Raw genomic sequence first — 105,301 nt, forward strand, 5'->3', positions numbered from 1 at the left:
GCTTTCTGCAACTCTTGAAATGATGTAGGGATCTAAAGATGCTTTGTCTTTTTTATGAGAAAAGCAGCTGTGATTTAGCAGTTTAATCACTTTTGTCACAAAGAAATGCAAAACAAAGCCCATCACCAGGATATATTTTTTTCAAAGCTGTGTTTTGTTTCCCATCAGTAAGGAACGATTTTAACTTCTAACAGAGGGCTGAGATAAACACGTACTAAATAAAGCCATTGCTTACACAGTGGCCAGGCTTAGATCAGCTCTCTGAAACTGCTGTCCCACTAAGGGCTTAGTAACGGTGTCCATAGCCAAAACCTGCTGACTTTGGGTGCTCAGCAGGTCTTCATAGGCAGCTGGCTGACTTGAGGGTGATTTAGGATCAGCCGCACAACGAGGAGCTGCGTGGCACCAGGCAGAATCAGGCCCACATGTTTTTGCCCTATGTATACTTCCAAATGACCTCGTTAAACCTGCAGGACTCGAGTCCTGGCTGCTGTAGCTCTCTTGCACTCGCAAATGGCAAAGACGACCTGTGCTTCGGCAGGCAGAACTCACTCCCACGCTCTGGATGCGCAAAGTCCTCGCTGCTCTGCTCACAGGCACTAGGGTGCGATGAGATGAGTTTCTTAAGAAGAAAATGCAATGAAGTAATTATTTCCTTTGTCATTATAATCACACCCATGTGATTTATTAGCAGAGCTGGAAACTTCACAGACATCTGTCAAGGAAGCTGTGGGTCTCACCAAACCACGCCGGCACTGCTCCCACCCCAACCACAGCTCCCTCAGCCGAGCAATTTCCCAGCTGCCCAGCTCCAGCCCCAGCTCCTCACAAGTTCTGGGATCTTTGTGGTAGACCCCTTCCCATGCCCACTGCCTTGCTGCAGCCCAACTCTCCTGCTCAGGGCTTGGGAAAAGGCCATGGAGCACCCAAGGGAACCCACCTCCCAGCTGCCGCCAGTGTAGATGGGAGATGCAAAACTATTACTGACCCCCTTACTGAGCATACGCTAAATGAGATTTCTCCAAAGGGTTGTGATACAGCCAAATCGGGGCACATGAGCATAGGAAAAGCAAAATATCCCCACAGCAAAATGGCCATCCATCTCCAGGCTCCAAAGCCTTGCTAAGCCTTCCCAAAGAAAGGGCCACCAGTTCCTTATGATTTTGTAACATATCCTTTTCTCCTATGCCTTAAAAATGGTGGTCAAAGGATCCAAAGCTGCTGCCAGCCCATACAAGAGGAGTTATGCAAGATCTGGAAGCTTTGTTTCCTCAGTGGCCTTTTTTAAACCCCATTTTTTATTTCATATTTGCTGGCTTTGATGTATGACTGCATTTCCCGGTGTCAGGCGATGGCAGTGCAGCAAAAGCTCTTGCTGTGCTAGTTGCTGGACGCGTGTCCAGCAAAACTCAAAACAAAGACTGGAAGGGGAAAAGTCTAATTTTTTGAGAAAAAGTCACCCTCTGCCACTTCTCCTTAGTAGGCAATGGGGGTTTCCCACCTGGGCACTGGCTGGGTTGGTCAGCAGTCACCAAATCACTTAGGCAGAGGCACTGCATGGTCCTTATGGCCCTTTCACAGAGACCCTCACCCTGTCCTCTCTGTCTACCACAGAGCCTCCTGCCCCTGCGCCTGTGCCTGCATGGGAGCAGAGCAGGGCAGATGTGTGGGCATGCCCAACAACCCAACTCGCCTTTTGCTCGTGAAAGCAGTGAGGGGGTTCTGCCGGCCCTTCCAGGTGTGCCTCCAGGTGCTACAGGGGTCAACGGTCCCAACACCCTTGTCCTCGCAGGAACGGAGCTCTCACGGGCCATAGCAAACTTGGAAAAGAGCCCCAAGGGCAGGTCTCTGCAGTCATGAGGAGCTTATGGACATGTTTCAGCTCAAGTTCATGTGAGCAAAGAGGTGTTTCACTGCAAACAAAACATCCCTTTCCTCTTCCCTCACTCTTTCTCTCCTCTTTCGATGGTAATGTTTTACAGCACCTCCACCAATTGGATGTATCTCACCACCTAATTCCACCTGTTCGTATGTCCATTTAGGCTAAAAAAAAAAAGGTATGGTTGATGGTATGGTTAAAAATGAAGCTCAGCTGCTGATATCAGCCGCTGGAATGCCATCGTCCGGAGGCAGTAGGTGGCACAGCCGGCCACGGCAGCAAACTGAGGTTGGAGGAACCTGACAGCAGCCATGCTCTTAATGGGGGAAACATGCAAATTCTGGTAAGACCAGGCCAGGTGGAGTCAAATGAGAATTTCCTATTTACTCTATTTTGGAGTATTTGGCTATATTACTTTAGAAAGTGTGGATTTGTCAGAACTGGAATTTTTTCCCTGTAATGTGCTAGGTTTTCTGAAACTTGGGTTGTAAAAGGTTTCTGTGGTCTGGGAAGAACAGCTGGTTAAAATCAGAGATTAAACAAAATCATCCGTGGTTAGGGGCTCTCATTAAGCAGGCTGATGACCAGGTTTTAGCTGGCTGCTCCAGTCAATAAGCTTTTACCCCTTCTAGTTATTCAAATGGAGAGCAGTGAGTGGGGAGACTGGGAGACCCTCACCACAGCGCGGGCTGGATGGGAGTAAGTCTCCCAGGGGTTGTGGGGAAGAACCACGCCAGGACCATCCACTCCCAGGTGGGTCTGGAAGGAGGCAGGAGAGAGCACGGGTGCGAAGGCGAGAGCCGCAGCCCTGGTGCTGGCCTGGCCTGTCTACCAGCCGTGCTGAGGGCTGGAATGAGCAGGTCTCGCTTCTCATGAGAAATGTCAGAAAGTCACGTTTCCACTGCAGCCCGTAGTGGGAACGTGTTTGTGATCGCAACCAGCGCTGCAGAGCGGAGTAACCGCTCCTCACCCACCTCTTGCGGTGTGCGGCATGGAGCACAAGCACCTCTGATCTCTATCGCTGCACCGCTTCATTTCCCAACGCCACGCTGCAATGACAGCAGTTATGAGATGAGCTGGCCGGCTCACCTCCACAGCACCCGTGCGGCTCTGGCAGCGGCACGGCTAGAGAGCCACAGGGCATTCCTGGGGCACGCTGGGCTGTTCGGCTGATGCCAGCAGACCCTAAAATGTCACAAGTCCAGCCCCCGTGGGATGCCAGCCCCATGGACACAGCAGGACCCCAAACTGGGCTGCTGCACCGCTGGACCGGTGCTCACTGCCTGCAGCGCTGCTCCACATCCACCCTGGCGAGACCCAGCTGGCGTGCAGGCAGCGCAGGCGGTGCAGGCAGCGCAGGCAGTGCAGGCAGCGCAGGCGGTGCAGGCAGCACAGGCGCTCATGCCAACGGTGCTCGGGTGTCAGCGCGGCCACAACCAAGCCTGTCCAAAATCTCGAGAAGAGCCAAGGGCCACACATGGCAATGCCTGGATAAGGATGGGCCAGACCCTGAATTTCCACCGCTTTGGCCAAGCACCAGCGGCCCCCAGGAGATTTGCTTTGCTCCCTAAAATCTCAGCCTGAAGCCATGCAGTTCAGTTAAAAATTTCAGCTGTCAGTAAGAAAAACATTATGTTTGTAACACCAAGGGTAGCAAGAGGAAGTTTGAAAAGGTCTTTGACCCTTTAAGTCTCCGAAACAAGGAGGAAAACAGGCAGAGCTCACAAGTTTTAAAACCTCATAATTTGGCAGCCCATACCCTGATTGCAGAATCCTGCCGAGTCCTCAAACCTAATATGGGGATCATTTATCGTCTGCTGCAGGGACTGCTGAGGACCCATGGAGAAGGCAGTTTGAGCTTCCCTTGACTGTAGGTTAAAAGACCCCTGCCTAATCTGCAAAAGAAATCTCTCAGAGTATTTTTCATTGGATTTTTTTCTATTTTCAGAGAACAGGGGGAAGTTTCAGAATTTCAGAAAGGTCATATTTTCCCCTTCCAGCTATGAAAACAGTTCTTTCACCTGTATACATGTATACAAATTCAGAAAGTATGTGTTGGTAAAAGGTATTACCCACAAAGACTTGTTAGATTAAAATCTAGATAAGCTTAGTCATCTGAATTTTAACTATATTTTACTTGGTTCATTACATTTTTTGAGTGAATGATACAAGAAGCTGTTCTCCAAAATGCCTTTAAAACATCTAAGCATGGTTCAGTAAAGACCTAACCCATTTCTAATGTTAAGCTTCACAGAGTTTTGTGACACCGCAAAAAAAAAAAAAAAAAAAAAAAAGGGAAAAGACAGGAAATGAGCCCCAACAACAAGGTCTCACAATGAGCAAAATTTAACTCAGATCAGTTGGCAAGAACCCTATCAAACCTGGTCCCAAAATTGCAGTGTATTTTTGTGGTAGGGTGGTACCTTGTTGTCGTTATTTGCTTGTTGGTACTCATCCAATTTTTGAGAAATCACAACCGAAAACTTGAGATGTACAAGCCACAGCACTAATATGTTTGACACTGAAAAGTTGATGTGACCGAGTATGAAATGGGGACTCGTGAAGGCCACAACCGGTCAATTATAAATGCATTGCACCCTCAAAACGCTGTAGGAAGGGTCCAAGGGAAGGTCCTGTGCACCCGTCGACCGTGGCATCCTCTACCCACTCTGAGCGGCAGATAACCATGCCACGACGGACAAGTGGCTGGGGCATCCCTTTGTACCACTGCTGGTTTCTCTGTTGTACACCAGTAAACAAAACGGTTGGGTTCACCAAAGACAAGAAGCTCAGAGGCAGGTGGTGGTTTTGTCCTCTGCTCAGTCACTCCCAGAGTGGACATCCACCTCTGGAGATCAGGAGACCTCCTGCCGTGCTGACATCAATGGGAACCTGCTTTTGTTTTGGCAGAACTGGAAGGTCATTGCAGGAGTTTCGCACTGCCAGCCTGTCATCTTCCCATCTGGAAGCCTTGAGAGACCATTGCCACCGTGTGACCCCACTGCCTCAAAGGAGCTTCAGAGCTGGAGCAGTGAAGAATGCCTCAATACATGCATTTTGTCTGACATGAAAGCAGAGCCAGCACTTGTCTTCAAGACCCTCTAGCAGGCTCTGAAAAACGTCCACAGAGGAGAAATAAATATAATCTTCAAATAAGAGAGGAAGGAGCCTTCCAGCCCACTGACATCATTGGAGGATTCAGAGAGCAGCAGCAGAACTGCCATGAAAACAGTCCTCTTGTGACACAGACGCTATTTCACCACTCACGATAATTGTTAACAAAAAGGGCACACAGATTTCTTTAAAAATAATTTCCATGTTGGCAGCTTTGTCAGCTGCCTGACTTCCCTGCAGCGCTGTGGTCATTCATCTGCCTGCAGCCAGCACCAGAACAGGCTTGTCCCTGGGAGAAGAGGAGACCAGAGCATCACAGGGGCCCAGCAAAAGCCGTAGCCCTCCCAGGGGCTCGCGTGGTCCCAGGAGCTACCTTGGGGGGCCGGCAGCAGAAGGACACAGGGAGCAACGGGGCAGTTGTCTCAGCCCAGTTTGGACAGCAAGGTGTTTTCCCAAGTGCTGCTACAGAGAGTCCAGTCAGAAGCTTCACGTTCTTTCTTGATGGAACGGAGCAGCAGAACAGATGAGAAGCTGAGGAATGAAAGAAGACATGAAGCTCTGGGTGGGTTACTGGGGACCCGGGCGGACAGCCCCGTCACTGCAGAGGTCCAGAGCAGCAGCAGGCAGAAAGGCACAGCATCCCTTCCCGTGCCAGACACGGATGAACGTCTGGGATGCTGTCATGGTGGCAGGGTTGTGTCGCACAGCACTGTCCAGAGGGGCAGGAGCTCTCTGGGGACACACACCAGGGACTCAGGCGTGCAAAACTGCCTTCAAAACAGTTCTAGTTGACTGTGGAGGGAGTAGGTGGTTAGCCACCAAACCCTACTCTGAAAAGTCACTGCCAGTGAAAATATGTTTGATTTTTATCAATAATCCCAAACTAACAACTGAAAACTGAAAGTTTTGTTTTTAAAGAGAAGTTTTCATTCTTTCAATTCTCTACAAACCACCAAATGTTTGCCAAAGAGGTTTCAACACAAATCTCTTCGTCAGCACCTTGCTTTCTGGCTGGCACCTCTGTCCAGGCTGCTGCAGAAGTGGCCAGTTCTGGGCTGGTTCTCGCCATCGAAAGCTGTACCTTGCCAGGTAGCAAAAGGGGACATCCAAATGTCCCTACAGTCCCACCGGGAGCTAGCCAAGGCCTTGGGGGAGTCCTTCAGGTGACAGCCCGCAGATGTGGAAGCAGCGCCCGGATGCCGCAGGGTGCTGGCATGGGGGATGTCAGCGCCTACCAGCTCGCTCCCACCCACAGTTCATCACCCCCCACCCTGGGCCTCCCCTTCAGTCACTGGGGGTGTACGGGAGCACCCTCCAGCTGGCACAGCACAGCACAGCGCTCACACCAAGCCCGGGAGAGCAGGCAGCCGTAGCCCTCCCTTACTGCGGAGCTTCGAGCAAGTTTTAGGTACTGGGTTTCTTTCTTCCTTAAAGACCCATTCCTTGTGGGTCTCCAAGACTCTCAGCTTGCTTATAAACACGTTGCAAATCCTGAGCCTTGAGGGTTGCACAGAAAAGCCAAGAGATGCTATGTGAGCAGGACCAGAAGCAGTAAGGAAACCCACGCTGTACGTGTCCCTCTCGCTTTCCTGTCTGGGGCAGGAGCAACGGACCAGGCAAGGCTTGATGGATGAATCCATGGATGGAGGCTGAAGCTTGGCAAGAAGCTGATCTGCTACCACAGTGTCCTGCCACAGCCATGAGTGCACCAAGGGAGACCCCAATCTGCTGCATACAGCAGCAGGGAGATGTGGGTTTTGAAGGCACTGAGTGCTGACAGCATGGACAAAAAAGCAGGTGTTTATTCCAGAAACCCCAGCTGGGATTTCTCTCCCAGCCAATTGATGGAATCCCTGAAAGACGGAGAGATAACAGAGCCTGAGCTGCGTTTGGACTGTATTTAGTGGCCCAGATCATCACCCCTCTTGCGGGGAGGAGCGAGGTGTGGCCAGCACATGGGTCTCACGCAGCTCCTGCCAGGACCAGGCACCGCTGGTCTTCGGGCGGCTCTGGCTCCTGTGCAGAGCTCCTGTGAGCCAGCCCTGCTGAGCAGGCATCCCCGTGGGAGATACCACTGAAACCAGTGACCAAACCCTACAGATCCCAGCAGGGATGGGGCTTCCCTCTGCTCTGGCTTTCCACTGCAAACCATCCCCTTCCCAAGCACCGCTGGGCGGTCGCTTCTGCTGATGACCATTTGTGGAGACTGATTGCGCTGTTTTCATGGTAATTTCTGTGTCACAAAATTGGCAATTATCAAATATCAAAGTAATTTTCACAGAGAACAATGTCTTTCAGGGTTTTCCAGATTATTACCCCGAGCAGACTGAAACAACGCTACCAGGGAGGAGCTTACTAGTTACCCCTGTCAAAAAGCAAGTCTAGGGACAGAAGGTAGCCATCAGGGCTGTCACCTGACTGCATTAATATGTCACATATATGACAAACTTTGTGTAGCTGCAGTAAAGTAGTTTTAGGTTGAAGGTGAAAATAAAAAGGCAAAAAGGAGATGAATGCTGGAGAGAAGTGACCCCTCCAGACGTCCTGGTGCTTCTCCGTGCGGTTCACGCCGCACCACAGGAAGGTGTCAGCCAGGAGCAGGCTGCGTTCTCTGCCGCTCGGGCTCCTGTGCAAGCCCCAGCCCCAGCCCGGACCATCCCAGCGTGGCTGCTGGTGATGTCCCCCTTCCTCCCCTGTCCCCCCAAAAAACCTCCAGACCAAATTCCCTTTTCCCAAATTCAAGGGAAATCCCCGGAGCAGCTCCAAACCCGCCTCCCCCGGTCCCGCACCCCGTGGTTACCCGTGCGGTTACACGCTCCTGCACACGGTCCGGGTCTCCTGCTTTGAGAAACACACTCACCTCTGTTCTGACCTTTACCTAACAGCAGGAGATCCTTGTTCTGTGACAAGTTTCAGTGAATTTGTTTTACACGGTCACAAACTAGGGAGTAAAATGTCTCTGCCATCTCTCTGTGTTTCCAGAGAGCCACGAGAGGGTTTTCTCACTGCTTCTCTCCAGCTGTAACCTCAGCCCTTGAAATCACAGAATCACAGAATCTTTTAGGTTGGAAGAGACCTTTAAGATCACCAAGCCCAACCGTTAACCTAGCACTGCCAAGTCCACCACTAAACCGTGTCCCTAAGTGCCTTCTTACCATGTTCGCTGTGTGAATGTGAAAGGTGGGGGGTTCTCCCATACACGTTTTTTTGAACTTCGAGGTCAAAATCTTGGCTGTGCTGGAGCCGGTAACCAAACTTCCCACCCCTTTCCCACCATGCATAAGGCTGAATAACCCTTCTTGTTCCCCCCCCTTTTTTTTTTTTCTATCTTTGCAAGCCCACCAAGAAAAATAGAAGATGCAGAAGGCAGCTCCTCTGCAGACATCCCTGACTCTCGTGGCGTGAGGGGCCGACAGCAGACAGACCCACACCTCTCCCCTGCCTGCACCCAAGGCTGCGACCCGGCTCCCTGGGCACTGGGGACGCGACGGATTTATGTAAAAGAGAAATGCTGCCTGTCCCCTGTTCGCCTATCTCTATTCTACAGACACCAATCATCCGAACACCTCTAAATCCTCCTGGTAGAAGAATATCAAAGCCACAATCCCTATGGGAAAATCCTGGCTTGGATAAAGAAAATGAAACCTCATTCACACAAGTGTGGCAGCTTTGGACTTTATCGATGGCATGTAACACGGGTGCCATAAATCCCCGTACTAAAAACCAAGACACATTGATGCTAACTCGGTTTTATTTTTGCTTTCTCACTTGTCAAAATCCCAACAGTAAGCCAGACATGCATAAAATATTCAAACTCTATATAGAGCCCCAATTCTTTGTGCAAGGCGCAAAGAGCTTCCGCACGACTCTCTTTGGAAGAGACCTGTTTGGAGCAGGAGCCCTGACTGCGTTAAGTCTCCGGTTGCTGCCTACCAACAGTTCCTACGTTAGTTAGTTAAGTTAGTTAGCGAAAGAAAAATCAAGGAGAGGTTTAAAGAGAGTAAGCTGCAGCTCTCCCTTTCACAACTTTTTGCTGGCGTTTCTGCCTGCTGAGTGCCGCCCCGGTGGGACGTATCTGTTCGCAGCCTGGGAAAGCAGGGCTGTGCAGCGCTGGGATCCAGGCAGCGGCAAGTCCAGCTCTTTCTTTTATAAACTACATCACAGCTTGATATCACAGCACTGAAAGGAAAACCAGAAACCAGGTAGCCCGTGAGTTTTCTGTGTCTTATATTTGGCTATATTTCTTTTGCCTTTTATTATGTTAGTCGGGTGCTAAACAAATAAAATCAATTCTGAACTTATAAAAAGCAATTGGAAATGTCTAGTCTTTTATAGTGAAATCTCAACTGAAGCAGCCCACAGCACTTGGAGAAAAATCAATCATCGTTTCCATCCTGCTACGCGTGCTACTAAAATTAAGAATTGATGTTTGGCTGCAAAGGAAAATTATTTCAAGAGAACCACCTAAGCAACAGTTTTCAGTGTTCGTAAAACTCCTGTTTATGGTTCTTCTCATAACAGACAAACTCCTACATTCCACCATGAATTATAAATATTAATGGGCGATCCTGATTTACATACAGTTTCCATCTTAATGGGCATCAAAATTGCAAGCAGGGCAACAGCACCACTTATGGTAATAGCAAGTAGTAAACCAGTCCTCAGCCTAAAGATGTCATAAAGCAACGTGTTAAATGCCCCAATAATTACAGCCTCCCCCACATCCAAACAAAACTCCGTATTATTTTGCCAGTGGCCTTTTCAGAAAGACAGAAAGCCTGACGAGCTGGAGTGAGGCTTATGAAGAAGCACTTAACTCTGATACGGCCTAAATATTTTAGTAACGTGCTCAGCCCATTTGGAAGCACCCCTCCCGCATCGTGTTTGATTTATTGCATCAAAGCCTATGTAACTTGTATGATATCATGTGCACACCGCTGAAAAACCACCCTACCCCCCAAGCAATTTCCATCCCACCAGCCGTATTTGTGTTTATTAACAAACATGCAGACGATTGCCACACCACCACCTAGAAGTTGCTGTGTATCCCCCACGCAGGGGCCGTGCAGCATCAGCACCCCGGGCTGTCTGACACCCTGAGCTGCGGCACGGCGCGCTCTCCCCCTCCCAGCCAGCAACGGGAGCTGCTCCCACCCGGCTCCCACCAGCCAGTTTTCTCAAGCCCTCTGTGGTGGCAACCACAAAGTCACTGTGCTTCGGTGGGGCTTGCAATAAACCTGCAGCTATGGCAGGAGGCAGGGCAGCAAACACCTGGGAGGACACAGCCCCACCTGGCTCCCGAATCCGCCCCAGGGTGCTCAGCTGCCTGAAGCGCTCTCAGAAAGGGGAAGGAGGGTGATGAGCACAGCACCAAAAGCAGTTTTTTCACAACCAGCTCAGTTTTGATCCAGCTGGCTCTCCCAGCCGCTGCTCTCTTGCTCGTCAGTCCCCGGAGCAGCGATTCGGTCCCATCCTCTGCTTTGGTCTTTGCTACTCTCAGCCCTCGCAGGTCAAGAGACGGAAAGCTCTTTTGCGATGCTCAGCTCCACTCTGTGGTATCAGCTACATTTTTTCCATGAAAATCTTTTACAAATGCTTACTGAGGTGTAGCAATTAATTACCACACTTCAATTAGTGCAATTAGCGTCCGTCACGTTGCCTCCACGGAGTCCGCCTCCTCCACGGCAATGGTGGCAGCGCGCTCCTCCCTTCCCGGCTCTCCCTCGGAAGCCGGTGGAGAGACACCGCACAGCTCTGCCTCTGTCTTGTCCTGTTTTTCGTTCAACTCACATACTGTATGTGTTTCAAAAATCCTTCAGTCAACTTTCAGAATTCAATAACTGACTTTGATAGAGAAATTACTGTTCCAGTATATGGTAAATGACAGTGGTCTAGAACACTGTTAAATTTAAGTCTGGAAAATGAACTTTAATAAAATGCGCTCCAGTAATGTACTGTGACAGCTTTTAGTGAAATCAACTCCAATACTTTGACTCTCCCAGGAACGCAGCGAGATATACTCCAGCAGCCTTGAGCCATGGAATAAGAAAGCAGACAGCTTTATGATAAATGGCCCTAGAAACCTAAATTACAGCTGCAGCAAACGAACAATATGTCGAAATTACTCGGTGGCTTTTTGTTGCCATCCCGGAGCAGAGCTGCGGGCAGCCGCGCCAGCACACGAGCATGCACTGACACCTAGTGGGACAGCCCCAGGCCAGGAGCCGTGGGGTAAAGGGAGTTTATTTTAGTAAAGAACATCAACAACTGCCAACCCTCCCTGATGTTAAGTGCCAGCGTGAGATGACAAACGTCGGGTTATTCGTGCCCCTTCCTCTCCTGCGAGCAAGCTGGTTTAGTTTTGATTTCTACACGCTGCACCTTTGCCAGGCAAAGAACTGGCTCATCGCTTCTCTTCTCGTTTCTGCTCTCCCGGCCAGAGTCCCACCTCGCTCCTCCTCACCTATGGGCACGCGTGAGGGGAGAAAGGGAAGGATTTACTGTGGATCAATCAAAGTCTAAAGAGTCAGGTGCAGAGCGAGCTCTGCCATTGCTCTGATGTTAACATGCAACCTGCTGGTTAAAGAGCAGGGTGCTAAAGTCAGTGTAGTCACTCTGGCACCACCAGCTCGGAGATCTTCCCTGGCGTGAGCCACAGCACCAGTACCCGCCGGGACTCATTCCTCTTGCACGGAACCCGGCTGCTGCCAGCCCTCGAGCACGCCAGGATCACAAGGCCCCTTCCAGCGCACGAGGGTGACACCACCACAGGGCTCCACGCACCGTGGATGTTGGCGTCTCTGAAGCAGGTCCTGAGGCGTCGCACCAAACTCGCCGAAAGCTGGGTCTGAATTGCAGGGAGGAGGGAGAGGACGGTTTGCCAGGAGGGAGAGGACGGTTTGCCAGGAGGGAGGCCGACGGGCCGGGACCCTCCCTGACACTCTGGGCCATTTCCAGCCTCACCTCCGGGCGGGAACGGCACGCAAGCGGTGCCAGGACCCGTCCCCTCTTGCCACGCGGGACAAGCACCTTCCCGGGCAGCCGGCACCATCGCTGCTAACGCGTCATTACCACAAAAAACGTCACAGGGTTTGTTACATTTATTCCCCGGCCTGAGAGCTACGTCCCCAGCGCTGCCAGCTGCCCGGCACCTTCCGACCCGCCCAGGAGGCTCGTTTCTGCCCGGTGAAGTAGCGCAGGAACCTCCCCCTTCTGTAGGGGGGTAACTGCAGTTACTGCCAGCCCTGGCAATAATTACCGCCACAATAATTAATTACCGCCACAATCACGGCCCTAAGAGCCCCACGACCGCCCCCACAGCCCAGAGCGCCCCGGAAGCAGATGTGGAGCTCTAGGGCATTTCTGGTGGCGTGCGCGTGCGCTGCCCACTCCGGCAGCTCCCATTGGCTGGCGGCCGGGGGCGGGGCGGGTGCCGGTGAGGCTGGGGCGGGCGCGGCCATGCTGCCCTCGCTCGGCTCCCTGCTGTGCCTGTGGGCGCTGCGGCTGCTGGCACCAACGGCGGGCACCGGCGCGGCCTCCCGGGGGCCGGATGTCGCTTCCTACCGGTGAGCGCGGGGCCGGGCGGTGGGGCCGGACCGGGGCTGAGCCGGACCGGGGCTGAGCGGGCTGTGCTTGTGCCTCAGGGAGCGGGTGCGCGCCATGTTTTACCACGCCTACGAGCACTACCTGGAGAGCGCCTTCCCCTACGACGAGCTGCGGCCGCTGACGTGCGACGGGCAGGACACCTGGGGCAGGTAGGGGCCCTCCCCGGGACGGGGCATCGCCTGCCGCGGGGCCGGGCCCGGGGCGTCCCGCTGCCGGGCGTCCCCCCCCCCCCCCCCCCCCCCCCCCCCCCGCTCCCCGCCGGGCCTCACGTCGGTTCTCTCCTCGCACAGCTTCTCCCTCACGCTGATCGACGCCCTGGACACCCTGCTAGTGAGTACGAGCTGCCCCCCCGGGGCTCGGCCCTCTGCTCCAGCCCGCTCAAGGCCGCTGTCAGGCTCCTTCTCCTCAGCTGGGGTTTGTGCGGTAGTGACGGAAATCAGTTACTAACTGACCGAGGAGCTTTTGGGTTTCGCCTCGCTCCAGCCCTGGGTGGCGGGTGGCCGGAGCTCCCTGCCCCCACACCTTCTAACTTTGCAATAAAGACCTGAAGAAAACGTTTTGAAGTGAGATTAAACTGCCAGTCGCTTTTTGAGTACTACTTGTAATTAATGATTCCTCAAAATACTAAAACAAAACTAGAATTAACCCCTAACACTGAATTGCACCTCTGGTTTTCCGTGAACTCTCATCTTTCTTCTCTGTTGTCCGGCTTCCCCTGCAGATCTTGGGCAATGTTTCAGAGTTTCAGCGAGTCGTCAACGTGCTGCAGGAAGGGGTGGATTTTGATATTGATGTCAATGCATCTGTCTTCGAAACTAACATTCGAGGTGAGGTGGGTTTTTCTGTGGTGTTTATGCTGGATTTCCTTCTTGTACGGGTCTCTGAACTGTACACAGAGGTAATGTCAGGCAGTGGTTGGAGTGAATTTGTAATGCAGTGTAACAGGACACGTAAACACACAGAAAAATCCCAGAGAAGTATCACTTCCTTTTTTGTCTTTGCACAGCACCTTTCTGCTTTCTGCCTCAACACGCACAGAAGTAGACGTGGCGGTTTCGGTATTCTAGTGCCAGGTTTTACGGAATGTTTTGGAGTAAACATCTTTTCCACTGAAACAGTACCATTGTATACCATCTTTTTTTAAATAGTGTTTTGGAATAGAGATTATTATTTAGCATCATAAAGTGAAACTTTTCTTTTTTTCTTGAAAATCGCAAAGGCCTTCGGAGTCTTCTACCCGGGCAAGCACCTAACTGCTTCAGTGCCATCTGGCAGGGCACAAGGCTGTTAGTTATGCTTTTTTTTGTTTCTCTTGTCAAATATTGCTGAGCCAATTGTTGCAGCAGTGTAATCTCTTTGTTTGTGCTTGTTATGTGATGGTAGACAGGCCTGTGAGAAGGGCTCATAACTCCCTGCCTCTGTCAGGCACGCTGAAATTCTCAGCTCTGGCCTAGACATTTTTCTCCAAGGAATTTAAGAAGGTGCACTGTACTGCTTTACACAAACATAGTATTAAGCTGTCTGGAAGACGTGAAACAGAATTCCTCTCACAGAGGTTCATGTGGATTATACTGTTAGCTCTCTGATTGTCTGCAGGGCAGTGCAGGTGTAGTAGGGCAAGTAGGATCTTACGCTTCTAAAATAATGAATGAAATAGATCTGCTGCCCATTGCAAACAGGCAGGAAGAAACAAACCATTCTTGTGGCATGCTGAATTAGGCTGTTAAAGATGAGCCATCTTGCTTTTCTTCTCCAGAATCACTGCCTCTGCATCATCATAAATACAAATAAACAGAACTGGTTTCAGATATCATTCCTCCCCCACATTCTTTAATGGGATTCTTACTGTGCACTTCCAGTGGTGGGTGGTCTCCTCTCCGCTCACTTGCTCTCGAAGAAGGCTGGCATTGAAGTAGAAGTGGGCTGGCCATGCTCTGGACCTCTCCTGAGGATGGCGGAGGAAGCAGCTCGCAAACTCCTGCCGGGTAAGAACTTGAGGTTACTGATGTGTTTGATGAAGACGACTCTGCTTGATGTGTAAACTTATAAACCAGTCCTGTGTTCCCTGAGCTCGAAGCAAGTTCAGCTTGTGGGGAAAACATTGTGAAGCATGTGGTACCAGTTGTATATATGCATGCCAAATGTTGTATGTGCTTAACACATCAGTTTTTGTTGCTTGTTGAGAGGAAATAATTTAATCTAAATAATAACTGAAGGCTGTGAAACAGCAGCCTGTAAAGACAAGATGATGCAGCCTTATCTCCCCCTCTGTGGGCTGCTGCAGGGTGTGTGCCCTCACAGCATGACAGTTTCCGTGTGTGGTGTGCACCCTGGGCTACTGCTGAGTAATCACAAGCTCAGTGTTTGCACTTTGACCAGTGTATGTAGTTCTATTTTGACTACCCTGCTTATGCTGTAAAAAAAAAAAAAAAAAAAAGTAGGGATGCAGTCTGCTGCTCTGGGCAAAGTGGAAGAGATCTGCAGTACCTACCCAGGACTGTGTAGCTCGGCGTACCCTCTTTGCCCCTCCCAGAATCACACTCTACTTGTTTCATTCTTTGCAGTTACTGCAATTGCTCTAGTCTTGTTTCTTGCCTGTGTGTGGCGGAATGTGAGGCATGCGTCTGCTTAACAGTCTGTCAGATGAACGGCGAATGCTTTCATGTGAACCAAACCCATTGTTTCAGCTTTTCAGACCCCGACGGGGATGCCATATGGAACAGTGAACTTGCTGCACGGAGTAAACCCTGGGGAGACCCCCGTTACCTGTACTGCTGGAATCGGTACATTTATAGTGGAATTTGCCACTTTAAGCCACCTTACAGGTGACCCAGTGTTCGAGGATGTTGCCAGGAAGTCTTTGAAGGCACTGTGGAAAAATCGCTCAGATATTGGGCTGGTGAGTGAGGCATGGACTTTGAATTTACTGGTCTGCTTTTTGTATAGTTTTGTGGATGTGATTCTAAGTGTAAAAAGCATAAACAGAGAGGAGATAGAACTAGATAAATAAGCACAGTGCTAATAACTGGGCTGAAGTTGTGTGTTTGACGTTGTTCCTCAACACATGCAGCATCCACATCTCCGCTTTAGTGGTGTGACCCAATGTTACGCCATTGTTCCTTTCCGTAAGAGATGGAGTTGGGAGACAAATACCTTCTACTAGGTATTGCAGTTTTTGTAACAGATGAAAGAAAAGGTCTATCTGATGCCTGGTAGGACAATGGCCTACGAAGAGAATAAAAGCACAGCAAGTGCAACAGGACACTCCCAGCCTCTGCAGCTTTGGTGTTTTGGGAATATCCAGAGCTAGAAGCATTACCTCTGTGTTTGCTATCTCCTGGTCAATCTTTCTTCAGTTAATTTCTACAGCTGCTTTTTGAGCCTGTGTGAGCTCTTAGTGTTGCATATGTGAAGTGGAACAGATTTATTGCTATGCTATATAAAGAAGTGTTCCCTCTTGTTTGCTTTGGGATCTCTTTATTTTTTGTTTGTGCCCTTAGTCCTTGTTGAAGAAAGAAACTAAATAGCTGGGGGTTTTTTCACCTTTGTTGAGCAAGTCACGATTGTGTATTATATTCCCCATCATCTGGGTTTCTTTCTAGGCTGAAGAGTCCCAGATTTGAAGGATCTATTTAAATATTAGTATGGCAGCTCTCATGCCTTTGACGTCCTTGGCCTCCATCTGTATATCTGTACCTCTTCCTCCTCCTCTACTCTTCTGGAGGGTGTATTAGGACCAGACACATCATGTTGAAATTGTGCATTTTCACAGTAGAATAATGGTGTGTTGTTTTGGCCAGTGCAGCATTAAAGCTTAAAATTCACAAGTTATATTTTCTACAGTTTGTACTTCTCTGATACCGATACATGTGTCTTGTAATGGAGAAGATGCTAGTTGGTATAAATACTGTGAAACTGTGAAACGGACAGTCTGAAAAAAAGACAAGGTTTTCTTGTGTGGTTGTGTTGTGGGGATTTTCTTAATTATAATTTAGTAGATTAGTTTTATTTCCACTTTAACTTCCTCTTTCCTCCTCCCCTTGCTTCTTCCAGGTTGGTAACCACATTGATGTGATAACTGCCAAGTGGGTGGCCCAGGATGCTGGCATTGGGGCAGGAGTGGACTCCTACTTTGAGTACCTTGTTAAAGGAGCCATTCTCCTGCAGGACAAGGAGCTGATGTCCATGTTTCTAGGTGAGCAGTTTGTTTTCTGTGTGAAGGGTCCCAGGAATGCCTCCTTGGCCGCACCTGTAGAAACTCTGCATGTGGAAGAAGATGATGAAGAATCTAATAGGGTACATTCAAGACTGTTCCTGAAGTGTATGTTGTAATACTTTTGAAGAATCTGTAATAACAGCGAGTTACCAAAGTGAGCATCCTGAGAAGTCATTTGTTTGACATGGCTCAAGTGAAAAGGGGGCTTCTCTCATTCTTAAAAAAAATTTTTTTTATTATTTTTTTTTTTGTTGGATTACCTACCCATTTATGTTTCTTTATAGAATATAACAAAGCTATCAAAAATTACACAAAGTTTGATGACTGGTACCTCTGGGTTCAGATGTACAAAGGAACAGTGTCCATGCCTGTTTTTCAGTCCCTGGAGGCCTACTGGCCAGGCCTACAGGTAAGAGCTGTCATACCAGTAGCACATGGTGATTTTGTTCATCTGCCTTGGGTCGGTCTTTAATGTAAAGTTACAAAAGTAACCCTCATCCGTGTTGGTTTAAAAGTTTGTTTTGATCTCTGGTGATACCTGCAGTAGTCTGAGCCTGTAGAAGAGCAGATGTTGACTTTATGGTCTATAAAGACAGTCTCCCATGAAGTGTGATGCGAGGGCACTTCTGTTGTAGCAAACTCCACTGACAGCAGTCTCATAATCCAGGTGGGAACCTAAGGCAAAAGAAAATCACACCTCTTTTTTTTCCCTGCCTTATAAATGCTTTATTTATGGGAATACTTTCCCATTGAGAGGTTTGCTTTCACATCAATACTTACGTTTTGTCTGGGACTTTGTTATTCCCACTGAAATAGACTGGATGCTGCGATTGACTAAAAGAAATGTTGACTGAAGAAACCCAGCCTTCCATTAACTAAAAATGAGAGTCTTCATATTATTTAGGTGTATGGAATGTGATCCAACGGAAAAGCAGCACCTATCTCCTTAGTCCTAGCTATTCTGAAGGCATCATGCCTCAGTACTACTTACACCATTCAGACCTGCTGAACAACCCATTTCCGTCACTATCTCTGACTGTAGGAGTGTCATTGCATCGATTCCTGTGCTGTTTTTTCTTCACCCGGATTTTGCTTTGCTAATTGTTTCCTCTCTCTCAGAGCCTAATTGGGGATGTAGATAATGCCATGCGAACCTTCCTCAACTATTACACCGTCTGGAAGCAGTTTGGTGGGCTGCCTGAGTTCTACAACATTCCCCAGGGCTATACGGTGGACAAGAGAGAAGGATATCCACTCCGGCCTGGTAAGCAGAAATAAAATAGAGAGGAATGTGGAGTCCTGCTTTTGCTCTGGTGGTAAGATCAAATGTTAGCAACACCTGGCCTCCAAAAGTTCCTCCCCAGTTTTGCTTTGACTTAGTTCCTGCATGCGTCTTACCAGTGATTTACATAGTCAAAGCTACGCGTTTTGCTTTCTGCCATTCACAAAGGCAGGACTGCCTTTTCAAGGAAGCAAACCATACATTACTATACAAGGGGAGCCTGTTTAACAAATTGGGTTCACAGCATAGGATTTGACACGTTTAAGCGTTAGATTCTCTGACATGGGATGTTAAAGTCACATGAAATGTTAATGTGACTGCCTGTGTCCTTTAAATTTAGGAAGTAAAAGTGAGTATGGATAGAGCACTCTAGTTCTGCTGAGTTCCTGAAATAAACTAATTCCAGTTGCACTAGCAAAGCTCAGCATACAAGAGGATTCTATGTTGTCTGTGATACTGCAATAAAATTATCTGGGGTTTTTTTTTTTCTGTTTTTTTTACAACTCTGACAAAAAAAGAAAGCATACCTGATGATTAGGTCAGTAAAACTTTGTAAATGAGAATAATTGATTTCCTTTTGGTCCGAGTGTTCAAGTGACGTCGACATCAGACACTTCTACCAAAAACACTCATCAGCATTAACTTTCAAATGTATTACAGCATCCAAAAAGACTTGTTTCTTTAGTAAGTAAACACAGCATGATGCATATGGTGCCTATATAGAGTATTTCCATAGTGCCTGATCCTCTGGTGGTTTAGATACCCCTGTTTCAGAGCTTACAGTTTTGTTTAAAAGCTGTATTTTGGGGGTTGAGTTTCTCCTCTGTAATCGTTTCTAGAAGCATCTTTCTTTTCTTCCTTTGACAACCAATTTTAATCCTTGTCTCTCTTGCTCCCCTCCCACTCTCTGAATGTGGGAGGGAGCATTATGCAGTTTTACCTGAGCTGATGCAATTTCGCTGTAGCACATCTTCAGTAAAAGCAAGTATCTGTGCTTTGAGCCAGAGGAAATACAAGGCAAGCTAAGATGTTTGCCTGATTATATTAAAGTGGTGGTGTTAAATCAGTTAAAGGGACATCTCGTTTTCCCTGTGTAACATGGTTTGGTAATCTTTACGCTTGCAAACATTTGGGTTTTTTCGGTTTTTTGCAGAGCTGATTGAGAGTGCAATGTATCTGTACCGTGCTACAAGAGATCCCATGCTCTTAGAACTGGGAAGAGATGCAGTGGAATCAATAGAGAAAATCAGCAAGGTGGACTGTGGATTTGCTACTGTAAGTGCTAAATAACTGTTAAGTCGGCTCCCTGGCTGCTAAAAGTCAGCTTTTAGAAAGTGTTCTCATGAATGATGTTTTGCCATTGAGTCAAGTGATCACTTTGGTTGAAACATGAGTTCGTTTTCAAACAAACCCCTTGCTTTCCTCTGAAGCTGATCTAGTAACCACTGGTCATGTTTCTGGTAGGAAATTCCCTCACAGCCCTGAACAGTGGGCCAAATTCTGTCACTGGCTTTTGCACCAGAGCCCAAAACATGGCAAAGCATCAGAAGCTTCTCCTGCCTCCTGTATCTTGGCAGCTACTGGGTGTTCCAGCTCAGCAGGCTCTCTGCCTGCCAGTTGTGCGATTCTGCTTTCCCGCTATGCCTTGAAAATCTGATGAAACACAAAAGAATTGCAGTAAGTGATTTCTCTAAAATCATTTAATAGAAGATTTCAAACATACTGTCAAGCTCTATTTTACGAAAAAACTTCTTACCGATATTGGGAATTAGGCCTTGTGATTTGGAAAGTAGGTAAAAGCCTTATGATTTATTTTTAGTGGGGAAAACGATGGGAAGCCTACTCGCTCTTCTCCTCCTTGCCCAGATAGGAAGTGCATTTCTCCTGGTTGTTAGTTTCCTGTTTCTTATCACTAGACTATACTAATTCAAAGCATCTGAAGCCTTGTGATGTATTTGCGTACAACTGTTTAAAATGCAGGGCGAATTGGTGCCAGGTACTGTTTAACTGAAATGAATTGCAAGCTGGTTTTACTTTCCCCCCCAAGTTCTAACTTACTGAATTTCACATAACTGTAACCCACTGTATTTCTTATCTTGTAGATCAAAGACTTGAGAGATCACAGACTGGATAATCGCATGGAATCCTTCTTTTTGGCTGAAACGGTAAAATACTTGTACTTGCTGTTTGACCCAGACAACTTCATTCACAATGATGGATCGGTCTTTGATGTGGTGGTTACGCCATACGGGGAATGTGTCTTGAATGCTGGAGGATATGTCTTCAACACCGAAGCTCATCCTATAGACCCTGCAGCGCTGCACTGCTGTAGGAAGCGGAAGGAAGAGCAGTGGGAGGTGGAAGACCTGATGCGGGAATTTTACTCGTTGAAGAAAAACAAGAAATTCACTTTAAAAAGAGCTCCGGACCATAGTGAAGGGGAAAGTGCAAAAGACCCTGAAGATGCCCCTTCAGAGAAAGGTGGAGAGAAGAGAAACGCTAAGAAGAACTCACACTCCCTCCTGAGTTGCCCCAGTCAATCTTTTAACTCCAAACTTGCAGTACTGGGACAGGTCTTCCTAGATAACACCTGATTCTATTTTCATTATCAGTTTAAATTATTGATTTGGACTTTGGGAATATATTTTTCTAGTTTCATAATGGAAAAAGTCATACCTCACAATGTGAATTGTATTATGAAGTGAAACAGCTTCCCATTAAATTCTGCTACTGCTGGTTCATAAAATGTGATTCAGGTATCAGCTGTTAATGCTGTAAAGGTGCTAATCCCAAACTGATTGGTTGCTCGAATAGAAAGAGAGAGAAAAGTCTACAGGTTAGAGGTACCTTCTTTATTTCATTGTGAGTTTGTTTTGAAGTTTTACAGGCTTACGCAGGATCCACAACTTTGTTGTATAAAAATGAGCCTGAGCAATTCCCTGTCACGAGGGGAAAAGCAGGGATTACTAGCTGTAGCTTCGCTTCTGAGACCAGAAGTCTCCTCTGCGATGTGCTCCACCTTTTGTCTTTGGCCTCTTTACGAATACGTGGTTAGCCTGAGAGACTGATGACCGGTCGAAAAAACCTTTTGATTTTGAGTTGGAGGCTCAGATTTATAGATCTAGCATGTCTGTCAAATGTGAAGGATGGCACGGGGGGACGGAGGAGGGCAGTTGCAACATAGAAAATTGCTCGGTTCCTCTGTATCGAATCAGTGTGGGTCGGTACCGCAGGCCTGAAACCGGTTTGGTAAGCATCCAGGTAATGTCATCTGCAAACTGAGGTGGGGCATGGACTAGAGAAGGTTTGATTTACCCTGTGGTGGAGCTTGCTTTCTTCTTACAGACTCTAATGTACTTTTCCTATGAAATTTCCCCATTTCCTTCCTCTTTTAAGCTTCCCTTTGAGGCCTTGCTTGCCTAACTGCATCAGCGACCTCAAGTCAGCCTCAGGGCAAACCAGCTGAGCTGTATGCATAGGGTGCATAAGGGCAGGATGGAAGCGGACGTGGTTCAGCCTGAAATGCAACTCTCCCTTGGTGCAGGAGACAGCTGAACAGATGTTGGTAAGCTGCTCCCTGCAGCAGGTCATGAGAGAGTTCCTTGGGACCCTTCCTCTGACCGAAACCAGGCTGCATTTCTGTCTGTCTTAACAGGTGAAAGGCATGAAACCTCTTGGTGTTCAGCTGACTTGACAAATCCAAACCTTCAAATGTGTTAGTAGTGTCTTTCTGACAGGTGTATGCAATGATTAGCAAGAGAGAAATCAGTAGTGTTACAAAGGGGGGGGGTTTAAAAGAAAAAAGGGGGCGGAGGCAGAAAAAATATGAGCTTTCTTCAAGCCTACTGGAAGTTGAGGAGTCTGGAGCAAGCATAACAAGCTGTAGTCATTTAAGTGGGTTAGAGATACGGGATAAATAAATCCATGTGGCCAGTGAAATACTTAAAGACAACCGGGTCAGTGCCCAGTCTTTGTTGATGTGGGGTTGCTTTGAGAAGCTTGGTTTTGTCTTGATCAGTACTAGTGCTATAAAGATAAAATCTGCGCTCCTCCCCTCCAGGATGGAAATCCTGTGCCAGTTGTGAGTACAGGAAGAGACACTTGCACCTTTGGCCAAACAGACATACTGGAAGGACTGGTAACCTGTACAGGCTCTTGTAGTTCTGTCCTTCTCCTTTCCTTTTAGTGGGTGGGACAGTATTTTAGAAATACTGCATTGATACAGCCGCGGCAGGGAAGGTACTGAGAGTGGAGCACCCTAAAATGAGGCACTGTTAGGCAAAGATGGAGCTTTTGTTAATGGCTCCTTGTAACCACACGGTTACCTTTTTCTTTTCTAGCTGTTCATATCTCGCACGCTATTATCTGTGGAACAACAAATGCAGGCTTTCTCCAACGGCTTGACTCGGTATTTGGTCCTGATTCTCTCTCAGCATTGAATCACCCACAAAGTAGAGGAAAATGAAGGACTTGTGGGACAGGCTGCAGATTACCGACACAGTAGATCTCTGCTAACCATGGCATTTTGGTGCCCTCATCTAAGGGGCTCCAGTAGCAGAACCAAGGGGTAGTAGCCTTAGGAGGTAAGATCTTCCCTCAGCACAGTTGGAGTTGAAAGAACTCATCTGTCCACAGCTACTGGTCTACTGTGAGTAATTAGATGGGTCTTGATTGGTGCTATGGGATGGATGAGTCAGAATAACACAAGACAGCCTTAATTTTGGGTTGTTCCAGTATTTGAGAGCAAGTACCATTTTACTAAGATTTTCCTTTAACAAAAAGAACTGTGATATGATTTCTTAGGATCCTTAGTAAGCCTTTAAATGGAAAACTATGACTTCGCCTAGCTGCTGGAGGGCAGAGAGCGTGCTTGAGCCTTAGTGACCCGTGTACAAGTTCTGCTATTTCATAGGCAACGTGATGAAGGACAAGATGTTTGGGAATCTCTCTCTAAGGGATGGTGGGATGAACTCGTTGGTAGCTGGCTGTCCCACTAGAAATCAGATTCCATTCCCTGTACGTATAACATAAGAGGTTCTGCTGTTAGTGAGAACCTGATGGATTCAAAATTACTATCACAAGTCAGCTAGTGAAAAAAAATAAAGCTGAAACTTGCGGTCTCCTGTTGCCTCGCCTCCCAGTGAAGGACATCTTCACGTTAACAGAAGGTAGAGGAGTTTTGTCAGAAATCCAAAATGAGATGTGCGTGAAATGCAGCTGGGTAGTGGCGGTTTTGGATGGCTCCCAAACAAGGCAGGTCGGCACTCAAAAGGTCCCATCTACAGTGCGTGCTCGAGGCATCTGTCAAAGGCTGGAAGGAAACTGGATTTTGGTCCAGGTGTGGAAGATTGCACAGAAACCAAACATAGCATTTGCTGTTGATGCCATCCTTGTAATTCTTTCAGTTGTTTGGTTTTTGGTTTTTTTTTTTTCCCCTTCCAATCTAAGCAGCCTGCAAAGCCCAAAACGTAAGGCCAGCTTTTCTGAGGTATTTCAGAAGTAATTGTTTGGATTTGCAGAGGCTGTGGACTGATGACAGGTCAGACAAACATCTTGTGAAAGGCTATTTTAATGGGGCTAACAAAGGAGAAGATAGCAAATCAAACCTTTGCATGAATTGCTGGCAAATGGCAAAAAACATACCAAAAAGCAAGGGGGGAGGCAGGGGAAGCCCTAGGAAAGGCGCTTAGAGCGGCCTTTTGTGTCTGAGGCAGTGTATGTGTGCAAGTGAAAAGATTGCCACGTTTGCATTTCTCCACATGCAGTGCTTAGCGATTTAGGTAAACAGCAAGTCACCTGCTAGCAGATCTTACTTTTACAAATCAAGCTGATCATCATCAGGCCTATGCATTATTCATGGTGGTGAGAAGTGATGTAAGATGCGATGCCGTAAAACTTTCAAATACATCACCTGGATGCCATCACAGCGCTGGTTAGGCAGTGCTGATAAGCATCACATTAATCCCTAGTGTCTTTATTGCTTTCTATTGTTCCTTGCACAACAAAGGCAAGTTAAAATGGAATATAAACTAAGGTCCACATTTAAAGCGGTCACGCTTTTGGGCACCCGTACTGCACGCCGCGTTCCTGGCTGTCTCACCAAGAGCTGGAGCAGGGCTGCGAGAGAGGCGGCAGCGAGCCGGCGAGGAGGGCGGCCTGTGGCGAGGGCGGCCGTGGCCGTGGGAGCACAGTCACCTCTGGCTGCCTGGGAGCTGCTGCCTGTCCCTTGGGCAAGAACTCGCTCCCAAGCGTCTTCCCAGCGGGCTGGGTCTCCTTTGACTTCTTGTTGGGGTTTGTAACCCTGGAGGCCTTTTCACCGCTCCGCTTCGGTGCGTGAAGCGCAGTGCTGGCGGCTTTCTCTGCCTTGCGTGGGCAGAGCAGCTTTGTCCTCAAGGTCTGTTGTGGTCCGGGCTCTTCGTGCCGCCGTGAATCTCTGTTTAGCGGTTTGTTTCAGGAAGCTCTGTGGGTTTTAGTGCTGTCTGGGTGCCTGAGTTGCTCACCTCGGCTGGTAGTAGCAAATTCACAGTAAAACGGTGATAGCACACGTGGGTAGTTTAATAAATAACAAGGAAATAAACTTGCGGGGGAGGTTAGGCAGTCCTGCCCCGCCTCAGCGGCCCCCAGCAGAGCTCCCCGGGAGGAGGGCCGGGAACGGCCCCGCCGCTCTCCCCGCCGGCCCTGCCCGCGCAGCGTGGGGCGGCACCGCCCTCCGTGTCCTCCTCCTTCCCGGCATGCTCCACGCCCTCCGGCGGCTCTGCGCATGCGCGCCACCCTCAGCCACCCCCCTCCCGGACTACATTTCCCAGCGGGCTACGCGGTGGCGCAGTGCGCGCGGCGTCCGGGAGGGGGCGCTGCGGAGCGTCCCTCGCGCCGCTCCGTACAAAGCGGCGGGGGGGAGGGGGCGCTTCCTGTTTGTCTCCGTCCGAGCGGAGGAGCGGCCATGGCGGCGGCGGCGGCGGCGGGGGGCCCGGGGCCCGGTGGGGGCGGCCGGCGCGGAGCCCGGGCGGCGGCCACCAACATCCTGGCCCAGCTCCGGCACGGGCAGCTCAGCGGCTGCGGCCTGACGCGTGGGGCGCAGGTAGGGATGGGGGGCGGGCCGACGGGGCGGCCCCGTGGCGGGGAGCGGGGGGGGGGGGGAAGGCCTCTCCGGCGGCACCGGGGGCGGGGGATGGAGTGCGGTGGGGGCTCCTGGGCCTGGGGGTCGGCGCGGCTGGGGGTTCCCGCGGGGACGGACAGAGCTCTGACCTGGGGCTCTGGCCGTGGACCGGGGCGGGCTGGCGGAGGCCTGCCGCACCTCCTGCCCCCAGCCCACACCCCCCCCCCCCCCCCCGCCCGCGGGTGGCTCTCGGGCAGGGCCTGCAAATCCGCCTCGGAGCCCGGCCCGCAAGGCCCCGCTCTGTCGAGGGTTCGGAACGGCTGTTTGCCGGCCTTCGTGGCCCCCTCGGTGGGGCCGAGCACCAGCTCGGGGCTGTCAGGCCTCTCCTGGAGCTCCGAGGCCGGGAAGAGCCCGGCCGGCCTAGCGGGCCCTGCCGCCGGGGCTGCTCGGAGGCAGCGTCTGGCTTAAGCGGCCTCTCGCCGTCCGGACTCGAGCGCTCTCAGGGGGTCCCCGTCCTCTGCCAGCCCGGCTTCGGCCCTGGTACTGGAGGGACGGCCCCACGGCCTCATGCGGTGGGGGAGAAGGATGCCTCTGTGCCTTCGTGCTCCTTTTTCCTCTTTCCCGTCCTCGTTTAGCGTGTAGAAAGATTGTGGAGCAGGGCAAGCGTTTGCCGTGCTGTAAAAAAGCCCTCCTCCTGTGTCGCTTTGGTTGGTGATAGAGGTTGTGGCTTTCCCCTGCAAAGAAGGGAAGCTCTGCTTGGATCCATTACAATGCAGCATCAGAATTTAAGCATATTTGATGCACAAAGGCGACCTCGTGATATTAGGGCTCAGGAGACCTTTTAGCTCTGAAATGGGGTAGGCTTTGTGCTGGTGGTTTTCCATGAGACTGTTCCAGGTCTGTTTCAAATTTGTCATCTTTCCCAGTTGATGATGCTGGGAAATACCGAGAAATGAAATCAATTCGTTAACCTAGGCTTGTGCTTATCGTGTGCTTATGCTGGCTTTTTAAAGAAGCTGCTCACGGGTAATGGACTATTAATTTCTTTTTATAAAGAATGATTGGCATTTATTTTACAGATTAAATGCAAAATGGTGCAAAGACTTGGAAACTGAAGCGTGGGATAAAGAACTTGCATTCAGGTGGTGACTTATTTGAGCTAAAGTCTCTTAAAGGAGTTGAAATGGAATAAAAAAAGGGATTTCTCTAAATGGTTTTCACTAGCGTAGACAACAGTATTTTCCTTGATTAACAAGGATTCTGAGCAATTAGTAAGAGTAGTCTTGTTCATCATAAACGTTCACGCCTTGTTCTGTAGCTGAGATAGGTAAAAGAGCAAGAGGTGATTTTTAACAGCTCTTTTGTTCTTTTTGTACTGCTTGCTCAGATTCTAGTTTGGTTAATGCTTGAGAAAAAGCAAAACACTTGCATGGATTTAAACCCAATGTTATCTCTTTTGAAGGAAGTTATTTCTGTGTGATTGTTTCAGGAGTGCATTTCATGTGACATGTAGACAGAGCAGCATGTTGTCTCACTAACTTGCCTGTCCACCTCAACGCTCTTGCTTGCTTGCTGCCCTGCAACCACAGTGATTTAAGTCAGATAAACCTGTAACAATGTTGAGTGCCACCGTGATCTGTAAGGATGATGCCTCCACTCTGGGCTTTGATTTGCTTGAGAAATGCACTGGTACTGTGTTTGAATTTGGGGCTTTTATGGATTGTTGGAAATAACCGCTGAAGCAAATGACCAGGCTTTTACAGTAATCAAGGAAACTTCTGCTAGTTACATCCTCCTTCTCATGATGTCCGAGTTTGAGGTGGGATTTTTTTGTTGCTGGGGTTTTGTTTGTTTGGTTTACTTTATAAATTTCAGTATCACTGTGTTGCCCTGAAAGACTTAAAGCTTGGATGCCTAGGGCTCCCAGTGCTTCATAAATGCTGTAGGAATACATTTTTAAATCACTTAGACTAAGGGGGAAGGGGGGAAACAACTCCCTGAATGCTTTTGAGCTTTGTAAATGACGTGTCTCTGTACTTTTACCTTGAAGCAGTTTTTTGTTTGTAGACAATCTAAATATAAAACACTTTGATGTAACTTTTAAAGAACTACAAGGCAGTTTTGCGTGCTCTTCTTTTTAAATTATATCAGAGTTTTCATGCAGTTGACTCCTCATTGGCAGTGTGGTAACCCTTGCTTAAGTTTATCAGCTCATTTGCTTCTGAAAAGCCTGAAAGCAGATCAAATTTCTGACCTGCTGTGTTGGGGTCTAGAAGAACAAGTCAGGAGAATGTCTTTCCAGCTCTTTCTTCCCGTTCTTTGCATGGAAGTTTTGGGCTATATGCTCCATGGACTGCACCTCTAGTATCCGGTGAGGAAGAGAAACCGTTTTCAAGATCTGAATTCAGCGAGATTGGGAAACGCTGTTCCTTGCTGCGATGCCTACCGTCTGAGTAGTGTTCTCCCGCAATGTTGTCACCGTGTTTCACCATCTGATCTCTGGGAGACAATTAGCACTCTTCTGTGGGCAGCAGCGACGTTTATTCTTAAATGAAGCTTTGCGTACTCTTTTTAGGTGGTCTCAAGATCCATTTTTGTATAAAGAAGGCAGAGGCTTTGTCTTTGAATTGATAAAGATGATTGTTGACAGGCCTACCTCTGAAAGTTCATCAGTCTGATTTTACAGGGACATGAAAATATTTTGACAACAGCTGCCCGAATATGTGGTAGTCATGAGGCCAGCTAAGGCTCTGAAATCTGGATCCTCGTGTGTTCTTACTGTACTCGCCTACCAGGAGCCATAGCTTTCTTACCGGTTGGTCTCTTTGCTTTATTATTATTAAGAGCATTGATGGATAAACCAGATTTCAGTAGATACTGCCATCATAGCCGTATTGCTAGCATCAGCTGCTGCCCTGGATGCAAGCCTCAGTCACTGGTATCAGATTGCAGAACCTTGTGTCAAGGTTTGCCCTGCCGTTGAGTACAGAGCAAGTGAAAGGGGCTTTTCAGATTGAAGCAGACCAACTTTCCAGAAGTGACACACCTTTTCTAAGAAGGATATTGCTTGTGAACTGGCTGGCCTGTAGTCCCTCTGGGTGCACGCAGGCGCTGTAAGAACAGCCTGACAGGGTTTATGCTGCGGTTCCTTGAAGGCGAAGTAATGTTTTGGCTCGGCTGATCAAGCTCTGATCCCCTTAGCAAGAGGGCACACACTTCATCTGCTGCAAGCCAACTGTGAAAAGCGTGCATATAACATGAAACCAGAACATATTTAGGTGCTGCTCTGTGAATCCCTGTAGACAGAGTAGTATGATAATGATTTGTTGGCAAACTAGCGTACTTCTGGTGCAATCCCAAGAGCAGATCGCCAGCACTGGTCTCACTCTCACAGGATTGCCAAGGCTTAGCTAAAACAATCAGAATGGAAAAGAGAGAGTCCATTTTTCCAGCTGTATTTCATGGTCTGCTATTCCTAGGAGTAGATGCTTCCCTTAGCAGGATAGTCCCTATCCACTCTGAAAACTCTGTGGAAGAAAACATTTTCTGCCTCAGACGTCCAGATTTCCAGCTTTTACCATTGCAGGTTATCAGTAGTCTCTAGTAGTTTCCTAACTCTGAGAAAATATTTTGTTTTCTAATCAGTTTTGTTTCCTTCTTACAACAACAACAAAAAACCCATTCACGTGAATATAATCCACTTTAGTGGCTCTAATTGTACGGGTCTTAGCAGGCTTATTCCTCTTCGGTAGAGGACAGCTAACGAGTATTGGAGAGCCTGGACGTGCTTTTTATATAATAGGGACCAGAGCTCTGTCATATGTTGTAAATACTCAAAACTGGTAGTGTTGGACTTCAGTAGTCTTACTTTGTGTCACTGAAGATGAGTGGGAAGAAAATTGTTATAGATGGGATATTCCTTGCCCTTCTGCTTTTTCCTAGATATTCCTACAGATTTTACTTTCTTTCAGAATGAATTCAAGAAGAAACTTAGGCAGTTCCGAGGAAGAAATAATCACTGAGAAGTTAATGTAATTTTACGTACTATTCGATATATTTTGCTCTGAGAGTAAGATCATCAAAACAAACATTAATAGCTATTATTACTATCCAGTAAATTCTGTAGTGGTTTTGAAGATCTGTGTTGGAGTTGCCTTGCTCTCGGAAATGCTGAGGGGTTTTGTGGTTTGCGAGACCTGTTCTTTGTCTTGGTAGACTAGCTCTTCTTCCAGTGATGGTGAGTGGGGCAGTAGTTAGGGAGTCGTGGGGATGGTTAGACCTGGCTAGAAGCTACGGCAGGTTTTATCCTAGGACACTGTGGCCCTGGGCCCATGCCTGGCTTTTGGGTTGGCAGGAGAGAGGATGGTGGGCTCCATCCAGGGTTGTGGAGGATGGAGAAACAGTAGTTAACTTGATCCACACTTCAAAGACTCTAGGAGCTGGAGAGAGGCTGGAAATAGGTGCTCTTATGTGGACTTCTCCCAGCTCGATACCACCAGTGGAATTTCTTTTTATGAATAACATTTTGGGGTTCTGACATGTTCTTGGTCAGAGCTATGTGCAGAAGACCTAGCTGGTGACTGGCCGTGTTGTTTACTGCCCGGCAGCTGCAGGGAACCCTTCACAGCTTCCTTGAATCGCTTCCCAGAATCACTGTACAGGCCAAAAGTTGTGTTTCTGTAGTATGTTGTTATGTTAAAATGAAAACTTGGGGGAGGTCATTTACCTCAGTTTTAGGCTTTTTTGTGAAAGTTGTGTGAGGAAAGAGACAGCATACCCAGGCTGATGCATGTTTGTTAGCGACTGAAAAGGAAAATAAAATAAAGATCTGGGATGACAGGGCACTCCCCAAAATACTGAATAATCATTTTCCTGGCAGTTCGTCAGAGATGACTTCCTAAGATGACTTCCTAATATTTAATTAAATTAAATATTTAATTGCACAAATATTAGTCTCCTGGTTTTTTAAAGGTATGGCCTAAAAGGTTTGAAGGAAATGGTATGGAAAGGCTTCGATTTTATTAAAAATATGTAAAGATCATGTGCTTGCATCTGTTTCTTGAGATCCATAATAATCTTCCTCTTTTTCCTCTTAAACTTTCAGAACATTTGAATATATACTTCAGAAGGGTTCATGGAAAATACTGGGAATGGAAATTCTGCTTTCTTTCAAAGCATTTCCAATCTTAGCTTAATGCGTGATTGCAACAAAAAATTGAATTAAGAAAAATTACAACAGATGTGTCATAGCTGTAAAGTCTATCACAGCATGAATCCTTCAGTGCTGTAAAGGATGCTTGGGCACCTGAGTCACGGTTTTTGCTTTTTGAAAGAACGCAGAAAACGCCCTCCTGTAGTGAGCGTTCAGCAAGCCAGTGAAACATTTGAAAGATAAAATGTGAAATAGAGATGCAGTTTTATTAAAAACTGTTACCTCTGCTCTGGAGAGCAAAGGGGAGGATTAGCTCATGGTATTTCTGCTCCTGTCGTGGTCAGGGGCCTCCAGTTCATCAGGAGCTATGGGAAGACGTGGCGATGTGTCACTGACCACAGCTTAGCAGAGCGGTGGAGACAAGGTTAGGAAATAAAAGCTTACTTTGTAGGGCAATGAAAATTGTCACAATGCAGGAGCACAAATGGAAAGGAAAATCGTCACTGGAAGGGGATGGGATTTTGAAGCAATCATAACTACAGGAGATCTCGGACCAGTAACAAATGTTTTAGCGGTGCTCGTAGCGTGGTTCTGACCACAGGCACAAAGCAGTCAGGACGATAAGCCACTTCGGTCAGCAAGGCTGTGCCTGGAGGATCGCAGCCATGGGTAGGAACATCGATAGCAAATGCTGTAGCAAAGTGGAGGGGGAGAAAGGAAAGGGCACCTAAACTGATCAAGGGATGGATTTAGGTAAATATTAACGTATAACTTAATATAACTTGATGAAGATTTAGATATTATTCATAATTATTGACAATTATGCTAATGAATGCTGAGGCATTTTAAAAGGATTTATAGCACAGGAGGATTAGAAAGAAATATTTAAATTTGTGTGTAGTGTCTTTGTTCAGCCCTTTGTATACTTTCCAGAAAAAATATGCACAAAAGTTGTTTAAAGTCTGTAGTGGGAAAGTATTTCTATGGTAGTTATCAGTCTTTGGAGTAATCTCCTGGGCTCCAGTCCTTTGGGAGACTTTGAAGAGAGAACCACTTGGTGTACTCTACCTTGCAGTCATGGATGGGCTTGATGACGCTTTTTTAACTCAAATCCTCTTGAAAGTCTTTGCCCTTCCAGCAAAACCGCACTGCCATGGCTTCAGCAGCTCAGCTGGAGGAGGGGGAGATGGCTGGTGCAGGTGAACAGCATTCAGTGAACTGCCAGTGTAAAACTGGCACAGTACAGACTGCTTTGGGCTATGACGTCATCTGGGAGCTCTGTGCCTGGGCTTGAGCTAGTGCATGCCGCCTTGTTTCAGAGGCCTGCCTGGAACAGAACCGCTTCTGGAGAGCCACAACGTGCCATTCCCCAGATTTTTCGGTTTGTGATTCAAAACTTGGATGTGTTATGGCAAACTTCTGAGAAATGGCTGTGTGGACTCTTGGTGCTTGCACCAGTTTGGTTTACGGTACCTGGGTCGTAGGGAAGTTTTGATGCTGGTTCTTTTACTTTCCCAGTAATTGGTACTTACTCTGTTGTCTTCTAATGCCAGTACGGCATGATGGTTCAGAACCCCTGTTGGTTAGGTAGGCCCTTTCTTTTAATTGATGCCATTTCCAGCTGCGATTCTGCAACCTCCCCATCTTGCTAGATAGTATCTAACTTCTCAAGCTGTGTATGCAATATTTCAGAGATTTTATCCAGAGCTATTAAGTGAATAAAGAAAATCTCTGAGAAATCATTGTTGGTTTGGGCTTATCCTGCTTGGATGAGACCAAAAAAATGCTGGAGAGGGAAAGGGCCCCGAAAGACCCAGTACTGATTTTGATGACTATTCAGTAATGTCTGCCCAAAAAGAGCAAGAAGGAAACATACTTTGCTTATAAACGAAAACCATTGACTAGCTGCTATTACAGAAGTCATGAGATGCAGTTTTTAACCAAAATGCTTGTAAAGAGAGACAGCTCCATACAACCTAATTGAATTTTAATCCCTCCACAGAATCCAAAATCTTTGCGTTGGCAAATACCGCCCTGCCACAATGGAAATATTCAGAGCCAGGGTAGCCTCATAAATACAGAATAGGGACCACAAGCTAGAGCTTGTAACAACACCGAAGTCATGCATTAAATCAAGAGAAAGAAAAACTTTTTTTTTTTCTTGAAAGCCATTAAAAGAAGATGAGAGCAAGGAAACATTTGCTTCATTCTTTCAGAATTTCAGTTCTGAAAGTTTTCTGCAGATCAGCACAAGTGACTGCCTCTCAGAGTCCGGGACAGGCAGAGGAAGACCTACTAGTACAGAAATGAGAATGGAGGTGGATCCTGCCCCAAATCAAGATGCATACGTGTGATTAACAAATACAATATTAAGTCCAAGACAAGGTTTTAGCATTGTTTAAGGGCTTTTGGCCTTTTCTGAGAGCACTTGAATGCTGAATTCTGCACTTTGCTACTGGAACTGAGATTGCACGTCATCATTGCCTGTGGTATCTTCCACCTCAGCTGGAGCGGGAGAGTTGGATTCTTTCCCTGGCATTTTGCTGCATGTTCTTTGGGCTTTACCCAGCAATTAACCCAGTTCCTCCCGCCTCTTATGAGGTTGTGCACTCCTCCCACACCTGAGATCGGGTAGTGGTAAAGCTCCTCTTGTGCGCTCTGTGCCGGCTATTACAAGGAGAAATGGAAACTTCTGACTTCAAAGGAGCTGACCCATTACTCACAGTCCAGATGATGAGAAGCCATTTTGACTTTCTGGTTCTGCCCTGCCTTTTCTTGTGTGAGTGGCCTCCTCAGAAGGAACTCTGCATCGTTCTCTAGCAGTGCTGGTTGATTACTCTTATTCAGAAGTCAGAAAGCAGCAAAAAGTTAAAAACTGAAGAGAGTTTTATGTCCCAGGTTCGCTCGTGCTGCTTCAATCACCCCTTGTAGCAAGAAAACCTGATACTTTAAGAGCCTTGGAATTCCCAATTATGTACAAATTTGGGTATTTCATCAGGAAAAGAACCCTAAATATCTGGGAAGCTTAGAAGAAGGGCAAGGACCCAGAGCAGCTAACATTGACAGTCTGATTTTTTTCATGTGCTTGCATCAGTTTTCTAGTCTTCCTATGTGCTAACAAGCAGAGAAAAGGGTTAAATTCTCAGTCAGAAATTGGAGCATATTTGCATATAATTGTCTAATCAGGAATTGAATGGCCCTTTGGCATTGTACACCGAGGTATATCTGAGAAGGATGTCTTGGCTGAAACAATAAGCAGCAAGATTTCCTGGCTGTTAATATTAACAATGAACATTTAGGCAGGCTGGAGGGAAGCAATGCAAGTTAACCACAGAAAGGTTTGGGGAGTGACTTAGGCAGAATGAGCTTAGAGGTATAGGTCTAGGAGTAAAAGAAAATCCACAAATGTTGCATTGAGATGCTGGCCTGAGGATGGTGGGGTTTTTTATTTTTTTTTTTTTTATTTGGAGGGCTGGATTGAGAGCAGCCCTGAGGAGAAGGACTTGAGGGACAAGAACCTCAACATGACCCAGCAACATGCGCTGGCAGCCCAGAAAGCCACCCGTGTCCTGGGCTGCATCCCCAGCAGGTCGAGGGAGGGGATTCTGCCCTCTGCTCCGCTCTGGGGAGACCCTCTGCAGTACTGTGTCCAGCTCAGGGGTCCCCAGGACAAGAAGGACATGGAGCTGTTGGAGTGAGTCCAGAGGAGGCCACGAAGATGATGCGAGGGCTGGAGCACCTCTGCCATGGAGACAGGCTGAGAGAGTTGGGGTGGTTCAGCCTGGAGAAGAGAAGGCTGCGGGGAGACCTTAGAGCCCCTTCCAGTCCCTGCAGGGGCTCCAGGAAAGCTGGAGAGGGGCTGGTGACAAGGGCAGGGAGTGACAGGCCAAGGGGAATGGCCTGAAGCTGCAGGAGGGGAGATGGAGATGAGATATAAAGAAAAAATTATTCACTGTGGGGGTGGTGAGGCCCTGGCAGAGGTTGCCCCGAGAAGCTGTGGCTGCCCCTGGCTCCCTGGCAGTGTTCAAGGCCAGGTTGGATGGGGCTTTGGGCAACCTGGGCTAGTGGAGGGTGTCCCTGCCCATGGCAGGGGGTGGGACTGGACGGGCTTTGAGGTCCCTTCCAGCCCAAACCCTTCCATGATTCTATGATATAAAAATAACGTAAAACTAGCCAGAAATCCTGTTGCTATAACTATTGTTGTCTGTATTACTTTTCTGTACAAGATAAGTCCCTATTTCAGGGTTGGTCTGAATACCTCAGAAGTATCATTAAGGAAGGGGGTTAAATTTTGGTCAGCATTAACTGGATGGTGAACTTCAATGAAGAGCTTCTCCTTCATAGCATCTGCTGGCAGTAACCTGGAAGTGTTTGGTCTTCAAAACATCTTTTGTGGATTCTAAGCAGAATATTTAGTAGTCTTGTGCTGCTACTTCATTTTTTTTCAGGTGTAAAATATAGTAAAATTGGAGAAAGCCTGCACAAACAGAGTAGCAAATGCTAAGGTGTTCTATTTTGTGTTACAGCCTGCTTCCCGGAGGCTAATGCCAATGTTGTTCTCCTACTGATGTAGCTGTTAGTGTCCATTTATAACCAGCTCAAGACTACAGAGGAAACTTTCACTGTATCCTTGATACATTCTTCCGGAGCCTCCTTGTAAATCTCAGTGGCTTGGGTCATTGCTATGACCAATAATGGCTTCAGGGACTTAGCTGAGGAAATGCTCAAAACTAGGTGAATGTAACGAGTAATGAGCCTTTCCATCTTCAGTGTTCTCTCTGTGTTAGGCTAGTGTAATTTTTTACAGTGTCAAGGGCACCCATTTCCTTCTTCAGTGAACTGTCAGTTGGAGTTCTACTAATGGAATTATTTAGAGACTAATATGTTCCCATTTAAAAATGGTTGATCAATATGAAAATATGGAATGAGATTAAGTACTCTAAGTGATAACATCTGCTTTAAGCCCTGTCCTGCTTAAGATACTTTGGCCATCTGTAAAATTCTGCAGTTACCAGTCTTGGATAAATTACTCTATGGAAGGAGGTACTGCATTTTTTTAATGGTAGTCTCTACAGTAAACTATTTTTCTGTGATATTCTGATATTGATATTTTGGGGGGGTGATAAGGTGGTTTTCCTGGTTGTGAAGCATTGGACACATGGGAATTATATTCTTCCTTTGCAGATCACAGAGGCCTTGTTAAAGGAAAGAGATAAACAAGCAAAATGGAATGGGATTCCCTTACTGTTGCAAAAACTGTATGAACATAGCCACCCAAACAGTGATTTCTCCCAGTGCCAAAGCATCTTAAAGGTACTGTCTACACTGTTCTTTTTGGAAGCTAGGGATTATTTTGTTGTTGCTTTCTTTAAAGTCTACTGTGGTCATATTCTAAATAATTTTTGAAACTGTTTGCATGATAGTATCTGTGAATTGACTGGCAGATAAAAGCTGGGAATTCTTGTAATTGATTAGTCAGTAGATCACACAGATAGTTGGAGACAACTGTGTTTATACTGATGAACGGTTTTCTTTTTGAACTGGTTTTTTTTTGTTTTTTTAACTCCATGCAGGAAATTTCTCCGCTTCTTTCAATGGAAGCCATGGCATTTGTTACAGAAGATAGAAAAGCTGCTCAAGAGTCCACTTTCCCAAATACATACACATTTGACTTATTTGGAGGAGTCGATGTAAGTGTGTTTTTTCAACGTTATCTGAAGATTTCTGTATGATAGTTATACCACTGAGAAATCTGTAAGTGAGGTCTTCGAGACCTTTGAAGCATCTAAATGCAAGCTACAGAATGACTTTACCAGTTTGTTGTTAAGCATTAGAATTGTGTCTGTTTCCGTTAATCAAAATGTGAAAAGGGTGTATTTTCCGGGGTACTACATCATTAAAAGTGGGGTGCTTTTTCTTATATGATATAGAAGACCTGGCTGTTTTTTTCAGGTAGTCTGTTTTTAACTTAAAAAAAGGTGAGACCTCTAGGTTCTTAATGACAGCAGTTTCAAATGATTTCTAGTTGTGAGATTAAATGCTGCGGTTGGCACTAGAGCGCTGAGAATTTCATTTACCACCGAAGGGTACATGGTGGGTTTTTAAGCACACTAGTGCACTCTCTTAGCACGGTTGTCTCTTTTTATTGCTGGCGTGCAGTGCGGACTACTTCATCAATGGAAAAGTTTTTCAACAGAACTGCAAGGTTTCTGTAGACATTCTGGCAATTTATCTTTTTGTTTATTAGTTTTAATTCTATGTTATACAGATACCCAAGTTAACTCAATTTTATGGTGACAGACTCTGGGATCTTAGCTTTCCTTAGAAATGTATGATTAGTATTTTCCAGTGAACTAATTGACACTTTCTTCCTTTTTTTTTTTTATTATTTAATTTGGTCTAACTAAACAGTGTCTTTGCTACTTCTCTCGTTACATTTAGCATGCCTTTACTTAGGTAAAACTTGTATTAAAGTTATGTTGTTTGGAAATTAGCACTGGTTTAGGTGCTGGTATCCTGTCAACTGAGGACAAAAGTCTTCAGGTACCCAAGCAATTTAGAACATTGTATGAAAATGTTCTAAATTTCCCTCTTTTTTAAAGGGAAGTAAATGATGCTTTTTGTAGAAGTGCTTTTAACATGAGGATGCACAGAAAATGGCTTTACGTTTCATATTTAAATAAATGTGTTGGGGTTGGTTTTTGTTGGTTGGGTTTTGGTTTTTGTTTTTTTTTTTTCTTGGACTAGAGATGGTAACTATCAGATACACTGTAATTATCTGGTACTATGGCAAGAGATTTGGCTGATACAAGTGGGTTTAATCCGGTTAAAGGCAGTGGTAGAAGCCAGTGCGATGTGTTTTTGAAAAATCCTGCTCTAGGACTTGAAAGGAAAATAGTCTAATCTGCTGGTTCTGTCTATGCCATGTGCTGATTCTGTGTTGCAGTATTTCAAACTGCGAAGCACGAGTAACTTTGAAGGACGCTAAATTTGCAGTGTAGTCTGTATGCTATAACGTGTGATAGTATATTCCTTAAAATATTTTTGGATTCTGACAGCCTTTACATCAAGGAAGAACAAAAGCACATTTGTGCCTCCTCCCTTTATATGAATACATGTAAATACTACCCAAGAGTACAAACACATGAACTGATACATGATCCTCGTGGACTTTGGACCTGAACGCAACCCCATTCCAAGAAATAAGATCTCGTAACTCCCTTTCTGCTCCTCCTGCCTCTGGTGAGGCACCCTCTTACCTGTTCTCTTTCTGCCATTGGACTCTTGTGCTTCTTGCTGCATACTGTTGCAGTTTCAGTAGGATGGCTGAAGAAAGCCCTCTCCAAGGAGTGTCTCACACCACTGCAGTCCAGTCCCTGGAGTGTATGTGAGGAGCATACCAGTTCTGCAAGAATAAGGTGATAAATACATGGTGGGTTATAGTATTGACCAGGAAAAAAAAAAAAAACTAGCTGAAAAGGACCTCTGTGGCAAGGCAGGAGTGATCATGACTGCAGCCACCCTTAAGAGACAGACTTGTTGCTGTAGGTGTTGTTTCCCAGGAGAAGAGCAGGTGGCCTGCATCCCAAAGGCATAGGGATATCTTTGGATGCTTATTTTGGGTACCAAGCCTTGAGGTGTGCATTCTTCTCCTAAAACATGCGCCATTAGTATGAGCACTACATTACTGCTGCAGTCATTTTTCTCTACACTACTGATGCTACAGCTAGGTAGTTCATTAAAAGAAGTATACGGTTAAGTTGGGACAAATAGAGCAAGTTGTAAAATGTAAGTATATTGTCAGTTGGCGTGACTTCACAGGGTGATGCCTCCATTGCTCTAACAATTTTAAACAGAATTTTAAAACTAGGGGCTTTTTGCAATACTTCTTGTAGAAGTCATCAGTTCCTTCTAGTGGCTAAGTCATTTTTAAATAAATGCTATTTTTTAAAATGTGTTAAACCAGCGTTATAGGCTAGAACAACTAAAGATCAGTTCTTCATCTATCGGAACCGTAGTCCTAGTCTTGGAAAGCTGTTACATTCCTGAAATAGAAATGAGACAGCACTTCATATATCTGTAAATGTATATGTAAGTATATGTATACGGTGCGTGTAGACAAGCAATGGCTTGCTCTTTGTTGGTGAAATTAAAATCTGGAGCAACTAAGTTCTGGTATGTCTGGACCTGAAATGTATTTTGAAGCCCAGGAAGATACAGGGAGAGCCTCTGCAAAATTTGCATGTCTTTGCAGATTATTGCTAAAGATTCATTATTTTGGGAGATGTGTAATAGCCATCCTTGATGTTATCTGGATGCATGTGAAATTACGTTGTTCACAGACTCAAATTCTTTAAAACTTGCCAATGGGAGATTGTTTTATACAACTGTTATTATTTTTTCAGGGTAAATACAGTTATCTTTTGTCACTGTAATTTTGACACCAGTGGGGTTTTGATTGTAGAGCTTCCATTATTCACCTCTGTGACTTCAGCAGAGGCAGGACTAAGTTTGGATTTGTCACTGACAAATTAATTGGTTATTTGTATCCCAATGATTATTCCCTTAATTCTTGTTGTTACAGCTTTTAGTAGAAATCCTCATGAGACCAACTCTTATTACACAGAAAAAGAAACAGAAAAGTAAGTAAATAGGTGTTTTATCTTTTTTTCATTCTTGCCTTGTGTCCTTATTCAGACAGAAATTATTCTGTTTTTCTGTTAGTCTTTCCATACCAGCAATTTCCTGTTCCTAAGTAGATTGCAGTAAATCTGCAATCACTGGAAACTTATATTGTTAATGTGGCTATAGCTACAGTTAACGATTATTATTATTAAGCTACAAAACATTGTTTATGTAACAGGAGCTACAGAGATTGTGGAGATAATGTAAAGTATTTTGTTTTCCTGACCTAGTCACAGTGACAACTCGTTTCCAAATTGCTGTAAGGAAAACTTGTAGCTTCAGCACGACTTTCCTGCTGGAGCAGCTTTAGTTTAGTGTTTTCATTTCTCCTGTCTGTGATTCTGCTGGTTCCCTGAACCCTTCTGAGGAAAGGAAATGTCATGGTATACTCCATGCCCATCAGCCAGGGAACTTCAAAGGTGGAGTAACTTGAACTTGAGCTAGAGGCAGTTGTTGTATGTTTGTACTGAAAACATATTTTAAATATTAAAACGCTGGAGTAAATCAGATTGAAAGCTTTTCTATGAATTCCTGATGCTGCCTGGAGAAAACTGCATGAACTCTGCTTTTTTTTTCCCCGCCATGTTTAATAATTGGAGCTAATACGTGTTTCAGCAGCTTCTCATATTGACAAATTTTAAGTTGATCTATGATATTTTTCCTAAAATACTGTTTAAACGCCTTTCTTCTGTGCGTGACTAAGTGCACTAGACCACAAGTACATCTCTGTCTCTGGCCCTAGGCAGTGCTGATAGTACTTTTGGAAGAAAACATGTGAACGGGTCAGATACAGAGTGTTTCTTCCTCTGGTTTCTGTCCTCCAAGGCATTTGCACATACAATCTGAGCTAGCAGATAGCCTGAAATTCTTACCCATTTTGTAGCTATTCACGTCACCACTGTGGACATTAGCGTTCCTTGGCAACGTATAGCTAGTGAATGTCTGTTTTCTCCTTTGCAGTAAGCGATGACCTCATCAAGGACTGTTTAAGCATACTGTACAACACGTGTATATGTGTAAGTAGAACTGTGGAAGAGTCATTTTCTGCTGGTCATGTTTTACATGTGCCACTCGATAAGACAACGTGCAGAATCTTTTAAGCATAATTTAAATGTACTCTGAAACTTTTCATTAAAATTCCTTCAGTTAAATATAGGACCGCCCTGTATTTTGATGTGTTACTGAAATAATTTCTGTGTTAAAGGCCTATTGAAATAGCTTGCCATTAAAATTCTGAAGATAAAAGCACATGCCTCAGATTATGCACGCAGGGAACATCCTCAGGATTGTATACTTAATCACACATTTTATTATGTTATAACCTAGGCAACATTGTTTAACAAAAATTTTTTCAAAAAAGGCAGTTACTGGCTTGGAGCTCTTCCAAAGACAGCCACCTAATCTCGAGAGTTTGAGTGTTAATAGATCATGTTCTCACTGCTAAGTATCTGTGTACACGTGGGAGGAGGAAGAGAGGGAACGCTGTTCTGTTGACTTTCATGATTATTATTTTTTTAACTACAGGTAGCAACTTTTGCAAACTGTGGATAATGTAATATGCTAAGAAACAAGTTTGCAATTTATAGACTAGGTGCTGGTTTAATTCACTTTTGTATTACTGCACTCTCTTGAATGAGAAGTGTTCAGGATAACAGATACATTGTGTGGGCAGTATCAACTGTCCTTGTGGTTTGTGTGTAAATACTCAGGGAATATCTAAGCTAGTCTAGCTCTCTGAGCACTGGTAATATGTCAGTCATATGTAATAGACAGCTTTGTAAGCAGTAAGGATGTAGTTTTAAGTTACATTTAATTCCAGAAAAGACTGTCCGTGCTCTCAGTGGAGATCTCAGCATGAAAGCTGACCTTAATGAACTCGGGGATGAACCCCAGTTCGTGCTTTAGCATGACTTTTGGGTTCATCCCCGAGTTCATTAAGGCCAGTGCTTGGTTCTGGTTGCTCAGACTCTACGCAGCTGAGAGCAGTGCTGATGGTTTAGGAGGAATCTGTGGGCTCCATTTACATACCATAAAATGGAGCTGGTTACAGTTTGTATGTGAAAGGAGAGACGAGCCTCTCTGATGTATTTCTAGGCATGCAGTGTTTACTTTTGGTTCAGGCAAGTAAACAACTGCCTGGAGATAAAGCCTCTCATCCTGGAGCCTGTAGTTCTTGCAGGCGTCATGTTAACTTCAAACAGGGACTGGAGCTAGTTTTGGTCACCATGTTTCCTGGTTTCAGGAACAGCTGATTCAATAACACATGATCTGTAAAACTGTCCTGCATGTGCCTGTAACTTACAACTTCTCATGGTGGGTTCTGACTCTGGGTCTGCGTGTGCATCCTTCTGCTTTCTAGACGGAAGGAGTCACAAGGCGATTGGCAGAAAGAAATGATTTTGTCTTGTTCCTGTTTACATTGATGACAAACAAAAAGACATTCCTACAGACTGCAACGCTTATTGAAGATATCCTGGGAGTTAAAAAGGTTAGTTACTGGTTTCTTAAATTTATTTGTATGGCTTTTCGGGCTAGTAGAGGAAAGACAGCTGTTGCTTTGAAGCGTTGCTGAAGATAATCCTCTAAGCTTGCATTCTCACTTCTTGTAGCTTATTTGAAACCTGACTGTTTAGTGATCATTAACTTCAATCACATTTCATACAGAAGCTGAGTTATGCATATGGTATCATATGTGTAATGCTTTTGCATAACTTGCAGAGAATGATGGGGGATGAGTACCTAGCTGTCATTAAAGTACAACCAGTATTTCAAATAAAGAAAATGAACCTCATATAAATTCATTTTTCATCCTTGCCTTCTGATTACACATCAGATATTTTAGTAGTCTCTCTGACATCTGGAAGGCTTCCCATGCTTCTCTCTTACCTTGGGGTTTGTCACCTCTCTGACAAGTTGTAGGTGGAGGAAACAGGGCACTTAAGTCTTCTGCACAAACTACGTTTTTGAACTTGCTTGCCAGCATCATTACAGCTTAGTGCCCTGCTGTGATGCAAATAAAATATGAAATTTGTACGTTTTGTGAGGAAGGTCAGGATTCTGTAAATTGTTGCTGGGTTTTTTTTAGAGTAAAGTTGAGGATATGATACTTCCTGAGATAGGAAACAAGTTTAGTTTATCTGAACATAAATGCTTTTTTTTGCTGAAAACAGTTTCTTTTTATTAAAAATCTGTTGATGAAAAAGACTGAGAAAAATTATTGAGAAGTCAGTTCTCATCTGTGAGTTTGAAAGAAAATACAGAAGTGGAAAACAAAATTGAAGCTTTCTAATGCTTAAATGTAATTTGTGTGTTAAATTAGGTTGTGGGTTGGTGGGTTTTTTATTCTTAAAAAAAAAAAAGCCCACAAATTTTGTGTAAATTCTTAGTCTTTAAAATATGGATATCCATGCTTTTGGAATTGATAAACATAAGTGACACCAGTTGTAAATCACAACTGTTTTCAGACTGTTCAGTTGTCACTGCCTGCTTGCTTCTCTTTTACTCACATTGAAATAATACACGGATCTCGCCAGGGAAGAGCTGGAGCTGAAGCCTTCTGGCTGTGTCTGTGTTCCTTATTGAACATCATGTGCCACTTACTCAGTTGATGTTGCCTCCTCCAGGAAATGATACAACTGGATGATATTCCCAATCTTGCAAGCCTTGTGTCCAGTTTTGATCAGCAGCAGCTTGCAAACTTCTGCAGGATCCTTGCTGTCACAATTTCTGAACTTGACACAGGAAGTGATGACAAGCACACGCTTCTTGCCAAAAATGCTCAGCAGAAAAAAAACTTGGGTCCTTCTCGAGCTGAAATTAATCAAGGTAATTGTTAGGATGTGAACAAATGTGGAATAATCTCAACAATGTGTAAAGTTTCCCTCTTCTCAATGTCACATCTGTAGTGTATGTTTCTAGAGGATTCTGTAAACATTCTGTCTTTTATAAAGCATTCACCCTTATTCACTTTCCTCAAGCAGTTTCCTGGAAACAATCTTTTCTGTTAATGAAACTTACTTTGTAGCTTTCAGTTTCATATGGAGTTGGTAGTTAGGTGAGTTACTTTCTGTCATTTCAGCCCTCCCTGAACTGAGTGGCTTAAAATAATTGGGTTTGTTTTCTATCCCTCAGTCACTTCCACGACCTTACCTTTAGCAACTCTCAGTAATTCCATGTCCTCCTTAAAATAATGAATTCCTGAACTAAAGCTGCATGCAGCATGGTTGCTGTTAGAGCAGTTCCTTCTCTGATTTTATCTGACATTGTCCTGAGCAGGATGTCTGTCTTTATCAATAAAGAACGTGTGTTTAATATTCATCACATTGACCATCCTTACCACACCAGCCTTGGAAATCTGTGGGTCTAATTTCAGCTTTAACTTTGGGCACAGTGCAGGTTTCCGTATTTTGCTGAGTACTTCTCAGATACAGAAGTCTTGCCTAGAATGATGAGTATGAATTCAAGAGATTTAAAGTACTCTCAAATGTAGAATCTGCTGTTTTCAGCTCTTACTATGCTGAAAAGCTTCTGGGCTTCTGAAGCAGATGTTTGCGTAAGCCCATGCCAAACAGTTTTGGGAAGTGCAAAAAGGGGGTTTGGAGCTGGTTTTCCTGTCTTCTAATATCTTGTGTCAGCCATGAACAACAAAGCTTCATTTGTAACTGCTGCCATCTCTACAGCATCCAGCGAGAGCCGGATAGCATAGTACAGCAGGCAGAAGCTGAGAAGCTTTGAAGGGGGGTGTATTGTCTTCTGCTCTGTGATTGCCAGTGCTTGCTCGTAAAGAGCAATGGACTAGTATGTGTAGGTACAGAGTTTAATTTAAATTAGTTGAACTGAATAAGCTTGGATCCCGCTGAGCTGAACTTAGCCTAGCATGTGTTTAACTAATTGGGTTTTGTTTGCACAGTTAGAGACTGTATCTAAGACTGTAAAGCACATTCCATTTTAAAAATTTTATCTGGGAGGTTATTCTTTCAGAGATAGTACCAAGCGGGCAGAATCTCCTAACTTTTTTGTGTAGTGTTCGTGGCCAAATTCTTTGCCCTTTTCTACTTGCATATGTGCACTTGCAGCCTAGAAGGCCAACTGTGTCCTGGGCTGCATCCAAAGCAGTGTGACCACCGGGTCAAGGGAGGGGATTCTGCCCCTCTACTCCACTCTGGTGAGACCCCCCTGCAGTACTGCGTCCAGCTCGGGGGTCCCCAGGACAAGAAGGACATGGAGCTGTTGGAGCGAGTCCAGAGGAGGCCACGAAGATGATCTGAGGGCTGGAGCACCTCTGCTATGGAGACAGGCTGAGAGAGTTGGGCTTGTTCAGCCTGGAGAAGAGAAGGCTGCGGGGAGACCTTAGAGCCCCTTCCAGTCCCTGAAGGAGCTACAGGAAAGCTGGAGAGGGGCTGGTGACAAGGGCAGGGAGTGACAGGACAAGGGGAATGGCCTGAAGCTGCAGGAGGGGAGATGGAGATGAGATATAAAGAAAAAATTATTCGCTGTGAGGGTGGTGAGGCCCTGGCAGAGGTTGCCCTGAGAAGCTGTGGCTGCCCCTGGCTCCCTGGCAGTGTTCAAGGCCAGGTTGGATGGGGCTTTGGGCAACCTGGGTTAGTGGAGGGTGTCCCTGCCCATGGCAGGGGGCTTGGAACTAGGTGGGCATTAAGGTCCCTTCCAACCCAAACCAGTCTGTGATTCTATGATTTGCAAGTGTATTGTGAAGACTTAGCCATATATTTATCATAATCAGACCCTGTGAAAACATTAGGACAAAATGTTATCCTGTGAAAACTTTAGTAGGACAAAATGCAGCTTCTAGCACCTCCCCAAGCCCTCCAAACATTTTGCAGACGAGTGACTTCTGTCCTTGACCTGCTGTTTCTAAGGGTGCAGTTCCACAACAATTAAAACCCTCTGACTTGGAGCTACTGTCACGTGTTCCTCATCTGTTTTGCTTCATGATGAACTAATAACAGGAAACTAGTGCTTAAAAAGCTAACAAGTTTCCGCCTAGTTACTGAAGTGAGCTAGTTCAGTTTGCTATGAGACAAACACAGCAGGAGGTAAAATGAAGGAGGTGGCATCACACAGAGGAAAGGGGACGTGGAGCTGCCCCTTCCAAGGGGGCTGCTTTATTCTGCCAGCTTAATTTTTCAGCCAGATCAGTTCCTTGATACTGACTCACTGTGGACTAGAAAACTGGCAAAAGGGAATTGCCCAGAAACAAGCAGTTAAAGTAGGGTAGAACTAGTTTTTTTTCCAGTGTAAGTCCAACAGAAACCATTTTAACACTGATTGAATTGTACCTGGGATAGGTACGCTCTCTTCAGTCCTTAATAGGAGAGTGCACCAACTTCTTCCATCTTTGGATCTTGTTAACCAGATGGAATTTGTTTCTGTGTACTGTATTAGTAATGTAGATGTTTTGGTACCTTGTAGTATAGAGGATTTGTTGACCATTGTGTTGGTGATCTTAAATAATAATAAAATTATTTTTCTTTTTTAGCTACACTTTTGAATATTCCAGGCTTCATTGAGCGATTGTGCAAATTGGCAACGCGAAAGGTGTCTGAAACAACAGGTACTTCCAGCTTCCTCCAGGAGTTGGAAGAATGGTACACCTGGCTGGACAATGCACTAGTACTTGATGCACTGATGAGAGTGGCAAATGAAGAGGCAGAGCAGAGCAGTACAGGTATCAGCTTGCATTCCTCTAGCCTCCATTAGATGATGCATATCTTAATCTTCTTCAGTGTTTACCGTGTGCTGCTTTTCCTTTCGATTGCTATTGATTCCCTTTTTCTTGCATGAAAGACTGGTGTCCCCCCGTTTAGGTCTGACTCCCTTTTTGTTCTCACGTAGCACTGACTTTTGTTCATGAACTAGTTAGCAAAAGGAAATGTCCAAAGGACAAATGTGCCCTTTGCACGCCTAGATAACGCTGTATGTCCTCAGCACTGATCTCCCTTGGAGTGACAAAATTACACACATCTGAGGTAAGTGACTTTACTGACATTTTGCTGTGAAACTTAGGCTGATGGCTTTAGGTCCAAATAGGTCCAAATACTTCATACCAAGTAAGTGGTCCCTTCTGTAAAAAAGAAAGCAAAATTAAATAAGTTAATTGGAAAAAACAATTGTTCCCGAGTGAGCGTATACAACCTTAGGAAAATGCTTTGAAGCAAGCACCTGGTTTGTTTCTTCACCCTTCAATATTACAAAAATACAATGTATGTCTTGTAGAACTCAATTCTCACTCTGCTATTGAGTACTTTATCACAAAATTTTGATACCTAAATCTTTGCTTCGATGCTTCTTTGGAAGACTTTCTTCCTTATCCAGCTTCGTTAGTTTACCAGCAATGAATTATTAAAACTTCTGAAAATACACAAAAAACAAAATATGTCAGTGCTCCAGCAGCATATCGCACATACCTTTATGCACACCAACTTGGTGGAAACTGGAGAATGCTTGGTATTTGAAACAGAATTCGCAAGGTGATTTTGGAACATGTCCTGACCCACAACATCAGTTAGCAGGCAAACCTGGATGTACTTTCCCAGAATACTCTGTCTCCAGTGGCTTGTGGCTTCAGGACTTGTGTCTCAGAGGTGGTGTCTATGTTTTTTAGCCTTTGATGGTTTCCTTCCTTTGTGTGTTTGTCTAGTTACTGTTTCTTCACATGGGTTCAAAAAGCATTCACGCTATCCTGTGGCAGGGCAGTTCATCAGTTATGTACTGTGTAAAGAACTAACTCCTTTTTCAACTGCAACCTGAGTTTCACTATGTACTTAGTTACTTTCCCTGTGTCATTCATGATTTCTGTCACGTTTTCCACTTGCAATCGTGATGTGTTACGTCCAATTTCTGCCCTTAGCAGTATAGTTCTAGATAGGGCTATGAAAATTGTTTAACTGTGGCCTAAATGTACTGGTACTGAAGTATGAAATGAAAGTAGACTAACAGTTAAATGCTTCTGATAATCTCCCCCCTACTTTTATTCCTTTTCTGCCATGTCCTTTCTGGTGCAGTAGTCTATTAATTCATATAGATGATCCTACTTATTTTAGGTAGATAATGTCATTTTGCTTAGTATGGAAAAATTAAATAATTTTAAAAGAACCCTAATTTTCTGTCCTCTAAAGTTCCAGCTATATTTTTTCCTCTTCTGTAGCATCTAATTTAAATTGGTTATTTGTTGTATGTCACTATTTTTAGTTGAGAAGAAGATTCAAGGAGACGTGCTGGTCTTATATCTGCAGTGTTTCAGTGTAAAAGTAATAACTGTAACAAATATTTTCCCATTGAAGCTGCCTCAGGCTTACATCTTTGCCATCTTGTTCAGAGTCTTCGGATGAAAGTGGGTTGGCCAACACCTCAACGCGAACACAGCTTCCACAGTCCATGAAGATCATGCACGAGATTATGTATAAGCTGGAGGTGTTGTATGTTCTCTGCGTGCTGCTCATGGGGAGACAAAGGAATCAGGTGAGCGTTTGGAAACCACCACGCACGCAGAAGCTGGTATCTCTTTAAACCTGAGTGCTCGTTAATTAGGTCATGGACACAGAGACATGAAGGGCAAAGCTCAAGGCATAAAGCTGGGCAAATCCCATCATTGCAGCGATGCACCAACAAACAGGCAGTGTTTCGAACTGAAATGAGGCATCGGGCAGGGCTTGTCACAAGCTGTGCTGGTCAGTCTCTGCAGAGAGTCCTTTCAGGCCTCTCCCTTGGCTGCTTTCGCTTTTGGGGTGACTTGTGAATGGGTGATTTTTGCACTAGGTTTCCATGTCTCGGCTGAGTGAGTGTGGTGTTAAACTCTCAGCTGGGAAGATAACGCTTCAGTGCTGCCTGCACTAGGCGCTGCCTACAAATCCCACTCATCTGTTCCTCTTGTGCTTCTTGCTTTCAAAATGAAAAATAGTTTGTTCCCTGCCTCATATAGGCTTATGGAGAACCAGTCCCTGCAGCCTGGCTGCAGTTTGCTTTAAACTGGTCAAAAGCATATTGTGAAGGGTAAAGAACAGCAATCTGTTGGGGCAATTCTGACAGATTTCCAACCTTGGCAATCTGCTCAGCTCAGCAGAGCAGTTTGGAATAGTGGGGCATTTGAATGCCCTAGAGATGGAGGATCAAATTGTTTTGAGTTCTTGAAGGGCTGTTTTATTAGGCAAGAGTAGCTGGGTTGGGGGCTGCTGCTTGAGCACATTTATCGTGAGTATTCTGTTCTTTGCTCGTAACCTCCCACCAAATAGGAGGCACAAATACTCACCACAGACAGTCTCTTAAATCTCTTAGTCTGAATTTAAAATATAACTGCATTTGTAGTTCAGTCCTGGACATAACTAACTTGTTCTGAACTTACAAATGGATACTCAGTATTAAGAAGAAATAGATTCTGTACAATAGTAACCAGAGGAAACTAGCAATTCTTGCAGAAACCACAATCACTACCATAAGAAACTCATAATCCTCTTGTCATTCCTTTTAGAAGTACTGTTTCTATTGGGCATAAAATTAAAAAAAAAAGCCATAACTGGAACTACTAGAACATTAGATCTGTTAGGAGGACTTTTTTTCCATTGTATCAAGTCAGATAATTCTTCCTGTCTGATTTCACCACAAGAATGCAGTTTTATAGACATTGCAGAAATTACTTGAAGCTTGCGCTTATCCTGCTGCCGCCTATTTGGGGAGCTGGAGGTGCTCACTTCCTTACCTCCCTGATCAGTTCTTGTGTCTTACTGTCATATGTGACACGGAAAAGCATGTTGCTGAAATAGCTAGCTTTGAAGCTTTCCTGGTAAAACAAGTCTTTATTCTTCCTCTGCTACTTCTGCCCCCATGCAAATGGAGGATAAAGCTGGCATGCAGTTCACTTCTTTGGGGCTCATTCAGGACTGGAATTGAATTCTTGGAAGATTTGAGTTACTTCATTCCCAAACACTTTTTTTGTCCAGAACCAGCTCGTTTTGTAAAGTCCACTGCCTTTGAAACACATGATAGATCCTTCATTCCTCAATCAACATGAAGTTTTCAAAGACTTGTGTGGCAGATGTGAATCCATTCCCCTTCCTGAGAGGCAGCCAGATTAAGAACTAGAGCTGAGCCATTCTGTGTGGAAAGCTCCAATAAGCAGGGAATAGCAGTATGTGCAATAGCACTCTCACAGACAAGCGCTTCAGCTGCTTGATGGTATCTCTTTTTCTGTGAGGGAATAAAAGCACAAGGTCTTGTGATATCAGTCTTCCTGTCTGAGCAGCCGAAGGTCTTACTGGTTTTATATCAGAATAATTTTGCATCGAATTTCTAAAGGGCATCACAAACCAGCTTGTGTCCACTATGATAATCAACACAGTGGTCTGGCATTTGCTCAAAGCATGATGCAGCTGTTGCTGAATGTTTGCTTTAAATCCGTGGTTTAAACTTGACTGCTGGCTAACCTGCATAAATTGACAGCTGTGCTAGCAGTGACCTGGCTCTTCCCGCTGCCACACTGGGGATGATCACCCCCTTGGGGATAAGAGGTGTTTCATTGCAGATCTGTGCCTTTGCTTCCTTCTCAGTATGGTCACACCCTAATTTACTCTCCTCGTATATTTTTCTAGGCTGTCTTGCCTGTCTGTATTGTGGAGGAAGGCAATTAGCTGATTTACTTGCTCCTGCTGTAGGGAGCCAAACTGCGCACAGGAGAAGCTTGTAATAGTTTTAGTAGTGAGAAAGCAATAGAGTGATTCATGTGAAGCTGGGCAGCAACAGGAAAAAGTGAAAGGAGTTTGAAGGATGAATATAGAGCAGGGGTTGTCTTGGCACCCCCAGCTGAGTAGTTGTAATGAGTTTGGGGTCTGGGAGAGAGCATGATCCAAAGGCAATGACTGTGACTCAGGAGCTTTGTCATGCAGCCGTCTGTCAGGTGAGAACTTAGAGTTAAGCAAACTAAAAGTAAACTGAACACATTTGCAATTAGGGATGAGTCATTTCAAATAAGCAGATTATGCTCTGTGTGGAAACGAGCAGATTCATGAGTTAAAACAATGAGCATAGAGAGTTCCTCCTTTAGTGGGAGGCCGAGGCTCTTGCAAGGCAGCTTGCACACGTGGTTTCATCCTTGTGCTTGTGCCATGCTGGCCACTGCGGGATGGGGACTGCAGGGAGTGCTTTGTTCAGAGAGATTCCTCAGAGCTGTTTTTGTTGGAGACGTATGACTAGATCAAAGTGTCCGAGAGCGTTTTAAAGGGAGCGCTGAAGGATTCCAAACGTTGCAATCTGTCAGGGTAGTATGGGTGAGGAGGGAAGCAGTTACTTCCGCAGGTGTGATATTTGGAGATGCCCAGCAGCGGGCACGTGATTTCCATATAGATGGGGACAATTGGTGGCTACAGCCAAGAGGAATGCAAAAGGCCATCAGCTATGCTGCGAACAAGAATAAGAATGAACGCCTGTAAAATAGCATTGAGCTCCAAATACTTCTGATTTATTCAGGTATTTGAGGAAATAGAACAAAATGGAGTGATCTGCTTGAAATACTGCTAGTTATACTTCTGCATCTTGGGGACAACCTAGGTTATTGTTTAGGTGACTTGATTTTGAGGAACCTGTCCATTACCACTTTGGGCAGCACGATGGGCTTCCCAGTCATGCGTGGCTTTCATTTGCACTACATCTCAAGGGATACTGCTTGTTATAGGCCTACAGCTGATGAGTCACACTTTGTGTTTCTCCTATTGCTTACATCAAAAATACCAGAGCTTGGACTGAAGGTATTTAACAGCTGCTCACACCAAAATTATTAGCTGTTTTACATAAGTAACTAACTCTATAGCCTGTTTCAAACATGTCACGATGTACCACGTCCTAGCTTGACAGGCAGACTGATAGATAAACCTGAGTAATTTGGCATTTTCTTCTCTTCTGAGAGTTCTTTAAAGAAGTTCTCTTAACCTGAAGAGGCGGTGCTTGGACTGCAGCGTGGTTGTGTTACTGCTGGGCTCTGCTTTGCTCAGAACTCCTGCCTAGGTCACTTGAACAAAAATGATAGCGATAGTTTGTGTTGTCTTCAGAGGACTGCTTCAACTTTAGCTGTGTGAACTGGGAAGGCAAAGGATGCTCAGTGGATGACTGGCAGCAGAATACTCACAGCTTAGTTTCGTGATACATAGAAGTTAGGTATAGATGTATTTTTCAATGTCGTGTAAGTCATCTCCTGATGTCCAAAGCTGCTTCCAGAGGCAGAGTGGTTAACTGAAGCACTGGCTAACAGCTTTCCCCCGAAATGTCTGTTTTCTGTCTGTGTCTGCCAAATGGAGACTACTCTGATGATACACCATGGTTAGTGTGCATGTTAACACAAGCACGTGCCGTTTGATAAAAGAATTCACTCTTTCTGTTGTCTGAGGATGATGTAATTGTGCCCATCTGTTTACCAGACTACTTTATATCTGTATTTGAGGCTGCAGCAAATGAGTATGTATTTCTCTTGTTTTCCAGGTTCATAAAATGATAGCAGAGTTCAAACTGATTCCTGGCCTCAATAACTTGTTTGACAAACTGATCTGGAGAAAGCATTCAGCATCAGCCCTTGTTCTGCATGGACACAATCAAAATTGTGATTGTAGCCCAGTGAGTAACTTTTTTAATTCTGTATTGGATTTTTATCCTATCATATGATTGTAAGGAGTTGTATTGAGTAACTGGGTGTTTGTATAATAAATGAATTGAGATGCAGTAGCATTCAGTTTTAAGTGAAAACAATTATTCACATAAGTCTTTATCTTTGGCTCATGCTAGCAATTTAGCAGAGGGCAATTTAGACTCTCTCCTCTCCCCTAGTTTGGGAACTGGGAAAGGGGTAAATTCTGTGGTTCCTGGAGATGACCGAAACTTAAGGAAATGATCGCTAGCAGGTGTAGCAGGGAGAGGCACAGAACACAAACCAGATCACAGTCAGGTTTTGGAGGGGTTGGGATTTTGTTGGTTTCTTTGTGGTTTTGGTTTGTTTGGGTTTTTTTGTTTTGTTTTTTTCTTCAAACCTAGATATTCTAAATCAGTCAATACAGCGATGAGCTTTCCTGCCTTTGCAGTAAGAAGAAATTATTAACTGTTCTGTGCATAGGCTTGGAGGCAATCTCCAGTTCTATTTTGGGAAGCCTGAAAAGTGCAGCCTTCTCCATTTGTGCAAGTCACTTGCTCTGCTGTCCAATTGGGTTTGATTTGGAGAGGTTTTCAATTTGGCTGTTTCATGTCAGCTTGGTAACTAATGATATCCAAAAATATGAAAGCAAAATTTTTTTGACCTTTCTTGTCTCTTTTTAGGACATTACTTTAAAGATACAGTTCTTGAGGCTTCTTCAGAGCTTTAGTGATCACCATGAGTGAGTATGAAAAGCTGTGGTAAATGGTGGCTGCATTATTGTTTGCCTGGTTGCAGTTATGGCGGGTGTTCTAGGCGTGGTGCAGGCTCCTTGTGAATGGAACACTGTGCTGTCCTTAAACTTGATTCAGATGTCCACGTGCCTTTCAGCTCCTGCTATGAAAAGGCTAAGGATATGTTCTCCAGTGGGCATGTCTTAGTATGTCTGTGGATGATTAAAAATCATGTCGCTTCATGTTGAAACAAACTGAAACATTTATGTGATGAGTTAGCACTTTCTGGCTGAAGAAATAAGGAGGCAGCTTTCACGATGCTGTTTATCTGTCTTCTCCCTGAGAGTTGGTAGTGAGCCAGTGAGCTCACAAGAGCACATGTACCCTGTGGGGATGTGTTCAGGTTTAATTCAGAGTGGAACAAGCACAAAACAAAGCAGTTGTAATCAGGGTGAAAGACAGTGTACCTCTGAAGAGGTTAACCAATACTCTTTTGCCTTTGTAAAAAGGCTGGGAAGACACGATTGCTGTCTAAATGCCAGCAGTGGAGAAGCCTTGATTAAACTGGATGGGAAAATGTTAGGGGAACAATTATCTGTCAGCTAGCCATTGTGAACCTAGGTTAGAAATAGGAAGAAAGCTTCTGTTTGCCTTCAGAAGGCATACCTGCCGAGCTTGAGTCTGCTGGAGTGGTTGAGGGGTGATCCAGATTTTTTATTTACTTATTTTTTAATGCTTTTACTTAAGACACACACCTCCTCTGCTGGTACAGAGGTACTTATTGCTCTATTCTGACTTGCAGAGTCACATCTTGCTTTCTGTCAGTGTCCTGTTGCTCTAATTCAGTCCTGCAAGGTGGTTTCCTATTCTTTGCAGACATCTGCATTTGAGGCATATTGCACTAAATGTGTTTATGCCTTCACTTCTTGCCTAGCTGGTCTTACTTACAGCTAGCGTGATATTTTTGTGTAGGCTTTATCTAGTACTGTTAGATAGGCGTATTGAAAGTATCAGCTTTGTTGATTGGGAAGTATTAGTTTTAGGAATGGGGAGCTGCTGGATGTGTTGTGAGCATAAGGGAAAGGCTGACCTATGGTAAATCCTCCATGCAAGGCATTATTTGCCCAGGAATCACTCCAGGTTTTCCTCTTTAGATGATGTTCCTACTTAAGTGGTTACTATAAAGATGTCAGGCTTCTTTAAACAGAAAAGTACTTTCAGCTGTAGCAGTTGAACAAGTGGAATGTGTGGAATCTGGTTAGGGTTTTTAAACAAATAGTTACATGACCTTTCTGTGAAATCACAGATAAGCTGAGTTAGCGGAGGACAGGATGAGAGCAAGTACTTACTAATATTAACTTCAGTAAAATGGTGTATAAACCAAACTTGCAGAACTGTTTATTGCATGGAGAGAGAGGCTGTATTTTCATTACAGAAACCTGTTGATCCAGATCAAAAGAACCTTCATGTGACAGCCTCAGTGGGCAGTAATCTGGAAGATAGTGTTTGAAGCAAGACGGCATCCCCATCACCTTTCTGGTCTAATCATTTATCCTCTGTGTAGTTGCTATGTTTTGATGAATAGGTTGTCTTTGCACACACTCACCACAGCATCCTATGCTCCATTAGGTTTCCTGTGAATAAATCCATGAAGTCTTTAAATATTTCCAGACTAAACAATTTTCTCAGAGTAATAAAACACCAGGATGATTGAGTACTTTTTTGCAGTTTCTGCTTTCCAATTGAGGTTTATTACTGATAAGGAGCTTAGTCACTATGTGGCAGAGGAAGATTGTAGAAAGCTGTCAAAAAGTTTGCTATTTAAATCTGCTGAAATACAGCCAAATGTTGCTGAGATTTTCAAAACCAAGTGCCATCTGGAAGCAAATATTCACAAAACAAACCATGAGATACAGAACAGGTCAGCAAAGAACTGGCATCTTGAAGCTGGTCAGTGTTGAAACTTGGATTTGGCAAATTTTGGAGGAGGTTTATAAAACAGCAGCCAGTTGGCCTAGTCTTGGGAGTGTGCTGTGGTGGAGGGGAGTAGAGTGTGAATGGCTGTGAAGAGCTGGGGAGGTAAAAGCCGACTGCCTAGTCCTGCAGCCCTCATAGGCATGTGGCTTTACTCTTCATGGCTTCGCATGTTTGCCTGCTTCTTGAATTCATCTTATTTTTCTCCCCTACTCCCTGACTGTCTTGTTTTAGGAACAAGTATCTCCTTTTAAACAGCCAAGAACTTAATGAGCTGAGTGCAATCTCCCACAAAGCCAACATCCCTGAAGTTGATGCAGTTGTCAACACAGACAGGTGAGTAGGGATAGAGGGTTTAGTTCAGCAGCTGCTAGCATTTTGCAAGCACTTATATTGGAGGTTTGATGTCACCTCTGTTGTTTGAGGTCCTTCTGTCCACCACGCTTGCTTTAATTACAGTGACGTGTTTCAGCAGGAGGTGTCTAGGTTGTATGATGATTGTGGTCATTAGCAAATCTAAAGTGTACTTGTGCTCAGAGTAAGGCGCTTCAAAAACAAAAGCAACCTAAAATGGGGGGTTTGAGTTCATGGCCGAGACTTCATTATGAAGTGCTGGGTCTGGCTGTTTGTCTGGCCTTTCTCACTGCAGGTGTCGCAGACAGACCTGGAAACTAAACTGGAACCCTCTAATGCTTGAATTGCTGCTACTAATAAATCTTTGTTTTGAGATTCAGGAGCAGTCCGTGCGCACATTATGTCCGTTTGTGAGCTGCGTAAATAGAGCTAAGTGTGCCTGCTCAGATTCTTTATTTTAAGAGCAGCTAATAACTAGAGTAAGCTAAATTAGATTAACATGTTAAACCACTTACTCAAATATAACACCGGAGAGTCTGTATCTGTTAGATTGACTATTTTGATTTCATAAGCTCTTTAATACACGATTCTGATGTACAAACCTCACAAGGTGAAACATTGTTTGCAGAATTTAGTTGTCAGAATACTCCCAGAGTATCAGCAGGGACTTGGTCTGCACAGAGCAGATTTACCTCACATCAAAAGGGAGCTCTCTAAGAGGATTTCTAGGTTATAATTGTTATCATAATACTGTGCCTAATTGGGAAGAAATGGTGTCTGTATTACTCAGATCCTTTCCTGCTAAGCACAGGTACCTTTCTGGCTTTGTTCAAAAGGGTGTAAGTATTTAGGGGGGAAAAATAACCCTGTTAGGAGCACACTGAAAGGAAGTGGGTCAAGAGTGTAAACAGCTCTTTCCAACCTGCAAAGTTTCTCATTTCTCTTGAGTGTTAGAAAACCACTTCCCACAAGGCTGTGTCAGCTGGCTGTTGACTACCCAGCAAAGGTGCTGATACAGTACGGAGCTGTCAACCTGGGAGCGCCCGCTGGATATGCGTGCTGGGGTGCGTTTTGAGTAGAAGAGTGCCACTTAAAGAATCGTACTCTACCTCTGCAGACAGCATTGCTCAGTTTCTGGCCTAAAGCTGGTTTCTTTTCCATGTTTAGCATTTAATTTCCATGTTGCTTTTCTTGATACATGAGGACATGAAGGCATTGCTTCTGCATGAGCCTACTGTAGGTGGATAGTCCGCTGAAGATGCTATTTAATACAAGTAGTATTGCAGTTCTACAGCCTCTGTACTTTTAGTAGTACATACAGAAGGCAGCTACCTCATGTAGCATCTAGGTTTCCGTACTCTGCCTCCTAAATGGAAATTAGAGCTTCCTTTATGTTGAGCAGAAAAAGCGTATTTTCTTTCATTCCTAAGATCAAATGTGGTATATGTTTTTTTTTCTAATCTCTTAATTCCTACAAGCTGTGAATTGGTATTTCTGAAATCATTAAAATTCTGCGAGAAAATGAATAATTTTTCTTTAGGATTTATTTGGAAGTCATGTTGCAGGTATTGCAGATGTTTACCAAAGGCAATGAGGAGAACTCTTCCACTGGTAGAACTAGTTAAGAAAGTTAATATTTGTACTTTAATACTGGGATTTTGATCATTAAAAGCTCTGGAGAAGAGACTGGATTCAGTGTGTTACAAGGTACGGTGCTTGCCAGCCCTCCCACTCACGCTGTAATTTCTTCACATGCTCTAGGAGTCTTGTCTGTGATGGGAAGAGAGGCTTGTTGACCAGACTGCTTCAGGTCATGAAGAAGGAACCAGCTGAATCCTCCTTCAGGTGGGTTCACTGTGCACTGTAACATGCTGGTTTGAGTTGGCTGGCAAGTCAGTTTGTTTTCATGCAGCTTACAGAAGTTGAAAAAGCTTGAAAATCGTAAGCTGTGAAAAGATCTAGTTTTGTTGCCCTTGGCTCCAATGGCAGCGCAGGTGAGGGCGAATGCCAGAGCTTGCCTTGGACCTCCTGCCTGGTACAGTCAGTGATTTTCTGCAGCATCAACAGGTCTGACTCCAGCTTCCAATTGGAATGAAACTGATTAGGAAATTTGATTTAAATTATAGTTGTGATAAAATACTCCCCTTGCTCCAAAATTAAAACCTCATTTCTTCTCTTTCTCAGGTTTTGGCAAGCAAGGGCAGTTGAAAGTTTTTTGCGAGGCACCACCTCCTATGCAGACCAGATGTTCCTGCTGAAGAGAGGACTCCTGGAGGTAATGAAGTATATGTCAAGCTTCCTCTGTAACATATCTCCAAAGCAATCAAGAAGGATTTATCTGTAATGAATTCAAAAGGTGGTAAAGATGTAGTGTTAAATATTCAGCGGCAATGGGGCAATGTTAAAAAAGTATTTGTGAATTGTGCTTGTGGCAACCAGGTGTGGGGTGGCCAGTTCTATAGCCGGCATCACTGGGAAGTTAATTTAACAGAAGACATCATCTGAATTGATGTCTCTAGTTCTGTCATCTAAGAACTAAACCTGCAGATAAATATTTTAAATAGTGATTAAATCAGAGTCTATGCTGTACTGCTGGCTCGGGCTGAACTGTGGCAATAACATGTTTTCCTCCCATGCCAGCACATTCTCTACTGCATTGTTGATAGTGAGTGCAAATCACGAGATGTGCTTCAGAGTTACTTTGATCTTCTGGGAGAACTGATGAAATTCAATATTGATGCATTCAAGAGGTTCAACAAGTATATCAACACAGATGACAAGGTAAATATTTGTAAAAGCTGTCCCCGGTGGGTCAAATTACGTGGTCTCATAGCCAAAAGTAGCACTGAGAAACTCAGATTCATTTCCTGATTTTGCTGTGATTGCTGAGCTTGGTGCACTGGAAACACGGAGGAGTGAGCTGCCAAAGTCTCTTCACAAGCACATACGTTGCTGCGTACGCTCGTGTTTTCAGAAGTGCTCCCAGCTGTTCTGAGTCAGCAAGCACTGAGCTAGTCAGAAAATGTTGCCCTGTTACATCATCAGGCAAGTCTAAGGTCAGGGCTCAAAGATGGTAGAACATTTCCTGGGAAGTCACGGGGTTTTGGGTTAAGCTGATAGTTGTGGGCATTGAGACAGGCTCCAAAAAATCTTTTACTGGAGCTTGGGGCGAGGATGTTCTTCATGGAGATGACTTAAAATACTCATTAATGTTTGATACTGCAAAAAGACTTATCTTTGATCTTATTTGAACTTACAGACATTTTAAGAAGTCATTGCTGATGTCATTACCTATAAAACTTAGTTGCATGTGTAGATCAAGAATGGGCAGCTCTCTATGCAAAGTGATTTCATGCTGTTGTGCACTTTGTGTGTATAACATCAGCTCTTGGGTAGGTTTTGAATGACTTCATGCTTTTGCTTACGTTACTGTAATTTTTCTCTGGTTGCTGTTAGGTCTGGCAGACCTTGGAGAATAGAAGCAGAGATGTATTTGAAAGGAGGATGTATTTAATTTTAGGTTGTTTTCTGGTAAATGAACTCATGCATTCTAGAGAATCTGTCTTTATACCTTGTGTGTGCTTCCTATTTATTGATTTATAACTTTAATTCTCCTTCCGTATGAATCCCTCGCTGTATTCCTCCATAGCACTGTCTGTTGTGCAAAATCAGTGTAGGAAAACACGGAGCTGGAGGAACTACAGAGGCCAGCTGTCTCATCTCCCTCTTTCCAGACAAATAGTGTATGAAATCCTGGTCTCATTAGAGTGAGACAGCTTCAAAAGAGATTTTAGTGGTGCCAGGACTTTGGCATTTTTCTCTTCCATAGTAGTTTTAAGGTACTTGGTATAGGCATCCTTTGGTCAGCCCTCAGTGCCAGTGTTGGCTCGCACTGGATGAGGCAGGTCTGAAAAGGGTATGAAACGCTGTTCTCTCAGACCTCACCGATGAGTCTTCATGTAGGATGGATTTCTTTGTTTGCCTTTTAATGCAACACTAAAAAATGTTTCTCTTTAGTTCCAGATATTTTTAAATCAGATCAACAGTTCACTGGTTGACTCAAACATGCTTGTTCGCTGCATTACACTCTCCCTGGACCGATTTGAGAGTCAGTCTGATGCTAAAGGTAAAGAATAAGAAATGGAGGGGTGTGGGGGTATGTTTTGTAGTGATAATGGTAATTTTAAGCCTGGGATTTGAAAATTTTGATTTTCAACCAAATGCCGCCTTGCAGGTTTGTTGCTACAGTCTGAGCACCAGTTCTTACTGCTGTATTGCTTGGACAAATGTGTCTGAACTTCAAGCACCTGACGATTGTCTTTTCCTCTTGCTGCAGTTGCAGAAGTCCTGTCAGAGTGCCGCCTGTTATCGTACATGTCCCAGATGTCCATGAGAATGTCCTTTCTTTTCCGTCTCATTAATATTATTCACGTACAGACACTTACACAGGTAAAGAGCCAACAGTAACTTTACAGTTATCTTGCTGATACTGTGTGGTGATGAACTGGGTTGGGAGCAGGGAGGAACCTGACTTTTCTTGAGGAGACTCTTGTCCCTTCTTTCTCGATACGTGTAGGAGCACCTCCTCTGCATGCTTACCATGAGCACGTTTTGTAAGCGCATGCATGCAACCAATGTCTCTATTTTTTTGTTGTTGTTTGATCTACTGTGTCATTTTTACTTTTAGGAAAATGTCAGTTGTTTGAACACAAGTTTAGTTATCCTAATGCTGGCCCGAAGGAAAGAAAAGCTACCTTTTTATCTGCGCACTTTGCAACAGATGGAATATACAGAAAAATACCCAGGCTTCATCCTGAACAACTTCCATAGTCTTCTGCGATTCTGGCAACAGCATTACCTCAACAAGGATAAAGACAGCACGTGCTTAGAAAATGTATGTTAACCTCTTACCATCGCAAGAATCAACCATAGCAATATCTGTCCACTAGTCGTCGAGCAAAAATTGGAAGTGAGAGGTGATGAAGGGAAAAAAGGGACCCAGTTCTGTCCCTGCAGTGTGACTTCCTGTAGTGCTTTTCACACCATCTTACCTGGTCAGGTCCCTTCTGCAAGCAGTCAGACTACCACAGGTGTAGGTGCTGGGTTTCCCTGCAAACAAGACCTTAGGTCTTGGCTCTGGCACACAGAAGCGAGACTTGCCAACGCTGAGCGGGTTCGAGGGCAGGGCTGGCAAGGCAGGACAAAATTCAGCTCACAGACTAATTAGCACCTTAACCAGACTGTCCCCTCTCTGGCTGGCAAACAGTGCAGGAAAAGTATCTGGTGTAGCTGCTAGAAGACAAGGCAGCTGCCCTGTGGAAAGCAGCCTGCAAGTTTCCACTCCAGAGCTGGTCTGTCTTGGGCACTGAGGAAGAAATGACCTGTGGTGAGAAGGTGACTCCCTTTTATGTGCCCCAGAAGGCTAAAGGGAGGTTGCACAGGTTACTTCCTTGACTTTTCAGTGCTTGGGTGGCAGCTTTAACAGATTTTTAACGCGTTCATGGAAAAGCCCTTCTCTGGTGTGCACGTACGCTGGCTGGGGTGGCAGTCACCCCATGCTGCTCTTAGCAGAGCTGTAGTTGCCGCAGGTGCTGGGAGTCCCCAGCTGTAGCTGGATAGTGGGCAGCTGGTTGTAGAAGGTCTAGCTGGTTCAGCATCCACCCTTCTGCTCCACGCAGGGTGGGCTGAATGGTGAATCAGAGGCGTTAAAGCGTGTGGCTGGGGACGTCGGGCTGAATAGGAAGCTATTTTCAGTTCTCTCCACTGAATGCCTTTGGGATGTGTCTTCTGCTGCATGTTGGTGCCTGCAGACTGTGCTAACCAGCCTCTTCCTTTCTTCCCACAGAGCTCATGTATTAGTTTTACCTACTGGAAAGAGACTGTATCTATACTGCTCAGTCCAGACCGGACATCCCCCTGTGCCATAGTTAGCTACATCGACGAGGCTTATATGGACATTGACAGAGACTTTTCTGAGGAGTAATTCTTCACTCTGGCTTCCGATGGACAGCGCTTGGAGGGTACCTCGCAGCCCGTGGATTTTCAGGGATACGCTGTGTAGTGTGTGTGTGCGCGTGTGCGGCTTGGAACCGTGGAGCGTTACTGCATTGTCAAAACCCCAGCCCCCTCCCAGTCCCCATCTCTGATCTCCAACGGATGAGACTTTGAAAGCTCTCTGGGCAACACATTCAGGGATGTATCTTCCAGTTGTTCTGGGATAAAAATAATCACCTGCAAAAAACAGCCTCTTTATTTTTATTTTTTGCTCTCTCCCAGTCCAGTGTGGCTGGTCAGAGATTTGTTTTGCTGATGGGTGGGGATACTCTGTATGTGCCAATTTAGTTGTGGCTGTCTTTCATGGCTACCAGAATTAGCAAGTCAAAAAGCACAGAGGTTGCCCTCCAAATGTGAGGTCCAAGGAGCCGGTCTGACTGGGACGCTGCCACACCAGGCATGTGCAGAGCCACCACAAGGACTCCCTTCAGGTGTAACTCTTCTGTTGGGGTTTGGAACCGGGGGTTTAGGGTTGGTTAGAGTGTGAGTGTGTGTGCGCGTGTGCTTTTAATTCCTGAGAGCCCTAGCTCCAGTCACCTCTTTACCATCTACTTTTGGATCATTTGGTACTAAATCTGTCTGTGTGTTAGGAGAACCTCTGCTCCTGCTGTCTTTCCTGCAGATCCTTCCCATCTGAAGGCGTTTCACAATGCTGCGGAGAACAGAGACATTTCAGCAGTGGTGGAATTGCAACAGGGGTTGGCTTTTTCACGGAGCACTAGCATTAAAATGTACTAATTTTTTAAACTTATGGCTTGTCCCTTCTTGGGTAACTAATCTGGTTTTAAAATCCTTTTCAGGACCATTGCTCTTGATGCTAACCTGCTATGCCTGCAAGTCTTATGTCAGTCTCTGCTTCCAGTCCTTAATATCAACACATTAATCTTGAAGTGCAATATTTACTGGAGATGTCAGTTTTTTCCTGGATCTATTTTTTAATCAGAATGTGTTAAATGCTGGGAATAAACACTCCTGCTTGAAAGTAACTTTGTAGGATATGTTGGGAAAGGGGGATCGGGTTTTGGCAGTGCTAGCTGTCAAACCTGCACCTGCCCTGCCTGCTCACCAACGTTAGTTGTGTTGCTCCAAGACAGATTCCCAGGAACGAAATAACGTCTGAAGTCCTGAGCCACTGCATTTAAGTCAAAAAATGTATCTTGCAGCTCCAGCTAAAAGAAACCAGTTTTCTTTAAAACATGCATCTGATTTTTTTATTTTCTTTAACTTATTTGATGAGACGACTTGACTTCAGCTCTGTCCAGGCTCTGGAGAGGGACCCATGGTGGGGAAGTCCCAGAGCTGTACCGTTTTGTCTCTAATCCTTGCCAGCAGGATGAAACCCTCTCTGATGCTCCCTGTGCCAGGCCAGGGTGAGCGGATGAGGCTTCCAGCCCCAGGTGCAGGACTTGCTCTCTAAAAATCACCCTTTTCCTCTCGCTTATCTCACACTTCAGTGTCCTGCTATGGACTTTGCTTGCAGGGTGGTCAGCTGCTGAGCTTGTTGCACAACCCTGCAGCCTTGCGGGAGCTCCTGGGGTTCCTTGTGTCCCTCCCTGGGGGCTGAGTCCCCTGGGCAGACCCTGCCCTGTTCCAGTGAGGTTACCCTGGTCATAGCCCTTGTGTTGGGGAGCTCCTCTGCAATTCTCTGTTCTTCATCAGGTCCCCTCCCACTCTGCCCCCTCCCCCTCTGAGCTAATTTCTTTCTCATCTGTACTTTTTTTGTTCTTGGGTATTTGTGTTTTTTGGTGTATCTTTGCTTCTTCTTAACTGTAATAGATGTACACTTAAAATAAATGCTTCAAATTAAAAGGCTTTTAAGTTAAGGGATGCCTTTTCCATAGTCTAGTTAATTGGTGCATCCAAGGATTGCTGCTATAGACCCGCAGAGTCTCACTCACATCTCCGTATTTATGTAACGTACAGTTTGGGGCCGGGCTGTCTCTGTCCTTGGCTGTCGGCCTGCGTGAGGCTGAGCTGACATCTCACCGGCCTGCCTTCTGGCTCACGGGTGTCCCCTCCCCAGTGTGGGAGCACAGAAACTAAGAGGCAGCTTGGCTTTGCTTTCGCCTTGGAGGCCGAGCTGGCTGGCTGCAGAGAAGGGCACAGGAAAAACCCACAGCAGCTCCTGCAGCCACAGGGAGCGTGCTGGGCTCCCGGGGAGAGGCTCTGCCTGCAGCGGGCAGGGGCATGAGTGTGCAGGGAGGGTCACAGGCAAATTCTAACCAGGGGCCACATTCCTGCGGGCTCATCTGTCCGTGCCAGATGCCTCAAGAACCTCAGTTTGAGAGGGACCAGACAGCTCTGTCCTTCATCCTTGTTTTGTCTTATTTATGGAGAGCGTGGGGAGGAAGTGTCCTGCGTGGGGCCAGGCAGAGCTCGCTGCCTTGAGGTGGCTGCAGGCTGCACGCCGGGACGGGGGGGGGGGGGGTGGTGGGACCCTGTCACTAACAAATACTTCTGGAAGTCTGCACTATCCCCGTGGATTGCTGAGGTTCGTGCTGCCCAGATTAATGCCAATTTACTAACTGCGAATAAACGTATTAAATGGAAACTATTAAAGAAATCTATTTTAAAGAACTGAGTGGTGATGTCTTTCTTTGCAGTCCCTTTGCCAAAGCCATAACCACCCTCCCCCACAGGCCTGTACTGAGGATTTTTTTTACATTCTCCCCAGGACTAATGGTTTTGGTGAGGTCTGTTCTGCCCTCCACCCTCACCCCTCAGCACTGCTCCCCTGCAGCTGAGAGGGGGCTGAAGTGCTTTGGTGGGAAGGGGTGAGGAAAGGGCTCTTTTCCCAAAACCCCCCTGGAGCAATCCAGTGCAGTAGAGCAGGGAGAGGGGAGGCCTGTGCTTCTGTCCTGCTGGGCTGTGAAAGATGTCCCCAGAGAGCCCAGCTCGCCCCCCCATGTTTCCAGCAGCAGAGGCCAAGGCCCTGGTTACCCTGAGACAGACACAATGGAGCAAGTCCCGGCAGATCTAGGTTTATTCACGCAGTGCAAAGCTGGCAGTGACTGTTGCAGCCATTTGCCTCTGAGGTGCAGCTGGGGGCAGGGCAGGCAGCCAGGCTCCTGCTACTCGTGCTGGCAAAAAAACCAAAAGGGCTTCGGTGAGATCCTGGGCCTGGAGGTGGGGAGAGCTCTGCCACCCTTCAGGCCCTGGCAACATTGAGGAGAGCAATGCCACGGCAGTGGGGGCAGGATGGGTCTGGGGGGGCTGTACAGCGGCTCCGGGGGTGGCAGGAGCCCCCTGCTCTGCTTCCCCATCCTCACAGCTTACCTTGGAGGTGATGACCTCCCTGGTGCGGGCACGCAGCTTGTTGACCTGCGTTTCGGCGATGTCGGCACGCTCCTCGGCATCATCCAGCTCGTGCTGCACCTTGCGGTACTTCACCAGGTTGGAGTTGGCCTGCTGCTCCTGGGTGGGGTGAAGGGAGAGGTGGGTGCATGGGGCACAGGTGGGACCCCAGGCTGCGAGCTCCCCGTGCTGACCTCACAGCCCCTTTCCCCTGCAGCCCCTGGGAAGGCCAGCATTGCCGTCCACCCCGGGGAGGAGAGCTACAGTGGACACAGGCACCTACCGCCTCCTCAAACTGGCGCTTGTAGCTCTTGACCTTGCTCTGCAGCTTGTCGATCAGGTCCTGCATCCGTGCCAGGTTCTTCCGGTCTTCCTCAGCCTGCAAGCGCCCCGGCCCAGTTAGCAAGACCCCCCCCGGCAGATCTCCCACCTCAGGCTCCAGCTGCCCCAATACCTTTATCCAGGAGCCCCAGTGGTGCCAGGGTCCTTTGCACACAAAGAAAGAGCACTGACCCACCCCATGTCTCCTGGTCCCCCAGCACCTAGCTTAGGAGGTGCTAGCAAAGGGGCAAGACAGACGCAGAGCAGGTGGTGGATGTTAGGACAGGGAGAAGCCCATCCTGCCCTTGTTGGTCCCAGCACAGCGCCCAGAACAAGCCAGGGCTGTGCTGGGGCGTTGGATAACACAAGGATCTGAGACAGAGAAAGATGCACCAAGTCCTGCTGAGCTGGAGCTGTGCCCGGTGCTGCCGTACCTGGTAGCTCAGCTCCTTGATCCTCCGCTCATACTTGCGAATGCCCTTCTGGGCTTCAGCCATCTTCTTCTGCTCCATATCCAGCTCTCCCTCCAGCTCCCGCACCTGCGGGTGGACAGAGGACAGCTCAGCACTCTACTCCCTGGTGCCAGCACCAGCCCCAGCTGAGGTCAAATCACTCTCCCCAGGTCACAATAGCCACAGCCAAGGCTAAGCCACCCCAAGCAAAGGCATGGCGCCAGCCCCAGGCTTGCAGGCCCTCAGGGACTGCTCCTTGCTGCCCATGGTCCCCCCATGCTACAGCCTGGCCCCAAGAGGGATGGGACAGTGCCAGAGCCCTGCAGAGCCTGGTGCCACAGGGGCTGGGGCAGTGCCAGGAGCCTGCTCCTAGATGGCACAGCCAGAGGTCTTCCCCTGCCACCTCACCCTGGCCTCCAGCTTCTGGATCTGCTTCTTGCCCCCCTTGAGAGCAATCTGCTCCGCTTCATCCAGGCGCATCTGCAGGTCCTTGATGGTCTGCTCCATGTTCTTCTTCATCCGTTCCAGATGCGCGCTCGTGTCCTGCTCCTTCTTCAGCTCCTCTGCCATCATGGCAGCCTGCAAGGCCAAGAGCACAGAGGCATCACCACAAGGCCAGGCAGCCATGCCAGACACAGGGCTCAATGGAGAAGATCTGACTCTCCCCTCTTCTCCCACCCAGCAGCCCCACAGGGTGCTGGGCACCCTTGCCAAACCACACAGCACCATCCCCGCCCTGCTCTTACATCCGTGATAGCCTTCTTCGCCTTCTCCTCAGCATTGCGGCACTCCTGCACAGCGTCCTCCACCTCGCTGCTCAGCTGTGAGATGTCGGTCTCCAGCTTCTTCTTTTGGTTGATCAGGCCCGTGTTCTGCAGACAGAGCAGGGCAGTGCCACAGGGACTGGCCGTTCACTGTGGCCTGTCAGGCTCCTGCTGCTCCAGTGCCAGCAGAGATTTGGGATCCTGTGGTACCTCACCTGGGAGTGGAGCAGGTTGACCCTCTCAGTGGCCTCCAGCAGCTCCTGCTCTGCCAGCTTCCTGCTCCTCTCTGCCTGCTCCAGCGCTGCCCGCAGCTCCTCCACCTCTGCCAGCAGCAGGTTGTTGCGGCGCTCCAGGGCGGCTGCCTGCTCCTTCAGGTCATCATTCTGGCGTTGAGTGTCATCCAACTCGATTTGCAGGTCCTGCGGGGCAGCATGGGGTCAGTGGGGATAGGAGGGAGCTGGGGCTGGCAGCGGGGACAGCACCGAGCCTGTCCCACCCATGGCTGCCCAACCTTGATCTGGGCCTGGAGCTGGCGGCCCAGTTTCTGGAACTCAGCGGCCTGGCGGTTGGCGTGGCTCAGCTGGATCTCCATCTCGTTCAGGTCTCCCTCCATCTTCTTCCTGAGCCGGACAGCCTCGTTCTTGGCACGGGCCTCCGCATCTAGTGTGGCCTGCATGGAGTCCATGGCGCGCTGGTGATTGCGTCTGCGGGAGGGATGATGCATCAGGGGACACCCAGGCTGGGGCAGCCCTGTCAGGACCATGGTACCAGCTCTGTCCCTACCACCATGACCCAGCCTGTTCCCTCTCTACACACCTCAGGTTCTCAAACTCCTCATCCTTCTCCGCCAGCTTTCTGTCCACATCAGCCTTGATCTGGTTCAGCTCCAGCTGGATGCGCAGTGTCTTGCTCTCCTCGTGCTCCAGGGCCCCCTAGAGACAGCAGCAGCCATGAGGAGGTGGTCCCTGGGCGGGATCTCCCCAGCCACCCACCCCAGCCTGGCCTTGCCCCCCAGCCCAGAGCTATGGGGAGCAGGGCAGGTGGAGCCACCCCAGTGCCTTGCTGTGGCTGCACGACCCCCATGAGCCCAGGGGTGCCAGCCCCCCTCAAGACTATCACCCTGCCAGCACGGTGTGATTTGCTGCTCCAGCAGCACCCAACCAGAGCTGCAGGGTGGGCCAGTGGCTCTTGAAGGCAGTGGGCACATGCAAGTGCCAGTGGGAAAGAAGGACCCACCTCAGCCTCCTCCAGAGCTGCCTGGATATCGCTCTTCTCACTCTCCAGGGCTTTCTTCAGCTTCTCCAGCTCATGGATGGTTTTGCCGCTCAGACTGATCTGGTCAGTCAGATCAGCAATTTCCTCTGGCAGACAGAAGGGCGTTTGGTCAGGAGTGAGTTTGTGGGTCCAGTCCTGCGCAGGTGACCTCCCCATCTCCCTGCCCAGGCTCAGCTGATGTCCCCCCCAGCCCCTTGGAGAGCAGCTGAGGCTGTGCTTGGGGACATTTCTGGGCCCTGCTGCACTCCCCTGCAGTCTGGGTGAAGGATAGGGCATGGGAGAGGCATTAAGGACCCATGGACAACTGCTTGTCCAAAAGCAACACCCCTAAGCCAGTGTCATGGCACAGCCACGGCGCTCACAGCAGCAAACCATGCACCATTTGCAAACGAGAGCCAAGTGACGCTGCCTGTCTGCGCAGAGTGCCCCAGCAAGAGGGCAGGACACATGCTGCTTCCTGGCTGGGCTGCTGCATCCCCCCAAGGAAGACACGGGCCAGGCTTGGCTGAGCAGCAAGGTCTGCTCCCTGCCGACGGGGACCCCCGTCCCACCATGTGGCTGAGGACAGGGGAGCCACAGGCTGCCCGTGAGAGCAGGGCCCCAGGCAGACAATCCAAGGGGAGAGTCTGAGCACAGTCCTACCCTGCAGGTTCTTGTTCTCCCTCTTGAGGGTCTCCAGGTTGTCCAGGGACTCCTCATAGGCATTCTTGAGCTTGAAGAGCTCTGTGCTGAGGCTGCGTGACTCCTTCTGCGATGCCTCCAGCTCCGCCTGGGTCTCCTCATATTTCTGCTTCCACTCGGCCAGGATCCTGTCAAAGTTGCGCTGCTTCTTGTCCAGGGCAGCACAGGCTGAGTTGGCACGTTCCAGGTCCACCGAGAGGTCCTCGATCTCTGTCTGCAGCCGGTGCTTGGTCTTTTCCAGTGAGGAACACTTGGCATGGGCAGCCTCCACTGCCTCCTCCGCCTCCTGCAGCCGGATGGCCAGCTTCTTCCTGCCCATGGCAGCAAGGGGTAAGTGCTCCCAGCCCAAGTGTCATCCCACCCCGCTGCTCTGAGGCAAGAGCTATGGGCCACAGCCTGCCCAAACAGCCTCAAATCTAGGCAGGAGGGTGCAGCCTCACCCTGGGGTCTGGGAAAGCCCCATCCTTGAATGGAAACTTGCCACCCACAAGGAGCAGACTCCTGCCACAAGACTTACTTGGCTTCCTCCAGCTCCTCTGTCCTCTGGATGGCATCCGTCTCATACTTGGTTCTCCACTGGGCCACTTCTGCATTGGCCTTGGACAAGTTCCTTTGGAGCTCACTCTTGGCCTCCACCTCTTCCTCATACTGCTCCCGCAGCAGGTCGCAGTCATGCCGGGAGGCTTGCAGGGCATGGGCCAGGGCGTTCTTGCTCTGAGGAAGGAAGAGCTCATGAGAGGAGCAGATGGCCCTAGGCTCTGGGACACCGGCCGTGGCACACGGATTGGGGGCAGCAGGAAGGGACTTCTGTTTTTCCCAGGCTAAGAGCTGCCCTTGGGGCTCCAGTGTGCAGCTATGATGTCCCACGTCCCCAGTCCAAGAAGCTGGGCAATTGCCACAGTGGGACACACGTCCCATTCCCTGAGATCTGTGTCACTCAGATTCAGACATGCCCTAGGAGACTCACCTTGGTCTCTTCCTCCAGCTGCCTCTTGAGTTCCTCAATGTTCTGTGTGAATGAGGTCTTGCCACGGCTCAGCTGATTGATGAAGGACTCCTTCTCCTCCAGCAGCCGGCTAAGCTCCCCTGGGTTCAAACAGAGCCAAAACAGCTATTTTGGGGCTGATGGCTGCAATTTGCATTAGCCTGTACCCCCCAGAGCCTGTGTCCTTTAGCTGCACAGAGACCTCCAGCAGTCCCAGCTGTATCACCAAGCTGGGGCCCATGGGCAGAGGTGCACGCTAGCAGCTTAATGGCAAAGTAGACCAGCTAGGAACCCCTACTTCTGATGCCTGAGATCACAGCATGTACGCCGGTACAACTAGCATCATTGCAGAGGTCTTCTTCCTTGCCAAGCTATACAGCACCTCTGCAAGGCCTGAATGGAGGCACAACACGCACATCCCACTCCACTCCAGATGGAGATCCTGCTTTTTTTTTTTTTTTTTTTGTCCATTGGAGAAGCAGGACAGTCTGCCTGGCTGAACCATGGCTCCCCCATCAGATGCCCCAGTGCAAGACCAGCCCCACGGCAGCCATGTGTCCCCTGGCAGCCGCCCCCACCTACCGTTCTCAGTCTGCAGCCTGCCCCGCTGTGTGCTCACGTCAGTCAGTTGTCGCTGCAGCTCATCCACCTTGGACTTGGCCTCGTTCAGCTGGTCCTCATAGGTGCGGCACAGCTTCTCGGCATTGGCCTGCATGCACCAAGCAAAGCCCGTGAGACCCAGCTCTGCCTGGAGAGCACCGTTATCCCAGGAGGGGCTCAGCAACTGCATCGCCCTGGGACCTTGCTGCCCTGCTCAGCTGATCCCATGTGCACATAAGGCAGAGAGCAGGAGCCACCAGAGCTCTCATGCCTCTGCTAAGCTAACAGTGGCTCTCTGCAGTCAGTCTCCCAGGAAATGTCTTCCCAGATTCTCCAGGCTTGACTAGGACAAGCAAAGCCTCCTGCAAGCACTGCCATAGTGACACAGGGACAAGCTATACATAGTGAAAAAGAGGGACTTGGCCATGGCAAAGAGTTGCAACCTAGGACAACATCCCATGGACACGGCTGTGCTGAACACACTGCAACCAGTTGCACTGATGTTCACAGAAGACATGAACCTGCCCCATACAGAACCAGTGCCCACCTTGTTTTTGGTGAGGTATTCTATGTTGGATGACAGGTCATCCACCTCCATCTTCATCTCACTCTTCTCCTTCTCCAGCTTCTGCTTGACACGCTGCAGGTTGTCTATCTGCTCGCTCAGCTCTGCCACACTATCTGCATGCTTCTTCCGCAGGGCAGCCGCTGTGGACTCATGCTGCAGGGTTGCCTCCTCCAGGTCCCGCCGCAGTTTCAGGAATTCTGCTTCCCGCTTCTTGTTCATCTCCAGCTGTGTGGCCGTTGCCCCACCAGCCTCCTCCAGCCGCTCGCTCAGCTCCTCCAGCTCTCGTGACACTTCTGCCCGCTGCTTCTCCACCTTGGCTCTGGCAGCACGCTCAGCCTCCAGCTCCTCCTCCAGCTCCTCAATGCGGGCCTGGTAGAGACAGAATAAGGCATACGCTCCAAGCTCCAGGTGAAGCTCCAGCATCTTTGCTCTCCACAATGGAGCAAGGTATCTCCTCTGATGCTGGGGAGCAACAAGCCACCAGTCTGGAGCAAATGCTTGGGCTGTTTTGGGGTTCTCAGAGGCAGGCCTGCCAGGTGCATCTTGGTAGTTGGCTTTGCAGAGCTCCACCTCTCCTCTGTACCCTGCCATCAGGATCCAGGCCAATACTAGCTTCTTTTCAGTGGGAACCTCCATGCAAACAGCCTGAAACTGGGGGCCTGTCTCTGATAGGAAGAAGCCCAACATACTAGATTTGGGTCTTCAGAGTTTGGGCACTGGATTTAAGGTTTTAGTCTGGACAGAAAACTACATCCTAGAAGCTATCCCTCACGCTGGTGCTAGCGTTCACCTCAATAATTCATTGTTTAATTTTCAGTCCACCACATTTTGGCAGAGGCTTTGCTTCTGCTAACAATGCCAGCTTTTTTCATCACTTTTCTGCCAAGGAGATGCCCCTGTGCTCAGAGAGGGACCGGCCCATGCAGATTCCTCAGCACATTATATCTGATGGAAATTTAGGACTCCTGGGTTGTGAGAACAGTTATTCCCACCATACCTGGAGCTCCTTGATCTTCTTCTGCAGCTGGGCCTCAGTCACTTGCCCATCTTCAATCCTTGAATTTAGCTGACTCATTTCAAAGTCTTTCCTGTACAGAAAGAAGGCAGAGCCTTGGTCAGACAAACCCTGTCCTGCCAAGTCCCTCTGGCTCCTGAAGCCAGAGGAAGATTGTTCCCTGCACTGTAACACCAAGGTCCAGAGGACAAACAAACCCACACAGGATAGGGACTGCAGGGGTAAGAAGCAGGATGTGGATTGCTCTGAGGGAGGGCTGGAGCAGCCAAACAACTTGGCTCTGAGGTTTTCCCTATGAGGTCCCTAAGTGTTGTTCTCCAGTTCCGCAATGAGAATGGGACATGAGTGATGAAGTCTGTACTGGTAGCTGAGGTCCCAGCTCTGCATTAGGATCCTGCCAGGCAAGTCTCTCCTCTCCAACCTCATTTACAGAGGAAGGTCTATAGCACCCTCATCTATTAGTCTGTGCAGCTGACAAGCTCCTCAGCATCTCTGTACAGTGCCAGGAAAACAGCCCTCATTTTGCCTGGACTGATCACAGCAGCAGTGCTCAAAGCCACATCCCAAGAGCCCCTGCAGAGGCCACACATCCACCTGATTCAGAGGTGGGCACTGGCCTGGCAGAGTAGGCACACAGTCCAAACACATATCACACACTCACTTTTTGAGTTTCTCCTCCAGCTGCTGTTTGTCATTCTCCAGATCCATTACAGACTCTTGTGTCAACTTCAGGTCTCCTTCAAGCTTCCTCTTTGCTCTTTCCAGGTCCATGCGGATTTTCTTTTCTTGTTCAAGAGAGCTTTCCAGCTGGAGAATGGAGACAGGATAGGGAAGGAAAGGACTCTCTCTAGCCCCAACCTTCCCCATATCCATTGCTCCGGGAACTTCACTCAGCCCGAGAGCCAGAGCTGTTTCCTAGTTGGTCTCCAGTCCCATTCCCTCAGCCCAGGACTGCTCTCCATGAGGTACTCTAGACCACCTCTTGGTTCAGGGGCACTTTGTCAATGGGGTTATTCATCAACTGGCCATATTAAATGGGGATCCCACTCAGGGACAGCCTTTGGGCTCTCCTGGAGGTGTGACTCAAATCTCTCTCATTTCACTGCCACTGGCCTATGACTCACATCATCCACTTGCTGCTCCAGTTTGACCTTGGCTTTGGTCAGTGTGTTGACCTTGTCTTCCTCAGCCTGCAGGTCATCCAGAGCCTGCTGATGGGCCTCTTGCAGTGCTTTCTTCTCTTTCGTCAGCTTGGCAATGATCTCATCCAGAGCAGCCATCTCTTCAATCAGGTTTTTAACCTAGATCAGTGAGGTCAAAAGTCAAGCACATCTTCTCAGAGAGAGGAGGTGCAAAGCTAATACAGCAGCCTGACCCATGAAAGGCTGGAGCCTATGATCAACAGCAGCTTGGCACCACAGCAGCAGCCAGCCCCTCTCCCCTTGGCCAGCTGGTTCCACCAGATGGTTTAGTCAGTGGCCCGAATCACTTGCCATTGCACAGAACCGTTTGCCCATACTACTCCTGCGCAATGAGACAGGACAACAGAGGGATTTGCCCTCTCCCACACCTCTTTACATTCTGCCCTGCCCCAGCTCCCGCACAATAGCAGCCCTGTCCCTGATGTTGCTCTTTGGTGCCCCCACAAGCACTGAGGCCCCAGGGCAATGAGGCTGTACTCTGCAGGGAGGGTCAGTTACCTTGTTCTCCGTGGCATGCTTCTCCTTCTCCACCTTGGCCAGTGTGATCTCTAGGTCATCAATGTCCTTTTTCAGCTCTGCACACTCATCCTCCAGCTTGCGTTTCTTGGCGGTGAGGTCTGAGTTCATCTCTTCCTCATCCTCCAGACGCTCTGTCAGCTCTTTCACCTTGGCCTCCAGCTGGATCTTGGACTTGATCAGCAGGTCACAGCGTTCCTCTGCATCTGCCAGGTTGTCTTGTTCCTGGGACAGGCACAGGAGAGCCAGTGCTCATCCACTACCCTAAGAGCTTACTAGCAGTCTCAGCCATGCTATCCTGGCCCAGAGCTGAAGCTCTCCTTGTGGAAGGGGCAGAGCAAGCCCAAGGTGCTCAGGTGTACAAAAAAAAGACAGCTCCAGTTACTGCCCGTTTTCAAGGTCCGTGGGACAACCACTAACACTAAACAGGGCCAAAGAGCTAACAGCAACTAAATCTTTCCAGAGGAAGGGAACACTGGACTGACACTTCCTGGCACAGAAATGACACACATTAGCTACAGTTTGGAAAGCAAACATTGCCATCCCTCCCACCCCCCTGCAAGGAGATCACCGTTTCCAGAGCCAGGGGAGCACGAATCCCCATGGCAGCCCTGACATGGCAAGTCTGTGATTTTACTTCAGGTTTGCATTGAGCCTAACATTGCATTTCAAACAGATTGTGGCAATGAGAGGGTCTCAGAACTGCAAGAGGCTGAAGGAGTGATCTAGCACCCTCTGCTCCTTTTTCTACCCAGGGACCCTGCACTATCTTTACACTTCCAGAGACGGGGTGAGGCACTCACTGCCTGCAGCTGGAGAGCCAGGTCATTCTTCTCCTGGATCATGGAGACCTGCTTCTCTTCCAGCTCCTTCCTCTTAGCCTCAGACTTCTCCAGAGCCTCCTTCAGCTTCTGGAACTCCTCTTTCAGGTTGGACATTTCCTTCTCAGTCTGAGCAGACTTGAGTAAAGGCTTGATCTTGAAAAACAGCTTCATCCATGACCAGTTCTTGACAGCATTGAAGGCCCGGATGTTCCACTGGATGGTATAGAGGGCTTCCCTGGAGGGATACAAGCACAGCATCATCGTGGGTGTAGATTCCCCACGTCCCATCCTCAGTTCAGCAGAGACCTGGCTTTTGCAGGCCTGGACATGGCTTTATTCTCCACCAGCTGTACAAATGGCAGCATGTTGAATGAATGGCACATTGTCTGCACACTGTAATGGCCCTAGTGGGATGCGTGGTGTGGCTGGGCTTTCAGGTCTCTTCACTCTGCATCCCTCTGAATCTTCCAGTGGAAGTCAAAGGCTCTCCCCACCTAGATACTCTGACCCTCCCTATGTCAGGCCCATGCCAGACCTCTTACAGGGCTGCCTCCATCCCTTTGGGACAGGGCTGTACTCAACCACTGCCAGCCATAGGCAAGCCCCGCAGGTCAAACCCACTGAAATGTGCAGAAGGAACAAGGAGACACGCAAAGTTTTGCTCCTTCCACCCCCAAAACTCTACCTCCTGCTGATGATCTTCTGATACTCAATACGCATGAGGTGCCCACGGATTCTGGCCTGCAGCATAGTCAGGATCTTGGCCAGACGCTCATCTCGCATCTCTTCCAGAAAGCCCAGCAAACCAGCCTTGAAAAACACCTGCAGGCAAGAGAGTGAGAGCAGAGTCAGCAGCAGAGAGGACAGAGGGCTCGGGGATAACAAAACCTGTCAGGCAGACCTGGGCTACATGTGGCCCAAAGCAGGGATACACAAAGCAGCGAGGGCTACACACTGCAGGTTTGGGTGGCCGCCCTGCACAGCCACACACCCACGCTCTGCCCTGGTTGGAGGTGTACCCACACAAGGCACAGGCACAGCTGGGCACCAGATCTCCCAGCCTGGAGCACATCGCATTGCCCAATAGGGACTAGCTGCTGTGTTGGGTGGTATGAGGTCAGGCAGCAGTGCCCTTCTGCTCAGACCTGTTTCTTCCCAGCCTGCATCTTCCTCTGCCCTCTTCAATCCCCTCAAGGGCCACATGTAACCTTCAGCAGGGCTGTGGCCAGGCAGAGAGCAAGCCGGGCACAGAGAACAAATTGGGATTGCAGAGAAACAGGAGGGGCAATGTCTCCCTCCCAAGGACTAGCTGCCTGGTCTCACCTTGGTATGACCAAACTTGTACTGTGAGTGGTCCAGTTCCAGGGAGCTCAGCAGCTTCTCTGTGGCCTTTCTGCTGTCCACAAACTTGTCGTCTGGAATGGCTGCTGGATTCAGGATACGGTAGCTGCAGGGACAAAGCAGAAGGAGGACATGCAAGAGAACCCCAGCACAGAGCTGATGGCTCCATCATCACCCCTGTACACCAGTCATGCCAGTTCTCCCTGGAAGTATGTCACTGCAGCACAGGCTGGGGCTGTGTATGAACCAGGAGCTCCAGCGTGCAGTATGGGCTCTTCTGCAGAGGCACCCTACCAAATCTTAGTCCCTGAACACAAGGAAGACTGTGCAGGAGGAGGCCACTGGCCTCACCATGCCTGGTCAGGCCCAGACCAAGCAGGGTGGTTGGAGCCAGCCTGAAGAATAGTAAGGATCCCAAGAGCAGAGAGAAATCTGAGCCAGGATGGGAGGACTTAAGCCTTGCCACCATCCACCTGCACCAGCCCTGCATTCAGCATCTCATATATCACCAGCCCTGCTATCTCATCACGTTTGGCACCAAACTATCCATGTCTGGCACCACAGAGCCAGCAGCAGAGGTATCCCAAATGGTACTTGCACTGGGCATATTGTGGTGGTTCAGACCAGCCCTACACAAGCTGGGGAGCAGGTCAGAGCCAGAGGAAGTCTGTCTTCCCTCAGAACATGTGTGGGTTGCTGGGCAAGGAAGAAGAGGGAGTTACCGCTGCTTGAAGTCTGCGTAGAGGATCCTGTTGGGGAATCCCTTACGGCAGATGCGGATACCTTCAAGCACACCGTTACACCGCAGCTGGTGCAGGACCAGGAAGGCATCCATGGCTCCTATGGGTGAGAACAACAATGGAGCAGACACTCAGCCCAAGTGGACAGGGGAAATGGAGCTCCAGCATGGGCCCGAACTCTGGAAACAGCCCATGTTTTTGAACACAGGTGTTAACCTCTCCTGTAGGCTTATGCTGAGCCCCAGTACTACAGCCTGAGTCTCGGGTGGTGGAAATCAGCCTGAATGACTCATCTGTGCCTCCTGTTACACACGAGTGCAAGGTAGACCAACCATCAATGCACACCCAAAATGGGAGCCTGGCAAAAATTCTCCCCAGCAGAGGAGACTGACACGGCTCACAGGAGCTTCCACACTGAGAGGGGACCAGGTCTCAGTGGCAGCTGAACTGCTGCAAGAAAAGGGTTGGGGAGAAGGTGGGTGCAAGAGTCCCTGCCAGCTCCCACACGTGGATGTCACCCAAGGGAACTGCCAGGGTGCTGTCTCAGTTTGTGCATACCTGGGGTCTTTGTCTCATTGGGGATGATACAGCGGACAAAGTGGGGCTGAGTGGAGCGCAGATTGGTCATCAGCTTGTTGAGATTCTCCTGTAGGGCAGACATGGGGGATGAGGTATGAGGGGACAGCTCTGCTCCTCTACAGCACTTCTCTCTGGCCCCTTCCCTCCACAGGCAGGGAGAGGGCAGACACTGAGAGCCCCTTACCACTCTTCATGAGAGAGTGAGAATTTCCTCCTGCTTGGCTGCTCTCTGTGCTATCCTGCCAACAGGACATCCCCAGCCCTGCAGCAGGACCACTGCTTCTGCCAGGGTGGGAGCAATGGTGGAGAGGACCAGGCTGGCAGGCATGCCAAATGGCACCTGCAGGTTTTGCTATGCCAGAGAGGAGCCAGATGCTCCCCAAGTATTTTTAGGTAGAGTTTTGTTTCAGGGGAGAGCCAGGAACACAGGACTGAGCATATTCCTGGTATAAAGCTCTGCTGGTGCCCATCAGCCCTGTGCTCAGCACTCTGCAAATCTAGTGCTAGCATCCACATTGGCTGCAGTCCTCATCGCATCAGGCTTTCCCTGCGTGTCCACAGTGCTGCCTGCATCCTTCAGCCGTGACAGAGGGCCCTGCTGATCCAGCCTAGGCCTCCCTTTATCTCCAAGGCAGGGCTCAAGCCAAGACATGGCCCTGCCTTTTCTTGTGGGAAAGGCATCTGCACCCTCGATCTTTCCAGACTGCCTTCCCCTCCTCATACAGGCTCAGCCTGTCTGGGACCATCTTGTGGAAGGGAATGCCTTCCTACAGCTCCATGTCATCATGGGTCAACTCCTTGCCACAGACAGCTTTCCCCAAGTCTTGTGACTTGTCCAGGAGGAAGAAAGTCACACATCTCCCTGAATGGGGGCTCTGACATAAGCGCTGACCTCTTTGAGCGCCCTGTCACCACAAGGCTGTCATGGCAGGACATGGCTTTGGGCTCACACACCCCTCTCTGCTGTTTTCCAGTTGCTTAAGCTCTGCAGTGGACCAATAACTCCTGTGGTGAGCATGGGAATAGGGGTGTGTGTTATCCTGAGCTGTAAAATAGCTCAGGTCACCTCCCTGGACAGGACAGCAGAGAGCTGCCTGCTCAGAGACCTGTAAGATCCTCCTCCATTTTCTTCTGCCCAAAGGCTGTCCTTCCCGCCGACAAGAATGAGGAGAGAAGTAGCACAGACTTAAAGTGATGTTCATGTAATACATTATCTAAACATCACTACAAGTCTTAACTGCCGCTCTCTCAAAGGTGAAGGAGCTGCCAGCGCAACCATCACGTGGGCAGAAGCAGCACAAGCCCCAGCAAAAAGGGAGTCATCGCTCTCCCAGCCTGGAGCCTCGTGTCCTTCCCTAGCAGCATGGGGACAGGGCTGGGACTCTGCCAGGCACAGGCCCCTTGCCCAGGGATGAGAGGGTGTTAGGACATTTTGGCTAGTGGTGGTCCTTCAGGCCCCAGGAGCTCACGTGCAAGATACCCCAGAGTCTTGGCAGGGAAGTGGGACTGACACTGGGACATGCTAAGCATGCTCCCTCATGGCCTCATGATGAGGGGCTGGCTCTTACCTTGTGCAGCTGCGACACTGTTTGGAAAGAAGCTGCCTTTTTACGTTTCTCCTTGGTCCCCGGCTTGTGAGATTCCTCTGTTGGGTTGAAATATTGATCAATTACATCAGTAAAGCATCTGCTTGGCTTGGAGGACTCAGGAGCATATTCCTGTTCCCCAAACACCCCTGAAACACCCACAGCCCCTGCTCTCTGTAAAGCAGAGATGGTAGTGCCCTGCTGCAGAGCAAAGCTGCAGACAACCAAAAACATCTCCCACTGCACATGACTCTGGGTGTTGCTCCTCAGCTTTTGGTAACAGGAGACCCCATCACAGGGCCACCAGGACAGCTCTACAGCACTGCACAAGCTCAGCTTGGTCCTAACCAACCATCTTAAAGCCTCTAGGGCGGGACTGCATGCCCAGAGTACCCACCTACCCAGGTCAGAGAGGTTTTTACGGTCAATGTAGGTCTTTCCTTTGCCCAGGCTGCTAGGTGCAGGAATGCTGCACCAACAGCTGGGTGTGGGGGGTGAGGAGATTTTGCTGCAAAGGGAGGGAAAGACCCAGGTCAAAAAAGGGGTGAGGTTGTTCCTCACCTGAAGTAGAGCTCACGTAGTTCTCATAGAGGGAGGCCAGGAGCTTGTTTTGGGATTTTTGGAAGACAGACACCACTGTCTCATTCAGGGGGTCCTTGTTCTTGTCCAGCCACCCAATGATGTTGTACGGCACCTGTCACCGGAGGAGAGGGGCAAAGGTAAGGACAGTCCTGCAAGGGGGGAAGGTCTGAATGCTGTGGAAGAGCTGACAGGGGACGTACCACACCAGCATAGTGCACCAGCTCAAAGTGGGCCTCATATTTCCGCTTTTTATCCGGCCGGGGCTTCTGGAAGTTGGGTGACTTCCCAATGTGGTTGTCATAGAGCTTAGCTTTGAATGACATGTCGGAGGCTTTTGGGAACATGCACTCCTCTTCGAGGATGGACAGGATTCCCAGTGGCTGCAGGGAGAAGGTGGTATAAAGACATCTGAGCTCAGTGTTGCCATGTCCCAACTCAGAATGCATGATTCTCTGTGCCACTGGGCAAGGCGAGGCAAGGTTTGACTGGGGAGACCTTGTCCTTGTTCAGGTAAATGGTGCAAGACACTGACCATGGGGCAAGCTATCACTGGTGTATTCCAGGCTGCATATGACCTCCAGACAGTCAGAGTGGGACTTGGCAAGCCTCCAAAACATGGGGGCTTGCCCAAGTCCATCAGATTGTTGGGAAGGCGAGATCCTCTCCAGTATCCTGGCAGGTTTCCTCCTTTCCAAAAAAAATAGATTAATTTCCTCCATACACTGGTGGAAATCTTTTGTAGAAGCTGCTCTGAATCAGCAAGTACTCAAGTAAGAGGCACTGAGGGGCAGCAAGTGGGTAGGAAAAAAAGGGCAGAGATCACTGTTCTCTGGAGGAAAAGGCCGCAGCAAGTTTTGTGGCTTACTGGTGGGTAGGAACAGAATTTCCATGGTTTTATAAAGTCAAAATTTGTGTCAAAAAGGACTCAATGAGCTGGAGGCTCTCAGCTGTAACTGTGAGGAAAACAAAGTTGGGCACTCGTCACTGACTGGGGAGGGAATAATTTCATTTCTGGTAGCAGAGCACCTCTCACTGTTCCAGTCTTTGCAAACAAGCCACCTACCAGAAGTATCATTCCAGTGCCCTGACTCATGCTTTACCTTCTCAATCAGGTCAATGCAAGCCTGCAGGTCTAGGCCAAAGTCAATGAAGACCCATTCGATGCCTTCCTTCTTGTATTCTTCTTGCTCCAGGACAAACATGTGGTGGTTGAAAAACTGTTGCAGCTTCTCATTGGTGAAGTTGATGCACAGCTGCTCAAAGCTGTTGAACTGCAAGAACAAAACAAACCTGTGTCAGAAGGAGGAGCTGCAGACGTGAAGGGATTCACTCTTCTGCTTTGTCTGGGTATGAAGAGTGATCTCTGCTAGGCTCAGCTGGATTGCTACCAGAGCAGGTAGCCAGGAATCATTGGAGCCACGCCCACAGCAATGTTAGAACAGTCCTTGCGAGCTGCCTGTTTGCTCCAGATAAATCAATTCAGACAAGAGCTCTTTTTCTTATTAAGGCCATCAGTTTCTTGGAGGAGATAGAGCTGTGAGACACTAAAGAACTGAGCTGTCTAGCTACAACATTCCCCCAAACACATTGCAGGGGGCCTGCAGAACTCACATCAAAGATCTCGAAGCCTGCAATGTCCAGTACTCCGATGAAGAACTGTCTGGCCAGCTTGGTGTCTAGGGTCTTGTTGATCCGAGTCACCAGCCACTTGAACATGCGATCATAGGTGGCTTTAGCCAGGGCTCCCACAGCATAGACAACCTGCCAAAGCAAATCAGAAAGCAAGTCGTGAGCACTTATGCTTCTCCCTGCTTTTGTAGGAGCTAGAGGCTGAAGAAGAGAGCTCCTCTTGGCACACAAAGGACAGACAGATCCAGGGAGTCCAGTGTATGCTCCAAGATTAGTTTTCACATGCTCACAAGTTTGTTCTTGTGTTCGGCTTGGTCTTAGCCTCCAAGGTCTTAAGATACAGATTCAGTCTCAAGTGATATTTTCAGGTGCCTTATGTACAGCAGGAGCATACAGCTCACTTTGGATAAAACACCAACTCCTAAGATCCTCTTGAATTTTACTCGAGTACTGGCTTGCACTATTCAGGCCAGGTTTGGGTTCCTAACTGTGATGTTGCTGGAGTCTGACAAGATACCTTTTTGGTTCATTTGAATCTCCTACAAAATTAGTTTTGATGCATTTTAGATAAGCATTTAGATGAGTTTTCTACTTTCCAGAGCTGAACATGCAAGTGTGACTGTCTCTGAAGAAGATCCATAGAAACTGGACCTCTTCTGGCTGTGATCCAACCCACATTTCAAAGATACTGCATTGAACCTCCAGCCTTGGTTAATATCCAAAGTTATCTGCCAGCTCTGCCACCAACTTTCCCAGCTGCCAAAAGCCAGTAACTGTGGATACATCTTCTCATGCTGCTCTGGAGTCTCCTCCTAAACCCAAGAGAGTAACTGAAGGATGCCCTGTGCAGAGGACATTATGCAATGGGCCTGCCTGCAGAGGAGTCACATACCAGCGTGAGCAGGGAGCCTGTGTCCCAGCACACTCACCTGTTCCACGTTCTGACCTTTGGTCACGTATTCATTGCCCACTTTCACACGAGGATGGAGCAACCCCTTGATGAGATCAGCTGAGCTGATTCCCATGAGGTAGGCGGCTTTGTCAGCACCTGTAAAACAGTACAAAAGCATGAGGAGCCAGCAAAGAAGCCCTGGGAAGGAAAAAAAGAAAATAAAAAAAAAATTACCAACTCTTCTGCTGATCAGTGCTCACTATACTAGTTCTTCCACCTGCTCCAGAGTCTCCTCCAGTGTCTAGTGTGATTTCCCACCTTGGATATTGTATGATGCTTTTAAAGTCTGGACCTCCTGACTGAGAAGTTACTGTTTGGAGGAGATGGCCATAGGAGACCTGCTGCACGTTATTAGGTGCCTATCGGGTTTTCGAGTCTTCTTGGTCTGGGGATCTCTATGCATTTTGCAGTGGAAGCTTGGATTCCCATGCAATGAATTTGAACTGACCAGAAGACAGGTGATTTTCTTGCTTATCTTTCATAGACTCCTAATAGCAGATTGTAGCTAGAAAATCACCTCTGTAGGGAAACTACTGCTAGATGAAAATCTTCTTTAATTACCAGGTAGCAGCTGAATTCTGTGTTGACATTCCTCAGGCAAGGGGAACTCTTCCTTCGTGAATGTTAGAATGACAAGGTCTGTCAGATAGTCATTTCTGCTGGATCCCTGCCTCAGCTGATGTATAGTTATGGTTTAAGCCTTCCAGTTAAGTGATAGGGCTCCTCCTTCTCATCCTTCCACATGCTGGCAAGTCACCCTCTCCCTGAAGCTTGCTGCATTGTGTCTGGGAGCCAGGCATAATGCAGCAGTGCAAAAGCAATAGAAAATATTTGAGCTCTGACTTTTCTGAATTTTCAAGTTTGCTCTGCAGCCTGACTGTTCTCTTAGATCTATGATTTGCATTGGATTTTCCTAAGTAACAAACAAGGAAAAGTATTAGACAGTGACTGTATCCTATTTTAACTGCTCTTCAGGGGGCTATGATTTGAGCAGGTCTGTGCAGTTCTGATCATGGCCTGGCTCATATTCTGTGGACAGCCTGCTCTGGAAGGCTGTCTAATGAAGCGCAAGAGAAGAAGTAATGAAGGGCAGAAGAACACTGAACAAGGGTGCAACAGCCTGTGATGTTGCTGAGGCAAATCTGATGCAGATGAGACCACCTAGTGCTTGCAGGAGACCCTGTCCTAAATATGCCTGATCAAGGACAAGCCTCTTTTTCCACCTAAAGCAGGTCCTAAGACAGCGTAGTTACTTGGGATCAAGGTCACTGACCTTCACAGACCAGGCCAGGGAAGTTACCACAGTCTGCCCTTGGAGGGATTTCCACGCCCAGCCCAGGCTGGGCAGATCTGGCAGCATGGAGCCAAACTCACTTTCAGTGCCGTCAGCCTCTGCCTGCTCTTCTCGCTGCTTTTGCTTGAACTTCATGTTGCCGAAGTGCATGATAGCGCCCACTATTTTATAGGAGCCATATTTCTCATCATTGCTGAAGCCCAAGATGTCCATGGCGTGCTGAGGAGAGACAAAGCAGTATAGATAGAACAAAATCATCACTCTGAGGTGAGGGTTGGTCCTCTCACGGTCTCCTAAGGCACTCTCCCTATCCTGGGGCTCTGAGCAGGGTGCTCTATCTGGTGGGCACCTAGCCAAGGAATCCTGTCCATGGGATTTTGAACGTGAGTCTAGGACCTATAAGGCGTATTTGAAAGCAAAAAAACTAGCCTAGCACCCACAAGAAGGAGGTTTTCCAAGCTGAGGTCTCATCTTCTCATGGGAACCATGGGAAGTCCTCATGCTACAGGCCCTTCCTAATGCAGGGAATTACTCTCCCTGTTGAGGAGGCTGTTGATGGAGATCAGAGTCACTCTGCCTTTCCTTGTAGGCTCACAGCACGTGCAGAGCAACTGCCAATAAACCAGAGGGAACTCACAGCTAATTTAGAGAGGGGCACAGGAAAGCTGGGACACATCCCCATGTCTGCCTAGAAGGAGGTTGTGCGCTCCCCAGACCCCTGCCTCGGGCTGTGCAGCGTGAAGGAAGTACACGTACATCTGTCGCCATGAGTTCCTCGCCGTCATCCAGGTTGTCCACAGTTGTTACACCCTGCGAGCAGAAGTGGTAGTCATAGGGGTTGAGGGAGAGCAGCAGCATATCTGTTGGGGGAAGACACACAGAGGGTGAGGCCGTCTGACAGAGGCAAAGCTGGGGCAGAGGGACAACCCTGGACACAGATGAAGAGGTCTTCACTGGTCTCAACTAGAGGGCACTAGCTGGTGGAACCATCTCTGTAAGTCCAGGCAGGCCCACACGTGGGTCCATCTCTTCTGTGATGTGCCTCCTGCTTGCTATCTTGGGATATGGCTTGGCTGCAGACTGATTTAGAAGTGGCCATCCATGTCCTTGTGACCACCAGATAAGATTACTGCTCTGCACAGCTCTCCAGACCTGCCTAATAAGGTATTGTTCTCAAGCCAGGAACAAGCTCAAGAGCCCGCAGACAAGAGGCTGACCACCCCAGGGGACTGTGCCAGCCATCTTTCTGCAGCATGGAAAGGTTTCCCATGCACTCCGTGTGACCTGGCACCTGGAGGGCAGGGCTGCTCAGAGCAAGGACTGCCACAGTGCAAATTTGGGTCAGCTGGGACTGTCCTGGGGAACACACCTAGGTACGTCTACACCTGGGCAGCTGCTGTGAGTGAGCTTGCAGCTGTTTTCAAGCTCACCTGTTTCAGGTGAGCTGAAGGAGCTCCGAGTAGGCTCCAAAACACTTCCCCCTACCCCAAAAATGAGTAAATATCCAGCCTGCATATGCCAAGGTCAGTGCTGTACCTGCCACACCACAAGAACTCCATGCAAGGCAGCTTTGCAAAGCATGCTCTCACCCTGCAGATAGAGCCTGAGTGATCGCTTCTCTGCTCCTAGACAGTTGCAGAAAGGGCTTTAATCTGGCTTCTCAGTCTGTGAGGATAAAGAAGGCTGGACTAGATGACCTCTTGAAATCCCTTGCACCCTAAATTATCCTCCAATCCTATGATCCTGAGCAGCTAGTAAAACATTTGAGGGCAGTACCTGCATGGTGAGCTGGGTTTGCTCATTCTCTGTGCACCCCAAAGCTGACAACAGAGCTCTTTGTGGTTTTTTTCAAGCCACCATGCTGTGAAGGCTTTGGCTGCCTTACCTTGCAGCTCCGGTTTCTTCCCAGAGAGGATCTGGTAGTAGATGTGGTAGCTTCGCTCTTTGGGTTGCTGGAAAATCACTCTTGATTTTTCCAGAAGATCTAGAAGCAAATAGGGCAGAGGAATTAGAGGAGGGCTTGGTCTTTCCTGGAGCTGACCCAGCATCAGCACAAACAGTGAGATGAAATCCTTCCACACGGCAGCTGGCGCGTGTTTATGTGTTTACTCACAGATGTCAATGTCTGCGGAGGCCAGCTTCCCTGAGGGGCCAAAATGGATCCGGATGAACTTGCCCTGAAAACATGTGCCATAGGTAAGTGCTAGCCTTGGCTACACAAGTATAATTCTGAACAGCTCCTAGAAACCTCAGACAACTACAAGACACTGGTAATTTCCCACTTCTTATGATTCAGCTGATGCCAGGCAAGTTACTGGGCTCTGTGAGGGGTAGGTGGGTGAAGTTCTTTGGTTTGTAATGCACAGAGGGTTGGACAGCATCATCTAAGGCTTTAAACGCTAGGCAGGCAGAAACTTTGCTCACAGCAGATAAACCCCTGTCCTCAGGCCTGTTCTATAAGCACTTTTGCTGAGTCTGCCCACAACCTCCTGCTCTGTGATGTGCTGGGGAATCTCACCCTGGAGTATCTTTTCCCACAAGAAGAGGCATCAAAGCCACCTATGGTTGATGAGCTTTGCATCCCACAGCAGCCCCAGGCTGGGCTTAACAAAAAGGATGCTGCTCCCTGGAAGGCACACGCTTGTCTGTCCCAGCTCCAGCACTTCAGGCTGTGCTTACTGGCTCTCTCAACTTTGGGGGGCCTTCCCAACCTTTGTAAGGGACTTCAGCCACAGGCTGTGACACCAGGGCGATTCATTCTGACCAGCACACCATTTACTGCACTGATGTAACCAGAGGCAGCTCGTTCAATCCGACTAGGAAGCAGAGCTAGCTTCCTGCTATATGCTTTTGGCTCAGACCGTACAAAAAACACAATACCACAAGTGATGCATTCAGCTTACATAAACGTGGCACGTTAGCTCTCTGTCTTGCTAAGACACTTACAAAACGTGAGGAGTTGTCATTTCTTATGGTTTTGGCATTGCCAAAAGCTTCCATAGCTGGGTTAGCCTCAATGATTTGATCTTCGAGGGTGCCCTGGAAAACAGAACCAGAGGATGTGTCAGCTCCCACCCAGCCAGAGGGGATCTGTTACCAACAACACAGAGAAACAGTAGGGCTCCTTGCACCATCTGCCTCCTACGCTCTTAGCTGTCTTTAAGAGCCTGCTGCTCCTGAGGCATCTCCCTGTCTCATGAGGCAATGCAGCTCGGCATAGGGGTCAGCAGAGCTAGGTTTTGCAGCAACACTCTCTGTGGGCTTCTCCTTGCCTAAACTGGTCCCTCTGAAGATTCAGGCTACTGTCCCCTCTGCACACAGCAGTCCTTAGCCCCTTTCTTAGGCTGCTACAACACGCAAACCAAGCAAGCACGCGTTGTCACCACAACAGTCTGAAACGTTTCAGGCTCTTTGACTCTGCCAGGCATTTTCTCCTTCACCAAACCGAAGTCTTGGGCAGTTCAAATCACAGCACATTGCAAAAGAAGAGGTCCAGAAAACAGGTTTGATCCTACACCAACCATATGCACAGCAGGGTCACAGTGTGACGGGAACACATCAAGGTCCCATCTTGGTGTGATCTGCTGAACTCACTGGAGCTCTCCTGAGCAAGTCCCAAGATTAATCTTCCCCCAACCTTGTTTTTCCATTTGTGTCTCACACACACAATTCAAAGAGAAAGAGACAGCCTCCACCTAATGCAGGCAAAGCAGGACAAGAATTTGAGGAGAGAAGCAAGACTTGTGCCAAGCCACACAAAGGACAGTGGGGTTTGACAATAGTAGTAGAGTTTGGTGGCACAGGCACCTGTAGCATTTTTCATGAGAGCTTTTGCCCATGCTCTGACAGTCCATAGGGCTTTCCTTAGGTGGGACACATCAGCTCTGGGCTCTGGCCACCAAAAGCCAGGTTGTCTTTTCAATTTTGGGCCCATGACTGCTCCCCACCTCTGCAGCTCCAGGCACGTGAAGGACAAAAGAGGCAGGGACCAGCTGTGAACCACAGCTTTACTAACAAACTGTATTTTGTCACTTGGATATCCTTTGATCTGTTATCTTTAAATTCAGCCTGATCAAAAATTGCCTGGCCTGTGAGATTTAATGGGGACTGCCCCATCGGCTGCCCCAGGACCCACAGATTCAGCCTCCCAGCTATCTCACTCTCAGGAAGTTTGCCCAAGTGGTCCAAGACTCATGTGTTAATGAGCATCCCCCCACCCAAGAGTGTGCATCGGCTAAAGGCTGTCCCTCAGTGCTCAGACAGAGAAGCCGAGGGCCAAGGACGTAAGACTGAGGTGCTGAAATGGCTGAGCCCTTGGGGTGCTTGGAGTGCCAGGGACTGAACCTTTGCTGGATTTCTGAAGGCACTCAGTTGTTTCCTTTGACCTAAGCAAGAACCTTAGAAATGCACCCCAGAGGACATCAGCTGCCTGCAATGTGGTGGGCTGAGCCAGTTCAGGTCTTTGCAGAGGGTGGCATGTCCGAGCATCATCAGAGCCCCGGTCCACAGCCAGAGCACAGTGCTGCCCGTGGCAAAGAGGCTCTTCCCCTGCCCCTCAGCACCACTGCCTTTGGCTGGGCCACGAGCCTGGGAGGGCTTTAATGGCTCAGAGAGTGGGGGGCTTCACCTCCCCTTTGGAGGAGCCCACGCATCCCCCAGGCAAGCACTGTGCTGCTTAGAAACGAGGGTTTGAAGAGTAATGATCCCTTGAAGGAGAGGTTGTAATCAGATAGAAAGTCATTAAGAGATGAACCACCAAAGCTTCACACTATGGGAAGGTGGGAGATACAAAGCCAAGCGGAGAACTAAATGCTGGGGCAGCCCTTGCTCCAAGACCCAAGGCAAAGGCCCCGCACAGGCGCTCCTCATCCCCCTGCCATAGCTCTGTGGTGCAGCAGAACTCTGTCCTCAGCATTAAAGATTAGGAGTCTACAATACTTACCCCAGTTTTAGTGGCAACAGCTGCCTAGAGAAAGGAAAGAAAATTGTCTTTAGAAATCCAGAAAAGCCAGGCAAGAACCACAAGAAGCATGGTCAGAAAAGCAGGGCATGACCATTTAGTGCCAAAAAAGTCCAAGAAAAAAATGGGAGGATTAAACTTTATAAGAGATGCCAAAAAGTTGTTAAATAGATTAGCTCAAGAAAATAAAGAAATGCATCAAAAAGCAAGAACAGTTAAATCCAAACCCAAAGAAGAGTAAAGATAATAATGCCGAAGTATTGCTTGTCTGATACCCAAAGCAGCCAGTTTGCTTCTACAAGGAAAAAGCAGGCTGGAGCCTCAATGTATCAAGAAGAAATAAGCAATTGCAAGGGCAGCTCAAAAATAACCAGCACCAAAGAAATGCAAGAATCAAAACAAGAGCAAGAAAAGCACGAGGTAGAAAAGGGTCAAAATGAAGAAGAGGAGAAAAAAAAAAAAAGGAGAAAAGGATGAAAAGCAAGACTTAAAAGAGGCAAGGTGGAAAATGGCATGTTTACTCCATTCTTTTAATGCTCCTTAAGAAGAAGATCTGTGCGATGTTGAAGGAGGAAGAGAAGATAAAGAGGGCATCTAAAGCATCTCTTCCAGGCTGCACAGATTGAGCAGCCACATAAAAAAAAATCCATTTCCCCTTGAGCAGAATAATTTCAAGCCTTGCTTGTTCAAAAGTCAGGGAAAAGCCAAGCCCTGGGTGGGTCAGACCAAAACACGCTTCCAAATGCAAAAAGTTGGGGGAAGAAAAAAAAAAAAGTAAAAAGAAGAAGAAAGGGGGAGGGGGGGGAAAAAAAGAAAAAATAAAGGAAGGAAGAAAACAGCAAGAACTTGTTTCAAAAGAGGGTCTTACTAATTTCTTGCCCGGTGTGTCGCCCAAGGCTGCGACAATGGCAAAGTACTGAATGACCCGCTTGGTGTTTACAGTCTTACCAGCACCAGATTCTCCGCTTAGAGTAACAGAAATACACAGATCAAGGACATGAGGCAAAGAACACGCAAAACTTCAAACAGAGACCCTGCCAACCTGCCGCCCCGCTCATCATGCCAGAGGGAGAAGAAAAGCATCAGAGGGATAGAGAGGCCAGCGCTATCAATCCCCTCCAGCCTGGGGGTGTACGTGCTTGTCTTTGGGGCTTGTCTTTGGAGCGAAACTCAGCTCCATCCTCAACGTGTCCTCCGGCTACAAGCCCGGGCTCTGCCTACCTCCTCGAAGGTGCCGCGGGGGGGTCAGCTGCCCGCCGCAGATATGGCAGGAGGTGCCAGCACCCACCAAGACTGAACAGCCTTGGCCCTAGGGCTTCAGCTGTCTGGGATCAGCCGGGAACCAGCCTCCCCTGCTCCCGCTCGGGTAGTTTCAGCACGCCCCGCATTGTTGGGGGGTGTTGGAGATGGCAGGGGCACTGCACCAGGGTGAATCCTGCCTGAGTGAGCACGGGGGCCAGCATGCCCAGCACGGGGTGCGGGAGGCTGGCGAGCCCCGCTGAGCTCATCCCTATAGTTAGCTGCTCTCCCATTGTAATCCCAGATCACAAAGAGCCGGGAGGGAGCCGGAGAGCAGAGCCGCCACCGGACACGCGCCAAGCATCTCTCCGCAGCCCCTGCCTTTCCTAATTAGGCTATGGCCGAGGCTAAAAATGTCCGTGGCTCCTGGCAGTGGCATAGGGTCCTTTAGAGTCCTTTATATAGCCCTTATCTATATGTCACTTGAAATCAACCTGGCCTACACTCTCCCACGTCACCCTCCTCCCCCGCCGCCGCCCCTCTGGCCACTGCCACCGTCTCCCTTTGGCCTTGGCCTCCATCTCTCCTTCCCCCTCGCTCCTGGGAGGGCGCCGGTGGCCAGGGCGCCCCACGGCAGCTCCCGCAGCTGTCGGGGTGCGGGGGAGCCTGCCCGCCAGGCCTGCGTGGGGCTTTGTCACCTGGCATGGTGGCGGCGGCAGGCTGGGCGGGAAGGGACAGGGGGGGCCGACAGCTGCCGGCGTGGGGGGGTGACGTGGCTGAAGCGGCCCTCCTGAGGCATGGGGTGCCCACCCTGGGCTCCCCCAGGAGCGCAGCGTGGGGGGTCTCTACTGCTCTGACTGGGGCTGGGCAGGGCGAGGGCATGGAGGGGCACTTACGTGATAAGCATGGACTGGTTTTCACGGTCTGGAAGAGAAGGAGCAGGCATTAGGCCAGTGGCACCCACCACAGCCCCTGCCCCGGGGACCCAGACCCCCCAAAATGGAGGTCCCTAAGGTGAGGGCTTACTGCGCAGCATGTCGTTGTAGGCGTTGTCGGCGATGGAGTAGATGTGCGGGGGTGCCTCAGAGCGCCGCTTGCCCTTGTAGGCTGCCACCACGGGCGCGGTGTATACGGGCAGCCACTTGTAGGGGTTGATGGTGACACAGAAGAGCCCCGAGTAGGTCTGCGGGGGAAAAGGGCGCATATGAGGGATGGGGGGGGCCCGATGCCCCTTCCCCCCCCCACTCCACGGGGTGACCCCCCGTCCCTCAGGCACCATCAGCTTACATAGATCATCCAGTGGGAGTAGCGGCGCTTCAGGTTGTAGAGCACAGAGGCCTCGTTGAGGTGTGTCAGCATGGCCATGTCCTCGATCATGTCGAACTTGGGGGGGTTCATGGCCTGCACCTCGTCCTCCTTCACCACCCGCGTCTGCCGGAGGAGGGGGGACACATCAGATGGACCCCAGGCCCCACCAAACACCCTCTCTCCCAAAACCCGCCAGGAGGACGGACATAGTGACAATCCCACGCTGGGGACAACCCTGGCCCCGTGCCTGCTGTCCTCCTGACAGGGCTGCCCTCCATTTTGGGGTGACGGGGCTAGGAGAGCCCACCAGCACCCTGGCCACAAAGCCCAGCTGCGACAAGCAAGCCCCAGGCCTATCCCCTCCCCAGGGAGACGGGCTGTGGCTGAGCCTGACAGAGGGGGGTCCAAGCTGGGGGGCACCAAGATGTCACCCCACAACACGTTCAACACCCCCGTCCTGTGCTCTTCTTCACAGCCTAAAATCCTGCGGCGATGCGGTCTTTCGCTCGGAGAGATCCCTGCTTATTTGGGAAACAGCTGAAGCCTGTACCCCATCACTTAGAACTGGATTTATTTAATCCCACGAAGCCAAGCACTGGGAAACTATCGCATTACCTATCTGGCCTGAATGGAAGAAACTGGATTTAGCAAATGGTCTTGTTAATAAAAATCAAATGAAACTTTTCAAAGAGGTTTGGGGATTTTTTTTACAGGTGAATATGAAGTGTGTGGTGTTAAAAGGTGTTAGGTGTTAAAAGCGGGAGGGTAGGTAGAAGGTTAAGGGTGGGGTTATGTCTCTTGAAACTGTTTCTGCTGGAAATGTTGATCCAGGGAAAAAAAGATATAGTTTCAGATTTTGTAAATCCATGACAAACTGTTAAAAAAGACAGTTTCAAGAGGGAAAGGCAAAAAACATTTGGAAACTGCTTTGTTTGCAGAAGCTGAAGATCTTTTAAACATCAGAATCAACTTTTTAAATTTATATCCCCTCCTCAATAAATTTAATTTTGGAGAGACCAAATTTCTTTACTTTTTTCCCCAGTTTCAGATAAAAATATTTTCAAAGCCTTGACACTTTTCAAAGACAATTACATATATTTCTTTTAAATTCAGCAGACATGAGCCCTTCTCAGTGCCATGCTGACTAGCTGAGAAATGGAAATCATAAAGTCTACCATTTACTGCCTGGTCAGGTCCTTGTTGTTTTTCCCAGTTCTACACCAGTATGAGTCCCTGCACCGCAAGGAAGTTGCAGGGCCCTGCGACTCCCGTAACCAAGAAAGGAATATTAATTAAGCTCATTTGCAGCTATTTGTACTGGATATTATCTTGACAAATATCAGCTGATCCTTGCTAGCTTTGCCTCTCTCCTGCTGCAGGAAAGCAGGACCCTCACCACAGCTGGTCCTACCCCTTTGCCCAGCACCTCTTCTCCCAACAGCACTGCTCATTCCACTGCAAATCCCGGCTAAAACGAGCACGAATTGGCCAATTGGCCCCTTACCTCTTGTTTCAGCCTTCGAGATGAGCCGGGCAGCGGTTCAGCATGGCAAAGGGCTGTGCTGGGGCAGGCGCTGCCTTTGGGCAGCCCTTCCTCCTGCGGCCGGGAGCCGTGTGGGGCCAGCCCCTGTCCTCCTTTGCTCTGTCTCGCACGGTAAATCGTGCTTGAAAGCAAACACTCGATGGGGGGATGCTGAACCGTTGCCACTCTTGGCAAGTAATTGGCCTACGTGTCCTGACATACTGTGGTGTGCGTCCCCTCGGGGCATGACTGATCACCCAGCGTGGAAGGGTTATCAGCAAGAGCTCGGCTAGTTTCAGACGTGATCTTGTCACACGTATCCCCCCTCCGCACACACTTGCTCTCCCTTGGAAAATGAAAGGTATTTTGCTTACTTCCTTATTTTTGGTTTCCACAGTGACTTTGCCACCAGAGCTTTCTTTGATTTCCACTTCAATATAAGCTTCTTTCTCATCTGGGATCCAAGCTCGCTTCTTTCCTGGGGGAGATAGGAAAGGGGAAAGGCAAAGGTGAAAAGTGAAAAGTGAAAGGGAAGGGAAAAGGGGAAGGGAAGGGAAAGCAAGGCAAGGCAAGGCAAGGAAAAGGAGACACAAAACAGGTTGAAATGTAGGAAACCATTTGAAATTGTCAACTGAAAGCCACACAAATGCAGTCCAATAGCATGGAAGGACAGTGATTATTCCTTCCTATGTTCTTGGTCATAGGAGCTGGGATTTCTTTGTCGTCTTCATGTTTGGCAGCTGTTTACTTTGCCAGGGTCAACTTTTAGCCTGATAGAAGTCTGCTGCTTCATGTGTGCTTTCATTTGGACCATCATGAAAAAAGGATGATGAGAGGAAGCAAAACTCTCCTCATTTGCTGAACTGAGAGGAACAGGTTGGGCACGGGAGCCTGAGCATGGCGAACCGCGGTACAACGGGGTGGCTGGGATGGAGCAGACACCTCCAAAATGAACCAGAGCTGGAGAAGGCTTTGACACCAGTCGCTCAGCACATGTCCCTCAGCCCTGCTGCCCTTCAGGGTCGGGGGAGATGAAGGGCCACCTCCACTTGCACCTCGGCAAACAAGGGAAAAGTCAAAAGCCTGCTTTTCCTACTTCTGAGATCTTCCTGTCCTCCAGGGTGGTGGGGGAAATTCTGCAGCACCTGCAGTACCAGGAGGAGCAGCACTGCGAAAGGGACGTGGAGGGACTCCAAAGAGAGACGTGGCCAAGGGGCTGGTTTGGGGCACATACATGGGGCTGTGCCAAGAGCTGCTTCGGGGTCTTACCATCGAACGGGATTGTCTGAAGCTTCAGCTGCTCCGTGTAGCTTTTCCGGAGGTATTCAGCAGCCTCCCCAAACTCCGACATGTCCAGCATAGACATCTTGCCTGGCTGGAGGAAGACTTGGCAGCAGTGAAGGAAGAGTGAAAGACACCTGAACGCTGAAAGGAGGGAAGGGATAAGGAGTCAGTGCATGAGGAAAGCACCCACCACTGGGCTGCTAAGCAAGAGCAACACAGTCACCAAATACACTTTTAATTTTAGAGAGTGAGAGAAGACAGCGACAACAATACTAGCTAATAATAACTGTAATAACAAGACAATTACTGAACACTTTCCCTTCTGCTGCTATCAGCCCTGCACTACAAGTCCCAGCTAGGTGAGCTGGCATCGCTTTTTTGTCAAAATCCACATTCACATTTTAGGCATCACTAGAGATTGTCCACGACACCCCTTTTTCTGATAAACTCAGCTAAAACTTATTCCAGCTCTAGGGACCTGTTGGAGTCCTGGTGCCTTGCACAAAACCTTTGCAAAGACCTAGATCCGTTTTGCAGAGCAATATGGCAGGAAGATAAAAGCAAAACTGGAGCTGTTATCGCTGGGAAGACCCCTTCTAGAAGATCGCCGTGACAGCTGCTTGGAAAAGCACTTTTACGATAGTGCTTTCTAATATCCATCTAATGCGGTATCACACTGCAGAGCTCTGAAATGCCGCAGCTATCACAAACATAGCCACTGCTGGTAGCCAGCAACTTGGCAAAGCGCACGGACGTTAGCAAAAATGCTCTCGGTCCAGGTCTGTCTCACCCTCCCCTGTACCGCCAGCATCAGCCCCTGTCCTCCAGGAACATCCACCCTGCAGAGGTGAAGCGGGTTAGTAGCAGAGGACAAGCGTGCACACAGACATGCTCTTTATTACTAACCTTGGTGATAGGACTGAGTGGCTGTGTGCGTGCAGCAAAGCCCCTTTTTATTGTGTCTGTCAAGGTCAGAGTGGGAAAAGATATGTCAGAAATTCCCATGTGTCATGTCCACACAGCTCCATTGGTGCTGCTGTCCCACTGCCCGGAGAGACACAAAAGGCAAACTTCGCTTTTATCTCTCTGCAAATGCAGCCTGGTTATTTTTATTCCTGTATTGTCAGGCGAGTACAAAGGCAGAGCAAGAGACTCCAGCTCAGGGAAGCAGCGCAGGTCTCCAAGCCTGCCCGCGCTGCCTGCTCCGGCAGGGAGTGGAGGAATGAGAGCTTCGCTGTTTCCTCCTGCACCTGAGCAATCGGTCCTCCTGCTTCTTCCCTGCACCCCGCCAGGAGAGCCACTGCGTGGTGGGATATGTGCAGCCGCTGGCTTTCCAAGCTGGAGCACCCCAACCTCTCCAGCTCTGGTTCGGCCTCTCCCTGGGCAGACTGCTCGGGAGCAGGGGACCAGGGAAGGACTTTGGGGCTTGGTCTCTGCTACCCCCTTGTCTTCTTGTCAAAAGGCTTGGCTTGTTTCCCAAGGCACATCAGCTGCTGCCCATTTAACACCAAACCTCACAAACACCAGAATTTTCTTTTCTGGTTATAGGCAAGGGAAACTCAATGGTTTTGTCAGAGGGCTCTGATGCTCCCAGGAGCTGTAGCGGCCCGTGGGCAGCCCCCCAGGACAGGCACGTTGCTGGGCAGGGGAGCTTGACATCCCTGCTCTCTCTTGCTGCCGTGGATGGGCTCTGCCCTTGGCAAGCAAACCCCCCTTGCCTTGGCTTGGGAGCTTGGTTCATGGCTAGACCACACTAAAGATCTCTCTACAGTGAGGTTTCTGGGTTTCCTCCACACCATTTTACCTAGGCAGCACCCAAAGACACCATGTAGAATGTGGTGATCACAGCCCAGAGCTACGTCCTTGCAGCACCACCATAGGCTGTCCGAGATGGGAACAGGACCCAGCGGCGGGCAGCCAGACCCACACCTGTGCCAGGCTCAAGGAAGAGCCATTTTAGTTGCTGGCATCTGAAGCGTAGTGAGGTTTCTGCTCTCTGGGCTGGCCATGTTGCTGCCTCCCTCATGCCTGCCTAACAAGCACTCCGCTCTTCTCTGTGCCTTTGCTTTGGTGCATTTAAAAAGCAAAGCAGGGCTGGATGCTTTTTTTTGCATCTCCTCTCCCTCCTGCCCGCACCAGGCCAGGCTGTGTCGCTGTCATGAGCAGGACCAGCACGCACCTTCCCCAGGGCAAAGGGCCCCACGGAGAAGCCCAGCGATTGCAGCTGGGATGTGATGCCCTGCCAGGGTGGGCTACCGCCGCTCAGCTCCCTGGGGAACATGGACAGTCCACTCTGCAGCACCGCTCTGCTCTGCTCCTTCCTCCTTCCTCCGTGCCCCCCATGGGAGCAGGGGCACTGGTGGGCTGCTTGGATTCAACACAGACTTGTGTGAAACGAGCTGCAGCCACCTCCGGAGCTGGAAATCAGTGTAACTAGAGCTGGGTGACTTGGGACCCCCAGATGCACGTGCAGGGAGGGACAGCATCTGGGCCCCCTAGACGGTGTGGATGGCTGCATCCCCCATCCTTGGCCAGGGCGTGCCTTGATGCCAAACCACCTCTTGGCTCCCCAGTTGTGTGGTCATGTCCAGAGGACATAGAAATTAGAAATAACCCCACTGAGGTGATAGTGGAGAGCCAGGGCCCATGGCTGCAGCATTTTGCTATTCCCCGCTCAGTACCCCTCACACTCCAAAGTAACTTGGGGATGTGGTATCCTCCTGAGAGTAGGGGAAACTGAGGCATGGGGTAATTAAGGATTAGCTGCACAGTGCTGTGCCCAGGCTGGATTGGGCACGGCCTCTGCCATGGCCAGAATAGCAGCACCAGGAGCTGCTTAGGGCATGCGGCTTCAGCCTGGGCACACAGCCCAGATTGCAGAGAGATTTTTGCAGCCCCAGAACCTGCCCTGAACCTAAGCCAAGCACTGGAGGGGGTTTCTGCTGAGGTCCCAGCAATGGTCAGTCCTTCCATCCAGCACACAGGCATGGTTTGCTGCTACACCCTGCGAGTCTGGGTTCCCAGTGCCGTCTCCCCTACACCCCCCTGACAGGCTGGTCTTCTGCCTTCCCACTCTGCTTTGGAGTGAAGTCTGGGAGATTCATGGGATGGAGGAAGATTCCAGACCTCCTCCCTGCGGTTTGAGCCCCAGCAGAGAGGATGGCTGTGCTCAGGGACGAGTTGATATTGCCTTCATTGGCTGCGCGGTGTAATGTAAAGACTTTGCATGGTGCCAGTCTTCCTCATGAATTAAAATGCTCCCATGGAGGGGAGCCCGTAGCATGAAAAAGGAGACTTTGAGCACATCAGGAAGCCCCCATCTCTGTGTCCCATGTGGGCACTCTCTCACCAGGCTGTTGTTCAGAAGCTCAGGTCCTCATCGGGATTTGGTGGCAGCTGGTGCGGAGCTGGACTCTGTGGATGCATCTACTGCAATTCTTCTGGGGAGACCATCAGGGGGACACCAGTCCTGAGATTCCTCTTGACCGTGGTGTGACAGAGGTGCTCGACCTTGCTGAGATGGCAGAGTTTCAGTGTCCTGAAGAGCCACGGGCGCTGGTGGACCACAGGTCCCTCTGAGGTTACCCTGGTGGTCTTCTGCCTCTCTGTATGGGCTCGGAGTCAGGTTTCCACCCACACGCTGGAGGGACCCGATGCTTTTGGCGGGTCCGGTGCCAAGCACCTTTGCCACGAGTGTCCCAGCAGTGGGATGAGCTCTCGGCCCAGATCTACCAGCTGGCCCAGCCTCACACATTCTTCTCAGGGCATGTACTCGCCCCACGCCCTGCTCACCCCCTCCCCTGCCTTATCTTTAAAGCGATTTTATTTTCGGAGATTCCTTCTGCAGTTCCTTCTGTTTGCCCTAGTTTCTCTCCCTCTTTGAAGAGGTTCCAGCAGGATCCATCAAAGGCCGAGCAGATCTGTAGAAGGGGAAATGTGGAATGGTCGCTCCAGCAGCTGCTGAAGTACACTTCCGCTGCGTTCGGGCATTTTCGGCGCTGGCGTTTGTGATGTGGTTTTCAGGGCGGTAGGAAGCTCATCCTCATATTGCTGGCAAGGCCTTAGCGGCGCCCTGCTCGGACAGGTGTGACGGGGCATCCTCAGCGGGGCAGTGGCTGCAGAGGGCTCCTATGGACCTCCCCGAAATCCCAAGAGCACTATGAGGAGCCCATAGCTTTAGCCTGAGCAGAGGGGAGTTGGCTTTAGGTAGCTATTGCCCAAAGTGAACAGTCTGCCCAAATGTCCCATCAGCCCTGCACAACCATCCTCAGCAGTGGGAGCATCTCCCGCTCTTCCTCCCCCGTAGCTTTGTGCTTGGAAAGAGGATGGCACTTCTCAGCCGTGCCCCCAAGGGCTGGACAAGCCCCATGGGACAGGACACCACCAGCACCAGATTGCAGAGCTACCCCCTCAATGAGCATTTTGTGGTCAGATCAGCTCCCACCCAGCCCCAGAGAGCCAGGAGGGTGCCAGGGGCTCAGCCGTCCTCTCTGGAGAAATCCCCCAGCTGCTCCCCAACCCCAGGAGGAATGTTTCCCATTAGCAGGCTCTGATAAGTGGCAGGAAGAAGAATTACTCAATGTGTCAGGCAGTTCGCTAGAGGTTTCCACACTTAACATATCACCGTTATCAGCTCCCTGAAATGCACTGGAGGGGAGTGCGAAGGCGACTGATTAGATAAAGACAATCTGCAGAGGGGCTATTTCAGGCATATTTCCATCGAGCGAGAATGCCTGCTTACAATGAGACAGGGAGAGGTGACAGGCCAGCGCTGTGACGTCTGACAGCGTCCCTCTGGCTCAGCCTGGCCGTGCTAGGCTCCCTCCAAAGCAGCCCCCTAAACCCCCACAGCCCCGTCCCACCAGGGTGAGAGAGACAGCCGCCACCAGCACAGCACAGCTTTCCATGCCCCCCTCCACATCAGCAGGAGAAGGGTGCAGCAGCGATGTGCTGCAGGGACCCCAAAGGGCAGATGCTCCTGCGGGGCTTGTGATGGGGTTGCCACTGGATCCCCTCATCTCAGAGCTCCCTGGGCACTTCCCAGCACGAGTGCCCTGCTGCCTGGACGTCCCAGCCCCGGACAGTGCTGGTCCCCCTGTCCTGAGCTGGCTGTCCTTTGGCCGGGGGTGAAGTGCTGCCTCTGTAACCCTTCACGGACGTGCACGAAGCTGCTGAGTGCCTTGGTGCAGTGGTACACACCTCGCCATGGCACGAGGCTTGGGCAGCATAGGCACGCTGGTGGCTGAGCCTCCAGGCACCGTGCTTACACTGCACGCAGGAAGTCTCCGAAATGAGTATCAGGATTGAGAAAGTACCTGGAAGAGACATGATGTGAGAAATTAGTGTCCAGATTTAGCAAGCAAGGGGCTGGGAAGATCACATGCAGGCATGGAGACAGTAAGATCACCTGGAGACTGGGAAAATTGGAGAGGTTTTATTTGTTCGTTTTGAATTTACCAGCTTTGAGGTTTGAGGGGTTTTTTTCTGGGGTTGCCACTGTAAAGCATCTGTTTAGGAATGAAGGTTGTACTGAACACTGCGAAAATTACAGGAATGTGTGAGCCTTCAGTGAAGATGCTTGAGGTTTTGGCAATGCACTTTGAAACAATGAGATAAAAGAGAATCTTGCCCTGTTCATTTGAATACTTAATAGCACCTTAATTGCAGCTGGCCTGCCGGGACAGACCCTGGCACACAGCAGCTGTTGGAAATCATGGCTGACAGTCGCCTTGGAGGCTGCAAGGAAGGTACAGTACTGGGGCAGAACCAGAGCTGGGACGCGGTTCTGCCAGTCCCCGTGCAGCATCTGCCCCCGCAGTGCCCTGGCTGTTCTGGTTTTGCATCAGTTTTCATCTGCTTTGAGATCCAGGAGCATGAGTTTGGGTAGTGTCCTGCACACACACTGAGCCCACACAACCAGCCACTTGCAGAGCATTGGTCCCCGGGATGACCCCATCATAGTCCCCTGCTCTCTCCACTCCTCATGCACCTCGTGCACCTTCTCCTTTGCTCCATGGGAACCTAGACTAGGGCCATGTTGAGGAGATAAGCTGATGGAAGTGGCCACGCTGGGCTGGGATCTGCTGCTTGGATGTAGCAGTTGTTCCCTTGGCCTGGTGAAGGCCGTGGCTCTGCTCTCCTGGTCCATTGATGTAGCCTTCTGCTCACTGCAAGTTCAGACACTGTTCAGCTTGTCCTCCCCACTGCGCTTGGTCATCAAGCCTCACACTAGATCCAGCTCAGTCTATCTCGTGACAAGGGACAATTGTTCAAGATGAAGTGGCAACAGATGTGGGAGTTCTTCAGGGGATCTGATAGGCTTGGACACTTCTCAAGACTGGCTGTCACCTAGGAGGGAGCAATATTCCTGCACATCCTCACATTACAACAGGAAACCTTCTCACCTCACTATGGCTGATCAGAGAAGATGGGCTTTTTTTTCTCCAAACTGCAGCAATTCCGGGTTTCCAGTCTCTAGTCTGGATACGTCCTGGTGGGATGCCACCTTGCAGACAGCAGCTTTTCCCTACAAGATGTCCCCTGTCCCTAGCAAGGCTCTGTCCCATGGCGTTTGGGCTCAAGGGTTACCTTGAGCATCCCAGCACAGCAGCTGAGCTGGAGACACACACACAGCCCGTGCAACAGCCTGTTTGTTGGCCAATGGGTGAAATAAACCTCCCGAAAAGCTCCCCCTAGGAAGCAAGTCCTGGTGTTGGTGGGACTCTGGCCCCAAGGGACCAGCTGCCGGGTCCGTGCACAACCAGTGTGGCAGCTGCTGGGTCCAGACCTGCAGGGATCTGCTTCCGCACAGCAGAAGGGGATCAGCATCCGTGGCTGGTCCCCACCTCGGTGCTGCAGAACCTTGAGCACAGCTTGGGGAAGCGAAGGTGCAGCCACACGCAGGTTCAGCACGGCAGCTTCGTTTTCCACCAGCCGGTCCCGCTGCCTCTCTCGCAGCCTGGCTCGGTGCTATTTATACCTCGCTCCACGGCCACTTCACGGTGCAGAAAGGCCTGGTGGAAAAGCTAAGGAAGTGAAATTACTTTGGGGAAGAAATGACACTACCCGTTTATAAATAACCCGGGTTTCATTGATCTTTTAGATGCTCTCTTGGCAGAGAGTCCAATGTCATCGCTCCAGCAATGCAGACAATACTTGGGCATTGTTTTATTCTCAGTTACAGGGAAAAGGACAGCACCAGCTGCTTTGCTATCTTTAGCCCATGAGAGCACCCTTCAATTGTTCTGCACTTCAAACAATAGGCACACGTGTGGGGGGTTTCACATTGCTGGCCTTACCAGAGCATTTTGCATCGAAATGCGGCCTTAGAGACAATAGATTTCTTTCATGCCCTGGCTGTAGCTGGTATTTATACGACAGAGAAGCCAGGGTGCAAGAGCTCTGCCTTGTTTTTCTTGTGCATGATGGGCCAGCGAGAGGTTCAGTTCCCCAGGGAGCCCTCTGAACTCTCTTCCACGAAAATAGCCTTATTGTTCTGTCTGTATTTGGCTGGTGCCAAACATCACATCATCCCCTCCGCTCGTGGGGTCAAGTTAATGGCTTTGGTACTATTCTATTGCAAAAACGAGTTTCTGCATTAATGCACAAATATCCTGAGATACCACAGAGTTGGCCAAACCTCAGGCTTGGCTAAGTTGGTTTCTTTGCAGCTGGAAGAGCAAAGGAGAATTGGGGGATTTATTTTTTTGGCCCCCACTACAGGGTACCGGGGAAAGCGAGCATGCCCGCGTGCTGTTGATGAGCCATTCTTTGAAGGTGCGGACGGGCAGCCAGGCACCCAGCTCTGCAACCGGCCCGTCAGCTGCAGTGTATCAAATGCCCGTGCATAACTCAGCAGCGTCGTGGGCAAACGATCTGCTCATTTTCTGGTGGCTCTGCCAGCGCCCTTGGTGCTGGGCTGCCTCTGCCCTGCATGGCCGGGGGGCCTGGGCTGTGCCGTGGGCATCCCGGGTGCGGGATGCGGCTGCGTGGGGACGTACCTGCCGGAAAGCTCCCGTTCCTGCGTCAGGCGCTGATGAGTGAGAAAAGCAGGGTCTTGTCAGAACTATTTATTCCCCCCTGTCGTGGCTGATGTTGTATTGAGTTTCAATTGTCTGAGCCCTGGGCAGCCTTTGAAAGGGGACGTGACATCCCAAAGCCACAAAGCCCATCTTTGAAGGCTCTTTAACAGCCAGAGGAGAGGTTTACAAGTATAAAGTGCTTTTCTTTAAACTTTGCAGGACTCTATTTTTAGCAAATAAAGATAATGTCCCAGTTGCTGTTGTTCATCTTTTGTTGCATGCAACATGCCAAATACTTACCATGTCTGCCATATTTTTTTATCATTTAACCTTCTCTGAGCTGCATTGCAGCTCTCTTATGCTGTAGCAGAGATTATGGGCTATTTGCATGCACAAATCCTCCCCGGGCTACTGGATTACCTGGAAAAGATCTCATTCTCCAGACTGAATTTGGAAAAGAGAAAGAAAAGGCAAGCCAGAGCTCTCTATAAAAAGAGTTTTTGCAGTCAGAGCAGGGTGCATTTGTTCTGGGAGCTCCCGAGGACAGGGCAGCACTTTTTTCCAACTTCCTTGCAATGAAACCGGACCATTTTTGCAATGTTTTGCTTAGAAATTCAAGCTTTTTATGCTCTTTCTCAGAGACTCAGAGCAAATGGAGAGGAGAGGGGACTCAGGACCCTGCCAGGACTGAGGATGGAGAGGGGAAATGCTTCTGTTTGAGTAAACTCTGTCTTTCTACATCGTCATTAAAACTCTTGGACTTTTTTCCTCACTGCCACCCCTCGCCAGCACGCGAGCGAACAAACCTTGCCCCGTGGGGGGGTCTAAGCAGGCTCCCGGTGCGGGGCAGTTTTCCGGTGAGACAAGACTGGATCTACCAGTCCACTTCCAAATTTACAGCCTGGATCTGTATTAAGTGTGAATCCACAGTTACCGATCAAAGGGATGGCAGAGAGGAAAGAGTAGGACTCCTGAGTCCAGAAAAGAGACAAGGTGGGTGCTAAAATCACAGAGCTTTATTTCAGAGAGAAATCCCTAAAAGCAGAGCTAAGAGGCTTGCAATGACCTGGACAACTCCTGGCACTGGTAATAGGATGAAGAGTCAGCTGTCTCTCAGCTTGGCCTGACCACCGGTGATGATCCGTCTACGGATGGCGACCGAGCGTAACAAGCAGCATTGCCCAGTGCTCGCTGGAGAAACCCCTCCACCACGGGCAGGCATGTCCCAGGGCGGGAGGCTGCCTTTGCACCCCCCTCTGAACACCTCCCACGGCCAGGCCCCCTGCCTGGGGCTTTCCCTTGCTGCCCCAGGGTGCAGGCGTGGGTGAGGGCGTGAGCAGCACACATGTGAGCGCAGCATGCGTGTGCGAGCCGGGCACCCTCCTCAGCTGTCACGCCCTAGGTTAATATATGTGTTTGTATGTATATATATATATATATAGCCTTAATCCACCCGCAGCCTCTCTGCAGGTTGGATGGGTCAGGGACTCTCCTACACAGACAGGCTCCAGGGCGAAGGGCTCTTAGGGTAGATGGGAAACCGAGGCAAAGGATAAAGTCACTTGTCCAAAGTCACCAGCAAGTCAGTGGCCAAGCGAGGAAAGGATCCCGTCTTCCTCCCAGGCAGTCCAGCGAGGCACCTTACAGCCCTGGGACAGGTCACCAAGGAGACTGGGAGGTCTCCATCGTGGGAGGTTCTCAAGGCTTGGCTACGTAAAGCCAGAGCCACTCTGATCTCATCCTAGGGACGGTCCCACTGTGAGCAGGAGGTTGGGATAGAGACCAGCCCCTTCCCTCTCTCATTCCCTGACGTGAGGAAATGTCCGAGCTAATCCCCGGTGGTAGAGCAGACAGAAAAAATTAGTATCTGTGGGCACCACACTGGAGTCAATGAAATAATTCACAATTTCCCGGTTTTGTGATTGCAGGATCTGAGCATTGTAAGTGGATTTACTCATTCCGCTCCCAAAGCTGCATTAGTGAAAAATTAAGTCCAAATAAAGATGCAGATCCGTGGCTGGTGTTCAGCTGTTGTTCTCCTGGCTGCACACAAGTGTCACACAACCCTCTCTTCACCAGCCATCGACGATTTGAAACGTTCCTAACGCAGGTCACAAACCAAGACCAGCCCCGCTGCTTTCATTGGAGCCTCATGGTTATATCGTAACTGTGCTGTGAAAATGCTTAAGTCATTATATTACTCCAGTCGGTACACAAATGATTGCCTCGTGACGGTATATCTTTTTTCTAGTTACGCTGTTGTGTTGATGGTACCTTACTGGCAAAGGCGTTAGAGTTGTTTCATTTTAGTACACTTATTGTAAGGGCAGAGCGAGTCAGTTCCTTTGTATATTGAGTAAACTCTGTCTTTCTACATCGTCATTAAAACTCTTGGACTTTTTTCCTCACTTCCACCCCTCGCCAGCACGCGAGCGAGGGGTGGAAATATTCCTTTGTATATTTAAACAAATAATATTTGTTTAAATAGTGAATTTGTTTATATAGTACTGTTTGTTTAAATAGTAGGAAGGACCTGGTTTGGTTTGGATTTATTTACACACAAACACATTTTATCTGTTCCTAATACAGACACGTTCTTGCAGAAATAACCCTCTTGATTTGTCACAGTGCCATTTCGAGCCCTATTGCTGGGAAATGAATGTCCTGCAAGTATATGAAACTGTTCTGAAATCTGAGATTTACCAGATGTACTCGACTGAGGAGGCACAGAACAGCCCCCAGCCTCGGATCCGTCCGAAACGAGAGCAGAGAGCAACCCTATCTCCTGATGAACCGAGACAAAGTGAGCGTAAATACACATCTAAAGTGGGAGAAAAATATCAGCTTGCATTACGCCGCAGGGCATCCCAGGGACCGCCGAGGAGCTGGGAGCGCCTCCGTACCGCGGCACGGCACTCGGCCGGGGACGTCTCCCTGGGGACACCCGGGTGCACTCAACGGCCTCTCAGGGAACAACTGGGGGACATCTGCGATGGGGGCTACCAATGGGCTGGGCTGCATCGAGGTACCCCCAGCCACCCCCTCTTCCAGGTCCTGTCGGTGCAGTGCAGCAAAGGGATGTGGGCGATGAAGATGTTGAAGAAATGGAAATGTGTTGGGTGGAAACATGAAGATGTTTCCAGTATTGGTTCATTTTGGGTTCTTTAATTTCCAAAGCCAGGCTTGCAGTTCCTCTGTCTTCCCCTGCCTGCAAAGGGCGAATTTCGGCTCCCATGAAGGCAACAGATGAGCTCCAGCACCCGAGAAAGTGCCAATGAGTCAACACGAAGATGTTTTCCATTGCCTTTGGCTCACAGCAGCCTCAGCAACGATGCTGGGGGCTTGCAGTAGGTCCTCTGGGGGCGGTTCACAGTGGGCGGTAAACCAAAGTCCAGGTTTCACGCTCTCCATGGTGAAAACACCAAGACAGTCTGGGAAAGGCAAGGCAGCGCAGGGGCGAGCTGGTCTGCCCAGCTCCTCAGGACTGCCTTTCAGGCTCAGGGGGTCCCTCCGGCCCCAAGCTGGGGCACTCCTGGGGGACCGTGGTGGCAGCCCCACGCGCCCAGCAGCACCCAGGCTCTCGGCATTCAGAGCTACGGAAAGATGGAGTTGTTCAAGTATCAATGCAGTTCACCTGCTTTAATTTCCCAAGCCAGGCTTGCCGTTCCTCTGTCCGCCACAACCTCCAAAGGGACAATTTCAGCTCCCACAAAGGTGATGGATGACACAGCTCCAGTGCAAGAGAAAGTTCCGATGAGATGACATGCAAACCGCCACACACCGCTGCCTGCACTCTGCCGGCCCTGCCACACGCTGCCTCCCAGGGACAACACAAACTCAAATCCACCAGTTCAGCGGCTGACGTCTTGAGACTGCAAATATCTCCAGTTTTACAAGACACAGCAGCTTGCTTCTAGCTCAGCTTCCTTGGAGCAACTCTGCAATGTGCAGCTCGACACAGGCATTCACAGAGGAGATGCTCGCTGGGGTCCCCCCTCTGCACCTACGAGCAGCAGAGCCCGGCACTGTGCCACAGAAGTATCAGTGGACCGCTGATTTTTCCTTCTAGGTGGGGTTTGACCAGGGGAGGACACTTTCTCAGACTGGAGAGCTGGGGGCTTTCATCATGAGAGGAGAAAACCTTCCCTGGGGTGAACGCCTTGGCCAGGCAAGCCCCTGATGACCAAAAGCCTCCAGATGTTGGCTGAATCCTGGAGACGCAACAGCTTTCAGAGAAATCTCTCGTGGATGCCACGAGGTATTTTGTGATTGATTCAGCAGCAGCAGGAGATGGTTGTCACCGCTTGTACCTTTGTCAAGCAGCAGCACCACAGTCGAGTCACAGGGTCCTGGGCCTCTCTCCCACTGCCCTGCCTGTGAGGATGCTGATCCTCAGGTCCACACCGGGGGGAGGATCAATGCCCTCACAGCAGGCAGGGACCCCGCAGGAACACGTGCTCAGCATTTACGTATTTCTGTCCAGCACAACAAGATCTACCCCAATAAATCCATAAAATTATTGATCCCTGATATTCAGACAAGGTATGATCTCATCAAGTGCTGGCAATGGATCCATTCTGGATGGTCCCCAGCAAGCCCCTACCTGTTCCTCAGGCCGTGGGCGTACGCAAGGTTGAAGCCCGGTGCCCACCTCCCCTTTGTGACCGCAGTGACGGCACACAGCCCTTGCTGTCCAGCAGGAGCGACCAACCCAGCGCCAAGTCCCGAGCTGCGCCGGGACGTAGCACCTACAGCGCCAGTGCGGGGGGAAGCCCTGCTCCACTCCTCAGGGGTGGTCCTTCCCCAGGGGTCCCACAGCCCGCCGCACACCGGGCAGCACCCTGGACACCCCCGCCAAAGCTCTCCTGGAGCCTGTACGGTGCATAGGTGTTGTGTCCCTTCTGCGGGGGATGACGTTGTTGTGACTCGGAGGGGCTCTGAACTCTGCTCTCCGCAGGTCAGCACCGAGCAGCATCGCCCCCGGAAGGGGAGGGGGGTTC

At 48.6% G+C, this 105,301-nt stretch overlaps 3 protein-coding genes across 6 annotated transcripts; 2 read left to right on the top strand and 1 right to left on the bottom strand.

Moving 5' to 3' along the window:
• Window positions 1–12,419: 12,419 nt before the first annotated feature.
• EDEM2 (ER degradation enhancing alpha-mannosidase like protein 2) lies at window positions 12,420–20,847 on the top strand. Its single transcript, XM_075768545.1, has 11 exons — window positions 12,420–12,558; window positions 12,637–12,747; window positions 12,889–12,928; window positions 13,320–13,425; window positions 14,458–14,583; window positions 15,286–15,497; window positions 16,652–16,793; window positions 17,099–17,223; window positions 17,934–18,078; window positions 19,250–19,371; window positions 20,199–20,847. Exons 1-11 carry the CDS (start codon window positions 12,452–12,454, stop codon window positions 20,688–20,690), a joined length of 1,728 nt encoding a protein of 575 aa, XP_075624660.1. The 5' UTR covers window positions 12,420–12,451; the 3' UTR covers window positions 20,691–20,847.
• A 4,150-nt stretch (window positions 20,848–24,997) lies between these two features.
• Window positions 24,998–63,344, top strand: TRPC4AP (transient receptor potential cation channel subfamily C member 4 associated protein). 2 transcript variants are annotated; one of them, XM_075768987.1, is made up of 19 exons: window positions 24,998–25,174; window positions 35,529–35,657; window positions 35,918–36,034; window positions 38,929–38,986; window positions 39,990–40,045; window positions 41,389–41,517; window positions 42,653–42,854; window positions 45,526–45,714; window positions 47,365–47,507; window positions 51,510–51,641; window positions 52,335–52,393; window positions 54,594–54,695; window positions 56,475–56,558; window positions 56,898–56,988; window positions 57,354–57,494; window positions 58,731–58,839; window positions 59,050–59,162; window positions 59,401–59,607; window positions 60,559–63,344. In XM_075768987.1, the coding sequence occupies exons 1-19, from the start codon at window positions 25,037–25,039 to the stop codon at window positions 60,694–60,696; spliced, it is 2,337 nt and encodes a 778-aa protein (XP_075625102.1). In that variant the 5' UTR covers window positions 24,998–25,036; the 3' UTR covers window positions 60,697–63,344. The 2 variants fall into 2 exon arrangements, with proteins under 2 accessions (XP_075625102.1, XP_075625103.1); XM_075768988.1 differs by lacking the exons at window positions 24,998–25,174; window positions 35,529–35,657; window positions 35,918–36,034 and adding an exon at window positions 37,650–37,762.
• Window positions 63,345–63,732: 388 nt separating this feature from the next.
• MYH7B (myosin heavy chain 7B) lies at window positions 63,733–93,209 on the bottom strand. Of its 3 annotated transcripts, XM_075768599.1 has the most exons (43): window positions 93,187–93,205; window positions 92,266–92,421; window positions 91,371–91,474; window positions 89,454–89,597; window positions 89,193–89,349; window positions 89,063–89,090; window positions 87,796–87,892; window positions 86,910–86,933; window positions 84,914–85,006; window positions 84,081–84,144; window positions 83,853–83,951; window positions 82,724–82,827; window positions 82,048–82,186; window positions 80,651–80,769; window positions 79,704–79,853; window positions 79,193–79,363; window positions 78,293–78,472; window positions 78,072–78,204; window positions 77,493–77,569; window positions 75,904–75,991; window positions 75,328–75,445; window positions 74,588–74,711; window positions 73,950–74,086; window positions 73,244–73,499; window positions 72,423–72,665; window positions 71,847–72,023; window positions 71,384–71,529; window positions 70,705–70,795; window positions 69,687–70,076; window positions 69,122–69,248; window positions 68,522–68,640; window positions 68,072–68,268; window positions 67,516–67,865; window positions 66,835–66,959; window positions 66,415–66,530; window positions 66,110–66,302; window positions 65,814–66,017; window positions 65,581–65,706; window positions 65,243–65,413; window positions 64,817–64,921; window positions 64,345–64,440; window positions 64,044–64,181; window positions 63,733–63,847 (listed from the first exon to the last, which is right to left on the bottom strand). In XM_075768599.1, exons 2-43 carry the CDS (start codon window positions 92,360–92,362, stop codon window positions 63,839–63,841), a joined length of 5,826 nt encoding a protein of 1,941 aa, XP_075624714.1. In that variant the 5' UTR covers window positions 92,363–92,421; window positions 93,187–93,205; the 3' UTR covers window positions 63,733–63,838. The 3 variants fall into 3 exon arrangements, with proteins under 3 accessions (XP_075624714.1, XP_075624715.1, XP_075624716.1); XM_075768600.1 differs by lacking the exons at window positions 86,910–86,933; window positions 87,796–87,892 and having other exon boundaries at window positions 93,187–93,209; XM_075768601.1 differs by lacking the exons at window positions 86,910–86,933; window positions 87,796–87,892; window positions 89,063–89,090; ... (3 more) ...; window positions 92,266–92,421; window positions 93,187–93,205 and adding an exon at window positions 88,149–88,445.
• Window positions 93,210–105,301: the final 12,092 nt, after the last annotated feature.

Source organism: Balearica regulorum, chromosome 16 (assembly GCF_011004875.1).
Source record: "Balearica regulorum gibbericeps isolate bBalReg1 chromosome 16, bBalReg1.pri, whole genome shotgun sequence".
NCBI classification, from domain to species: domain Eukaryota; kingdom Metazoa; phylum Chordata; class Aves; order Gruiformes; family Gruidae; genus Balearica; species Balearica regulorum.

Coding starts and splice junctions, on each gene's coding strand:
- MYH7B (XM_075768599.1), bottom strand. CDS start 92,362: ATGTCTATGCTGGACATGTCGGAGTTTGGGGAGGCTGCTGAATACCTC. Junction 91,475..92,265: donor TCAGACAATCCCGTTCGATG/GTAAGACCCCGA, acceptor TATCTCCCCCAG/GAAAGAAGCGAGCTTGGATC. Junction 72,666..73,243: donor TGGCTCTCCAGCTGCAGGCA/GTGAGTGCCTCA, acceptor TGCCTGTCCCAG/GAACAAGACAACCTGGCAGA.
- EDEM2 (XM_075768545.1), top strand. CDS start 12,452: ATGCTGCCCTCGCTCGGCTCCCTGCTGTGCCTGTGGGCGCTGCGGCTG. Junction 14,584..15,285: donor AGCTCGCAAACTCCTGCCGG/GTAAGAACTTGA, acceptor CCATTGTTTCAG/CTTTTCAGACCCCGACGGGG. Junction 17,224..17,933: donor CCTACTGGCCAGGCCTACAG/GTAAGAGCTGTC, acceptor CCTCTCTCTCAG/AGCCTAATTGGGGATGTAGA.
- TRPC4AP (XM_075768987.1), top strand. CDS start 25,037: ATGGCGGCGGCGGCGGCGGCGGGGGGCCCGGGGCCCGGTGGGGGCGGC. Junction 56,559..56,897: donor CCAGCTGAATCCTCCTTCAG/GTGGGTTCACTG, acceptor TCTCTTTCTCAG/GTTTTGGCAAGCAAGGGCAG. Junction 57,495..58,730: donor ATATCAACACAGATGACAAG/GTAAATATTTGT, acceptor GTTTCTCTTTAG/TTCCAGATATTTTTAAATCA.